Source organism: Amblyomma americanum, chromosome 4 (assembly GCF_052857255.1).
Source record: "Amblyomma americanum isolate KBUSLIRL-KWMA chromosome 4, ASM5285725v1, whole genome shotgun sequence".
Classification (NCBI taxonomy): Eukaryota; Metazoa; Arthropoda; class Arachnida; order Ixodida; family Ixodidae; genus Amblyomma; species Amblyomma americanum.
In genome coordinates, this window is record NC_135500.1 from 84014858 (window position 1) to 84159036 (window position 144179).

The window sequence follows — 144179 nt, forward strand, 5'->3', positions numbered from 1 at the left end:
GATGTGTAAAGGGACCTATTTCGAGAAGTAAAGCACAATTATTTTTCACGTTGTTCACTCATGAAATGATATACTACTCAGGTTTCTTTTAAGAAGGCATTGAAGGATATTTTTCTTTGTCAAGAATGGGAAAAATATATGGGCACTTTAAATCTTTTGCACCGAATCAATATTCTAACAATTTTTGTTTATATAAAGAGTGCATAGATTCGTGCAGCTCACCTACGGATCAGACAATCTTCTTTTTCTTGAAAAGCGCCTAGAAGGATTTCAACCCGTTTGAAATAAAGGTATGTGTAGGCGTGAGGCGTTGTTATATGTGCAATTAGAATTGCCAAAGACCCAAGAGAACCCCATTTTTAAATTCATTGAGAGTAGCGGCTGCTGGTATGCTTTCCTTGCAATATACTTACGCTTTCCGTACTCCTTAATGACGCAGGAATATCTTTTCTAGAATGTGAGAAAAAACAAACCATAGGCTGATCCTTTTTTTTCGCCGCAGGTGCTTTCCGCAAATTGTACACATTTGCTAGCGTCTATTAGACAACTTGCACTCATCCACAGATACATACTGATGCGGAATTCATGAGCGTGTGCGCTGGTGTTTGTTTCACTTGGAATAAATCCCCCCCCCCCCCCCAAAAAAAAGCGCACGCTTGATAGCCGCACTTTTTGCTAAGAACTTTTCTTTTCTGCCATGTCTATTTTTAGCACTAGATTTCACACTTGAACGCTAATCAACATGCTGAGTTTTGTCCTCCTAATGAGTAGAGTTATGAAGAGAGAAAAGAAAGAACTGCATAACCTGCCTTGTTAATCAGAGAGTGCTTTTGCGAGCCTTCCACGTGATGCGAAAGATCCACCAACTAGGTACCCCGTTCTTGCTTTTCAGAAAAAACTTGTCCATATGTTATTATTCACTGTTCGAGTTTATTGACTGTGCATCTCAAGCGCAGTTCTGCAGTTGTGGCTCAGCACGCAGCTGTGTTAGAGCCAACAAAACAGAAGGAAGCGGTTTAATTTTTACTTTCTCTTCATAGCCGCCTGGGATTTTTTGCGAAGTGTAGACATTGAGTTCGTCATCCACTTTTGGACGTTACAAAGAAAACATGCCGGTCGCGTGTTTATTCTCACCTGAACAAAGCGGCCCTGCTAGCCACAAGCATGCCACCCTTTTATTGTTTTGCTTTAGTGCGAAACCGCTGTTCCGATGTGTAAACCCCTAGCAAAATGGTGTGTGCCAAGGTTTACAATGAGCCAAGGTTTGCGATGTTTGAGGGTTTGTGCCATGTGATGGAAATGAATGAAAATAAAAATAAATCTCCATTACTCGGTTTGAAACCACGGAAATAAGTCCGGATTAGCGTCGCTGGCCAATGCACGAGGGCACTAGGCTATCGTTAAAGCTGAGCACATCTCTTGTTCTGCAGCACACTCTCGCGTTGCGCATTGCACATCTTATTCTTCACCAACAGGTATTACTATCAAATTAATATTCACGCCTTGAGCTGTGTGGCGGTAGTAATAGTGAGATGTACGCTGTATACGTTGGTGTGGTCAACGTTGCGGCACTAGCGTCATTCAATCGCGCTGGGAGTATAGCGAGCGCGCGGTGCTCTTATGCGCAACGCAATTCAGTTGCGTTCAAGAACGTTGAACGAAATGTTCTTCAACAGCATTGCCGTATATCGCAAGAATGCTGCGAGTCTGACGGCTTCCCATACTGGGCAGCACGCCGATCCGTCAGGACACAGCAAATCCGTCCGAGGTTATCAGGTTGGTCGTTTACGGTCTGCGAACATTGTAAACACACGCATTAGGTTCCAACATCTGGGGAACACTTGTACCAATCAGTTTATGCAGAAATGTTTGTTGTGGCTCAGAGCAAGAGACGGTGTCAGAAGACCATGCGTGTGAGTCTGTATACCTTCAACTCTCTGGTTAACAGAAACGCCAGCTCATTTGTGCTTGTCATGCACACAGTTAACAATGTTATTGCATACAATTGGTCTCTAACACCGAAAAGTGCAAGCCGCCTTCGGGATTTTAAGTCGCCGTGTTTCTAAGTTTTTGGGATGGGTGAATCGTTTGCTACCTTTAGTGCAGTGTATGCCGCTCTGCACTTCACCTCCAAAAAATTCGAAGCCAACCGGGGCCCTCTCTATGAGCGTATTGAGATCTTCTGTCCTGTTCCTTCACACAGAATGCTGCAACCCTCGCCCCCTTTTGGTTAAGGGTGCAGAAGCTTAAATATATACGGCGCACACTCGATCAGCTACAGAGGGGACCGCTGAAGGTATACGCGAGCCATAACATCATCGTCAGCCAGACAACGCCCACTGCAGGGCAAAGGCCTGTCACATGTCTCTCCATTTAATCCTCTCATTTACCAGGTCGGCCATCCGCCCAAGTAACCTTCTGCCGCCCTCTGCTACGATTGCCCTCTCTTGCAATCCACTCCGTCACCTTTAAGGACCAGCGGCTATCTTCGCATTCATGCCCTGCCCAAGCCCATTTCTTCCTCTTCGGCCAGTATGTCATTAACCCGCGTTTGTTCCCTCACCCACTCTGCCCGCTTCCGGTCTCCTAACGTTAAACCTAGCATTTTTATTTCCATGGCTCGCTGCGTTGTCCTTAACTTAAGCTGAACTCTTTTCGTTAGCCTCCACGTTTCTGTCCCGTAGGTGAGTACATGGCTGGTAAGATATAGCTGTTGTACACTTTTCTCTTGAGGGAAATTGGTAAACTGCCATTTTTGATCTGAGAGAACCTTCCATATGCGCTCCACCCCATCCATATCCTTCTACTTATTTCCCTCTCATGATACGCACCAGCTGTCACTACATGCCCTAAGTAGATTCTTTACCAATTCCAGCACTTCTCTACAAATTGTGAAGGGCTGATCCCTTGCGAGACTGTTGAACATTACTTTGGTTAGAGTGAACAAGAAGATAGAGTGTGTCAAACGCCTATGCCGCCTGTGTATCAAAATTGAAGCAAAAAAGGGTAATGTCCGCTCCGATCTGTACTTTTAGCAGACTAGTCAGACAAACACGCCCTTCAAACAGCGCTGGGAATTGTTTCGTACAACTTGGCGTCTGCCAGCTGCACAGAGTGCGTCACGCAGACGTACGCTGTCACATAATGACGGCCAGCTGTGGCGCGCGAGTTGATGCATGACTGAAAAATCTGGGGCGCAATGAAGACAGCCCAAGGAAGAAAAAGACAACACATTCTCACACTACCAACTGTTTATTGCAAGAAAAGGGGCACATTTATATCTCTCATTCACCATGTGACGCCACTCTATCGCTCACAACCCATTAACAAGTAATATGCAAATTACAAGGTTAAAAACAAAACGCAGAAGGCTTATATACAATGCGCTTAAAGCCCTAGCTTATGCAAAGATTGCACAAAGCACTAAGTTATAATAGAAAGATAAACCAAACAAAATTTTAGCAATAGCAGTGTCACTCAATCGTAACAATAGCAGTGCCGTGCATTCGACGCAAAAACAGTTAAAACCTTAAACGTAAATACAAATCAAAATAAAATAATAAAATCCATAATAATAAAAGCCACAAAAACAGCCCCACCCAGGTTTGGGAGTCGGACGCCGGAAAGGAAGAGAGAATTCTTTGCGGCACAGGTCTTCAAAAAACGTTTCAAGATAGCAAATTCATTATGTAGTAGAGCTAGAGCTATCACTAATGCATGTGATCCCCTTTTTAATCATAAAGGCCACATTATAATCATAAAAGTGGTGTCACATAGTAAGTGAGGGTTGTACATATATATGCCCCTTCCAATTACATTCTTCTTTATGCTCGGCAGCCGAGAAAAATGTCTTCTGTATAACGTGCAAAAAATGGCTTGAAATTTGCAAGAGATTGAAAACACAGAGAGGTATCCGCACTGCACAAGTTTTAAACCGTGCAATGAGGAGGGAGCAACATATCCGAAGGAAACTTACAATCTCTCTGGTACATTCCAGTACTGGCGTAATTATTTTAAAATGTCTTGCACGCGGTAAGATGTTTTCTCAGTGCTTCACATAGCTGCTTTATCCTTTCTTTCACCCTGTCCCTCCACCCCAACCCGAGCTTTTCCCCTTCGGCCTCCTTTTTTTTTTGTTTGCTCTCTTTGTTTACTTTGTTGTTCTACATTTTCCTTATGCCCTGAAGCTGTTGCTGTAATTTCTGAGGAACCCTTGGCTTCCGCATCCCCCCCCCCCCCCCCCTTCCTTTCGCGATTTCTCTAATCTCGCCCCCCATGCTCTCTTTTTCCTCTAATTCCTTTTTTTTTGTTCCCCCACATTTCGCCCTGCCATGCTGCTTCATTGCTTCATCAGTCTCTTCCTTTCCAACGTCCGACTCCCCAACCTGGGTGGGGCTGTTGTTGTGGCTTTTATTATTACGTTTTTATTATTTTATTTTCATTTGTTTTTACCTTTAAGGTTTTCTCTGCTTTTGCGTCGAATGCATGACACTGCTTTTGCTATGATTGAGTGACACTGCTATTACTGAGATTTTGTTTGGTTTATCTTTCTATTATAACCTCGTGCTTTGTGCAATCTTTACATAAGCAAGTGCTTTAAGGGCATTGTAGATAAGCCTTCTGCGGTTTGTTTTTAATCTTGTAATTTGCCTATTACTTGTTACTAGTTTGCGAGCGATAGAGCGGTGAAACATGATGAATGAGGGTTATAAATGTGCCCCTTTTCTTCCAATAAACATTGGGTAGTGTGGCCATGTGTTGTCTTTTTCTTCCTTGGGTTGTCTTCATTGCGCCGCAGTTTTTTCAGTCATGCATCAACTCGCGCCCCACAGCTTGCCGTCATTATGTGACAGCGTACGTCTGCGTGACGCACTCTGTGCAGCTGGCAGACGCCAAGCTGAACGAAACAATTCCCAGCACTGTTTGAAGGACGTGTTTGTCTTACTCATCTGCTAAAAGTACAGATCGGAGCTTGGAGAGTAACGTCGGGTGTGCTCTAAACGTCCATTTCAAAGTTGGCGCTGCGGGCACGGAGATCCGGCCGTTACATTTTGACAAGGTGAAATCCATGGCAGCAGCAAGACGGCGCTTCACAAACTTCAGTTTCGGTTTGCTTTTTTTTTTGTCACCACGGCTTGTTTGCACTAAAGGTGCACTAAAAGTTCACTAAAAGCAACTGTGATTTTAAATGAAAAGAAAACAAATTCTTCGTTCAGCGGGAATCGAACCCTCGTCTTCCGCGTGTGAAGCGAGTTCACTAATCACTACTCTACACAGCGCGCTGTTTCAGCCGCCATTAAACATTCACCTAGGGAAGAATAACGTTCGTAGCGATCCAAGCGGAAATTACCCTTCTTTTGCCTCACTTTTCGGCTTTCTTTTGACACACTCTATCTTGTAGTGTTCTTCATGTTAATTTTTAGACCCACTACTTTACTCTGCCTAACTCATTGATCATGATTTGCAGTTCCCCTCCTGAGTGACTCAGCAAGGCAATGTCATCAGCGAATCTCAGAATATTTAGGTATTCTCTATTAACTGTTATCCCCGGCTGTTCCCAATTCAGGCCTCAGAATACCTCCTGTAAACAGGCGGTGAATAGCATTGGCGAGATCCTGTCTCCATGTCTCACACTCGTCCTTATTTGAAATTTATGGCGGACTTTACTGAGGACTATGGTAATTGTGCAGTCGTTATCGATATGGCTTTGCCGGGGGTGTACGCGAGCCGTATAGCTTTAAATATGAGTTGTGACTTTTGTGAATAAGCATGTGACCTTTAAAACTTGAAAAAGAATGGAAACATAAATACGTCGAGCTGTGTTTGCCTAGAAGAAAAATGTTAAAAGCGATAGAAGTATGCATAGAGGTTACACCATTTAGAGTGTAGTCCTCGGCATAACCGCTCCGTGGCGTCGATTTCGTGAAAATCGGCGATAAGTCCAGCAGAAATATTCCATAACACAACACCACACTCCCCACAAAATTTCCTGCAAGCATTGGCTGCACCGATCGTTAGAATGGGCTATGCGCTTTGAAAGATTGTAGTTTGATGGGTCCGCTGAAAAACACACAATGCGAAGTTGACTGCATGAATGGCTCCTAGCGGGCATTAATTGCTCCACATGCGATTATTCACTTGGCACCATTCCCTCCTGTGTGATGGTATTTATCGCCTTCGGCAGCTCATCCGAGTTCGTAGATGGCATTTTTGGTGTAATGGCTTCAATAAAACACAGCCCAAATGAATATACACACGTTTACTGAGATTCTGATACGCCTTGAAAGAAGTTACGTAGCCGAAATCAGCACCGATTTTAATATTCCTTCTTGCCTTTCAATGAAGTGTTATTTGACCCATTACAATATTTTACTTCTAATATGCAATAAAAAAATTTCGTCATATAGAAGACAAAATTTTGAACCTGGTTGAAGTGCAGGTCTATGCTGCGCTCTGCAGTTTCTTTATTCACGCTCGTTGACGTAGATGAAGTTCTCGGACAGTGGCCGCGGCGATGATCGGCGGTGAAGGCCTTCTCAGCAATAGTACGTTTCTTGAGAGCGTCGGGTCCACATGATAGGCTATGACTCTGCCGCGAGCTTTTTAATGCGAGAGCATTAGACCTCACCCGCGTCTTTCGCGTCGGTAGCCGAGCACCATAGCCAATGAGCCACCGCGGTGGCGGCAAATAAATGAATTCACTTAACTTCAATTGTGTTGCCACGAGCCCACCGTAGCATTTCAGACCATGGGGTTTCGCGCCGTGCATTGGCGACAAAAATCGCTGACTGATTGCAAGGGTGACGACGTCACAAGGTCACGTGACCAAGGTGCTGGTCTCGACCTTTCCCGTGGAAGCAGTCAAGGGCCTGGTTTGTTAGGCTGTGCAGAGTAGCAAACCGGTTTTTTCTCCAGGTTAACCTCTCCGCGTGTCCTTCTCCTCCTCCTTTGTCCCTGGAATTAAACGAGCGAATGCAACATCGCAGTTGCTAACAATTAGCCATAAATACACCCTTTTCGCCCAGCGTTGTGCTACTTCCACTGGAAAGTAGCCTCATCGGTCCGTATTCGCCACGAGGTGTGACTTATGCGTGCGCTCGTAACTGTCCGCGAAAAGTGAAGACCTTGACCTGACGATTCTGTGGTGATCAGCAGAGCGAAATTTCCTAATCATTCGTGTCCAGGAAACCGCCAGCGCTGCGAATTACTATTACTGACCCCGAGGTTCTTTTCATATGTGCCGGGCATAAGCTCGGCAAACTAAATATTTCACTGTTAAAGCACTGCTAGTTGAACGTTCACCCTAGAGAAGCACGGCCGTCCAACCACGTCCGCGTTGCATCCCGCTACCTAGAGCACTGTCCACCCACCCACTTACCTCCTCTCTTAATCCACCGCCCCGCCCACGTTCACCGTTGAAACTTCCCTCCAGAAGCACTACCCATCTACCTCCCCACTCTGCAAGATCTCCACCTACTCTAAGTCTACGCTTATAGTAGCTGGACGGTGGCATCGAAGTAAAAGAAGCTCCAGGCAAGTGAGCTGCCTTCCAGATGCTCCACTCACCAATCGCCTCCTCACTCCACGCACCTTTCTAGAGAGCTGCCCACACAGCAGCCGCCGCCCACGACCGAATTCTGCCGCCATCGTCCTCCATAAAAATTCTGTCACGTGCTTGAAGACTCGGCTTAGAGTAAAAGCCTTTATTAGAGCAAAGGCATCAAAGTAATGACTCACGGTGTATGCAACTGCTTTTCCTGATTTGTTCATTCAGGTATCTGTTCTCCTCATAAAGTTTTCTTTTTATAGCAAGTCTACGCATGTCCCTAGCTTCAAATAGTTGCACAAATACGCGACACTTTCAAATGTTACTGTGGCAGCGCTTCGCAACGCTGGAAAGCGTCCAAATGCTCTGTATAAAGAGAATTACGATGTTGTAGCAATGCCGGAAGTGAGCTCGGTTTTGTAAAACGCATTTTTAAATGTGAACAGAGATATGTGGTAGAGTTCTATGATAGGATATGTGTTGTTGTTTTTTTTTCTATGACCATCACGCTTGAATAATAATAATTGGTTTTTGGGAGAAGGAAATGGCGCAGTATCTGTCTCATATATCGTTGGACACCTGAACCGCGCCGTAAGGGAAGGGATAAAGGAGGAAGTGAAAGATGCAAGGAAGAAAGAGGTGCAGTAGTGGAGGGCTCCGGAATAATTTCGACCACCTGGGGATCTTTAACGTGCACTGACATCGCACACGTTAAAGATCCCCAGGTGCACACGTTAAAGATCCCCAGGTGGTGGAAATTATTCCGGAGCCCTCCACTACGGCACCTCTTTCTTCCTACCATCTTTCAGGTGTCCAACGATATATGAGACAGATACTGCGCCATTTCCTTCCCCCCAAAACCAATTATTGAAATTGGTTTCCGTGCGGAAATAAGGCGTCAGAAGTCTTTCGTCGCAAACCACTTTTTTTGTGGTAACGCTTCTTAAAATCTTTGCCGAAATCGCCTGAGAAGTAGACCTTGAATCCAAGGCGCATGGATTTTCTTGGTAACTCCACTATACCCGAAGAAGTTGGATGCAGGAAACACGTACGTCAGCGCGTCTCCTGTCATTGTATTCATGTATTCCTTTCATGTACCGTCTTCGTGTCGTTTTACGCTCCGAGTCTATTTCATCTTTGCATTCATAGCTGGAGAAAGCGGAAAGGGAGCAGACGAGCGAAGAGAAAGATGCTTGTCAACCAACTTGCCGCTCTTCTGAATGTAATCTTTATATTGTCTACTTGACCCAGTGTTTCGGATTTGCATTGAAACCTGTTTCCCGTTTTGCTACCCAGCTCTGCGTATGGCATCAAATCGGCTCTTCTGAAGCTGATAACGTGGAAGCCATCAATGACTTCACCGCATTTTTCCGGACAGTAGTATTGTCGTACGGATGGAGGTGAAATAAAAATTCCTTCTCACCGCAAGCATATTGTGAAATTTGTTCTTATTTTATAACCTCTATTTATAAACTGAAGCTAAAACCATCGGCCGTCTGTAGAGTACTTATATTGGCAGGATTTTGTGTTTTTCTATGCGTGTGGGAGGTGGGGTCCGTTATAAAAAATGACTGTGGTTTAGCTCTGGTTAAACCTGGAGTGACGCGAGAGCTACATATGGCCGAGTGGAACTCAATCAGCCGAATTGCAAACTCAGTCTTCCAAGCGCCTTATGGCCCCTAGGCATTCTAGGTCGTTCAGAAATCCCTAGGTCGAGATGTTTACGTGCAGTTGAGTTGTGTCAAAAAGTACCTAGGCATCACGCTTCCGTAGCACGCGAGTTAACCGCGCGAACTTCGACCGTGCGACCAAATTGGCGGCCTGAGCTGTGTTCTTTTCATCTCGCTGTGCTAGCTGTCGCTTCCAGCGTTTCTTAGTGCCGATTTGCAGTGGCGTTGGCGGGGCACGCGTCAACGGCATCCAACTGAAGCGATTGTGCAGATCCCGTCTGTGGTGTTTCCCGTCGGTGGAGACGTGCAGATTCAGCTTTGGTGTCTACGTACGACGTCGTGCGCATCAGTCTGCAGCCTGCAGATTTCGCATCAGATGCAGCCTGTCGAGGTCCAACGCGAGTCCGCAGATTACCAGCGACAGCATCAAGGTACGTGGTTGCACAATGCTTTGATCCTCGGCAAATTTCTGTAATGAATTTTTATTTATAATTTTGCATCATAGGCCATCGTCTTGCATCTGCTGCACGACGTGGTCCCTGTGGTGCTTGTCTTCAAGATCTTGCCATCTTGTCCCGATGGTTTCTCACGGCAGACGCTGGAGCGAGCCGTCGCTGGCTCGACCGCTGTCACTTTCTCAACCTAAAGTTGACGGCTAGGACCCGTACGTCAGTACCCGACTCATGCTTGTCTTTCTGTACGCCTTTCGAGTGAAGAGAGCACAAAAAAGCAAGTAAAATGAAGACCAGACGAACACAGCGCTGGCTTGCAACAACATTTGGGAATCAACGTTTGTGCATGACAAACAACAGTCAAGGAAGAGTAGTTTTAAGGCCTGTTTCCGCGAACTGGCGTGCTCTCGGCCATCTCGGCCTTGCCCAGCGAAACCAAACGTATTTTGTTTGAACGACTGATCGCCGCGCGATACTTTTCCGTCATCAATTTTCCTGACCAGACGGGTTTTCGTTGATACAGTATTCGCCTTCTTCTGCAGTCACCTCAGCTTCCATACTTCCCTGCGTCGGCTGATCTTTGTTTCTGAGGGCAAAACAACCCACGAACTCAAGTGTGCGTCCACAGGTAATACATTGCAGTTGCCCTTCGAGGCCAGTTTTCCCCATGACGGCACTCACACTCAACATTTCATAACAGAGTGGCTACTCTTGCAAGCATGCTAACTGCTTAATTGCTGCACGAGGAATGACTGCACTTACCACATAGTCTACACACATGCGAAACTTCAACTCTGATAGTACGCAGCAACATAGCTACTATGGGGCAGAAACACAGAGGCTAACAAAAAGGGTTCATCTTAAATTCAGGACAACGCAGTGGCCTATGGTAATGATAGTGATAAATGTGACATTAAGAGACAAGAAGAAAGTAGAGTGGGTCAGGAAGCAAACGCAGGGTAACGACATACTAGTTGAAAACAAGAGGAAATGGGCTTGGGCAGGACATGTAATGTGAAGGCAAGATAACCGCTGGTCCTTAATGGTAAACAGATAGAATTTCAAGGCAAGGGAAGCAAAGTAAGAAATGGCAGAAAGTTAGGTAGGCTGATGAGATTCGGAAGTCTGCGGGGAAAAGGTGGCCGCAGCTGGCACTGGAGAGGGTTAATTGGAGAGATGTGGGAGAAACCCTTGACTTGCAATGGACATAGGCTGGTGACGTTGATGGCCATATCATAGTTTGCATGTTCCCTGAATTTGCCCAGTTTCTGAGCAAATTCTATTTTCATTTCAGCTTCACTTCTTGGATGCAGCAAAAGCGCAGAACAGGCAACTTTTTGCTGGTGACGGGTACCACCTGTCGGCAGGCAAAGGAATTGAGGAGCTAGCCAAGATACTCATCAGAGGCCTGGCAAAAAAGTATGTAGCAGGCATTCTTGTACCCTTCTCAGATGCGCCAGCCAGGCAGTTCCTTTAGCAGTGGCATCACTGTGTTGCCAAGGGCCGCCTGCACGGGGACTCCTACGAGCACCGCCGGCTGTAGAACCTGAACTACTCCCTGCATTACCCATAGCAGTAGATACTGCAGTGACAGTGAGGCCTGTTTATGGTGTGTTTCTGAGCTGTATCAACTGCTTGGAATTTGTTGACTTCACCTGGGGCTCTTCAACATGCAGTGGCATCACGCAGCACGCAGGTATTTTTGTATTCGACTAACCTGCCGGCATTTGTGGCCAAAATCAATCCGGAGCCCCCCACTACGGCGTCTCTTGTAGCCCATGTGGACCTTTGGAACGTTACAGCCCATATAACAAGTATTATTCACATTGATGTTGTGCTGGCCTACCTCCGAATTCCTACCAATGACAAGCTAGAAATCTTGGGTGGGAAGAATAATTGTGAAGGACATGAAGTGTGTGGACCTTTACTTCTCAGAAAGCTGCGTCCCTGCAAATGGCAAGCTGATTTATATATTTGTGGTGCGACCATGTCTATATTGTTAAGAAATGGCAGCACCCCACAGACCTGTAGCGCTGCGTGTTGGCACTAGTCGGATACTTTTAACGCAGCCATAGCACTCGCAGTGCTTTGCGGTTCCCTTTCACCAACATCGCCACATTTGTACGTGGAGGGGAGCCTTCCTGCAGGGAATTTTGTGTCAGTCTACTGGTATGAGTCCAGCTACATACACACAGCGCTTATCATCGGTCGTCACCATGCTCACAATCTGCACGGACTTTGGCCTGGCTCCCCATTACATACAGTCTCAGTGAATCCAGGCCATCCTACTGGGATGAACCGCCATATTAACAGCCTTGTGAATGTCCCTTTCAGCCCCGCTTGCTGAAGCTGATCGGTTCTGAAATTGTTCTTTTAACTGAGGGCAAGAGTAGATACAGCCATGTACCTCTGCTGCACTTCTCTACTCCACCAGACCACCTCTGCACAGTGAATGTTCCTCGTGCTATGAAGTAAGCCTGCTGCTTAGCCATTTGCCAGTGTATGGCGCACATGCCTTTTGTCCAGGCCAGTCTTGATTGACTGACACTGTTTGCATCAGGTGCCATGGAGAGGGTTGCTTAGCATCAGGGTGCCTAATGAAACATTGCACAACGAAAAACTGGTACCAGAAAATACGTTCTACTGTGTTGGCCATGTGGGTGCTGTGAACATACAAAGATATTCTGAAGCACAGTCCTGCTGCTTGCGTTGTGAACGCTGATGTACTGAGTCATTTACTGGTGACACCGTCTCAAACTCCGTAGTCTGTACTGCAGAAGGGTTCATGCTAGAGGAGTCCTACTCAAGGGTATTGCCTGCCTGTGCTCTGGTTGAGAGAACTGTAAACATGCAAACCCTAGTGAAGCTTTTAGATGATATTTGCCTATGCAGTGACTCATTTGATACAGCTTTGAAGCAATATACAAGGTCAGCAGAACTGTATTCGATAGAACTGCATATTACTGTGTCAAAATTGCTCCATTTTTGCAGCATTCCATCCTGCAGTTGAGTCACAAAGGACAATATAGTGTCATTAAAATTAATGTTGCATCTAAAGGCATATCGAGTACTCTTCTGTCGATGAACATTGCACTGTCACAGTCTATCACTGGCTAGTATGTCAGGGCCATCACAGGCCGATGTTCCCTTAGCCATTTCCTTAGTAGCTTTACTTCTGCCTTCTTTTAGAATTTGCAGCACCTCTTACAGGTTAATATCACATTGTCATAGTGAATGGTTTTGCAAAATAGTTTAAATCTTTTCTAGCGCACATTTGCGGATCAGAAGTCATAATATGGAGTTCATTTCATGTTCCCTAGGCATGGCTTGCCTGACTTCATTGCCTCTCACTGTGGTCCAGCATGTAGGATTGGTTTCAAGATATTTCTGCACCAAAATGGACCCCTGCATCATGTCTTCCTGCATAATGATGTTGCTGCAGATTTGGTACGAACACCTCAGTCCGCACTCGGGAAAGTCACTCATAAATGTCAGCTAGCTCAGTCAGATACCGGTGAAATATGCGGCAAGTCTTTCACGCAGCAGCGTGTTTATGCGCACAGCTGCTGGTGGACTGGAAATTGAAGGCAGCATTCATCATGCTGCACCGAATCTTGTTTCGTTAGTCCTTCAGAAACAAGTGATGACATGTGACATGTCTGGTTCCTCCTTCATGACCACATGAAGCAGCTTTTGTTTGAAACCTCTGCCCAGGACCTCCCAGGTACATCGTCATCAGCCTGGCTATACCCACTGCATGACAAAGGCCTCTCCCTAATTTCCCCTATTAACCCAGTCCTGCACTAGTCGCGGTCACGTTATCGCAGCAAACTTCCTAATCGCATCTGCGCACCTAACTTTGTCACCTCCTGCTACGCTTACTTTCTCTCGGAATCCATTCCGTTACCCTCAGTGACCATCGGTTATCTTGCTTTGTTATTATATTCCCAGCCCGTGCCCATTCCTTCTTCATTTTGACTAGGATGACATTAACTCGCATCGTTCCCTGAACCACTTCCTTCTTATCTCTCAATGTCACAATTATCACTTTCCTTTCGATAGCACGCTGCGTCACCCTAAATTTAAGTTGAACCCCTTTCATCAGCCTCTAAGTTTCTACCCCATAGATTAGTACCGGTAAAATACAACTATTGTATATTTTTCTCTTGAGGGATAATGGTAAACTGCTCTTCATGATCTGAAAATGCTTGCCAAATGCACTCCATCTCATTCTTATTCCTCTAGTAGCTTTAGTTTGGTGGTCCGGATCTGTGGTTACTACCTGCCCCGGGGGACATAAGTGACAGTAATTGATGTACAGAATATTTTAGGTGTCAAGCTACCGGATAATCAGTACTGTTACCTTGGCACCCAGTTGTATTGGGAAACTATGTGTCTATGTGTGTGGAACCTGGGCCACCTTCGGATGGGAAGCCCGAAATAGCAGAATTTCTAGAGCTCAAAATGAATTAAGTTCAAATGCATTCTCACGTGCACATTCTGCTGTAGTGACTCGCTTGTCACTGCCTGGATGGAGGTGGAGCTGCTCTTATAGGAGGCTGGTTGTGCAGCTGTTGATTGCATTTTGCAGAAAGCATGTAGAAAGGTGGATCACTTCACTCATTCTGACGTTCTATTGTGAAGTATTATGATGTGATGTGTACTGCGTGAATTTGTGTGCTAATTGAATTTTCTAATTGACAGTTAGTTTCCTTGTGTTATGCGTGCATTGCAAGTTTGGATACGGCTTAGAGTACAAGTGCTGTGGTATGCAGCTGTTACCATTTGTACAAAACATTTCAGCTCTGCCCTTTTGTTTGCCTATCCTTCGCTCGTGTATTGTTTTGTAGTGCAGAGAGAGGAATGGTAAATTAGCTGGGTAAAAGCGGTGCTTACGGAATGCCAATATGTGTAGTATTGGTTTAATAGTCCTACCTCCTGTGGCTGCATGCTCGTGTCTGTTCATCGAAAGAAGCGACACTAATCGGCTACTATATGTATTGGTTCTATCTCTATACTGCTCCCGTTCCTTGCAGAGTGCCATCACAAGCTAAATAGTGCTGAGGAAGGTTGTTTTCACATGCAACCATTCTATGTCTGGTGGACAGCCTCGCCAAAAAGCACCGATTTGCATCAAGGTTGCAATAGCAGAAAACATTGGTTGAAAGCAACACGCATTGAAGGCAATACCACGAAAATAAATTAAGGAATGTAAGCACAAACAAGCAAGGCAGACACAGTTAGATATGCCGGGTAAGTAATTCACAAAACTGTGCATCAGCTGCTGCTTTCATTGTCAGGAGTCAAAATATTCCACTAGATGATATTGCATAGACAAAAGGATACATTACACAAACGTGCAGGCAAAAAGTTTCTTAAAGGGATACTGCATTAAATTTAGACTTTCTGTAAAATCGCCGAAATTGTGTTCAAAAGGTGTGATTATCTAAAATTTAAGTTTTTATTTCATTTATTTTTGCGCAGATGGCGTTACTTTGTAGGTTTTGTGCGCGCGCGCCATTTGCCGCCTGTCCGAGGCAGGGGGGGGGGGGGGCGTGTGTGACGTCACACGTCCCGCGGCGGCCTGCTCCCGTTGATATCGATTCAGCTGCCGCGCCCTGGAAGTTCAGAGTTGGCAGCCTGGAAATATGAAACTGATCGATAGTTACAGCCTCTGGTTGTAACGATTATATCATTCAGATATCGAAATGACCATGAATACGGGTGGAACCCCGCAGCCTCATTGAGCGACGACGAGTAAAATGAGCCTGGAGGATGACATCTTGCACAGGCGCGCTCCCTGTTGTGGTAGTTGTGCATATTATAATCCAATTTGATATCACCCAGACATGTTTTCCTGAATTAAGTATTAAAACATTTCCTCTTCCGAAGGTAAATCAAAACATCCCCTTTCTTTCTTCCTTTATTTCTTTCTTTCTTTCTTCATTTTTCTTAGAGATTTGCCTAAGAGAGGGCGGAGACTAAAGTCTTGGTATCGCCCTTCATTCATTGCTCCAGCTACACTTAAAACTAGGCGCCGTGGCGAGGCGGGGGGATTTGAAATAGGACATATCCATCATGTAGGCAGCGCGGAACAGTGGAATGAGTGCTTGACATGTAAAAGCAGCCAACTTAATTGCATCGACGTAGTGGAAAAGTATGCAGCACGCAGTTCTTTTTTAACTGGAGCACTGTTACAACGCCGCCAGACTGGCGTGCGTAACTCTCATGAACGAGATCTGGCGCGGGATTCTTGTGGCATTGGCCTGTTAATAAATTTTCAGTGCGGTTGCTTTCCGATGACCTCGGGCATGAGCGAAGAAGTTCTCCCTCAGTTTTTCTCATATTTGCGCATGCTTTCATAAAACACTATACACGATATATTTATTTACTACCCGTTCAAGCATACACATGTATTGCCTAAGGGCAGTTTGTTCGGTGATTGTACTGCAAATTCTGAATGAGGGAGACGGGGGCGTTTATAATGTGTATTTCTGCGGTGCGCCGCATCCGAGATGATTTTCCATCAGAGGTTGTCTGAACCAGCGAAAAAACTCTAACAAGTAAAAATACTTCGAACTAAAATATACATCTAACAAGTGCTGCCGCATTTTTGGCTATCCTCGGTAATTACGTGCACTAAGATGTGATACAGGGTAATTTTTTGCAGCAAACTCCTTGCTTTTTATAAGTGACTTGTAATTTTCATGTAGTTTAGGTCCCCTTTTCGCTAAAGTGCGGCTGTCATGCTTTCGGTCTTGCGCTTTCTAGGGAATATTGCCACCTTGTATTACGAGGTGGCACACAGCTGACCTGGAAGACAACGCTGTAGCGCTAGCGCTATCGCTTATTGACTGCCATTAATGCTACATCGATGACAACAAGGGCTTCCTCCTGCCTGGCTCAAGGTCTTCAATAACGTCTCCCTCACAAATATACAAGCCATTATGTACAGAAATGAGTCAGGTTTGAGGCACTGTCGTTTCAGTAATGTGGATTCGGAACAGAGACAGGTATATATTAGTCGCTGTCGATTAAATTCCCGCGTAAAAATTCGGACCTTGAAGGTTAGTCGCGAAGGCTAGATGCGCCACTAGGATCCATTCTTCAGATCTTAGCCCTTTTAACGCAATGGCGTTAATGGCCCCGTGTCGCAGAAAAGTGTCGTCGTCGTCGGCGGCGTTGGCCGTGAGCGAAAAATTCCTCCTTCTCGTCCTCCTCCTCGAAATGTACGCCACTGCCCCAACAGATAGCGCGCGACGGCAGCGCCTCCCACTCGTCTCGTTCGGGCGCAGTGGGGCCATGCGGGCACGCAGGAATCACGCGGTGAGCGGCGAAAAACGCAGCGCACATACAACGCGCGTTCACCACGAAGCTTTCGGCTTGCTGCCCGTTCGTTTGGCGCGGAAGCTATGCTAGCTTTCGTGGCATCGGGTTTGGCGAGAACGATGTGCCGACGAACTACGACTGCAACTTGAGTCCCGCGCGTTTCGGCCGCTCTTCTACGTGGTTTGCAGCTCCGCGTGTCTTTTCAGCGTACGTAGCACAGCGGTTTGTCCAACGGGCAAGGCATCGCGCCGAACAGGCGATGGCTTTCCGTGGACTCCCTGGCAGTGGTTCAACACGCTGTCGCGTTCCACTCTTAAAGGCGATGCTTAAGCGTCCTCCAATTTTTTGGGAAGCCATGAGATGGCGTGCCCCTTCCCCCGCCGCACCACTGTTGCAACCTTTAGAGGAATAATATTGTGGCACCCCCCTTTGCTTGTCTGGCAGCTCCGTGGATTGAATTCGAGCTCAAAGAACTCAAACACAATCGGCGGCACTCTTAGCGCATCCCCTACGTGGCACGTAGCGGTAGCGTCCACGCAGCTGCAGCAGGCGCACGCCGTGCCGCCGAAGCGGCCGGGCATGAAGGCAGGCAGCCGCGTGACGTCACAGCTTCCAAGGAGCAGTAGTTCGGGGTGCTGCCACCAGGTGCACCAGCTCAAGAAAAAAAATGAGGGGAAAAGGGGGTTTCTGCTGGCTTCGTGCAAAAAAGGATGTGGTTTCAGTCATCTTAGGAACTCCAGCTTTCATTCCAGCAGGAAAATAGACCGCCTATAATTTAATGCAGTATTTTTTTAATCATCAGAAGTGGTCGCGCTGCTTACACACATAAATTGAGTGCAGCAAATACCTTTTATTGAAGGGTATTTCCTTAAAAAGTATGTCCAGCAACAATATGAGGGGATATCGTTTGCAGCGCGAAGATAGACTGGCCTAGTTTAGTCGCCAGTATTTGATATGCTCTTCGAAAATTGTTGAACTTCTGATGAAGCGAGCAGCTCACTTTCGTAAATCTTCTAGACTACTGATATGAACACGTGTGGGGGGTCCCACATGATGCACGCGTATTCGAGAATAGGTGCCAGAGTCTTTTAAAGGACTTTGGTGCAGTGTTTTTTCGGCATTTTGTGCATAAAGATTGCCAGCCATCTCGAATGTAGGCGTGAACGAGCCCTGGTCGCTTACCGGTCCCGGAGCACAAATCACGAATGACGAAGCACTGCATTAAAAACTTGTGAAACACGGCCGGCAGGAGTCAAATGTGTCAGAGCCAAAGCGAAACCATAGGTGAGTGGCGTCGGCTCTTCCGTCGATAGCGACATTCCCCGCCGGTGCTGCGGTTCCGAGTGGGGGTGCCGCCGCGATTGGAACAGCGGCCCTTCCATCAACTATCGACGCTCCCTTGAGCGCTGAGTGCGCTGTTGAATGTAAACAAAAAAAAAACTTGGGCGACGCCTATTAAGAGTAGAACGCGAGTGCGTTATCGGGCCGCCGTCGCTTATCAGCAGACGCTATCTGCGGTCGCGTGTGGGGAGTGGGATGGTGTGCGTTTGCTGCTTATCGACAGCCACCATCGGCTGCCTCGCGCGTGGTGGGGATGGCGGTTCTGTGCGTTGATATAGCAGCCACTCAAGGCAAGCACTAAGACCGATGCGATGGAGCCGCGCAGCAAAATGCAACCACGCTGTAGCAAGCCTGATATCTCGTTTGTCTCGCCTTTATTTATAGTGCGATGCTTTAGTTTCGATTTTAGATCGAACCCTACCCCACTTCAGATTTTCAAATTTTGAAAAATATGTCGACTTACAATCGTGTAAATGCGGTAAATATGGTACAGTGGCTTTTTTTTCACGTCTGAAATGACCTAATGCCACGTCACAGCCATTGTTCAGTTGATGAAATTGAAACAGCATGAGAGAAGAAATTCAACAATAAATTCTGTAGCAGTCCTAGGCGAATGCCACGAGGTGATCCATGTATTGTAATGTCTATCACTTCATATGAAAGAAATCATGCATGCAAAACTTGGGTGCCTTAGTCCTTTAAAGGGCAATTCCAAGGTTTTTTTGAGGTTCAGAAAATCCAGTGAAACGTTTACTGTGGGCTTCCCTCGCCACCCTGAAGTATGGCAGCCAAGAAGCAGTTCATTCCTGCACAATTCGTTTTAAAGTCTGCAGATTTTGTGGCCTCTGTTCAGGTGTTTTCGGCACACACCACCACGTTTCAGTGTCACAAACATTAATTGCATGCCACTGGCCGCTCCTCGCTTGAGCAAGTACTTTTGAGGCTCGTATTTGGTCACACTGAGCATTTTATAAACTGAGTCTGCACTTCCAATCACTATTTCAGCCATACAACATGCGTACAATGTCTGTGCTCCCATCGGTGCGCCAACCAAAGCTTTGTCACTGGCCACGTGCCAAGGTCAGGTTTCAGTCCGCTGCTTTGCGTTAGAGATGCGATGTAAAGCCACAGATTTTCCATTCGTTATAGTACTGTTGACTGCACAGGGTGCAGCTTTCAGTTGACAACACTTAAAAACTCTTGGGGACAAGAGCCACTTTTGAGAACAAGAGCACATGTTTCAACGTCAATTTGTAAAGGTAAGCTGTCCATATAATATTTCTCTCTTGTATGAAAAAAGTCATCTATGTATAGTCTAGTTTTTTATGCTGCACCAGAACCAATATCACTGCTGAAAATAGGCCTAAAGCAGAGTCCTGATGCAGTCAAAAGGACATGAGCATGGTGGCTGCTTCGACGCCGTTGAGCGCTGCTTTCTGTGGATGGTCAGTGATACAGTTTTAGAGCCAAAGTAGTATATATTTAGAGGTGAGCCAGGAATAGAGGCAGGATAGCAAACCGTGTGGAATGCTTTCTAAAAATAAAGCAGAATGCATTCACTCTGGGGGTTTTATGAAATGACCGCGGAATGTGCCTTTGGAGTATTCATGAAGTTTTATAGAGCTCTTTTTTTGTGCGCACTCGCCAGACTTCTGTAGTGAAACCTCACCAACAGCCACAACGAAATTAGCGTCGCGTGTGTATGTATGAACGCAGCATTATTTGGAGGTCTCGTCAAAGTTTGAAATACCGAATATGCCTGGCGGTTTTATAAAAGCAAACTTCGAACATTCCTGCCACTCACGTGAGCCATTTAAAGCTGCGTGAAATTTTTTCTGCGAAAATATAACTGCAAGACAACCTTGGGGCTTCTAAACAGTAAAGTGCACCTGCTGTTCTCTGAGGAAAAACAGTTGCTCTCAAAATCGCTGCGCTTAATTTTGTTGAAATGCTAAATCACTTTTGGTTTTATCATCGGGTTCTCTGCGACAGAGCAGCTAGCCAAGCACTAGTCTGTACCGAGTGTTTCTGTTGGCGCGTGTCTCCAAGCAGCGAGAAGTAGCGAAGGTAAATGAGCTTTAATTATATCACGGGATGCCCGCGTTGGCCTGTTTCCGAGTCGTTTTATGGTATTTAATCAGCTTTTCGCTTCACTATGCTTCCCTGATTGCACTATCGATTGTCACAGCGAGAGTGTCTTCACATGCAGTTGCATTATCTAAGCTGCAATCATTGAAAACATTAGAGTCATGTCTTTGTTTCAAGGATATAACAGTGTTTGCATTTTGCTTAGTTTGTGCAGATATTCTGTCAGTTATATTCATCCAAAATAAAATTGCGTCACCTTTGGCCTAACCACAAAGGCGGCAAGACCGCATAGCACGCTTATTACGTGACAGCGTGTACAGCTCGTTCGGTCAGAAAGCCGTTGGCGTCGTAGTAGTAGTTGGCATCGCGCGTCCGAAATATTGGGGGGCTGCGCAAAAGTCAGACAGCATGCACATTCAATGAATTTAAAAACCGTGGTCTAGGCTGGGAATCGAACCAGGGCCTTTGGCGTTCGAGACGGGGACGCTTCCACTTCGCCGCAATGGTTCTTTTTTTCTTTATTGCATGGAAATAGTGCCGAAAATAAAAGTCTAAGAACGCCACAAAACACCAGGCCACCTTACCCCTGCATGACCCCTCCTACCAAAACATCAAAAGTTTGGGAGGCACACACATGCATCCAGATAGGGGAGCCAGCTAGGCGGCTCTTGCAGGGCAGCATATACTCCCCGCAGCAAAGCGCATTGTTCACGAAGCTAAGATTTAGACGACCGTGGTGATTCGGCATGGCGGCCCATCATGCGGCTCTTCTAGAGACCAAACAGTCCCAGCAACATAAATAATCATATATTACAATACACTTTTTCTCCACAGGCAAAAAACGGATACTGTAGCGGGTGATGTCAATGTCAGAACATTCTTCTTTAAACAGCACACGTCTACACTGCCTGTAAAGGCATGGCTTCATGCTAAGGACATACTTTCGCCATGGTCGGTGAACTGCCGCCTGTGCGGTACACCAGAGACAATTGACCATTGTTTTATTCTGTGCATTGATACTGTGTTTTCCTGGGATATATTACAACGAACAATTAAGAAGGACATTGACACTTCGCCACGACGGTTCGGCGTTCGAACATGAATAAAGGCGCGTCTAGTGAATGCACGGGTTTCTTAGAAACGCACCTTCGAGATCTGTTCTGAGGCGTACATGAGTAATTACGAGCGTGAAAATTACAGATGTCGGAATTAAGCGAGTACCATGCGTTTCCGGTAAATCTCCTCCATGCTTGACGCGCAGTCGTAGCGCCATTGCATGGCGTCCACGACGCTGGCCCAGCAGATGACGCGCGCGTAGGCGACTTTTCTGTGTCGGAGTAGTGTCTTCCGTTTCTGAAGAGGTGTTATGGAAACCGCAGCCGTCTACGAGTGCTAGTGTTGAGCAGCGTCTCTGTTGTTTTCAGAGGCCTCCAATGTCGCTTGAATGTAGGAGGGGGGGGGGGGGGGGGCTCTATTTTCTGCTTCCTCTACCGGGATCACTGCTGAGACTCCGAGCGATTTGTCCAACGGGCAAGGCGATGGCGTTCCGTGGACTCCCTGGCAGAGCTGCAACACGCTGTCGCGTTCCACTATTAAAGGCGGGGCTTAAACGTCCTAAAATGTTTTGTATCTTTCTGTGGTAACTGTGAACATCTGACAGGACATTAGATTTTCAAAAAAGCCGAAATTTAGTGTCAGACCTTCTTTTTTTTCTATGCCGTGTGAGCTATAGATTTGCCACGAAAACAATTGTCCTATTACAAAACCAGAAAATCTCCGAAAAATAGCATTTTTGCCGCTGCAAAACTTGAGACTTACTGAAAGCTGTAATTTGTTCCGGTACAGGAGCTAAAACATATCCTCAGTTCCACAACAGCTAAAATTTCGCAGTTCCTGCTTTAGTAGCAAACGTTTTGGGTGAATATATACGAACTGATCAAGTATGGCGAAGTAAGCAGACGTAATGTGCACATTCTAGGTCGTCGTAAGAGTATTTTATGATGAATAAACTTTCATGACTCACTCTAATTTTTATGATTCGCCTCCCACTCCCAATCATCTCTTTCTGACTGTACTATCGTAAAGAAAGTTCCGGCATGCATGCGGCATTTAAGCGAATCATGAAAGCGTGAGTTGGACAGGCGGCTGTGTCGTTCACTGCCGCGACAATAGTTTTTGCCACTTAGTGTGTAGTGACCAGACTGAGCTGTAACTCTCGCTGTGGCTGAGAATAACCTTGAAGTCTCTTTGTACAGCGAAAGCGATTGGCAGTCCACGACGCCCATGGTCCGGTTTCCCTGGAGGAGTGTGTAGTTATTCGGGCGGCGCCGAAGCGAAAATTCCAGCGTTTGCCTGGATGGTCCGTTCAGGTGAGGTTGGGGTGGTACGCTGGCGCTGTGCGTTCTATTGTTGAGCGCTATGTTCCAGTGCGCGTTTGTGTCCGCGTTTTCAGGCCGGAGAGGTTCCCGGAAAGGTAGCTTGATCACAGCAGAGGAAAGTGAAATGGATTCGTTGTAATCCATGTCCGGAATATACAATTCCGGTGGAGGAACGTCAGGCTGGGGTGCTGCCGAGGCGGCAGTCGGCTGCAACGGCATCGTTTTCCCGGTGCCACGCCGCGTCGCGCTCCTCGAGGGCTTCGCTCTGTCGCGGTGAACAGGGCGGAACTCGTTGCGAAGATTCAATCTAATGTAAAAGAAAAAGTTCAACTCACGAAATTTAATTTGGTCTCGACGGGGCCCGCGCTATGAGTTCCGTCCTCTCGCAAAGAAATGCGGGAGGTGGGGCAATGTTTGCCGGTCGAAAAGAATCGGCCAAACGGGAGCGAATGGGAAATTCGGCCACTTAGTCTGGACCTTAAACGGCGTCACCACGGTGAGGTTGTTTCTCGCCCTGCTGGATACAGCTGTGTGTTCGGTGTGGACCCGTTTGCATTCAGCGGGAGGCGGTGTATGCGATTCTCCATCGACAGTACCGAAGGGTGTCGACGAACCGTCACGTCACCACGGATGAGCGCCCGCCGCACCCGAAGACCAGCAATGTCTGTCGCACGAGCTCCCTCTAGTAGCCTTGCACTAAGGCGTCTTTCGCAGCCGTTCTGCCGCCTTGGAGCATTAAAACCCACCTGCTCTACCGTACATATTAATTCTCTCGCTCAAGTACGATTTGGTATTTTCAAAGGGCATGTGTTTATTTTCGATATATTGCAAGTTCATCTAATACCGTTTCGTTCACAGTTATTCGCTTTCTCGTAGAATGCATTGTATGTTTTAATATTACATTATTTATATGTTTTAAATTACGCTCACCGCCGAGTACTGCAATCCTTCCTCAATAGAGCACATGTCTAACATGGGCTAATAACTAGAAATACTTACAGAACGCACATAAAGTGTATGTGCAGGTACGCACATAACCTGAAACAAAGTGAAGCAAGATTATATTTGCCCGTTGATTTCGGCGTCAGCTTGAAAAACTCTACGGTCCTCTTATTATAAAGAAGCCAAAGTGCACTCTAAACACCACACGAAACTTGCGGATCGTGCGGAGCGGTTTCTCAACTTTATACATTTATTTATTTATTTACGAACTACTGTCCGCCTGTGTTACAGGCCTTAAGCAGGAATCGGGTACAAAGATTGCGAAAATACAAAACAAAATTATATTACAACCAAAGCAGTCGGCAAACACAGGGAAGAACAGTTCTCCAGTGCGGCCGCCGCGGTGGCTCAGTGGTTACGGCGCTCTGCTGCTGACCCAAAAGACGCGGGTTCGATCCCGGTGCCGGCGAATGGATTTCGATAGAGGCGAAACTCGAGAAGCCCGTGTGCTGTGCGATGAAAGTGCACGTTAAAGAACCCCAGGTAGTCGAAATTTCCGGAGCACTTCACTGCGGCGTCTCTCATAGGCTGTGTCGCTTTGAGACGTTAAACTCCGTAAAAAAAAAAAAAACATAAAACAAGTTCTCCAGTGCAAAACAGATCCCGCGATATTGTACACATATGCAGATGTAACAGGCATCACGATTGTGTGTTGTGATTAAGAGCACGAGTAAAGCTGATCTAGATTATAAACTTATATCGCTGAGAAAAGTGCGCGGCGAGCACACGTGTCAGGCAGCGCCTGACTGCTACGCGGCCAGCATAGATAGCTTAACCGTTCACACAAGGTCACTGCGTGAGCTCGGCGCGAACGCGGACGATGCATAGCAGCTGCTCTGTTTCATATTGGGCTGCGTCGCGCTCGCATTGGTGGTGTTACAGTCCTGTAGGCTAAATACTTTATTCCTTGACTAGACTGCGCTGGCGTGCTTCGTAAGTAACGCAGGGATTTCTTTTCGAGTATAAGCGATATTCTCCTTCAACCGAAGTTAAGAAGTTCGAACAATTTTCAGGAATTGAAAGCTATTTGAAAGTAGAAGGGGTCGCTGTCTATGTGATACGTAAGGATTTTTATTGTGTGCAATAGTTAATGCGGCAGTCATTCTGAAGTTCAGTGCTTTGCCACGTCGAGCACCATTTTGCTATGGTGAATGGGAATAGTGTAGAATTGGCTGGTCGTTTGGACTAGAAATGCCTTGGTAAAGTATACAGTCATCTGCTCAGAGTCGTGTTTTAACCTGGGTAACGTGAACAATGTCACTGTTAAATACTAATCAGTAAATGGCACCCAGGACAGGGCCCTGTGGAATGCGGACTTGATCAGAGAGAACAGCATGACCACTAGACACTGACGTCTGTACGAAAGATAGGCATCAATCCGAGGAAGTTTGGCAGTAATGTTTTAATATAGGTTTTAGCTTCTGCGATGATTTGTGATCGGATGCGTGGTCGAACTTGGATGTCTCAATTCAGTGCTGCCACCAAATAGTGAACAGTTGCAATCAGTTGTGTTATAGTGCGACCGACCGCGACGTAACCGGTTGTGGCGATTATCAAGTTCACCTCGAGAAAGTCAGTTATGTGTCTGCAGATTGCGTTCTATTAAAGTAAAAAAAGTGTACAAAACGGAAACTGGCATATAGGAAGAAAGTGCTGCCTGCTTTTGGAATTGGAGGAATTTTTGCAAATTTCCGATCGCTTGGAAGCTCTCAGCGTGTAAGTGATTTCATAAATATTATACTATTTCCCGCACCATTCACTCTATCATACTAGAAAGGCATTGGGTATTTCGTCAATGCCTTGCCACCTTTAGGCGCCTAAGCTGAACAGAAGAGCGAGCACACCTTCCGCACTTATTCAGATGTCCTTGTTTGCTTAAAATTCATGGCAGAAAACGTTCTGTTCAGCCGTCATCATGGTTGAATATCGAACAGAAGTACCGGTTAAGCGCAAATTCTATTTCTAGCTTCTCTTGCACGGGCGTGCTATCTTTATTAACACCAAAGCCCGACTTCTTACGAGACGCAGAACATCGCCAAACTTTTATGAAGATGAGTCAAGGAAATTTTTCATGCGCACGCTGTTAAAAGAGTGTTTAGCTTGACTAATAACGTTCCGTAACTTCTTTCAACAGTCCGAAAATCTTGTCGGCAGTGGTCGACGAAGAACGTTTTCCGTGCTGCCGTTTTGCTTTCTTGCGATGTCAGTGCACATTAAAGATCCCCAGGTGGTCGAAATTATTCCGGAGCCGTCCACTACGGCATCTCTTTCTTCATTTCTTCTTTCAATCCCTCCTTTATCCCTTCTTTTACGGCGCGGTTCAGGTGTCCGCCGATATATGGGACAGATACTGCGCCATTTCCTTTCCCCAAAAACCAATTATTATTATTATTATTATTATTATTATTATTATCTAAGCGCCAAGCGTGGAATATCTTTCATCCTGTCAGGATTGTTACTCGTAATATCTAGTTTTCTCGGCACGAAATCAGTTATGCAATGGTGCACTAAGTTCTTTAAAAAGTCTCAAATGCGCTCATCGGAGGTACTGTGTACTGCATACAAACACAAATGTGAAGAAAACAAAGTGTCTAATGCACGTACGAAAACGTCGATGTCACTTGAGTGAGAACAGGGGAGCGAGCAATCACCTATTTCTTATGAACCATGGAGGTAAGGTGAAATTCCGTAGTTAAACTTAAAATTTATGGTCTTATAATCTTTCCAAAACATCCACATGTGGCTTTCGACGTAGCAGGTTGTCGGTAACAGGAAAAAGGTAAAGAGGAGATTGCGATTCCTTTTGCACAAAGGTGGGAGGCCCGGGAACAAGTTCTGTCAGATTATGCAAGAGCACTACATTCACAATTACTTCACCTTTTTCTAGTGAGTGGTAAATTTTACACAGCTCAAGCCGTGAGGTATTTTGGTTGGTTTGGTTTATGGGGTTGAACGTCCCAAAGCTGCTAAGGTTATGAGGGATGCCGTAGTGGAGATCTCCGGATAATTTCGACCACCTTGGGTTCTTTACCGTACACTGAAATCGCACAGTACACAGGCCTCTAGAATTTCAACTCCCTCGAACATCGACCACCGCGGCCGGGATCGAACCCGCGTATTTCGGGTCAGCAGCCGAGTGCCACAGCCACAGAGCCACCGCGGCGGCCGTGAGGTGTTTTAACAAGGAGTGAAGATTCTGTGCGAACACAATAAAAGCCATAAACGAATGAACTAAACGTTGCCAAACACTGAATAGTGCAAGCGGGAATTGCAGTCCGAGTTTTAATTAATTTACTCTCATAAGTGGGAATAAATAGCAAATACCGCGGGGGGTTGTAAAAGCTCTAAACACAATAACCTGAAATATAACAAAGCCAGCGTTCGTTCTGTATCGCTGTCAATTAAGCGGTGGCTCTCCTTGATGCCGGGAACAAGACTAAAATGCTGCTGTAAGTAGAGAATTTTTTCTTAGGCAATTGACATTACGCTGTTTTTGTGTTCGCACTGTACAAAAATCCTGCATGCGCATTGAGTAAAAACTGCTTAAATTTAGAGTATATGTTGCCCACTTCGTTCCATCCTTGGCTTTCAAGAGCAACGTGTTCCGTCATTTATGAGTACGCTATTTATTTATTCCAGCCGATTCGCTGTTTAACTGTTTCGTTTTCAGAGATTTGCCTGCTTTAAATTTTATTTCCCTTCTACGTGATTCATCGCCCGTTATTATAATTCCTCTGTTGCTGTGGACGCATTTGTCTAGAATTGTTCATGGATCTTGCTCTGCTCCCAGGTCTGCTGTTACCCCGTTCCACATAAAAAACCGGATGAGCTGCACATGAAACACTGGCACGGAACCACCGTACATAGCGAACGTGTGTCGTCAGGTGACTACAGCCTTGCTGCAAGGTATCTGAATCCTGAGGTTCCGTCGAGTGTGATCTCGCCGAAATTTAATCTCAGAGTGTTAGACACAATGCCAACTGGCGGGTTACACGAAAGAAGTGCATTACCTTAAGGCGCTTCAGGGGACGGCGGAATCTTCCTGAGCAATCTAGGCTGGTGTTAGCAGAGGTAAGCAATTTACCAAGTAACTTCTACGACTACAAGAGCATCTAGCATTTTCGAGGCCACAGCTCTACCTTGATTACTTTAGCTATACACGTGCGTACCACCTATGCTAAATGTATCCAGGCGACGAAACGTTCCCCTCAACCGTGTAGTAAAGTCGTAACAGCAACCTTAAATACGAAGTCTCGAAACATGAATACAAGGGCTCCTCTTACTTTGCCCAGATTTATACCTTAAGCGATGCTAGAAGTGCTCCATTAAATTGCTAAAAAAATCCGTTGCGTGTTTAGTTGTTTTTGGCCTAGACGTTACAGATTTGCACAATTCCTCTGCTGCTTAGCTGCGGGGATCCGGAAAGAAATCCTGGTCGCGTTTTCCACATTTTGAGGGAGTCGTAATGGATAGGATAACTGGAGCCTAATTGAGGTCGGCCAGTTGGACGAACGAGATGTATATGATTATCGGAGGTTGCGTTTCTCGGTTTTCTGTGTGCATCCTATTGCCGCTTGATGACGTTCTTGACGCTTGATGACGTTGATGACGCTTTCTGCACCATCTGCTAGTGCGCATACACGGACACGCCGCTTGCTTTTCTCGTAATGGGACTAGTGGTGCTGTTGCATTAGAAGGCCACATGCATATCTGGACACGAACAAGCAGTTAACATGGATGCGAACAAGCATTAGGCTATGCTAAGAACGGGAGAAATATGCGCATGTTAACAGCTTGCAATAAGCCTTTGTAACAGCGTGATTTCCTTCAGCGAAAGCAAAGGTGCCTGTATGGTAACGCTCCCGTCACCATTTTTATTAATGCGAAATGCCTTCATAATCTCCCTTTCCGTCAACGTTTTGCTCTAGAGAAGAAAATAGGGTATGGGTTTTCAAATAATGGCTGGCAACGACGACCTTCACAAATTCACGCGGAGTGGCCGCCTTAATTGTTTGGCAAATCCAGGCTACGTCTGCATGGCAGCTTCATGATATATTAAGGCACAGACAATCGGCAGAGACAATTAAGACTGCTTACGTGTGGGAAGGTCTAAGCTCCCCGCTAACTTTGTGAATGCAGTTGCCGCGCGCTGCGGCGTGATGGCACTCGATTGCACGCAGCTGGCAATTCTACCTCAGCCAGGTTCCACGTAGCCGTCGCCGCAGCGCCGCCGCATCATATCTGTCCTGCGCGTTAAATTCGTGAAGGCAATCAACGCCTTCACGAAGTTAAGAGTATGGCGCGTTAGCTAATGGGTTAATAGATACATTAGAGTTGTCATACCTACGGCCGCCCAATTTCCCGTAGGAGCAGCCTGCCGTGTCGCGGTGCGGACAATAGGGAGTGTGTGACGCCGCAGGTTGCATTTGCCGCCGCCAGGCGCGCCACGCATCGGTGATTGAAGCTCGCGGGAGGCGGGTGCGGAGGGCAGTTTGGAAGCTCTGGCCGTGCGTGGCCCTTGCGTTTGATTAGTGTTTTGTTTGAAGTTTCGCTATGCACTTGCACAGCTGTTGAAAGCAAGTATGTTTGCGCCTAAGTGCCGCAAACAACTTACTTTTCGCGAAGAGAAGTGGCCGTCTGCAAGCTTCCTAGCGCTGACAGGCTGATACGTGGCTCATCATACATGGTGTCACACCCATGCTGAACCAACCTTACACGAACTCAGCTGTATACAAAACGAAAACACTGACAATTTTTGCCCTTTAAGGGACGTCAATTTTGCAATACAAAGCCTCGTTGGAACTGAACGTACATTTTCTTTCCAAGCTCCCCTCGATCACATGGCCAGAACAGAACATTATAAGAAAAGCTGAAGAGCCTTTTCGGCTTGTCGTTCAAATCCAAAAAATTCCCGGAAAGGAGAGGGAGAGAAATGGAAGATGCGGACAAAGTCTTGGGGACAAAAGTCACAAAATCCCGTGCACGCCTGCCAGCATAAAATCGTGAGACGAGAGGAGAGCTCTTCTAGAAGAAATGATGCATTTTCCCCTGGAAGATATATATATAGTGATTATTTATTTAAAATAACAAAAAGGAAGGTAAAAGATGTTTGCTCACCCCGGCATCTGCCATCACTAAACGGCGGCACCTGAGCTGGGGTAGCGGAAATATAGGATAGCAGGCAGTTTGAAGAAGTGAAACAAAAGAGGTGAGGGGATAGCAGGAAAGAGATAGGGGTGAGGGCAAATATACACTATTTACAAGTCAAATGTTCAGGCCCCGCGCGTTCAGCCGCCGCGGCCGCCGGGCGGGAGAGGGGGGTGTCGCCGATGAGGAGGCGGCCGGCTTCGTTGGGCAGGAGGCGGCCGGCTGCGTTGGGTCTCCGCGTCGTCTCCAAGGGGGGAGGTGCCCGTGTCGTCACCGCCAGGCACCGCCTGGAATGTAGATGGCTGCGCGCGTGCGCCAACAAACCGAAACCACCGCGACACACGCGCACAGCACTTGTACACAACAGCTGGTGTGGGGCGGCCAGCTGTTTTAAGCGTCCGAGGTAGCACAAGCGGAGCGTTCCGTCACTGCCTAACACTACCTGGCGCAGAACAGACGGGACGTCAGGCCCGTCTGTTCGAGAAAAGCACACAAGCTCACCATTGTTCGCTCACGGGTGCGCGCACTGCCCTGCGGCCACAACAGCGTCTTGAGCGAGTCTGGTAGGATGCCCAGCGCCCTGTAGGCCGCGAGCATATCACGACGAGCGTCAGCGAACGCGGTGCAGCGAAGTAGCAGATGTTCCAGTGTCTCCACTGCACCGCATCTAACACACACTTCGCTCGTCGCTAGTCCGTGGCGCACCCGTCGGTCCCCAGGCCACACGCAACCGATGCGCGCGCGGAGGATCATTGCGCGTTGCGCCCGCGAGAGGGCGCGGCAGCCGTTGATGCTTGGAATGCGCTCACCTCCCGCGATGCGTGGGTCGGGGTGCTGCTGTCGGAGATGATCATAAATGACCGCTCGCACGTCCTCCAGCGCTAGCGGGGGATAGCTCGGAGGTAGTTGGTGTGCGGCGGTCGCAAGTTCGTCGGCCTCCTCGTTTCCCGCGATGCCGCAGTGACCGGGCACCCACTGCACGCGCACAACACATCCTTGCTGTGCAAGGCGCTCGATGTTTGCGCGAATGCCGCGCACTAGGGGGGTACCGCGGCCGATGCACTGTAGGCGGGTGAGGGCGGTGCGGGAGTCGCAGAGCAGAGCACTCCTGGGTGGCGGAGGTGCGATGGAGAGCAGCAGGTCCAGGCCCAGGTTTATCGCCATCAGCTCCGCCGTGGTAGAGGATCCCAGGAAGTTGGCGTGGGTCTGGCTGTGCAGTCGCAGGGCTGGGATGGTAGCCGCCGCTGCGATGGAGCGGCTGTCGCGGACCACTGAGCCGTCTGTGTACACGAGGACATGGCCCTGAAGATCCTCGTGAATGACGGCTCTGGTGAAGGAAGATCTCCACGAAAATTAAATTCTGGACAGATGACAACTCGAGAACGATGCATCAGATGCCCGCCAGAGGCCGTCCAGCCAATGACATCAACCGATACTCATGATGTAGTGGTTAATCTCCTTGGACTCCCAGGGGCTGGCAGTTGAAAGGGGATTGACCATGGCTCAACCGGATTAATCGCGATGTCACGAAAATCAGTCAGCGCCATTGGCTGGCCTGCTTGGAGGGGCACCTGTCGCTTCTTTCTTGAGTTGTATCCGACTAAAGCTACCATTTTTCGGTATCTTGCTTATGCTCGTTTCATTAATGCGCACGTATAAGCGCTAAACGGTATTTAGAATAATTTTATCGCGTGTTTGGAGGTATTCCATGCTGCTGCTGCGTGCTGCTGTTCACCACTCTAGCGAAGAGCCGAACTTGTGCTGCGCTGTACTAGACTGTCACCAAGAACGAAAGAACGTCCCTGGGATATGTTTTCTTGTATACGCACTCCCTGTAGTGTTACGTTTCTGCCATATCCTTCACTGGCTTTTCGAGGATGCCCGAAAGCCGTTGCGTGCCGATCGTTTTGCAAATCTAATGCTCCAAAAAACCTTGACATTTCTCACCATGAACTGCCGTCGAGCGTATACGTTGAGAATGTCTGGCATCGCAAAATTCGCGGCAAGGCCGATACAAGGCCAGCCAATGGCTGGAACGCTCCATGGCAGTTATGTTCTGGTTACGTTTTAAAGAGGAAGAAAACAGGAAAGGAATGAAGCACAAAATACTGAGGCCAACGGCTGTTCCGACAGTTTAAATTTGTACCCGACAGAAACACAACCGCCGCCTTCCAAGAACCGGAAAATGGTGACCTGACGCTCTCGCATCTCATGCGAGCAGTGCAAACAAGGTATACCTAAAGCAATGAAGATGAGGATGAACGTAGACATGCAGCTGTGACTGTGGAAGAAGAGGAAAGGGAACATAGCAGAACGGTCCCGGGTGTAGCGGAATGCTTTGCTGCGGACGAATGTTGCGGCATCGAAGTATGTCGGCTAACAGACTAAATAAAGAATAAAAGTAAAAAAAAAACTGAGTCCTGTGCTAATGAACAATAGCTAGTCACTTGGCTCCGAACCTATAAGCGCTACTTGGTTTAAGTTATTTCAGAAGAGCTAAATAACTACTCGCTGTCTTTTATAGACGTCCGCCATAGTCAAATATAGGCATCTCGGCATATCTGATAACATGCTTTTGCCTAAAAAGTATGTAAGTACGTTCTCAGCAGAACCAAATAAAACACAAAACTTTAGCGAGCGTATCAATACATAATACAACGCGTTAAGTTTCATCGTCTGCAGAATTTCACGCGCAGTAAAAAGTAAATGTCCATACGAATATCAACCGCGGCCACTTTCGGGTTCATTGTTTATTCTTATGCTTACAAAAGCTTGGCATATAAGTAACTCGGCTAGTTGCCTATTCTTAATGATTCCAAGTATCAAGCTTCATTAATACCAATCATCATTAATCCACAAGAAACCATTTAAACGACAAATGATCTTCAATTCTAAAATCGCAGGGAACAAGGCGACCCAAGCAAGCCAGTGGGTTCGCGTAGAAATGCACTTTCATGGTGTCGCTTTAACTGCGATATTCACAGGAGTCAATCCGGCAGAGCTCTTTGTAGGCGGCATGTTTGCTTTAGGATCAGGTTCAGTGCCTGTCATCCTTTTCGATCGACGTAAAGGACTTGTTAAGCTCTATCCCTCAAGAAGAATTGGTTCTGGCATTAAAGAGGCCACTGAAGCCCACAGTGATCTGCATTTTAATACCAGTGGCGGTGTTTCGTTCAGTGGGTTCCTTGAGTTACTAAACGATGACCGTAATTTATCTCCTCTGTTTCGAAAGAGGAATATTTGTCCAGAAATGGAGTATTTGTTGAGTCCTACATCGTCGCTGATCTGGGTGACGTGCTTCTCGTGTCTAAGGAACAAAGTATGTCCCTGCTCTTAGAAGACATCCCGGCAGCAGTCGTCGATGACTGCCGTGTCTTTTTTAATCATATCCGTGAACCTTTGAGGACCGGCGTATCTCACGTTGAAGAGGTTATCCGCGGCGCCTTTGCACTTAATTAATTAATTGCCATGAAAACACTGGCCAATTTCTAGACCAAAGGCTGGTGTTTCATTGCGCCCATGGTTGCTGAATCTACCTGTTGATCATAGCATTAAGCTGCCTAAACTGGCGAAGTAAAGCACTGTGAAAATGCTATTGTAGCGAAAGCTACATTGGCCACGAACTGGCAGTTTCGCTGTGCTCGCAGTCCACACCGTGATCGCACCGCGCCACGTGACCAACGGCGTGACTGGTCACGTGACCATCCACGGCACCGCGCCGCCGGCAGCTGCTCCGCACCATGTGACCGACAACGTGACCAACCACCTGGTCGGTGGTGGGAGCCACTCAGGTCCCCGCACACTCACTGAATACAAATGAACCTTGTATCGAGGCTGGGAATCGAGCCAGGGCCTTTTGCGTTCTAGGCAGAGACGCTACCATTCCGCCACGACAGCTCAAGGTTTAATCACGAATAAAGGTTCATGTAGTGAATGCGCACCTTTCATATATGGACTCTTCCGAATCAGATGTCGCCGCGCTCTCGCTACGTATATCCTGGCTTAAAAGAGCTAGGCCATCATCAATTTTTTAATGCCCTCAGTAGGTCGCGCATCCATTCCATCCGTGGCAGGGAAACAAAGTGCACTTAGAGAACCAGCTTCCATGCACGGATCCGTCGCAGGGCGCTCCTCCCAGAAATGAGAAAGAAGCATAAAGAATGCGCACCGTCATTTCTTATATTCACATTTTCTCCCACCGTCTAAAATGAATTGGGCAACGCGCCAATGTGGACGTGATGTTCTCCGCACATAGCAAGCTTTCTAAGCCTTGAAATCTCGTCAACCGGCTTTGCAGAGAGGAAAGAGCATCTACCACAATTTACAGATTGCAGTTCATGCCGTGCGCTATCGGAGTTGTCTCCACTTCCTTAAGCTATTGCGCGTTCATTATTGGCCAAACCGGTAAGCGCTCTGTTTAGCGCCTTAGAGAGCACAAATATTAAACGCACGAAACGATCCCTTGGCACTTCGGTGTCCACTGCATCGATTTCGCTTCCCTGCCGTCCTTCAGAATGTGGCATAAAACAGGAATTAGAATGGGAACCCCTTGAAGTAAGAAGGAGGAAGCTAAGGCTTAAATTTTTTCATAATATATATTACAACATGATTGCTATTCCTAGGGAGAAGTACATTTTTCATTGACACTACACATCCGAGCGGGTTGATCATAACCATAAAGTGAGCGATTTCAGATCAAGAACCAATTTGCTCAAGATGTTTTTTCGTCACACTGTTTGAGAATGGAATGCTTTGTCTTCATTTCTTTTTAATATTACTTACAATGAAGCGTTTGCCTTGTCGTTGTGACTTCCCTTGTAATATTTCTTTTTTGCTTTGCACAACCTACCGCACCCCCCCCCCCCCCCCCACTGTAATGCCACTGTGATGCGGTGGGTAGATAAATAAATAAATCAGTTACATTATCAGAAAGAGCGGCAGGCGACTTATAAGAGAGAGGATAGAACCCTTCAAAGCGAACAGAGCCAACGGCCGCTGTCTGACCGCCGCCTTCACTGAGAGGGAAGTGGAGTACCTTGTGCTACCGGGATGTTCGTCAAACATAGGTTTTTGTCCCATTGCCTTCCATGACATTATTTTTTCTTCCTCAGTCGTCAGAGGTTTTGCACCTCTAGAGATGTGTTCTGTCGTGGTCTGGCCCCCCACCCATGGTATTGTTTTCAACTTTCTTTTTTCAGGTTTTCTTTCTGCCCCGTCCACTCCTTTCTTATGTATATTTTCAACAAAACTGCCTTAACCTCGGTTTTTTCCCGGCCTTTATCTCTCCCCCGCATCACCGCATCCCGATTATACGTCATTGCGCTATGGTTAGCGCGCGTTTGCCTGCGTGCTATCTCCGCTGTGCTCACAGATGGCTTTCGCTCTCAGCGTCTCGGATATTTACCCCGAGGTGCCTAGCTTAATTTGGCGACGCTTTGTTGCGACTGGCCTTTCAGGAAAAGTTCCACTCGCGTGAGGCTCCCATACTTTTTTCTGTTTTTTGTTCTTTTTGTTTTTTGTCGCCCCTGCACAGGCACGTCCTTTGTCGCCTTCCACGTTTCCACCCCTCGCGAAAAAATGCTCAGTTTAAAGTTGACGTGAAAAAAAAAAACAGCGAGAAAAGACGCCAGACCAGAGGAAGACGCACACAGACTGTCGCCGGACTTTCAACTGAATTTATTAAGGTTCCACCACGTAATTATAGCCACTACTTGCGCAGGCGCACATACATGCCACATTCAACAAAGTCCGGACGTCATTGCTAACCAGATAAAAAATTCCATTTTTTGTCAGCGAGAATAACATATGGGTCGCTGATACAAACACGCTCGTTCTTTTTTATTAAAAACGCTTCTAACAACTCGCGCTCGTGCCTGGTCTTCCCGCGGCCAATAATGGTAGCATTGTTCAGCAAAGCTGAGCAATTTTGGCACTCCTTGACATGTATGGCCAGGTTGCTCCCTGTACCTAAGCGCAGCGTTCTGCCATGTTCCCTGAGTCGCTCGTTCAAACATTGCCCCGTCTGCCCAATGTAAATTTTCCCACAAGAGGTAGGGATAGAATATACTACCCCCACAGCACACTTCGTGAACTTTGTTTGGTGCTTAGTTTTGCAGGCAGGTTCTCGCTTGGAGCCGGAGATACGGACGCAAAGGCTGGAAAGCTTTCGGGGGGCCGAAAACACCAAATTCACTCCAAATTTTTGGGAAACCTTTTTCAATCCATGCGAAATTCCATAGTAATAAGGAATCACCTCAAAGTTCCTTGTCCTCTCTGTTGGGTGCTCGGTATTGGCAGCAGGCTTCTTCATTTTCTTGCCCAAGGTTTCAGCGACCGCCAACAGCAAAGAGGAAGGAAACCCAGAGGCCTCTAGTCGAACCACCTGCTCGGCAAGTCTCTGCTGCATGGCATGCGGGCAACTTTTTCTCAGTGCATTTGAGAAACACAGGTTGGCAATGCCACGTTTTACCAGCTTCGAGTGAGCGGAAGCATAAGGCAAAAGCGCCTTTTTAGACCGAGAGGCATACTTCCAGCAAACGTGTGCGTCAGCTAAAAACTTGAGTTCTAAATCTAGAAACCTAATGGTGTTGTCAGAGGGTAAGTCTTTGGTGAAGACCATGTTCTTTGAACAGGCACTAAAAACATTTAAAATCCGGTCCGCCACAGAGGTTAGCTGGTCAGTTGATGATAAGTTTAAAATGATTAAAAAGTCATCCACATATCGAAAAAATTTTACAACACGCTTGTCTTGAAGTGCTTTCTGCAGTGACGAATCGAACTTGGCCAAAAAAACGTTACACAGTACAGGCGCTACACTCGATCCTATGCAGATGCCTTGCCTCTGTACAATGTAGTTGTCACCGTGCTGTATGATAGTGGACCTTAGGTACACGCTCAGCAGTTCCAGGAAACAGTCGAGTGCTATTCCGCATTTGTTCTGGAATGCAACAATCCCGTTGGTCTCAATCACATCGCGCACTGCTTGTAGAAGCTCGTCCTGCGCTATTGAAGAAAACAAGTCCTCTATGTCAATCGAGAATGCAGCATTGGCGCTGGGAAAACCGTCGCTGAGGCTTTCCACCACGGATGTCGAGCTCCGAACTGCAAACGGATCCGGCGGAACCTAAGGCGCGTTGCAAAAACAGACACCATCTTCTGCCTAGAGCCTTCTTCAGTCACGATGGCTCTAAAAGGATTTCCCAGCTTATGAGTCTTAGCCGTGAAAAACACACGCAAGACATCCTGTTCACATTTGCGGATCTTTTTCCAATCTAGACAAATTTAGCTGGTTGAGCAGACGGAGGGCTAGAGCTTTCGCCTTACGAGGTTTTAAATCCCACGGCTTGAAATTTTTCTCGATCGCTTCGTTCGCCTTCTTTTCACACAATGAAGAAGGAAGCACGACAAACCCACCTTCCTTATCCGCCTGTAGAAGACTGAGGTTGTTCTGTTTGAAGTGGGCAATCAAGGGTCGCAGGTCTTCACTCTTCTTATTGCTTCCCCATGTCTTCTCCAGGCATCCAACGCCTTCGGACACACAGTAGGTCCTCTCTTCTGGTGGGGTCCTCCTGGCGACTCTGTGCACAGCTGCTAGAAGCTCGTGTTTCTGTGCTCGTGGTTCCAGGCTGAACTTTGGGCCCATCTTCAAAATGTCATCCAAGGCTGGCGGAAGGCAGGCTCCGTTTAAGTACGTGACCGGAGTGCCAGCTGCATCCTTCTTGGGTTTCTTCGGCACACTTCTCCGGAGCTCATTCCAGTAAACCTCGATGAGTATGGCAGAGAGGCGACGATGCTCTCTTAGCTTCTTTGGAGCCACCCACGGATGCTCGTACTGCTGGCAGAGATGGCGCAACCAGTCCTGTAGGTGCCTACTTTGTCGGTGAAGCTCGGACTTTAGAATCTTACAAGTGCGCTTCCAGTGTCCTGTAGAAGGCAGAAGGGGGCCAAACAGCTGTTGAATTTCCAAAGGCGGGATGCCAATCTTGAGGCAATAGGACATGAAGCGTGCCCTACAGGTACTGTCCGTGTCTCTGTGTCCTGACTCTCCAATTTATTGAATCTCTTCACTTTCCTTTCGAGATCTAGCTGGAGCGTTCGCGCGTGTTAATTTATGTTGCCCTTTTTAAAAACTGCGCCGACGCGGCGGCGGGAAAAGCGCGAGCCGGGCAGATTGCATGGTGGGCGTAAGTGCTTTTGAAGCGTGTGAGGTCAGCCAGGGATGAGGCCAGAAAGGGAGCCCCCGGCCGAGGTCTGACACGTCAAATGCGATGACAGCGGTGCCAAAACTTCAAGGACCAAACTTATCTACATCCGTGACATCACTTTGGCCCGACAACCAGTATCTGCAGCCCGGTTAGCCCGGCAGCCACTCGGCACATCGGCCAGTTTCCCCTCCGCTCTCTAGAACTCTTTTAACGCGAGAGCATTAGCACACCCCTGTCGGAAAAAAATGTCCGGCGTCGGCGTTGCCCACTCTTTGAAACATCGCTGACGGAGCACGCAGGCGGAATGAGGCTCCTGCAAAATAGGTCACGTGACTTCGTGACGTCATCAAAACTGTGCGCAACGTGACAAGGGCGATCTGCCCACCGGATTGTGAGCAAACTGCCCACCGTGGCAGGTGACAGTTAAATGAATTATTGATAGAGAGAGGTTGCTCGGGAACAGCAATCTGTGTCTCACAAGTCCCTACGGTGGCTGTGCTTGAAACATCCATCTGTCGGGGCAGTGGCTGATGGCTTAATCACTGCACCGCTACGCCAGTATAGGTGTGAGGACTCGCGCCCGTGTGCTGTGCGATGTCAGTGCACGTTAAAGATCCCCGTGTGGACGAAATAAAGCCGGAGACCTCCACTACGGCACCTCTTTCCTCCTTTCATTTCTGACTCCCTCCTTTATTCCTTCCCATATAGCGTGGTTCGGCTGTCCACCGAGATACGTGAGACAGTTACTGCGTCGTTTCCCTTCATCAAAAACCAATTTTTGCATTCAGCAACCTATGAAATCAAAGTAGACAATGACTGATTCCACTTATTCCAAAATGTCTATTTAAAAGCCTACCAGAAGGTCTGTTTCCTGAGGAGGAAGTTGCCGAATGCGACTAGAGAAACTAAATTGATTGCGTACAAGACGTTCGTGCGGCCAATCATAGAGTACGCAAGTGCAGTGTGGAGTCCTCATCAAAGGGGTTTAAAACGGCAACTGGAAAGATTGCAAAGGATGTCCGCACGTTTTATATGCTCTAAATACCGCCGCACTGATTCAGTCACAGCAATGCTAAAAGAGTGTCAGAATCACTAGAAGTAAGAAGAACAAAGCAGAAATTGAAACTTTTTTTTCTGATAATGAATGATAAAGTCAAAGTTAATAAACATCACTATGTTACACCTCCCCTGAAGCGTTGCCCTCGGAAAAATCACAGTAAGGTATTACAACCTATTATTACACGTACTGATGTCTATCGCTACTCCTTTTTTCCCGATGCTGTAGAAATTTGGAATCAACTACCAAGTGACGTTGGGGACCAAACAGATGTAGAAAAATTTGTGATAGGTGTGAACGCATTCCTGGAAGATTGCTGTGCAAATCTGTAATTCTGTGCATTTGAGTGTTTCTTTTTTTTAGCGAAGAGAATTGCACTTGTGTCTGTATATGTTTCCTTCCCTGTAATGACCCTCATGCAGAGGGTTAACAGTATGAATAAATAAATAAAAAAAGGACATTAATTCATTAGCGCTATCGCTTCATACCCTTAAGGCGGAGCTTAAGTGTCCGCTGCAGTAATTTTTGTCTGGTAGATAGATGTCTATATCCTGTGCGGTGCTTTTGTATTGATTCGTTCAGTCTGGTTGCGTTGTGTACGTTTAATGCACCTTTCTTATATCATTACGACGGTGTTAATTACCCAGCACCCCGTATTTCTATAACACTTTGCAATTCCTCAGTCGTGTATGCTTCAGTGACTGGTCTTTCGGTAATCACGTTGTTAATAGTAAATGTCTACCTGGTAGTGTTTTGTTTCAACTTAAGAGTAAACTGTTTTGTTATCCAACCTGCCTTTTGCGCTCCGTGGCTTCTTACACCCGCTGATCAGACTTAACCACTAAAACCGGTCAGCGCTGTGAATCCCTTCTGTTGGACGCGATGTGGAGTAGTTTCTCGCCGTGCAAACTCTAAAGTTACGAAATCTGCATCAGTAGACTGAGTGGCCTAGTTAATTACAGCGATGTCTCTTTTACTGTTAGCATGGAGAATGTCCTCGCTGAAATTCTCCCGGAACCCGCCTATATTTCGCTGCTTATTGAATATCGAGGACTATTCTGCATTTTTCACTCACAGTTTATTTTAGCCGCTGCCTGGGGAATTACTAGACTGACCCGGATCTTGCCAGTGCATGGCTGTGTCAGCGAGCACACGCCGACAGATCTTGGAGAGAGACGTTTGAATCTGCTCGGTTTTGTGTTACTGCCCGCGACAGCACGTTTGAAATCACATTAAAACTGCTAAATAAAGACCGTCATCCGATTGCTGTACGGGCAGCCGTCTGTTCAAAGAGAGTCGTTAATAGACTCTTTTCACCTCCGAAAAACACCTCTCTACGCTAGAAAAACACTTTTGAAGAAGGGAACATTAGTTTAGGACCATTCGTGTCTTTAAACGCATACTACGCAATAGACAAGCGCTTATGCTTTTCATCTGCACAGAAATGGGGCCAGTCCGGCCATGGATTCAACCCTAGAGTTCGTACTCATTAACGAAAAGGAAATGTGATTCTTATGGAAGTTTTAATATTTAGACAACGGGGCCATAAAAATGATTAATTATAAATCTGTAGGCAATGCAAAGTTTTTGTCGCTACCCTTTTTATTCGGCATTCGGAGTACCGGAGGGATTCACAGACAAGGTCACTGTTAAAAAAACTGAACAAGTGATCTGCCTTGTCTTCTTTTCTATTTGACAAAGCAATTTTATAGCGCCAACAATAGCTGTGTCATTAGAACAAACAGCTGTTCCATCCTGGAGAAGCCAACACCTGCTAACCATAGGTGATGTTGGGGAGGGGGGGGGGGACCTCCCTCCCTCCACCTGCCAGTGTAGAGAGAGGGAGATCCTCCTGTGCACATGTAGGAGAGAGGCCTAATAAATACTCTGCCAAAAATGAAATGAAGACAGAATGTCTCAGCAAAATTAAATGTGCCTGAGACGGGGAGCAGAAATTGCTGAAGGGAAGCAATGACGTTCAAGAGCTAGCGTGCAGCGAATGCTATTGCATTTCCTCCACATCAATCCAAGTGATCGCAACGAAACAAGAGCAAATGTGTCAGCGTACCTAAGTCGCATTTAGTGTAACCAGATAAATAGATGGGCAATTTTTGTCAAGTGTTGCTGCAATTTCAGCATTTATGACGACCACGTATTGTGCAGCTGGAGACTTCTTGCACACATCAATTTACCTCCTGATCTGCTGCGGGAGCAGGCGCGGACCTTGGTCGGGTATTGATAACGTAGCGCGCCAGGTCCAGGTATAGACTTGAAGAGGTTGGCCAGGGCCAAGATTGGGCTTTTAGTTTCGGGCCAGGGCCGAGCTCGGGCCTTAGAATACAACCTGCACAGTACTATAGCCGCTACACAGCTATTATAAGTAGTGACAAGGATATTAACAATAAATCGAAGTTAGAAGTTATAACCGAAAGCTCGACAATTACAATGACTGCCTCCTCTTCTATGAGGCCTCCCGAGGCCAGTACGTATAATCATCAAGGAAGAGTTTCATTTTATGTGGGCAGCATATTTCAAGGGCTTAACCCGGCGACAAAGCAATATAGGAGAGAGTATGCTGGTGCACTAGAATGGTGTGCTTTCCTGACACTGCCATCATTTACTGTGACAAGCAAGGTCTTTAAATTCTGGAGAACCACGGCGTATCTTTCTTTACTGGATCACATACCGGTGCATTCGACATTCCGGCGTCTTTTAACAGAGTGCACTAGAAATGGATTTAAGGAAAACGAATACCACGGGTGGAGAATTCCAGGACCCGTGGATTGTGAAAACACTGGTACAAGACAAGAGAAGAACAGCGACCATCTTGACCTAGAAGGACGATTCTTCCAGTCGGAAGTTTCCCTAGTCGGGCTCTGGCGACACAATGAGCAAAGGCTGTTTGCCAAACTTCGCGTCGAGACACTCGAAAAGCGGACGCCTCTGTTCTCTGGCCTGTTGCAATCGCTCTGACATTTTCAGTTCAGTGGCAGCGCCGGCTGCACAAGCAGGACAATTTCCCGCAGCTGTACGCGATACAGGACAGAAGAGTGCCTAATAACATTGAGGGAATAATTAGCACTGCATTGATTCTAGGAGAGTGATTGAGCGCTACTTATTTTCACAGGAGCGCCCAGACATATATGACAGGACGGGCGCTGGCCTCATTTAAATTTATTGATGTACACGATCGTATATCTATTTAGAAGGAAGGCACCGAGTGCACGCGCATTTCATGAGCGCAAACGCTACAATATTACAATACTGTCTAGCCTAGTTAATCTAGTTTTTATTGTGGAGATAACTGCGCATGTGCTCACTGCCTTTCTTCTAAATAAATTTCCGAGTGGGTGTACCAATAAACTTTGTTGTAGTCAGCACCCGTCCTGTCATGTCTTTCCGTGCGCTCGTCCGAAATTAGTTGCTCTCTATTACTATTCTTGTAACGCCAGAGCATCCGACCCAGGACCACTAGTGCATCTATATCGCCCTACATTCACCGAGCATTCAAGGTAAACTGCCCAAATACAGAAATGCTGTAGCCTAGAGTGAACGACAGTGTCGAGCAGCTGATGCGATAGCGGATGCGAGGGGAACAGTAACATCACGATGCTGCCGCGAGGACAGCCGGTAAGGTGGCTCAGCATACGGTCTGAGGGCGGCCTGCAGCTGGCGGCGGAGAGTGCTTCGCATCTTTCAATGCAGAACCCTGATGAGGATCACATACCTTAGAGAGGGGAGGGGGTGATAAAAAGAGAGAAAAATAATAGCGCCTAGCCCGCATCGCCAACTGGCACAAGGGGCAAGGTAAGAGTCGTATTGAGAGAGAAATAAAAAACGGCTCCGATAGCTGACACTACCACGTGATGCTACAGAGAGGACACGGCCTTCCCGCAGTCTGGAGTCCCATCAGCTACTAAACCTAGGCGAGGTGCAACCAGGCCAGACACGAGGCCAAAGCCGCCAGCATTACGTTTTAGGCAGAAGTGATTCTGCAGCAGCAGTGGCCAACATTCAGTTTGCGCGCGCAGGAGGATGTTAAAAATAACGAGGGTGTTCCGACTGGCGCGAGCTTGAGCCACAAAGCGCGCTTTGGAGGCGCGTATTGCGAAGAGTCAAGGCCCGCCAGTCTTGTTTCGAAAGGTTATGAGCCATAAAGTGGAAGCAAGTCTCAATCCTCACTTGCCTACCTAACCTTCATAGATGTCAGCCCGCACCGATCGCCACGAACTGGGTTTTGGTCTTTGGCACACAAGTAAAATTTAGGAATATTTTAGTCCTTTTCACAAGCATCACTGATGTAACTGCTTTAAAACCACCGTCGAAGGTTGCTGTATTTATTAATTGTTACCTCCCTGCGCCTCTTTATCTTTGCTCTTTACCAGACCAATCTTTATCGCATTTAGGCACTGAATGGAATGCAATAAATGACGAATGTAGCCTGTAAAGCACAAATTATCTTTTTCGAAGTTGCTTGCTAAAGTTCAATAAAGAATATCGGGGATAACCGATCGGAGACAAAAAAAAAACTGCTGAGATAGAACCGCTGATGCCATGTTTTTCCTAAGCGACATTTAGCATAACAACAGAAATTAACGAGCGCGTGTGATGTCAAGATTGCTTCTTCCACAGTGCACAAGCTCGAAAAAATTTGGTCTTTTTGGAAAGACAACATAAAAACTTTGTGGAATGCGGAAAGAAGCTCGCGACATTATCACACTAGGTTTCAAGAGAGACGCATGCGATTCCTCAAACATGCAATAGTGACTACATTGGCTAAGCCAATGGAAGTTTTATACAGTGCGCACGCAGATGAGGGATTCGAAGTAGTATAAACGTTCACTAAGCGTACCCACAATCACACTCTGGCTTTAGTACTGTGATCAGACTGTGAAACGCGGCGAGACGCCATTCGGAAACAGCTAACAAGCGTGTTTAAACTGTCGTGCGCGATGCAGTCTATAGATAGGCTGCTATAAGTCGCCGTCGCCAGCTTGCCGTTCACCATCAAACACGGATGCACGTACAGTTTAGTCGCCTGTCTCGGGGAGAGCTGAACCACGTCATCTCTTGCTTGCAGGGGTTCAACCCAGCGCGCTCAGTGAAGATGAATGTCCGCATCGAGGACAGCGTTGTCCATTCGGCCTACCCAAGCATCGAGATTCCCGTCTGCTCTTTCTACGACCTGGCCAGGGAGAAGCTTCTAACCAAGCCAGACCAGACAGCGCGGGTGAGCACGGATCTTAGCAGCCCCTAAGCAATCTATTCACAGCCGTGCTTAAGAGTCAGAATGCGTGTGTCGCGATATGCATTTTCGATTTCCTCGATTTGCTTCCAGTTGTTTTTTTTTTTGCTCATATTTAGGAAGACATGCGTAAACCACAGGCAACTGACTCCTTGAGTTACTGACGATATAATAAGTACAAAGTAAACAAGGGAAGGAAAAGTCTCAGGGTGTTTTCCACCGTTTCGACAAGAAGAGAATTCCTCTTGTCGAAACTTTGGCAAAAAACCTGAGGCTTCATCCTCGCTGTCTCTGGGCTTTCAATAAACGTATTTACTTGCCCTCTCGCTACCATGGACTGAAGGTATAATAGCTATACTTGTTTCTCCGTTTTTTATTTTATGGGACTACGTTATAGCTGCTTCGTCCACTATGGTTGAATGGAACTCAAATGAGCAGTGATGCAATTCCCGCATTCATAAATTCCTCACACTTTACCTCTCCGACAAAGAAATCCTGTTAATAATAATAATAATAATAATAATAATAATAATAATAATAATAATAATAATAATAATAATAATAATAATAATAATAATAATAATAATAATATAATAATAATAATAATAATAATAATAATAATAATAATAATAATAATTATAATAATAATAATAATAATAAAATTGGTTTTGGGGGAAAGTAAATGGCGCAGTATCTGTCTCATATATCTTTGGACACCTGAACTTTGGACACCTGAAGGACGAAGAGGTGCCGTAGTGGAGGGCTCCCGCATAATTTCGACCACCTGGGGATCTTTAACGTGCACTGACATCGCACAGCACACGGGCGCCTTAGCGTTTTTCCTCCATAAAAACGCAGCCGCCGCGGTCGGGTTCGAAGCCGGGAACTCCGGATCAGTAGTCGAGCGCCCTAACCACTGAGCCACCGCGGCGGGTCGAAATCCTGTTAATGTTTTCTTTTCGTTGCCTTGTTTATGTAGTCAAGGATTAAACGGTTACTATTCCTTGCTAAAGGAATGTGCAAGCAGAAGGGCCTGCGGCTCTTTGAAGGCAGTGATATCGCCAAGATCCGGTTGCCGACAGTGGCGCGCAACGCAGCGCGTGTTACTACGATTCGATCTCCTCCCCAGTCGCAAGCCGTTATTCCCTAGTTTCAGGAAAAGCGAGCAACGGCGAAGCCGCAAGATTTGCGATGTGCCCTAGGAAGGACGGACTGCAAGTAAAATCTTGCCTTGCCCTCGTCTTACACTTCATTTGGAGTGTTTGATCTTGGCTATAGCTTGCACAAGGAATGTTGCGCTCCTAGTGCATTTATGTTTAAATTTATATGATAAGACAAAGTTTTCTTTTATAATAAGGTTGGTAGCGTACCACTGGTGCCAATAACTAGAAATATGTTTTATGCCCTTCTCCTTATTGTTCGTCTTCAGTGAGAGCAGGAAAAAGGAGCACGACATTTCCCGAAAACAGTAATTCGGCAGTCATTGCGGATTACTTCAATAAGCGACGAGAGCACTGCTACACTCTTGGCAAGCACTAGCTGATGTAGAGTGAAGCTGCCGCGCAGCTTTGTGCTGGTTTTTTCTTTATGCCTAAATCCCCCTGTACACCTCTTTATAACTTTGTGACGCGAGATGCCACCAGGCTCATATCGAGTTATTGGAGCCACATGTAAAACGCTTTCACATTGCCTGAGATTCTTGTAGCTGCTTTTGGCACCCTTTAATGAAGGTTCTTAGTCGGCTAACAATTCAGTGCTGTCGCGAGCGGCGGTGACTCTTCATCGACGATGGCTGTGCCAGTTTGCTGCCATCGCCGCCGCCGAGTTGCTCAGTTCTCTGTGGCTCAAGTCAGGCGAAAAAGAATTTGCTTTGAAATCCTTTCAGTGCCTTCTTGACTGCCAGAGTGCCATCACCACTACTTGACATATGGTGGAGATGCAAGGTCCCCGTTCATGTGCAGCACATCCGCAAGAAACCGCGACACCAGCCTTGCTGATTCGGCCCTAGAGGAACTGAAGGCAGCCCATCAAGTCAGTGACGACTACATGGGCGGGATTGCGAGTATGCCAGAAAAGAGACTAGAAAACACTGAGCCTTCAATATCGTCGGTTACCCTGCCTACAAAATCACCGCGAGTACTCGTACTATAGTACCGATTTCCGCTTACTTGCAGCCATTCATCAAGCGATGTTGCTGAAGAACGGCTCCAGAGCTTGGACCGTGTGACAGTATTCAACATTCGGGATGACGAGACGAAATTAAGGCGTTTCTTTCGCCCTGAAACATCCAGTGAGGAATTGGTACGAAAACGACGAAGGTTCTCAGGGGTAACATAGGAATTATTCAGGCGAGAGAGATAAAAGTGGTAGAGGAAAGGCAGGGAGGTTAACCAGAAGAATGTTGGGATGAGGGGGGCGTAAAAGAATATGAAGTAGAACAATGTGGTCTTTATCTAGCACCACAAACAAAAACAAGCGCACTGAAAGTCACAGGCCGCCGCAGCAGTAGCGTGCACACCTTGAGGGCTGCCGAACACTGCGACCTGAGTGTAACACATCTACAGTCCTCTATCGCTGATACGAGGCAGACAGGCAGCGCAGACGTTCTAGCGTGTAGAAAGGCTGCTTGCCATTGCGGCTGATAATGTTGATGACAACGTAACTTCTTCTCGGAACTATGAAGCCGGAGGATGCGTTGTGCCATCTATGGACAGCTGGAAGCACTCCATTCAACATATCCAGCATCTGCAGTGCATTCTGTGCAGCTGGCATGTGCATGCTAGAAAACAGCACACACATGTCGTTCACGATTGGCTTCAGCATTGCAATCACTTGCTCGTCTGCGAATTGGGCCGGTTCCTGACCTACTTCGACAACCGTCCTTGCCTCGCCTATCATACGGCTCCCGTTCCTTAAGGTAGTCTGCGGAGGGGGAGTAGAAGCTGCGGAAATCCTTGCACGATCCTTTCCAATGCTCACTTACTTTTAGAAGATATGTGACCAGGGTGACGACGTCGTCGCACCTTAACGTCAGGTTCTTTCTGCGTGAAATTTTCTTGCCATTTGTTTGAGTATCGCCCGTTTCCTTTTAAGGCGAGGACAATCGTTTGAGGCAGCGTCATGAGAGTCGCGGCAGTTGGCACACTTAAGCACTGTTGCGCGGCAAGCATCGCCGCTGTGTGGCTGAGTACACCGTCGGCACACGATGGAGATATTTCACACACTACTCACGTGTCCTATCTTCATGCATTTCCGGCACTGAGGAGGCTTCGGGACGAAAGGCCTAATTACATGCCGAAAGTACCCGACCTTCACGTACGTTGGAAAACAGTCCCCTTGGAAGGTCAATTTAATGCACTTTGTCCTCCCAAGGCGCTGAGCTTGCAGTATGGCTACACTGTCGGTATCTGGTTTGATCAAAAAGGGCAGATCGGAGTCGTGGATGGCTACGTGTACGTCGTAAATGAGGCCTACCATAGTGGCACAGCATAGAAGGACATGGGAACGAACGCTGATGGCGCCGAGCGTTTTGATGGTGCTCAAACTTTCAAACGCGTTCCGGTCCATGACATCATAGGTGACGATATTCCTGAAACGATTTACCCTCACATCTCTAATTGCTCCCGGGACACGAGTCTCCTGGACCGCAGACGTGGCTTGCCTGTTGATGTGGTTGAGACTGTCGGTGGGAGTCTCTGGCACAAACAAGACAGTACGTGCCGATGCTCCTCGCTCCGTAGTGATCGTGGACGTACTCGACGAAGACGAGCCCTCACCTTTGCGCAGTCTTCTTTTGGCATTTTTGCTTAGGACTGTGATGAAGCCGTTGTCAGCCGAAGAGCCATCACTGGTGGCCGAGTACACTACGGAGGCCTGGCTGCTTGCGTCATTCGGGAGGCCACGGCGTTCACTCTGGGCAGCAGCGGGTGACCGACCGGACTGAAGTCCAACAGCGTCCACTTCCATCACCGTCACCAAAAGAGAAAGTGTGGTTTCATTATAATGTAGATGAGGAAAAACTGAAGAGGCGAAGGGAAGGCATTCTGGTGTAGAACCACTTGATCGTCTTCCTCCATTCAGGTGACAGTTCCTGAAGACATTAGCAGCCGTCTGTCATCCTAAAAGACTGCAGCTGCTTCTGTAGGCATGCATCCAGTACTCGGAAAAGACAGTGACTGCACACGCAGAGGAAAAGAAGTGCGTTTTTCGATGCACCGATTCTGGCATGGAGGAAAGGAAAGTGGAGCTTTTAGTGCGTTGTGCTAAGGAGGCAGTTTTCTGTGTTTGAATCGCAATCCACCGAATAAAGCCGCTGGATAAAGTAGCAAAACTCCTGGAAGCACCATCCCCTGGTTGTCCCTCAGCACTCGAGAACAAGCTGTGGTATGTAATCCACGGCATTGCACTATAAGGTCTGCATCGGCTGCTATCGTGTTCCAACCAAACTCAGGTAGTGACCCGCATAGAAACGTTCCGCGAAGTGAAACATACCTTTGGTTTCCCGTCACTGGATGCTCAAGTCACGACCTACGGCGCCGCGCTACACACTCAAGCGCGCAAACCTCCAAGACATCCCAAGCCCTCCTCGATGAGAACCTGCTGGTTAAGAACGCTCCCCCCCTCCCCAAGCCCTCTACCGGCCCAGCCTACGAGCTGCGCTCAAGCCCTAGGAAGCACGACGCCTGGTAGACTACCACCATCGGCCCGCTTACTTCCATTGCGGTAATGCCATCCACGTCCTTAATCACAGCTCCTGAAGGCGTATGGGGCTCCGTTGTTTCTACTTCGACACACCGTGACCGCGACATGGACAGCAACCCAGGAAAGTCGAAGGCTACTTGTGCACCCCCGCGCAAGTAGTCTCCAGCGGCCCATCATCGAGTTCACTGTCACCGTTATCCACACATTTCGCGTGCCGGACGCCTGCCAAATCGCATCTGCAGTGTGGGGCATATCCCACAGTCCTCGCAGGGATAACTGGAGAGAGCAACCATTGGAACTCAGTTCCTTCACGTCAAAACGAAGTTCCTCCATCAGCGACAGTAAAAGGTCATGCCACAATCACTACGATGACGCTGCACACGATAACCTGAAAATGATCTTACCGCCAAGGAAAACGACGACGTACTCCAGCTGTGGTTCATTGTCGGATCACAACACATCATCAAGCGGTGATCCGACACCGAGCCCAACGTGCAGCTCAAGAGCAAGATTCTCTGACCTAGAAGCAGCTACCGAGGGCCGTAAAAATAATGTTCTAGTTGAGACTGAAGTAAACTATACCGTGATAAGCGGGCATTTCACCGCGCCGCGCAGGAAGGTGAAGCCCGCTTGGGACAGACTGCAGAGACGCAGCGCTGACGGCAATCTGCCTTTTTTGGGGGGCGGGGGGGGGGGGGAGAATGTACTGCTAGAATGACATTGGACGAACATACGTGTTATACGACTTTTTAGTGTTTGTGATTCTAGATTGTACTTTCTGACACAACATCGAGCGATGATCGATCTCTAGACAAGGTCTTATCACGCTCTCGATAGCAGAGTTCCTACTCCTGAAGTCAGTGCTGAAGCATCGCGGTGAACTCAGTGTGCTCAATTAAGAAGTGAGCGTCCCTCTTTGTTAGAGCATTCTGATCACCATAGCTTAAATTGATGCCGGGAACATTGACAGTGTTGTCGAACGGAACAGCAGCTGCTGCTGGACCGAGCCATCATAATCGCAAAAGGCATTGCCGAGTTCCGGAACAAACAAGGTTCCGTTATGGCAACAAATTGCAGGCGGGAGTACCAACACTTTCACAGAGGCACGACCATAGCCTTCTCTGGAGAGATTGCCTAGGTCAGCAATACGTTAACCCTCGTCAGGAGTATATTCACCTCAGACCAGACATTCCACGTTAACCTGGCCCTGCCCAGCTCAAACCACCACTTGTGCACAACCTCCTCCGAAAGTACAGCAACTTTTCTTGCCTCTTCAAAGGTGCGACCAGCTTTTCTCGCGAAACAGTGAACTAAAACCGGTGGAGACACTGCCCCTGTCCACCAACACTTGTACCACGTGTCATGCCATCAGGGACTAATTGAAGGAAAGGCAGCGCGAAGGCGTGATCCTGCAATCAAAGAACCCCTTGACAGCACCAGTCGGTCTTGTGGAAAAGAAAAAGGAAGGTGCCCGGTTCTGCATCGATTTCCGTGGACTCAACAGCGTAACCAAGAACGACGTCTAGCCCCAGCCCCAGATCGACGGCACCCTAGACCGCCTTTGCAATGCCAAATGTCGAGAGAGAGAGAGAGAGAGAGAGTATTGGCAAATCCAAGTCACTGAAAGGGACCGTAAGAACGCCTTCTTTGCACCCGACGGCCTCTGCGAGTTCAAGGTAATACCGGTCGGATTCGGTCTGCCCAGCAACATTCCAGCATGTAATGAACACAGTGTTAGCAGGCTTCAAGTGGAATATTTTGTCTTGTATACTTAGATGATGTCTTTGTCTTCGCATCTAACTACGACGGTCACCAGCAAGCGCTTCACGTATTACTGGAAACATGCAGAACATTAGAGCTAAGCCTCCAGCCATGAAAGTGCCATTTCGATTACCAGGGGCTGCTACTTTTAAGCCACATCGTAAGCAAGGATGGAGTACACCCCTCCCACATAAAAATGCATTCGTGCAGCTTCCGCAGCTGGCCTCTCGGATTTGTCGGATTTTGAGCGTATTACCGACGATTTTTGGAGAACGTTTCCTGCCTAATCAAAATTAACAATGGTAGCTCACAATGTGAGATGTGCCATTGATTTTACGAGCTGAGCAGCTTGAAGCCTTCAAAGAAGTTCAGGGTTGCTTACAGTCGCCGTCTGTGCGTGCACACTGGACGGAAAAGACTGAGCCGAGATGCAGAGAAACGCAAACAGCGTGAGCCTAGGAGCAGATTTTTTTTCCCACGGCGCTGCACTAGTTCTTATTACGTATGACGGAGCGCCATATACAGGTGAGTTGACCCAAGCCTTTATTAATTGCAGTCGCGCAAGCCGCTGCCAAAATACTTCATACCACCCGCAGACTAACGGCCTAACGGAGCGAGAGTCCAAAACCGTTGATAACGTGCTTGCTATGCATGTACCGTCTTTGCGAAAAGTAGCCTGGCAACAATGGTTTGTTTTTTTTATGCTCTTAGCTATGTACTTATGGCAGCTGTTAAGCTCTGATCTGTGTAAAGTAATGCGAACCATTTTCCTCACGTTTTGACACCTATCGGTCTTTAGGGGTGCCGTAAAGGCTCAGTTGTACGGTTTAGAAGAATAACCTCTTGCTCGGTTACATTTGGCAGAGGGGCCACACTCTTGGGCAAAATTAAGATCCCCTCCAACTAGTGTTATGATCTTTGCCGCTCTAAACGGGGGCGCCGTCTAACGAATCCCTCCGGCTGTAGACATCGGCACACAAGGCCGATATGGAGCATGCTTCGGCGAGCAGCCCTTCTCACTCCTTACTTCGCGAAAATTAGCAAGTACTTTATATACACATTAGCACATACGCCGCTGGTTTACTTTCGGATGAACCCCAGAAACCATACCTTCTCTACAGAACACGTGAGAATTTTTCAAACGCCGAAGCGTGCTCTATAATACCTCGGCCGCACCTCTACGTCGCCACCGAACACAAGACATGGGGCACCATCTTACCCTACGTGGTCTTCGCATACAACAACACCAAGAGACAAAGCGGACTACCCCATTCCAATTCTTTTATATAGCAGGCATGCCATGACAACGCTCGGCGCAGTGCTGCAGGTCGTCATCAAAGTTAACACAGAATTCGTCGCCTACTCGCAACGCGTAGAAAAAACCCCACGACTGGCTGAGCTACAGATCCAAAACCGGCAACAAATATATCTATTATTTGTATGTTCGTCATAATGCCGTTGGAACGCGGCTTAGTCACTTTGCGACGCAAATTATCACCAAGTTAATCTTCAATTATCACAGCTACTCACATTGGCTTACACATTGTTTGATATTGTTGTAACGGCATTTGGTGTTTTTTCGCGAAGATTACAAGCTTGAAATTCAGTGCGGTTGTGGGAGGCAGTGATTCTGCTTTTCGGCGACCCTCGAGCACGTTTGTTATCGCCAGCGCCGAAATGTTCACTTCTTTGTGGGCGCATGCGAGCCGAATAATAAATTTCTCTTGGAATTATTTCTATGACATCTTGGCTTCCGGAGTACCTAATCAGTGCGTGACAGAATTGAAAATTAGGATGAATATTTATGGCACACGGGCATCTGCTGTCAAACATCACCGTCACAAAAGGTTTCTGTCTACTTAAGGTGGAGTCAGAGAGCCATTTTCTACACAATTCAGTCTAAAGAAGACTAGCAGCAAGCCGGTGGGAAACTAGTGCCCGTTGTATCATCAGTGCGTACCCGGCGGTACCGGGGATCGAACGCGCACTCTCCGCATGCGTGGCGGATGCTCAACCTACTAGGCTACCGATATTGAGTAACAGATCTGAATAAGCCTCATAAACAGCAAGAACCTTATTCGATCAGAGTGAAACGAGCGGCAGCTTCAAATTACACGCCAAATGTGAGCCGTTCACGGCATGTCTCGGTGCTATAGCAGGCGCCGCAGGCCACCGGTGGCCCCGTGCACCCAGCTCACTGCGCCTGCGCGAGTTTCTGACGACGCCTACAATTTATACTTAGTGGCACGGCCAGGGCACTTTTATTTTCATTTTTTTAGTCCCACTATAATATTAGTAGTCTGAGGGCGGAGGTGTGTTCAAGCTAAGTGTTGTCTAGCCTGCACATCGCTAAAATGAATTTCACGCGCATTTAAAGTATTGTGTCGCTGTTTGCAGGTGGATGACGTTATGAGACTCACTCGCGCGGAGGTTCTGGCACATATGCAGCGGTACGCCGTAGGCTTCCGCCAACGTGGCCTCCTTCCCGGTCACCGTGTGTGCGTGCATCTGAAGAACAGCGTGGAAAATCTGATCGCCATGTACGGCTGCGTTCTGGCTGGAGCGACTATCGTCCTGGCCAAGACATCGCTCATGGAAGGTAAGCTGTCGGCGGGAAAACTGCCCACTTCCTTGTCCTAGGTGTGCCAGAAAGAGGCGCTATGGCAGTGACAGGAATTTTATTCGGCCTTAGTCGCAAGTGAAAAATTGCAGCAAAAAAGGGTCGTTTAGAGAGTACTCCGGCTAACATGGCCCCAAGATTTAAAAACATTCAAGTGGTCTTTCCGTTTCAAACCAAATGGGTGTGTCCAGCAGTTACGTAAAGTGCCAGAAAATATTATTTCTCCGTCTACTACATATTTAGCTGGAATGATTACTAAATGTTCAAAAAAAGTGTTAAACGTTCCACAGTGTCATGCTAATGGCCCGGCCCAGACGGTTTCAGGGAGGTAGCGTTAGCGCAAGGATCTGCTGACTGTACGCTGAAAAGGCGCACAGTCGTCAGGTGATCATTCCGCTTTGCCGGAAGGAGCAGCTGCTTTTCGCCTGCCGTTGAAAGCGAGGGCGATGGAAAAATAAAAAAGCATTACAAGGCAATTAGGATGTCTACAGGATATCCGCACTCTGATCCGGTCGTGGGATACAGCGTGCTCTTTTTTTGTTCTGAGCGGCCACTTGATTAACCGCTCAATAAGGCGAAACAGCAATGAAAACATCGATCGCTGAGATGCGAGACGATGGGAAGACGGAGACAGCTGACGAGGGCGAACCACAGCAATTGTCGCAGAGACTGGCAACAGTTGCAGTCAGGCAGGTTCCATTCCTGCCTTCTCTTTTCTCTTCTTCTCCTCCCGATTCTGCCAGGGCACACGAAGACTTCAGATTATACAGTGCCGAATTTATTGACAAATATTTACAGTTGCGGTCGGAGCTCTGCCGTCAGGATGCGGCCTCTCCGGACGGTGTCAAAACCGTTCTCCCTCTCGGGTCGTGTCCTCCTCAGCCTTTTCTTCCCCTCGGGGTCCTCCTCGCCAGCCAGCTCTTGGTCGCTCTCTCCTTGTGAAGGAAACATATCTGCTTGTGCCCGGGACCCGGCGGCCGTTACGGAGGCGTCCGCCGCTCCCAAGCGCAGACCGCGGCCAGATCGGATGACACCCTGCCCGGGGCGGCGTGCCTCGCAGGGCCCAGCATCCCTCCGCGGCCTTGAGCCGTCTCTCGGGCGCCAAGTTGCTGCCACCTCGGACAGTGCATACGGCTGGTTCTGTGGCACGCAGGGCCGGCCCGCGCACACACAGACACACACCCACGATGCCCCTGTAACTGCTGTTCGAGGCGGGGGATGTCTCTCGTCCGTCGCCGCTGAGCGGCAAGCACACACACAGAAGTACAACGCGCCGGCCGTTTCTTCTGCGCTACGTTCGGATGAGACGCGGCCGCGCGCACGACAGTTGCTCTTCACTTGCATGGATTTGTACCTTTGCAGGGTGTGGTTCGTTGTGGAGTGGATTACTGAATGCAATATAGTGGAGTGGCGTCGGCGTTATGTGGTGTGGCGTCGCATGAATCTCTCGAGATCGATTTACGGACTGTGGCTGCACCATCGATAAGGCATCCTGGAAATGGTTCGCCGTTACTTCAAATCATTTCATGCTTAGATCCGCTCTCGATGACGCGAGAGTCCAATTTTCTTTGGTAGCCAGCTTTTGTTTTTGTATGAAAAAACAGTGCTATGCTAAGGCTCCCTTGCTGCCACTGCCAGCACCTCAACCGTACCATTTTTATGCCGCCCGATGACTTTTTAATTTAAACCTTGGTGTTTAATTCCTTACTTAAAAATCTGTTTACTGGCATGCAAATTAGAAAGCAGAACAAAATAAGTAATGGCCCATACTTTACATATCTCCGAACAACAATCACTCGGTGCCATTGCGGAAGAACGCTCAGCTTTTTGTTTTCAACTTGATATCTGTTTGAAGAGAGAGTCCGTAAAGGATCCTTTAGTACAACGTTCTGGCATCCTAATAGTTTCATGTCCGGGGAAGTTAAGGCTATGCGTGGTGACGCATTCTTGCCCTCCATCTGTTCGCGCCGTATAAGATTCCCTGTACAGCGACATATTTCCGCAGGCCTACCTTTTCTAGGAGGTGCAGCCTCTACGTGCGAGGCCTCAATGAGTAGACATGTGGATACTGTTTTTTTTTTAGTGGTCTAGCTCTCAAGCCACCCCCCCCCCCCCCCTTTCAAGGTAAAGCATTTTGTCGTTCTGGCTCTCCGGTTGAGAGGTGCTTGCCACCTGCCACTGTGGATAGGCTGTGCTGGGGACACAAGAACCCCTGACATAATGGCAGGTGGGCAACTGCTTTTCGGCTTCCAAACGCCGCCGCCCCCGTAGGCGACGGCGGGTTTTCTGCAGAACAGGAGCTGTGTTTGGTATGCGTGCATAGGACTCTACGACTGCAATAAACATGTACTCGTATGTACTCGTGCTTCATACATGTATGTACTGGTGCTTCATACATGTAATGCATACACACACAACACATAGAATACACTTCAATCACATAGCATATGATGCATTACTAAGCATGACTGCGATAAACAATACAAATCCAAGAGAAGCAATGAAAAGCAATGGTGAAACAGTGCTAGTGCACCGAATTCGCATTTGGCCTAACTACGTAAAACAACGGCAACTGTTTGCAGCTACTTTGAGTAGTCGTATACAAGTGATATTTCATTCGAAGCCACTCTCTTCTCCGCTGATGAATGCTATGTCGTAGTCGTTGCAGGAAGTACTGTAGGCTATACCAAGATAGCCTGCTCTATGCAGTCCTTTGTGCGCTGGATTCCTAGAAAAAGACATGGGCCACTTGGGCGGCTCAGTTTTATAACGTTCTTCGCTTAAGTCGCAAAATTAATATTTCAACACTTTTTTTTTGCTTTACATCATATTTCGGGATGATTCGGAGCAGCGCATTCTTCTTGCGGTTCCAGGATTTTTATTGCATAAACAGTGCTGACCGCGTGCTTTTGATGCGGTCGATTTCGTGCTCTTTTTTTTTCCAATTACAATGAGAACGCGTTAGTAACCTGCAGTTCTCTGATGACATTGATCTGAACGCAGCAAACTAAGAAGAGGAATTGCACCAGATTATTGTGTGCCAAAACACTTAAAATAGAGCACTGGAACTTACCTTAAAGGGAAGCTGAAGCACTTTTCGAAAAAATTGAATTCCATGCGGCATTTTATGGTTTTTAGTCCGCTGAAAAAGAATATCGCATTCGAAAAGGGTGGAAATAAACGCAAAAAGTAGTTTTTTTTTTTTTTTAAACGGGCACCAACGTCTCAGGGCGCCGAGCGAACGCCGCGAATGGCCGGCATCGTCGTGACGTCATCTACGGGGATATCCGGCCAGCACAGACTGTGTTGCTGCGTAGCGCGTTTCTTCAGCTGGCTTGAGAACTGCGTTTTGCAAATTATGGATCCGTCGTTCATCAAAGCGCGGGCCGAAAAGCAGCAAGCAAAGCAGGACGGCCGGCAGACTACCCGTGAATGGCGTCACTTCCGCCAGTTCCTTCCGCCCATTCGGCGCTTCCGGAGGCGAAGAGGGCGTGTCGGCGCCGGGTTTTTAACCAGCGATTGCGGCTCATTTTGCGAACAGAATCGAGAAAAACTTTACACACATGATTTTCAATGTCCCTTCTTCCGAACCACAGCGTTTCATGCAATTTGAAAACCGTTTCAGCTTCCCTTTAAATATTAACACAAAAAACACTAATAGTAAACAGTATGCGTAGAGAGCCGAAGATAACAAAAAAAAAGGCCTACTTATGATCTGGAGCGTAAGAGAGGAACAACTAGGTAAGTTAACCACGGGGTGGAGTGCATTTGGCACATATCATAGGCCACGAATACTTGTTTACGAATTTCTCTCAAGAGGACTGTAGTTAGTAGTTTTACCTTGTCACTGCTCAACTGCCGCGCGGAAGCTTTGAGGATAACGAAAAAGTTGGGATTTCACCCTTTCAATCCTTGTGTCCATATGTGAGGACAAACACACAATATTTTATTAAGCACTATATTCCCGGAAATTACTAAGATAAAAAGGGAAATTGCTGCAAAAAAGCCCTCTTATTGATATTGGTTGCACGCTTCATCTTTTCGTGCTTTTCTTTATAGTCACTAACTTTTTTGCTATAACCTGGTCTGACCTATAACCTGGTCCCTTCCAACACATTCAAAGGTAGCATCGGAAGCAAATTTGTTGACACCTGTCTAAACATGAAACTGCCTTAGCTCGTATGAAACCGTGCGGGGCAAAGTGATAGCTCTTGTAACATTCTTGATCTCGCTCTAACTTTTCAACATGTTATTGTTTCACCACAACTTTATTCACCAGAGCATAGAGACCAGTGCATATCTGAAACTATGTTTTCTTGCCAACTGCCAAGGCTGAAGAAACCAAACAAAAAAGAACCAAACCTATACGACGAACTGAACTATGCTACCACGAACATGAAACTGTCCAATTTTGGGCGTGGTTTGTCCCAGATTTTTCAAGCCGTCAAATTAAAACTACCTGGCCTCGTTTGAAATAAAAAAAATGCATCATCTAATAGATAAGCATATTCGTACTATCACCATCACAGAAAATTCATCGCCACCGAGGTTTATTAAGGAGCCGAAGCGCCTCATTAGCAAAAATGAAAGACTTTTTGATTCACAAAACTCCTGAATACGGCATGCTCTTGCAAAAATATTGTTCTACCGGAAAAAAATTTATATGTTCAGAAAGCAAAATTAAACGCCCTTTTTAATATCACTATTAGTGGCTATGGTATCTAACCCTACATGCTACAGGCCACTAAGATTACACGGTCATTTGAATAATTTTATTTCGTAGCATGATGCCAGTTGCACTCGTGATACCTTTTCCTGTTTAGATTTTACGGATGAACCCGACATAGAATTACCAATTTTTCTTGCAGTTGACCATCCAACGATGCCAGACATTATGTTCGATCCAAGTATAATTAGGAAACCAATCGAATGATTGAAAGTCTCACTTTCAACTGCTATAGATGGCTTGAAATTTAAGCTTGTAAGAAGAACTAAGAACATTGCTAGCATAATTTTGTGTCATATTTTCAACAGTTTTTATTATCAGGTGTGCTTTCACAAGACTGGAAAATCACTAAGATCGCCCCAGTCCCCAAAAGAGTCCATATTCTGCATGTTAAACTACCGCTCTATTTGTTTCACAAGCTAGTTCGAAACTAATAGTACATGCGGGATATATTCTCGCATCGTCGAACTTCTTGCCTTGCTGAAATATTTCACCCTAGCCAAGATGCACTGCTTCCTAAAAGGGCTTTCCTGTGATTCGCAACTATCCCTTTTGTTAGTGACATAAGCTCTAGCCTTGTCATACACCTCCTGTGGATGCGCTCTTCCTTTATTCTGAAAAATTATTCGGTGAAGTAGAGCATAAAAGAATACGCAATTTTTTTAACCAAACATTATTAATTTGCTAATGGAATGGCTTTGCAACTTTCTGGCGAATAGAGAATGACCATTTGCGTTAATATTTGTTCCCTTCTCTGGTTACTGCTCCTTATGGTACACTGCTCGTGTGCTCGGACTCTTGCTTTTGTAATTTACATTAATGATCTTCCCTTCAACCTCACCTCTAACATGCGACTATTTGCTGACGATTGTGTAATTTACCTTCTGATTTGAAATAGCACTGACGCCCACATTGGGCAAAAGGATCTTACCCGAATATTGAAAGCAGGCAATTTCATCACAGGCAATCGTACATTCGTAATAAATATGCTCCTTTCGGTTCTGAAGTGTCTTCCGTTCCTACCTCCAAGTATTTTAGCCTCACTTCTACGCTCACCTTAACACGGTCCTCACATATCGCGAAAATTGCTGATGACGCTAACCGCATCCTAGGTTTCCTATGTTTCAATCTTGGTTTTGCTACCCGTTCCATAACATTATTAGCATACATAAGTTCTCTCAGAGCTAAATTGCAATACGCTTCAGTACTGGGGAACCCTCGTCCGGCTAACCTTTCTCTAACGCTAGAAAAAATACAAAATCACGCTATCCGCTTCATTTCCTCCAATTACTGTTAGTGTCAGCATTGTGCGCCAGGCTCATCTTCATTTGTCGGTATTCATTATCGTCTTCTGTCTTCGTCTTAAGTCTCAAACACTATTCCTACGAGTCGCAAGAAAGTCTCCTTAGGGCGTTCTCAATCTCTCTCTCTCTCTCTTGGTTACCCTGTACTTCTCCTTAGCCCCCTGGAGCTCCGTTCCGGTCGTCGTCTGGTCGGTCCACCTGCTCCGATGGAGCACGTCGACCCAAGTCGTTCACTGGAGTCCACTGTCCCTCCACCGGCCACCACTGGCATGTTTCCGCTCCGACCCCAATCCTTTTACTGGCAGCCTGGGATCAACTGGAACACCTTCTCTACCGCCGTCGGCTCCACCTGCTTGGAGGGTCAGCAACCGCCAACGCGACCCTCCTGCTTTCGTGAGCCTTCCTGGCGACGATGACGAAGAGTGGTTGCAGCGATACGACAGCGCAAGGGCTTTCAATCGCTGGTGCGCTTCATGAGGCTCACATTGTCTCATTTTATTTGCCTGATGTGGCCATGACTTGGTTTTGCAACAATGAAGACGCTATTCCTGACTGGTACCATTTCACGTCGGACCTTCGCCGGATCTCTGGGACCGTCTGAGCTGCACCAGCAGTCCACAAAAAAAAATGTGGAGACGCGTTCAGCTTCCCGGATAGTATCGTACTGAGTCTCTAGTTCCAAACGCTATATTATCCAATGCTATGTCACTGACAAGCTGAGTCGTCACATCACACGTCGTTCGTCCAGTCCTTGGCGCTCTCAAGTTGTGTTAGTGCAAAAGAAGGATGGTTCGGCACGTTGTTGCTTCGATTATCGTGCTCTTAACAAGATATATCGCAAGAACGTATGCACGCTTCCTGGCACTGACGACGCCTTGAACTGCTTACCAGGAGCCTGTCCCCTCACCTCTTTTATTTCATTTCTCCATTCTGCCTGCTGTCCTTTATTTCCGCTGCCCCAGCTCAGGTGCTTCAGTATCGATGGCAGATGCCGGGGCTAGCAAAAATCTTTTCCTTCCTTTTTACTATTATTTTTAATAAAACAACTACCACCACCAGCCGAATTTTTCTGCAGCTTCCACCTGCGATCCAAGGTAGCATTTGCAGAACTTAAACAAGCTCTAATGTCCGATCCACTACTCTCTATCACTTTGTTAAATCTGCGTCAACAATTCTGTACACAGACGGCAGCGGGCACGGTCTTGGTGCTGTGCTTTTGAAGCGACAAGTTTCATCCACCGAAAAGGTGGTTACGTCGTGTGTCGGTCACTGACTCCAGCCGAGCAGAACTAAAACATCATCTAGCAGGAGTGCCTCGCCGTGGTCTGGGCCGTTCAAAAGTTTCGCCTCTATTTGTACTGCCGGCACCACACGATCGTAACAGACCACCTAACTCTGTGCTGGTTGTCCTCCTTAAAAAACCTGTATGGGCGGCTCGGGCACCGAATTCTCCGCTTCCAGGATATCGATTTTACTGCACGTACAAGTCTGGCGAACAACAAAAGGACTTCTACCCACGCCCACAAGAACTGCTGCTCATCTCTGATCATTTTTAGTAAGAGCATCTGGGTTCCTAAACCCAGATGCTCTTACAAAAGATGCTCTTACAGTCTACTGCCGGCAGTTAATCACCTTATCAACCACATTCAATTTTTTTAGTTTATTTCAGGGTACATCTCAAAGGCTCCAGGTAAACGTTATTGATGATGGCGTTATCGATCGCTACATAGAGATTTCCATGGCGTCTTTCAAATGTGATTGGTTGGAGTGGAGCTCTGCTCCAGTGAGAAATTTTCCCAGCTTTTCGCAGTCTGGAAAAAAATACAGGAACACATGCGCAGTAGTAGGGGCATGCGGAGCGAAAACACTTGCTGTGGCTGATATGCTGTGAAGTCCGATGGGAAGAAAGGATGACGGAGTTGGATTGCTGTCAATGATAAAAGTTATAGAACAGAGTGGAAGCAGCACAGGTAGCTTATGGTTGCATGTTATGATGCTTGTTCAAAAATTGTTTTATCTGTTTTTATACACCAGTGAAATGAACCTCAGTTTTTTTCTCTATGGGAAAACGCTAGCGTGTGTGTTCCAGGCAGTAGAATGTTCGCAATGTGCACAGTTAACAGAAGATGCAGAGATAAGAAAGAAGCATGAGTTAAGAAGGCTAATATTGACTGGTAGAAGTAACATAAGAACAAAAATTCGAAAACAGGAGCTTTCTTGCATTCAGCAGAAGCGTCGTGAACACAGTGGCTACTATTTTTATAATTTCCTAAAAGACTGGCTTTGGTTTTAGTCGGCTTAATGTCACAAAGCCGGCCAGTTTCTCTGCTGCACCAAAGAAACAGACAAAGATTATATGGGTGGTGAATGGTAGAGGCTTTTTGTGGGGTAAAAATCGGCTCAGATAGCATAGGACAGTGTTAAGTGGATAGACATAGGACCGAACATTGTCCTCTAGTACACGAAGTTGGGCTGTTGATGGTTATGGTCACGCTGAGTCAACTGCTGAAGGAGATGGAGGATCTCGCCTCCACAGAAACTGCGTTAACGGCATCACTATGGCTTTTGTAATAAAACCCAACATTTCGGCCTTCCGCCGTTTTATTAGATGCAGATAACGCCGTTAAAAATGAATGCGATCAAAAGTTTCACCTATTCAAAGTCATTTTAAAAGTGTACGCTAAAAACTATCAGTTAACAGCCATCAGCTGTTCGTAAAGAACTGACGAACCAAGGATGGAGCTCTTCCCTGTTACTGCCGCGAAGACTGCAGCATTGCTGTTTCAATTGTAGCTACCTGACTGCACTTCCTCATTAATCACTGGAGCATGAAAAGAGGTTTGCCGTGTTTCACTTATTTAATATTTTTATTCTCCCGCTCCTGCGATTATTTCTGATGTAAGTACGGCTTCGCTACAATGTTGTTTGTGCAAGCCGACGCCTTGCTGACGGGCTTCTTCTATGGCTGCAGCACATTTTAAGCTGACATGCTATCTCCGCTTTACTTTCCGCAAACTCCTTCATGCGGGACCCAATCCTAATCTGCAGGTGAACTCCGCTATCAAGCGCAGGACAGCGACAGCACGCATATCCTAACCGACGAAGAGTACGCAGATAAAGCCACCAAAGCTACTGCCAGTCTTGACATGAAGGTGAGTAGTAGCGCTGGCTAGTTTCGGAAGCGGTCCGTAAGGAGCAACAGGTAAATTCAAGAACGGCCATCGCGGTGTCTGCTGAAGAGATGGGCAGGATAATGAGCACCCTGGACAGCATGATACACGCTAAGTAAACCTTGTTTTTGCGAAGACGTAAATAAGTTTTGTGCAGTCAAAGGCGCGGTCAAAACTTATAGTAGTTATCTTTAATTATACGAGCTGAAAGATACTGGCAAGCAGGATGCAAGAAAAGAATGGCGGGCGACACAAGCTCAAACATGAGGCTATTTATTACAGCTTCTGGACAGCCTTTTATTCGTGGTGCCATGCCCTGTCGTGTTGCAACATTTTTGTAAAGTGGCGTATGAGCTGAGCAAGGCTGTCAGAAAGCAGGAAGTGCAGGCAGTCTTTAACGCCGAAATAAATGGAACCGACTTCTGTAACCAGAACAATAGAAGACAAGGCCGTCAACGACGAAATACTGTAAGCAGGATTAAAATTCTCCTTAACAATTAATTTAAGCGCAGCTCTGTCGGTGTCTCAAGCTTTGTAGGCTCATTGTTTTGCTTTGCTGGGTGGTCGGCACGTCTATAGGTGATATTAGTTCGATAGCAGTATTAGTTGATGAGGACGATGATGCGCAGTGCACAGCGCGAGAGTGATCGGCGTGATCGCAGACAACGATAGCCTAGTGCTCTCGTGCAGTGGCCAGCGAAGCTGTTATGTTTGCGGCGCTGCGGGTTCCAGTCCCAGTCGCGGCATTGTTTATTCTTATTTATTTATTTATTTATTTATTTATTTATTTATTTATTCATGGCGTGGCTCTGTTACACCGGCGATGTGGCTCAACCCATGAACGGGCGCTTAAGAGCTTGCGCATTCCGTTTAGATCAACGCGACGTAGCGGCAGTGTATTTTATCCCAGTATAATGCACAAATGACAGTCTAGCAGCTGTGGAAACAAGTGGGGAAAAAAAACCCAGATTAAGTGGAAAAAAATTACCTGCGCAAGATATATAGCTCCAGTTCATTAGCGGTGAAAATTAAAATGCACGCATTGTACATAAACTATAAAATAGTGGGGCGCTGAAAAGAAACAGACTGGGGCGGGAAATCCTGGACAGGTTACTAAGTTAAGACTGACATCATCGCTCTTCCGTTGTGATTAAAAGGACACGTTACTTTTGAAAGCATGTCTGTATGACATTTGCTTTGTGATTATGATAATTCGAGTGAATGAACCTTCTCGAGGAGTTGTAATAAATTATGGAAACCTCGGGATTTTTTCTTACTCATTTTATTTTTGTCCCTGCCGTTTTTAAGTACTATCTCAAGAGCGTATATTTCTACATCAACACACTGGCCCCGGTTTTGGGCTTAGTATGCCGGGGAACAGTTGTTACGACGGTGCCTGTCATGATCTTGCTTTTGCTGCGAGGTATGGAAGCGTATACTAAGACCGGGAAGCGAATCATTTATACCGAGGGTCGCAACCGACATCCACCGGCTCCCTGTGCGAATCAGCTTAGAATAGCGCTATTCTCACTTGAATGTCGTAATTCTTCGCTTTGATAGAGGCTCTACGAGCTGCAGGTGAGAAGAACAAGCTCCGACAGTGTCAGGTATCGAACTGCTTGATTGAACCGCTGCTGAACCGCTGCCACTGAAAGCACTGTTCCACCGAGCTGGTCCAACAGCGCAGCTCATTTCGCGCGCATCGTAGACACCAGAGTCTCAAGGGATCTCTGCCGACCTCCTCTAATGCAGCGCCACCAGTCTTCGGGCTGGTTCCCCTATTTTTGCGAGTAAATAAAGAGATTGGAATCATCATTACCGGTGCCAAACTCCTTAGGCGAACTTCTATAGGGTGACTTTCACTGCGAAAATCTCGGTAGGAAATTGTGGCACGGAGCGCGGCCACAAGTTTACCGGACAATCCTCTATGCGAGAAAGTACTGAACGCCATCGGCCGACTCCGCCAACCGGCAAGGCGCAGTGTGCATCCGCCGCTATGGCTGCATAAGAAGCTAGAAATACGATCGAATAGCTTACAAAAAATAAACTAGCCTGGGTAAAGAATCAGGGAGGCCGACGTCATCGGACCTATCGTTTTTTAACCAGCAGCCGTGCTAAAGTACTGCCGCGACCGCACGCTAATTACTACGGCTGTTGCCCCAGCAAAATGTCCTTACACGTTGTTTCCACTAAAAGTAAGAAAGTCAGCAGTATTTTTTTCATTCGTGGAATATATTAATTACAAAAGATGAATACGTTAAGCATTAAAATATTGTTAATCGGTGCCCGGATTGAAATTATTACACAGCAGTTCTTAGCACTTACATAGCTGCTTTTACCGGCCCTAAAAGAAATTCCGCAAGGACAAAACCTACCACGTGACAGCGGTGCTACTTCAAGGTCGCAATAGGCGTATGAGGCAACAAAATTGTTTTTCGCCGGAGCGCTGCCCCCGAAGGGCCTTTGCGTCTGCACGGAAATTAGCAAACAGCTCACCGATCGAATGACTGGATACTCGCTTACTAGTTTTGTGGGAGGGTGGTAGTGCATAGCCGAACTATATTAAATGGAGCGAACGGCGGCTTCAGCCACTACGCGAATCAGACACTACAGACCCGGCGACGCGCCCTTTATTTCTAGCGCCTCACGACGAGGGTCAGTGCCACCTTAAGTCACCATGGTTTGTTTAGTTCCTTCACTGGTCGCATATCTTAACGTTGTCTACTAGAACTAGGCTGTAGGCTAGTCTTTGATGCATGCCGTAAGGTTTTAAACTCAGCGAAGGAAAATGATACACTGGGACAAGTTGGCTCACAAGTGCTTCGTGGGCATCAGTTGCTAGGCTGCTGCTGGCGCCCTCTAATCGAGGGGCCAAGATTTCTTCTGACTGTAGGTTTTCGAAATCCGTTATGGCACGCATCGTTCTAATGCAGGGCCTTTTCTGCATGGGTCACGCTGCTGGCTTCGTCTCAACCTCAGGGTTTTCAGCACTGGACGAACAGCAGTTCGAGGAGAGCCCGGTCACCGATCCCCGGAACACTGTGCTCGCTGTGTGCTACACGTCGGGGACCACGGGCATGCCCAAAAGCGCTGAGGTCACCCACTACAGCTACGTCTGCTGTTACTACAACACCAGGTACGAAGTGGTGGCGAGTAAGGGCTCATTTCTTGTGCTCCAAACAGCAAAAAAAAATGATAATCGCATTTTGCTTTGGCAACAAAATAATGAAAATTATATTCGCAAGCATCTCACTCCTGATATTATTATTTTATTGTGTGGAATTCATTTCCAATACTTGTGCACATGGCTGCCAGACAAAAAGAATGTTAAATGAAAACCTTGGCTCAGAAAATTGCGAGCAACAAGTAACGCTTCAAAATCAGATGATGGCAACAGCCGCACATAACTTTTTTCGCTCACAACTGTACTTGGTACATCTCCTAAGTGCAACGATATACTGCGTAAGGAAAGAAGCGCAGTATTCACGTGTCACAAGAGCGCACCTCACATCAAGAAATTCACTAAAAGTGTTACATAATTGCAGTCGTTACCTCGTGGTTTTAGCTTCCGCCTCGCATGCGGAAAGTGCTGGGCTAGATCCTTATTGAAACTGGGTGCCCACCTGTTTTCCAACCAGTACAAACTTCTGCATTTCATCTCCTGAGTGACTTAGCAAGGCAATGTCATCAGCGAATCGCAAAATATTTAGATATTCTCCATTACCTCTTATCCACAACTCTTCCCAATAGAGGCCTCGGAATACCTAATGTAAACATCCGGTGAATAGCATTGGCTACATCGTGTCTCCTTGCCTGACGCCCTTCCTTAATGGCATTTACTCCTGACTTTATGCAGGACTATGGTAGCTGTGGAGTTCCTATATATATATATATATATATATATATATATATATATATATATATATATATATATATATGTACACTCTGATTCCGCAATATCTGTATGACAGCTGAGGTTGCCACTGAGTCAAATGCTATCTCGCAATGAATGAGGGCTATACATAGGGGTTGATTATATTTTGCGCATTTCGCAGTTACCTGATTGAAAGTGTGAATATGATCTATTGTCAAATATCTTTTTTAAAAGCCTGTCTGATCATTTGGTTTGTTAAAGTCTAAGGTTGCTGTGGCTCTATTAGCTATTACCTTAGTAAATCTTGTAGGCAACGGACAGTAAGCTGATCGGTCTGTAAGTTTTAAAGCCCTTGGCGTCTCGTTTCTTCTGAATTCAGATTGCTTGCGTTGTTCCAAGATCAAGATGCTGGCAAGGTCGAGGTCATAAGGCACTGCGTGTACAGGGCGGCTAGTTTTTCTAGCACAGTCTCCCCTCCGCCCATCAAAAGATCTGCTGTCACCTGATCCTCATCAGCTGCTTTTCTACTTCGCATTGCTCTAAAAAAAGGTTTTCTTCTTTCGTTACTTGCGGGGTGATGCATTGCTGTGCGCTACACTCTCTATCATTAAGGTTCTGATTACATTGGCTACTGTATAGATTTGTGTAGAACTCTTCGGCTACATTAACTATCTTATTCATATTGCTAATGACATTGCCCTCCTTGTATCTTAACGCTTACATATGGTGTTTTCTATGACTAGTTTCCTCTTCACCGCTTTTAGGCTATCTCCTTTCTTTAGAGCGGGCTCGATTCTCTCTATATTAAACTTCCTTACGTCGGCTACCCTTGCGCTTATTTATTAATATCGATAACTCTGCTAGTTCTATTCTGTCTGTAGAGTTAGACACCCTAATGCTTTGACGTTTCTTAATCAGATCTTTCGTCTCCTGAGATACCTTGCCTGCATCCTATCGAACCGTCCTACCCCCTACTTCTACTGCGCACTTCGTAATGATAGCTGTCAGATTATCGTTCATTGTATGAACATCAAGATCGTTTTCCTCAGTTAAAGCCGAATATCTGTTTTGCAGCGATATCCTGAATTCCTCTATTTCCCCTCTAACCCCTAACTCGTTAATGGTCTTCCTCTTCACTAGCTTCTTCCGTTCCCTCTTTAATACTAAGCTAATTCGAGACCTTACCATTCTGTGGTCACTACAACGCACCTTTCCGAGGACGGCCACATCCTGAATGATGCCAGGTTGAGCGTATAGTGTGAAGTCGATTTCATTTTTACTCTGACCTTTGGGCTCTTCCAGGTCCGCTTCGTATTCTCTCGTTTACGGAAGGATGTATTCATGATCCGTAAATTATTTCTATCTGCGAAATCTACTAATAGCTCTCCCCTGCTATTCTAGAACCTATCGCATAGTCGCCTACCGCGTGGCCGCCAGTCTGCTTCTTGCCCACTTTCGCATTGATGTCACCCATCAGTACAATGTACTGTGATTTTATTTTGTTCATTGCCGATTCCACGTCTTCATAGAACCTTTCAATGGTCTGGTGATCATGGTTGTATGTGGGCGCGTAGGCCTGCACCACCTTCAGCTTGTACCTCCTATTCAGCCTAATTACGAATGTTGCCGCCCTCTCGTTAATACTATAGAGCTCCTCTACATTGCCAGCTGTATCCCGACTAATGAGGAATCCCAAATCTGGTTCTCGTCTATCCTCTAATCCGCTATAGCACAGTGTGTACTCGTAACTTAGAAATGTGTAAGTCTCACCTGTCCTCCTCACTTCATTGAGCCCTATGACATCCCATTTAATTCCCGCTAGTTCCTCGAACAGCGCTGCTAGGCTGGCCTCACTAGATAAGGTTCTAGCTTTAAACCTTGCCAGGCTCAGATTCCAATGGCGGCCTGTCCGGAGCCAGAGATTCTTAGCACCCTCCACTGCGTCACAGGTCTGACCGCCGCCTTGGGGACTGAGGGCCGAGGGTTAATTGGTTTGTTCATAGAAGGTTGTGGCCAAGTACTACACCAGGGTGGCCAAATCCTGTTCTGCTGGGGAAGTGCGTTGTCGGTTCTGCTCATCGAGATCAGGCCGCACCCCGGGCCTGCTTATGCAATTCCATTAACGCGCAGAGTTTTTTTAAACCCGGGGGAGAATTGCAATGAGTTAGACAGACAGAGCAGAACGGTAGGTCTAAAAATTAACACGCAGAAAACCAAAGCAATGTTCAACAGTCTAGTTAAGAAACAACAGTTCACAATTGTCAGCGAGGTGCTGGGAGTGGTAAAGGAGTACTTAGGGCAGGTAATGACCGCTGATCCGGATAATGAGAGGGAAATAACTAGAAGGATAAGAATGGGGTAGAATGCATATGGCAGGTTCTCTCAGATCATAAATAGCAGGTTACCAGTATCCATCAAGAGAAAAGTGTACAACAGCTGTATCTTACCGGTGCTCACATACGGGGCAGAAACGTGGAGGCGAACGAAAAGGGTTCAGCTTTAATAAAGGACTACACAGCGGGCCATGAAAATAAAAATGACAGATGTAACGTTAAGAGACAGGAAGCGGGGAGAGTGGGTAAGGGAACAAACGCGTCTTAATGGCCTCCCAGTCAAAATCAAGAGGAAGAAATGGGCTTGGGCAGGGCAAGTAATGCGAAGGCAAGATAAACGCTCTTGTCCTTAATGGTAACGGCGTGGATTCCAAGAGAAGGCTAGCGTAGGAGGGGCGGCAGAAGGTTAGGTGGGTGGATGAAATCAAGAAGTTTGCAGGCATAGGGTGGGTGCAGCTGGCAAAGGGCAGGGTTGATTGGAGAGACATGGGAGAGGTCATTGCCCTGCAGTGGGTGTATTCAGGCTGCTGATGATGATAAGCTTTTATCACTGCTTGCAGCTCGCGTTTTCTAGGGTGAAATGCGTTGGAAAAGGCTCTTGCACCGACGCGCTGCTTTGAGGGGTCGGAGTTTCACTCGGCTGTACAACAATTTAAATCCTTTTCGTGCAGTAAAGCCTGCTTGTGACTCTTTCTTTGGTGACAGCTGGTGATAATGCTGAGGAAGTGAAGTTCCACTCGGTGTACTTATACCGCATGTGTAACCTGCGGCAGATGAGTTGTCCATCGAATCTGACCTTTTTTCGGGTGGAGTGCAGCGGGGCTTGCGGCTACCAAGAGCCTGGAAAAAAGCCGGGCGCCGAGCCGGAGTGCGCTTGTGCTCATTATTACCTTGGGTGTCCGCGATGAGTTTCGAACGGATTACCTCCCGCAGCCTAAACGGACGCCCAAAGCATTAGGTCACGTAGGGCTGAGGTATTTTACTTTACTATCGCAGAAAGTACGTGATTTATTTGAATGAAATTGAAATTGGTTTTGGGGAAAAGAAATGGCGCAGTATCTGTCTCACATATCGGCCGACACCTGAAACGCGCCGTAAGGAAAGGAAGAGGCGCCGTAGCGGAGGGCTCCGGAATAATTTTGACCACAGAAACAAAATTTGTTTCTGATCAACGCGAGCAATACATCCCTCGTTAGGGGCCGATGACGTGCAGAAACAAATCTGCACTCTTCTAGATTAGGCTCTTGTTCCTTGCCGATACGCGGTGCACATGCATCAAGCTCCATATTTTTCGCGAGCTGGATAGTTCATGAATTCTGGCAAAAGTTCAAGCTGCAGAGTAATTCGCTAGCACTATTTTTTTTTGTTATAGCGGGCTGCTACGCAACACAAAAGACCGACGAAGAAACGCACGCAACAAGCGAAGCGCTTCGTACTGGCCTTTGTTCTAGCACTACATTTTGCAAAATCGACATGACAGAACCGTTAATTCTGCCATCTTCCTAGATACCTTCATGCTTTAGGACGCTACAAAGGATACATGGCTCTTACCAGATGGTGCCCCACTCGAGCGGAGCCCACCTTATCAAGGACGCGGCAGGAGACAAAAAAGAAAGCCAATATCACGGCGATAGCCTTCAATGGCTCATACTCGCGTACGTCCGTTGCATGTAAAGTGATATCACAAGCTCTCTGCTACGCTCGCGCCAGCTTCTCTTCGCTTCTGTCGTGAATTCAACCGCGGCAAATTCAAATCATTGCAATGAGTCTCAAACGGCTTTCGCCTTTCCGCAGTTAAGAGATATCTAAGTGCCTCCAACGAATGTTTTGGTGTTTTCCCTCAATGAGGACACTTTAGGGAGTGTTTCCAGCTGCCACGTATTCCGTAGCCGTAGCCATTACTCAAACAACCCTTCCTCCATAAACTCACCCTGTTCATGAAGCAAATAACCAGACCTAACGCTCAATAACCATCCGAAGCTATGGCGGTTTTTGTGCTCGCCAGCATCTGAGCCATGCATTCCCTTCGGGAGTGCTCGGAAGATTTTTTTTTTATCTTGCGGCCAGTCTATAAGCTTGTCCAGAGGCGTCCGACAACAAAGCGCGCTCTCCCCGCTGGCGCCATTTTCTGCCTATGTTGCGCGCGCGCTGTCGTGATTCGGAAGAAGCTCTGCGCTGCTTTGCTTACTTTGTGACCGACCTACTGCTTCTTTGGCTGTTATTAATGCGCGTATCGGCATGTCGAGCTTCGCTGACCTGCACGAAAACCGAAATAAGGTTCAGAGCCATATATCCCCCTTTGGTCGGTCGGCCAGCCTGCCAGCTGCCTAGATCCCGTCTGCCGGCGTCAGAAAAATGAGCAAAAATTTGTTCTTGACGTAAATAATAAACCCTCGAATAGAACAAAATCTGAAACATATATCGTTTTTGAGAATCATTGAGCAATACAATGTTGCTGGCAAATGTCACAACTGCAATACACGCAAATTTCAACCGCCTCGCAGCTGCTACTCGTGCCACGTTCAGGTGGGGCTCTCCTGGCATCCTGAAGGTGTGTTGCTCAAGATGTCGCGGAAATGTACCATATTTTAACTTCAATGTGAGATGATGCTGTTGAAATTAAAGGATGTCAAGAGCAGGAATTTTATTACAGCGCAGACGACTGCCGAAGCGCCGTGCGCTGCGGCTTCGATGCAAAACAAGTTATAGGCCTAGCGACGACCAGGGAATCGAGGGAGCAGCGCAGCTCGTCATCCGGCGCGCCCGCGGGCGACGTCGTTGCCGAAAGCTCGTGTCTCGCGAAGGCATGCTTCGTTTTCTCGAATATAGCAGGCATTATTTTTGGTAACATGGCTGTTTTGTTTTCTTCTGGTGCAGTCGTGAAGCACACAAAACACAATTCCTAGACGGCGTAATTGTGGCAAGCGAGACCGATGAGATAAATGCCCCCCGCGATGGTAATTAAGCTGAATAAATGCCTAATACAAAGCGTGCAAGCCTGTAAGGCGTGTCCTATAGAACTATATGCCTAATACAAGATGCACGGTACTTGCTTTCAATTTCGGATTCCCAGCAGCAGCAGCAGCTCATGGCCTGAGCGCTTAAAGGGGCGATTATTTGGTCGGTATATATGGCTAATATCGAATACGCCATTGTGCATTACAGAAATGCGCACATCGAGGGGTAGGGAGAGGCTGCGGGCCTAACTCGAACTAGAACCGTGTGCACTCCCTTTGAACTCACCCGCCCTTTTCACTCGCAGAAGACGTTGGTGCAGTACTGCCTTTTAGGTGCTTAAAACCGGGCTTGGCTTAATCTGCATTTCTCTGCGCATGACCGCTTCGAGCTAGGCGCTGAATACGCACGTCATTTGCGGTTGTTTCTCGTTTTCGATTATCATTTCCCGAGAGACCGCGCTAGCTCGCTCACCAAGGGGAGCTCCGTGTGCCACGGCACAAAATGGCGGAGTGGTTCGCCGCTAAATTTGGCCTCGTCCCTCCGCCGAACTCTCCCGAAGGAAATTCATGGCTGTGGTCGGCATATTGCAGAAGTGTCGCGGACAATAGAAGCGCTAGGGACAAATAAGCAAATAAACTGAAAACCAAAGAGCAAACGCGGCCGACAGCTTAGGAAGGTAACTCTTTGAGCACTTTCTATTCACCACGGGTTACCGTTGCGCCTACACTTTCCAATTCTAGTTAATGTACCGACATTATGCTAATCCCAGATATTTTTGGGAAATTTTGATATGCTGTTTTGCTGAAATTTTCACGTAGTCTAGATTTCGCGAGCTTTGCGTGATTTGCGAGCCACGTGAAAACTGTTTCTTCCCGAAAATTAGGTCTTTTACCCCCTGCTTTAGCTTCCTGGCATATTTTTTTTTATCTGTAGCGATAACCTTTTGTGTGAGCGGCAAGTATGCAGATGTAAACATGTGCTTTGTACGCAATCTTGCGAATTAACTTAACGCGATAGAGCTAAGGATCTAGATTAGCGAAGAAGCCGCCTTAGTTGTTGGCGCTGGCGAGTGGAAAAATAAAGACTGGTCTAGAGGGTCATGCCGTCACAGCCACATGAGTTTGCGCGGCTAGTTAAAACACCCGACACCGATCATACAGATCAACAGTGATGGCGTCACAGTACAATTCATCATTGCTGTAGAGGGGCGTGACGTTGTTCCATCATCATTACGTATGCCTCTGAAGAAGGAAAAGCTTTTTCGCAGGAAAGAAAAATGTGGTCAAGCACGGACTCGAAACGCTGCCTCTTGGGTCGTGAGGCGGGAGCTCAACCTCTCAGCTACTGCGGAAGGTTCGTTCGATTTGGTTAAAGAGTAGCAATGTGTCTTGTGACAAATAAATCAAAATCACAAATAAAATGAGAAAGACCTACAAAAATAAAAGAAAATAAAAACAGAACAGAAATAAATAACCGTGTCTGTGTCTCCAAAGTAATGTTCAAAGCGGACCCCACTCCGTTGAAGGGAGTCTCTATACCCTTAACTCTTTACCCTGTGTAATTATACTCTTTGCTCTGTACCCTTAAAAGTAAGGTCGAGCATAAGTGTGCCCCACATTTTCTCTTCGGAAACATGAACATCAACAATGGCACATTCTCTTCTGTCGGTAAACATTGTATGATGACATATACTTGAACGGTTAGAATTGCGGAATTTTAATATAAGTAGCGCGTAGTAAACTGACGAAATGGATAAATTGTTGAGAAAATGCACTGGCGATCATGGGACCTTGTGGAAGAGGTATGCATTCGTAGCATTGGTTGCATGTATCCATTTTACATTAATCTCTTTTCGATTGCGGCTTTGAAATTGACACACACAAGTACGCGCCACCGCAGAGACCACGATTTTTTGCAGGAATACTAGCGTTTTCGACGATACTGTTAGCGGAGTAAAAGGTAGGACATATCCTTGATCTCAGGAATAAAATACAGAAGAAATGCATGCCTGCTTTATTGCGAGGGCATTAGGGGTGCTGGCGTCCGTCCGTCCACCTCACGAAAAACCAGCTGGCTCACCTGTTCTGGGGAGCAGTGGCGTCCTGCTCACCGTGGTCGGCAGTGTGAGCAACCTGCTTACCATGGATGGTGGCTATAAAATAATCTTCAAAAATGCATTGTATTTGCCACCTGACCCCTGTGGCAGTGCGCATCAGCTCATTGGTCGAGATATCGACAGCCGCCTGAAGAACAATCCATGCAAAAATGTGCCTTATGGGAGCTCAGGACGAGCAACCTGGGCCGCACAAGCCCCACCAGTGCACAAGAGTGCACACAGGGCCTTAAGATAAACCAAGCAGCCAGGCTGTGTTCGAAGCTGCCATCTGCCTGGGCCCAGGCATACCGTTTAAGCGCTGCATCACTGCACCGATGGTGGTATGAGGCCTCCCCGCAAGCTATGAATCTGTGAAAGAGATGCACATCTTGGGTGGGCACGGATCTCTACCACTTAATGGTAGGTTAAACGTCGCTCAAATGTTTCTCTCGCCCAGACCTTCTGCTCTATGACGTAAGCACGAGCGAGCGTTGCGAGCGTTAAGGACTTAGTTCGACAGACCCAGAGCCTTCCTCCGCAAGTAGCACAGAGACAACCGTCTGGAAGCCGTTTCAGGAACATGAGCCTCGACCTTCGCAGTTTCAGCGGCGCCGGTGAACGTGCATTTTGCACGCCGTGCTTCGATACAGGCAAAATGCAAAAGGCGGCCTTGTGCTGCGCGATGTCAGTGCACGTTGAAGGTCCCGAGGTGGTAGAAATTATTTTAGACCCCATTACTCTTATTTAAACTCTACTTAATTCCTTTCCTGACGGATCGGCTGGGGAGCCCATAGAGAAATAGAACAGATACTGCGCGCTTTACTTCACTCAAAAACCAATTTTTTGTCGGGTTTGCGTCTCGAGGTGCGTTTTTGTCCAACCTTGTGCGCGATGCAATTACTTAGTGGTAAGAGGCATCAGGCTCATACGCTACCGGCTGTGAGCCTGCATGGGTTCGAATCGAGCTCGATGTTTCATATGGTACCTTTAAAGGTACCAGAGGGAAGTGTAGCCAAAGGCTCAAATTTCAATAGCCTCAGAGCAGCATGGGTTGAAATGTCTGCGGTCAATGAAACATGTCCGAGATGTATTCGGCTTCGTACAGCGAGCGCGGCTACAGTACTTGATACAGGCTACATGCCAGAATGCCATTCTGTTATGCAATGGCAATGGATGATAAGCAGCGTTAGATGGACGGCAATTCAATTGCCCTCCATTCCAGCTTGTCTCATAATCCATGCGCAGCGTGAGCACGTTAGCCACTACCTACCAGAATGAAAAAAAAAACTGCGTAGGAGCCCTAAGATTGCTTACGTGCTTTGAACGCGAAATCATTGTCGCATAATAATCTCTTTTGTGATGTTCATTACTGGTTCTTTCATTTCTAATTACACACCTATTCGTTAGCATACAGCCGTATGCTAACAAATAGGTGTATAAACGCATACACTAGGTTCTCCTTTACTTGCCAAGAGAAAACATGGTTTTGTAGGTTGCGTGCTCGCCTCGCCATCCGGGGGTCCTTGGTTCAATTCTCCGCACCTGCGTTAGAAGTTTCATTTTGTCTTTATGCTGTAGACGTCACTGCCTAATGGTCTACTGCTGACGTCATGCGAGAGCATGGCGACGTCACTGAGGAATTTCTTCGCATGAACGCTGACGGACTGTGGCCTTTGTGCTAATGGGACATACAAGGCTTTCACCTTAATGACTGTCATTTATGCATCAGCTCATCCTTACGCCCCAAGATCGCATTTTAAACGTGAAGATACGCTCAGCTTCGACAGCGTAATGCCGTTGTTTTGTGCAGGTTGCATTTGCCCTGGCGAGAAGGCGACGTGCTGCTGGGCCACAACCCAATTATGCATCAGAGCGGGATGCTGTACCCCTTTGTAGGCCTGCTAGACGGCGCTCTGCTTGCTGTGACGCCGGCCATGATTGGCCCCCTTGAAATGATTGAAGCCATCGATAAGCACAAGGTAAAAAACCTGAAGTTGCTTGCGCAACACGTTGATGAGTCAGAAATATGAAGCTCAAACGCCTGGAAGTAAACTAAAGCTTTCGGGCACTCACTCGACAAACAGTAATAATTATAGCACAGGTGCGAATGATAAAGCGCTTAAAACGGCTACGTTAGGCACGCCAGATAATTCACATGATTCACACCCAGTAATTGCAGAAGAGCTTTCGTCCTTCTTAGTCAATACCTTCCCATTTTTGTACAAAAACAAACCAGTTTAGGTTTTCCGTTTGTACTGCTTAGCCAAAAAACCTGCCTGTTTTCTGCCAGTATATTCTCATTAAAATAGAGCTGCGGGACCGTCATCATCATATTGGCGTGGAACCGCGTCCTTAAGACGCCAAGCCACCCATGCTTCATTGATAGAAAACTGCAATCTTGAGCCAAATGGCTGGAAATTTGTCTTATTTAGAGGGAAAGTGGTATTTAGCAAGAACGTTGAAATAGTGCAAATATTTAATGGTGAACTTTTTGGCAAAATCCGCACGACCAGTGGGGAAATCTTTATTCAATGCAGGAGGAATGCCGCCGAAATGGCAGTTTGAACACCGACAGAATTGTTCCCACTTATTCATTTCAATTTCCAAAGAGTCCATCTCGGCCCCCCTCCCCCCTTTGCTTTTTAGCGGGAGAGAAGAAATCTCCGTTTCGGTGCATTTGATTTCTCTTACATTTTGACCTAGCAGAAACAGAAAATCGTTCTTCTTAGGTGCATGAAAACGTCCTTAACTCGCTCAGGGATGAGTGAATATTCTCTTCTCGACAGCAGACGTCAGACGTCAGTTCCGGGGAAGGTTAAAAGTGAAGTGACATCAAGCGGAAGGGGGGGGGGAGAAAGGCCAGCCAGCTTCTTTCGTGATATCTCATATTTTGCTCCTAAGGGTTTCAAGGACAACAGAGGCACATGAGCCCGGAACTGCATGGGGCGCTGTTTTTTCCCCGATAGGCACTCATGACACTTCGAGCCGCCAGCTTTAGCCGATAGCAATGAGAAAAACATCTTTACAGCCATTATAGAACGCTATCAACCCAAACTGAATACACTTGTAGAGGGTGTCCATCAATAGAAAAGACCATCGTCAGGGACAGGATCGGAATATTCTGGAAAGGACGTAGGCGCTGTAGAGACACCACCGGCGATGAACAGAACGTCCCAGAGCAGTCGCCGGGAAGAACAAAAGAAAGGAAGCTTAGAGCCTTAGTCGACGTGAACAGAACTAAACGTCAACTGGTGTGCAAAAAATGCCGCTGCCTGCAGAAAGCTGGGCTCATTCCGGGCTCCTAACACGTGAACGCGACAAATGAGACACATTAACATATAAATCCAGCTAATGACAGAATTAATTACCTTTCCTAGGCGTTCAAATCAGAGATTTCGCGAGCGAAACAGCAGTTTATGAGTGAACAATAAAGAACGTTTATTAAAATTTTGCTGAAACAATTATGTCTATATGTGTAAAAACAGCAATCCCCTATTCCGTTTTAAAACCGATACTTGCATAGTTAGCGACATACAGGAGTGAAAAGGCGCGGCTTTTTTAAGAATACTGTTAGTTTGTATTTACTTGCAATAATGGCGCGATACCATAGCTAGATGGATCATTTAATCTACGCTCTTTTCAGGACATAACAATTACACACATCGGAGTTTTTAACTTGCTCCTTAATCTCGACGCGAAAAGTCTATAGGACTGGGCGAAGTTCTTGACTTCTTCCTAAGATGGTATACAAACGCTGCTCCTACTATCTTGTTGATGTATTTCGTTAGTCTCTTTTATCTTCTGACGTCTCTCGCTACCGGAAGTATGCGAAAATAATGCCTATTTATCAGAAAGGTACAAAATATAACGTAGTAAATTGTCGACCGGTATTTTTGACGAGTGCGGCCGCGGATAGAAGAGTATATAGACCACTCTTCGACGGTAAACATCTTCTGACGCGTTAGGTAGCGAGAATTGGCGGATGGTTTATGCATATGCGAGTGACCTCTACTTTTACCCCTGCACGTAACCGCAGGAAGATATTCTATTTGCGTTTCCCAAACCAACAGAACCGCTTGAATGTGGAAGTGCGTTTTACATAGTTCTTCCTACGAAGACCGTGTTCTAAAATGTTTGAACATATCATAAAGGGGTCAAAACATCATTCTCCATACGCAAGCTGTTTGCTGAAGGTTGTTCGCTGTGCATCCCAGAACATATAGCAACAATATGAGCTCAGTTGGTACAGCGTGTAATTTGTACTTAAAACTTCTGAAGTTGTCCTTAATCATATGGCAGTCAGGCAACACCGGCGCAACAAAAGTGGACGGTCATATTCTAGGTCGCGGTCGAACAAATGAACTGCGCACTGCGCGTAGGGAGCGTAGGCGGGAGCGTTTTGTTCGTTGTTCTGGCTAGGGGTGCGGACGATTGGTGAAGGTAGAGAGACGATGCGGCGTTTCTATAGCGCAGAAGAGCCCACAGCACACAACAGGGTGACAAATTTGTCCTTCCCATGTCAATGTGGCTTCTGCTGCAACCTCTGCGGCTTCCCCAGTGTGCGCACGGCCGCACTCCAGTAAGCGTGTCCTCTGCACCGCACTGACCATGCGCGCGAACGCACGCAGTTTTGGAGCCGACAACGGCGCTGTCGGGCCATGACGTCACTCAGGCTTTTTTCAATATGGGCTTCGCTGTCAGAGGGACAGGCTTAGAGCTGTTAATTTTTAATTGTAATTTCTAGCTCGATTGCGCGCGTAGAGCCCTAATTAAGTACGCATAATAACGTCGTGGCTAGTAGCTGCAACGTTAATCCGCGATTTGATGGTAGACCATGTAATGACCAATTTAACTTAAGCTTTCGCGAAATTCTGTGAAGCGAACGGGATTCTGGGAATTCACCAGGGCGGTTGTGTTCCACTACTACCATAGAAACCGAAGGTGTACATGAGATGGCGAATTGCGTTGATGAAAAGGACAAATGAATATTATCATCGACTTTAAGAAAGCATTTGACACGACATCGCACGGAAGCCTACTGTTGATGCTTAACAAAATATTGAAGAATATGGCTATATGATAGATTGAGGCATCCTAAGCGCAAAGAACACGCTTTATTTCTTTCGATAACGATGACAGTCCATGTAAACATTGGGTGTTCCGCAAAAGTCTGTGACAGCGTCTGTGATTTTGGATTTTTTCTAGAAATAAAGATTAAAGCAATATGCTGATGAAACAAATATTTATTTTAGCATACGTTCTTTTGATGGTCACAACAGACCGAACGACCACACAGACATGATTACTACCTGCGGCAAGAGGTAGGAAATGAAACTTTATGCAGAGAAGACCATTTCTATGCGTATGACGCGCAGAGAGCACCCCTTTTTTTATCACAAAATTGACAACGTTTTTCTGAATGTTGTCACCGAGTTCGGGTACTGGAGCATGTGCCTCAGACATGATCTTCATTTGTTAACCCGTGTAGACGAAGTTCGCGATAAGGCAATTAGAAAGTTCTGGACACTTCAGAGAAGATTTCTGACGCCACGGGAGATGTCAAACTTAATGCTTATAAAATTACAATGCCACCGCTACTGACATAAGCAAGCCTTGTTCGGGAGCCATATACAGAGCAGAATGTTTTGAACTGTGAACACGTGTAGTACAAGAATCTTATGTTGATTTACAACGAGTGTGCTAGAATGCAGTCAATTTCATACGTTAAGAAAGTACTGGACTAACGACGCAGGGACCATGAGTAGCCCCCTTGTAATAAATCATGGCAATGTTGGGACCACCTTCCTCGAGCGGACTTGATACCGCCAGAAGAAAATTTTGCAGTAATCTCTCATGGATCGTGGCAGTCAACCACTGGGCGCAGTGGCGTGGAGGACGCGTGCTCTATGTAATCCATATTCTTGTGGCACGACATGAAAGTTAAGCGCAAAACTAGACGAGGGCGATGAAGGAAGACAGGTTAAGCGCGAACTCTAAATTGCAACAATGTATTATGAGCCGCAGAGTGGAATATATGGGCAAGTCATGACCTGACATCACACAAGCGCAGTCAGAAAAACAATAAATCTCGAATATGCAAGCTCCAGAAAGTAAGAATGACCTCGTTTGGCTTGACTGCACAGGACACTTCTAGCTGTGAATGTAGGTGGCACGTGTGACCCGTATACATCCAGGAGACATCTTTGTGAGTTTTCAGTCGTCGATAATCGAACTATAGACTTCTTAAACTTTCATGTTATGTCATGCCAACACGCCCAAACAGCAATGTTAGTGATCTTGTGGCACCTTAAGAAAAAAAAAAACAGTCGGCTTCTGGCAAACAAATTGCGTCATCTCTAAAAAGCTAGGAGACTATCTGGGCTTTAAAATGCAGCACAGGGGCGATGCACGAACCACTGGTGAGCTATTTTGGCAATGTGGCAACCATCTTGCTCCAGCAGGCTTGATACTGCTAGAGCAATGCTTCGCAGTTAGCAGATCTGGATTCCGGAATCAATAGCTGGTCGAACAGGCTCTGGCGACGCATGTTTTATGCCAACTATATTCTTGTTGCGACTGAACAAACAAAAAAACGTCAGGTTCTGGCAAAGAATTGCCACGGTCTGTAAAAAGATAGGTGTTGGTCCGTGTTTTAAGAGTCGCTGGAATAATAGTGGCCCTCTGAAGAGCAATCTTGCCGATGTGGCGACGATCTTTTTTATTATTTGTTCCTGAGACAATGTCTAAGAGGAGGCGAAGGATAAATGCTAAAATCCGGACGAGGCCTTGGCCCTTTGTACAAGATGTTGCATCAGTGAACAGAACTCAGAGATAACACTTCGGTCAGTTGAAGGGATACAATGTAAACAACTCTTAAAAGGCGAAATTGCACCGCCCTGTACATCAGTCTCAAACGATCCAAATTTGTAATCGCACGAAAAAAAACGCGGATTCTGTTAACGCATTCAGCTTTGTATACAAGGACACAGGCAACAGGAAACGTCAAGTGCGAAACCGGCACTGCAAACATCAAAGCCAATACAGGAGAAAAGCAAAACTAGAACATCATATACATTTTGCAACAAGTGACAAGTAGTACATACAGTTTCCATGTGCAAACCGCAGAACTCGGATTGGCTGTTCAACCGATTTGGGAAGAGTTTAGTTATAGCACACATTACTGAGTCGTGTATGAAACTTTTGAATTAACGATGAAGTGTATGCATTCGCATGTAAAAACAGTAAATTATTCGTTCAAATCAATGCGCATTCAGAGCTATTCAACAGTTTATTACACTGAAAAGTTAGCGTTTGGCGACCATTATTAGTTCCTATCGTAGGTGTTTTCCGCTTAATATTGCGTATCGGTTATGTACTGCTATGTCCTCTTGGAGGGGTATGCAGTTTGTTTCGGTGGAAACACTGCAGGAGTTTAAAGTAACAGACCTGCTTTGCTTTTAGCATGTTTAATGAAAAGTGACCCGGTCCATAAGTAGAGCCTGTCGCCTCTATACTTCTCACACAAGCGTAATACCTTTATTGTGCGTTGATTAATTTATTATAGTACAGTTATAGGCTGTCGTCATTCCCCAAACGGATGTTGCATAACATGGCGTGGAGAAAAAAAGAGACCACATAATACCTGTTTTATGGAGGTGATTATAAGATTCCTGTTTTTGGTAGATGCCTTCACTTATTATCGCCAAATCACCTTTTAAATTTTTAACGTGCGTGTCCATGAAAGCTCTTCGGCGAACCACACGCCCAAAAATTTTTAATTTACCCATTCTGTCAGAGTTCCGTCATAGGTAATATTTATGGTTGCTTAGTCTCGCCTATTTATGAGCTTGAATATTATGTACTATGTTCCACTTGTATTTAGAGTCAATTTGTTGTTTAAAAAGCCATTGTGATAATTTAAGAAAGTATTCGCTGGCAGCTGTTTCCGAATTTGCTTTGTTTGCTCCAGTGTAGAAGACACTGGTGTCATCCGCATATAAACTTATGTCGGTAAGGCAACTGATTCAGTTAATATCACTGATGTATACTAGGAATAAAAACAGCCCTAAAATTGGATCCCTAGGGCACACAACATAAAATTCGCCTTTTACTCGAAGACATGCCATTAATGTCAACATACTAGTAGCGATCACATTGATAACTTTCAATGAAATTGAGTGGTATTACTCGTACGCCATACATTTCAAGCTTCGTTATCAAAATTTTGTGCTGTACAGTGTGGAATGCTTTTTTTATGTCCAAAAATCAACCTAGGGTTAAAGGTTTGTGGTCATTTTTTCCACTATCATTTCTTTATTATTAATCAGAACCATTTCGGTTGATTTTTCTTTTGGAACCTCTTTTGGGCAGGGGTAATAATCTGATGCATTCCAAGCAAGGACGCGAGCCGAACACTTAGAGCTCTTTCAAATATCTTCGAAAAAACCGGGAGGTCGGAAATCGGCTGATAGTTATCGATATCTAGTACACCGCCGCCTTTATACACGGGAGTTGGAAATTTTTTTAATTCTTCAGGTTAATTTTTATATTGACGCATCGCATTATTAATATTGTCACCGAAATCCGGCAGAAAGAGCAGAAAGGGCACACCAGGACTAGCCAGGCAGACACACTCAGAGAACGAACGCACGAGCCGGGGAAGACAAGGAAGACCAGCGGCTGCTGTCCCACCGTATGGCGGCGCCACTATATGGTTAACACAGTGGCATTGCCCCTCCTCTTGCAAAGGGCATCGCCCCGATGCCGCGGAAACACGGAAACCTGGAATAAAGTCTGTGGCGCCGGACTTGGCAGAATAATTCCTAGCGGGCGTGGTAGGGCTTCATCCTGGCAACGTGGACGATTTCGGATGCCGCCTGCCGCCTGGAGGAGAGAACAGACTCTTGCGGGAGCACTTCGTAATTAACGTCACTAAGTTTGCGCAGTACCTCGTAGGGGCCGAAGTAGCGGCGCAGAAGTTTTTCGGAGTGACCCCGCAGACGGATTGGGGTCCAAGCCCAAACTTGATCGCCAGGGTGGTAAATCACCGCCCGGTGATGAAGGTTGTAACGTTGAGCCTCGCTTTCCTGCTGAGTACGGGTTCGCTGTCTAGCTAGCTGGCGGGCGGCTTCTGAGTGCCGAACGAACTCTTCAGCGCCAGCGATGGAGGGAAGTGCAACATCTGGCAGTAACATTGCGTCCAGCATGGTCATGGCTTCGCGACCGTGCACCAAACGGAATGGTGTGAAGCGCGTCGTCTCTTGAAAAGCAGTGTTGTATGCGAACGTGACCTAAGGCAATATCTAATCCCAGTTCTTATGGTCGGTGTCGACGTACATGGAAAGCATGTCGGCAATGGTCTTACTTCAGCCGCTCATTCAGTCCGTTTGTTTGGGGATGGTAGGCAGTGGTTCGACGGTGACTGGTGCCACTGAGACGCATAACTTCCTGAGTAAGGACTGATGTAAAAGCCGTGCCTCTATCAGTTAAAACTACCGCAGAGGCACCGTGACGAAGGACAATGTTAAAGATGAAAAAGTTCGCAATTTCGGCAGCGGTGCCGCAGGGAAGGGCTTTCGTCTCACAAATACCGGGTGAGGTAGTCGGTGGCAACTATAATGTACCTGTTGCCTAATGATGATGTCGGAAATGGTCCCAGCAATACATGCCGACCTGGTGGAAAGGGATTTGAGGTGGATCAATGGGCTTCAATCGGCCGGCCGGCTTCACAGGTGGTGTCTTCCGACGTTGGCACTCGCGGCAAGACTTAACGTACTGCTGGACAACTGTAGCAAGCCGGGGCCAGTAAAACTTGTGCCGTATCCGCGCCAATGTGCGAGAAAAGCCGAGGAGGTGGCCGGAAGTAAGGTCGTCGTGGCATACGTGCAGAACTTCGTCTCGAAGCACCGTTGGAACCACGAGCAGGTACGGAAAGTCCGTGGGACCGTAGTTTCTCTTGTAGAGGATGCCACCCCGCAAGCAGAACGACGATAGCCAGCGTGTGAAGACGCGAGGTGCGACGAGGTGCGGCCTTCGAGGTACTCTATGAGGGATCGTACCTCGGCGTCATCTCGCTGTCTTTGAGCAAGGACGGACGTGGTTAAAGCGCCAAGAAAAGCTGGATCGTCTTCCGTGTCAGCAATGGTGTACGGGAGAGGAGCACGGGACAGGTAGTCTGCGTCGCTGTGTTTGTTGCCAGACTTGTACACGATGATAACATCGAATGCTTGCAAGTGGAGACGCCCACGCGCTAGCCTCCCCGATGGGTCTTTAAGGTTCGCAAGAAAAAAAAGCGAGTGGTGATCGCTCACGACTCAAATGGGCGACCATACAAGTATGGGCGAAATTTCGCTACCGCTCAAACGACAGCAAGGCACTCCTTTTCCGTGGTAGAATAATTTGCTTCAGATCCCGACAGAGTGCGGCTTGCATAAGCAATCACGCGTTCAAGACCATCTTGCCACCGAACGAGGACGGCCCCTAGACCAACGTTGCTGGCATCGGTGTGTAGTTCCGTGTCCGCCTCCATGTCAAAGTTTCCAAGAATGGGCGTAGTTTGGAGGCGGTTTTTGAGGTCGTCGAAGTCCGTCTGCTGTTCCTGGGCCCAGATGAAAGGTTGGTCGTCCTTTGCAAAGTGAGTTAGAGGCTCGGCTAGTCGGGAGAAGTCTCGCACAAAACGTTGGTATTAGGCGCAGAGACCCAAAAAACGGCGCACAGCACGCTTATCAGTGGGGGTTGGAAACGCAGAGACGGCAGCCGTTTTGTCGGGGTCAGGGTTAACACCTTCAGCGCTCACGACATGGCCCAGGAACTTCAGCCATTGGAACGCAGAGTGGCATTTCTCTGGTTTGAGTGAGAGGCCGGCCGATCGTATAGCTTCTAGTACTGCACTCAAGCGCTTGAGATGCTCGTCGTAGGTGGCAGAAAAAATGACATCATCAAGGTAGACGAGGCAGGACTGCCATTTGAGGAAAACGAGGACAGTGTCCATCATTCTTCGAAAGGTGTCAGGAGCGGAATACAAGTTGAAGGGGAGCACCTTGAACTCGTACAGCCCGTCAGGAGTAACGAACGCTGTCTTCTCGCGATCCTGTTCATCTACCTCAATCTGCCAGTACCCACTGCGGAGGTCAAGAGAAGAAAAGTAGCGGGCATAACGCAGCCGGTCGAAGGAGTCATCGATTCGAGGTAAAGGGTGAACGTCCATTTTTGGTAATTTTGCGAAGTCTTCGCAAAATCTCAGTGTCCCGTCCTTCTTGGCGACCAGCACAACGGGCGAAGCCCATGGGCTTGTGGACGGTTATATGACATCATCTCGGAGCATTTCGTCCACCTGCAGTCGTATCGCCTTACGTTTTCTCGCCGACACTCGATAGGGGTGTTGACGGATAGGCCGCTCACTGTCATCAACTATGATGCGATGTTTCGTTATGGACATCTGCCTGACTTTAGAGGTGGTCGCAAAGCAGTAATGAAAAGAGTCAAAGATGGTTTGTAAGCGGCGATGTTGATCAGTGGCCAAAGCAGGGTTCACGTCAACCTTAACTGTTCGACTAGGTCCTCCTGCCGGGGTGTCCCGGGACGTTCACAACGCGCAGTGGGTGGCGGGCTTGCTAATTTCATCGAAATAGGCGATGGCTATATTTTTCGCCAAGTGGCGGTATTCGGCGCAAAGTTCGTAACTAGAAGCTCAGTTCGCTGGTTCTGCAGGGCAACGACACCCCGTGCGATGCAGACTTGTTGGCTCAGAAGTAAAGAGAAGTTTGCTTCTGCGATGCCGTTGGACGTGCGGGGGTTGTCGCAGTCCACCGTAGCAAATAAGCTAGCTGGCACGCGGTGGTAGAGTGACGTGGTCGTTGGACACGCGAAAAACGGGTCTGCCTGGCGCACTGTCGTCGGCTATGGTGCATGGGGCGGAGAATGTCACCATGAGTTCGCGGAGGTCGATGACAGCCCCATTTTCGCGAAGAAAATCGAGACCGAGGATCAGGTCCTTGGAGCACTCAGCCAGCACAGCGAAGCAACCAGTGATGATACCGCGAATCTCAATCCTAGCGGTGCAGACGCCGAGTGGCATCACCACATGACCGCCAGCGGTCCGAATTTGTGTTCCGTGCCAGGGTGTCAGCACTTTCTTCAAGAGAGTAGCAAGACCACGACTCATAACGGAGAAATCTGCGCCGGTATCGACGAGGGCAGTCACATGGCGGTTGTCAGCGAGGACCGGTATTTCGGCGGAAACAACCTCTTTTTCTGGAGCGCGTGTCATGGAAGGTTCTGGAGTGGAGGGTCTAGGTGTTCGTGGAAATGGGGCGTCGAGCAGAGGCTGTTCTGGGCGTAGGAAGGTGGTCGGAGCAGGTGGAAGATCGGGTTGAAGGATCAAGTCGGCGAGCGGAGGATCTTGTTCGAATTGCGGAGCAACAGCGGCCCTACCCCCCGAGGTCGCCGTCTTCAGTTTTCCCGGCGTGGACTACGGGATTGCCGGATGGACGGCTGCCGACCTGGGGAAGAAAACCGACGGGGCAACGGAGACCTGGACGGGCGTTGTGGCGAAGGCACAGGGGGGACGCTGGCCGACAGGTACTGCTCGATGTCACGGGGTCGTTCTCCATAGCATGGCCGGGTTGCGTCTGATGAAAACCATCGCAGGCCTATCCGGCGATACGGGCAGTGGCGCAATATGTGGCCGGCTTCACCGCAGTGGAAGCGCAGGGGCTGGTTGTTCGATGTGCGCCATGCGTGTGCTTTGCCGAGGGGTGATCGTGCGTCGGAGAAGGCAGGCGAAGTCGAAAAGCGTTGATGCGGTGCAGAAGGAGCAGGGCAGTAAAACACCGGTGGTGCTTGTGCAGAGCTGCGCAACGCTTCACTCTACGTCATGACATACGGCTCTGGCGGCGGCTGGGGACAGGCCATTGGCTGCACCGCTCGACGTACTTCATCGCGAATGACATCCGAGATGGCTCCTACACCTGGGTGTTGCTCGACAGGGCGAAGCTTCTGTAGCTCCTCGTGCACAATGCTCCTTACAAGCTCACGGAGGGCCTCACTCTCGGTGCCGGGTAGCGGCATGTTGGCGTCCATAGCAATTATATTCGCCGGACGGCCGCAGTGCGCGAACCTCTGCTGCAAGGCGCGCCCCATGCTCGTCGCCTCCCGAGCAGTCAACCACTGTGCTAGGAGTGTCGCGCACAAGTCCTACGAAAAGCTGCTCTTTGACTCCTCGCATAAGATGACATACCTTCTTCGTTTCAGACATGGTAGGATCTGCGCGGTTGAAGAGCTACGTCATGTCTTCTACGAGCATGGCGACGCTCTCCTTTGGCAGCTACGCTCCTGACTGCAGGGCAATTTCAGCTCGCTCCTTCCGTTCGTTGTTGCCGAAGGTGTCGAGCAACTGTCGCCGGAAGTCTCGCCAGGTGGGGATAGCGAACTCGTGGTTTTCAAACCACGTCTTGGCGGAGTCTTCCAGGGCAAAACAGACATTGCGTACCTTGCGGTCCTCGTCCCACAGATTAAACGCAGCGACTCGGTCGTAGCTGGCCAACCAGTCTTCCACGTTATCGAACTTGTCGCCATGAAATGACTTGGGAGTGCGAGGCGCACGAAGAAGCAGCGGTGGCGAAGTGACGGCATTCTGGGTGCTCTGGCTTGCTGTTGTGGACGTCATTGCGCGGTGTGGTGCCGTCAGGGGTCGGAACTTAGGATCTAAGCCTCGCAAGCGACGGCTTGCCTTGTCGACAGGGGTCGTGTCCACGGGGTGTAGCTGGGCGTCGTCGGAGGCTCCCGGGTGCACTTCGTGCATTGGGAAATTACCCAGCACCGGCACCAAAACGTCACTGAATGCCGGCCGAAATGGCATACCAGGACCAGCCAGGCAGACACACTCAGAGAACGAACGCAAGAGCCAGGGAAGAACAGGAAGACCAGCGGCTGCTGTCCCACCGCATGGCGGCGCCAGTAAATGGCTAACACTGTGGCAATATGTGCCAGCATTGGGCTTACGGTAGGTGCAGTGCATTTCAGTGCTCGTTTTTTTGTTCCATGGTCTCCAGCTGCTGCATCATTTTTTAGCTGGGCTATTGTCTGAATTTCAGCAGGAGTAGATGGCAAAACCATAACAGATATTAGCAGGCTATGTCCTTGCGGGCAGTTATCTGTGCATGCATGTTGCCCAGCATATTGAACAATGTTAAGGAAGTGGCGATTCATTTCATCTGCCAGTTCCTGCCCATTTACATGCTCGTTGACAATTACTACTTCTTGCACAGCATCAAAAGTCTGCTTCCTATTCATAAGGTGGGTAATCATGTTCCACATTTTTTTCTGGTCGTCGTTGATCTGCACAAACTTGTTCTGATAAAATTCAGATTTTGCTTTTTTCAGGTCCGTGTTCAGTTTACTCCTGATTTGTGTGTACTCAAAAAGCAAAGCTACACCAGGATATTTTATGAAAGCATAATACATTCTATCCCTTCCTTTTATTCTTTTGTATAATGGTACCCATGCCTTTCTCCATTTTGGTCTTATCACGCAGAAGGAAAACTGTATTAAAGCAGGAAAGAAACTGATCAAGGAAATTTCAGCTGTTCCGGGGTTGGTGCCAGTCTGCTTCCTCTAATAGACAGCGGCAGTTTTCCAACGTCTGTTCGTTCATTGTACGTACCTCCAACCTACTATGCTTCTCTTTACCGTGGTATTTGCATCGTAGAAGCCAGGCACAAGATTAACATGCGGTCCCTGATAATGCTTGTTATCACACCAGCAGTAAGATTTCCGATTTCAATGTCTGTGACACAGGCATCAAAACACGTGGCTGTATCAGCAGTAATCCGGGTGGGTAGGGTTATCATATTTTTACACGCATGCTCATGAACAATATCTTGAAATTCTTTTGCACATGGTCCATCAGATAGAGCATCAAATTTCAGATCACCGAGAATAATGAAAGAGGCTGCTAGACGTCCAAGTCATTCCAGGGCGTTTTCAAAAAAAATTAAAAATTCCGCTACAATGCCAGATGGTGGCCTGTAGAGTGCACCGACTACCACGTTCGATACTTTCACAAATAGTCAATCGCTATTTTCACTTACCTTCGCTGGGTCACCAAGAATTACTCGTAACTATACTAAAATTAAATGGCTATACCGCCGCCTGTCCTGTTTTCTCTGCTAACTACTACACTGGTATAACATTGAATGTGAAGAGGCACTTCATCCTTCTTCAAACAAGTTTCAGTAAGGACTGTTATATCAACTTTTACCGAAAGAGAATCGAGGTACATTTCTAAGACATCTATTTTAATTTTTAACACTTCTCATGTTCCAATGTATGGTCGCAAACGGTAACTTCTTAGTTGTGCACATTTCGTTTAATGTAGGGCAGTCATAATTTTGTCAACAAATTTCAGAATTCGTCCGCGAGTAAACCACGCAAACTTCGATCCGGCCCTTTTCTTTTCAGTAATGGCTGCGCCGAGAAGCTTTTGTTTGTGCCAGACTGGTGTTCGTTCACGTACACAAGTGTGCCCTCGCCGCCGTAGTCCAGGTCTTTTGTATCAATCTTGACCTTCTTATATTTCCGCAGGAGCTTGTCTCGCTCTCTGCGCTGCACCTGCTCAAAACGCACAGCAATGTTCTTTTTGTGGAAATCGTAGGTATTGACGCCGTGGCACACATCTGCATCAGAGTCGACGATCGGCTCGTTGACCACATTTCTAATCGTTTTTACTATGTCTACTGCGTCGCCCTCCTCAGGTACATCCTTTAGTTCTAGATTGTTTGCTCTCAGATACTGCTCGAGTTCTTCATTCATTTCAGTAAGCTTTTGGTTTTTAGCAGTCAGTTCTTCATCCGGTTTAGTGAGCCTTTGAAGTTCTTTCCGAAATCATTTTATCTGGGTTGTGATTTCGTTGATGCCGTCACATATGTTGCTACAGTGTTTAACACCGTCTTTCAAATTTCGGAGGTCAGCTCTTATATAGCGTTTTACGTCATCAACAGCTTTTGCTAACTCTTTCACTAATTTTTAGCTAACAAAAAGACAGGCTGCAAAACAGTTTATAAAGAACACAGTCAACTTCAAATCCCAGTATTTTAGCACATCAGGATCAGCAACTCATGCAGTGTAGATATTCATGTATTCAAAACTGGCAGCAGCGACGAGGCGTACAACTGAATATTTCAAATATATGAACAAACAGCTCTTACTGACCTCTTGTAAGAACAGAAAGCCTTTAGCGGTGCTTCTCTGACGCTTCGCTGCCAAATGAGACTTTGCGCTGACTTTGCGGGGCTTCTTTTGTACTCTCCAGGCCCCGACGCAGCAAGGCACAGGCGCAGCTCTGGTGTCGAGTTGCAATACAGATGATGACACCATCTGTGTTCTATCTAGAGGCCACACGCGTGCTCTTGTCACTCAAATACGATGCCGTAACTGAGCTAAGAGCACAAATCATTTAGGGGTGGTTCTCAGATACTTCGCCGCTACTGCCAAGTAAGGTATCAAGACTACTGAAGCAGTCTTTATACCGCTAGAATAAAGTCTTGCTGTTACCATTGACGGATGATAGCAGCCAGTCGCTGGGCGAACCAGCTTAGCTGACGCATACTTCATGTCAACTATTTTCTTGTAGCCTTTGGAGAAAAGACTTGGAAGGGACACTTTAGCTTCGCCTTAAGGGTATGATGCGATAGCGTTAATACGATAATGCTCACATAGGCGGGATCCCTCATTCTCGACATTATATTCATAGGTCTCTGGGAGTCCTCAGATCATTACTGGCGCAGTGATCCAGCGGTGGCCATATGCGACTCTTCCGGGCAACTTCTTGCTACCAATAATTTAGTTTCCACCTGCCGCGTTAGTCTGTTTGCTCACAGTCCGGTGGGCAGGTTGGTACAATGCACCGAGGTCACGTGACCGAGGTGGCCCACTTAGGTTGCTTCTCTGGCTGCGAGGCATCAAAAGGTGGCCAAAGGCGCCGACGCCGGGAAATTTTTGCTACATGGGGGCACTAACGCTCTCGCGTTAAGAAAACATCAGGTTGCGGAAGAAAGTTTCGACCTACTGCAGGAAGATGACAGCTAGATCTGATTTTAAAATTTTACGCTTAAACGGTTAGCGGCTCTCTGGCGAACAAATCTTGCCGACGTACCGGCTATCTTCCACCTGCAGCCTTCATGCCGCCACAGGAAAGTCGCTGAGTTATCACTCATGAATGCTGGCAGTCATTCTCTGGGAGAACCGGCCTACACTACGAATGCTGTATGTCAACGATTTTTTTGTGGCAGCTGGAAGAAAACCTCAGCTCGTGCAAAGAATTTCTCCCGCCTGTAGTAAGCTGGAAACCAGATAAGGCTACGATCTTGCCAATGCGTCTACCGTCGCCTTTAAGCAGGCTTGTTATTGCCAAAGGAAAGGAAGTGTTGGTGTTATCACACATGGGTACTGGCACTCAATCACTGGGCAAGCCGGCCTGGACGACGAATGCTCGATGTCAGCAGTTTGATTGTGGCCGATGGAGTAAAAAGCGGTCAGTTTTTGCCAAGAATTTCTGTCGACTCTAGAAAGCTGGAAATTAATCGGGAATTTAAAAGACGACGCAAGGGCGAGGAGCAGTCCCCTTTTGAGCAATCTTACCCATGTGGTGACCATCTTGCTTCTGCAGGCTTGATAGCACCGGATGAGTCTTCTAGTTATCACTCGTGGATGCCAGAAGTCACTTGCTGAGCGTACCATCTTAGACGACGCATGCTTGATATCTTATTTTCTTGGGGCGACTGCACATCAAAGCGTAAACTTGTGGGAAATAATTTCCGCCGCTTGTGGAAAGCTGGCAATGAGTCGGGATTTTAAGACGCGATGCAAGGATGCTGAGCGGCACCCTCATCGCAACCATCTTGCTTCAGGAGGCTTTATACTGCCAGGGGGATCACTTGCATATCACTCATGGATGCCGCCAAACAATCACTGGGGGAACCAGCCTTGACGACGCATGCTTCATGTCAGCTATATTCTGGTGGCACCTTGACAAAAGAAGGATCAGCTAGGGGCAAATGATTGTTGCCGCCTGCCAAGTGTTAGTTTGAAGACGTAAAAAGCCTTAGGAGTGTGGTTAGAAGATGATTAGTCAACAGCTCTTAGGTATTTAACGCCTTAGTTTTGGTTTCAAGGCACAACGTTATATTGCGGAACGGCTGGCCTTCAGTATCCCAGCTCACAGAGTTTGTAATATTTCCAAATCGGCTTTGTGGTGTCAGGTATCAAGCGTGCAGTTATGACTGCAGAACGACCCGTCAACAAAGAGATGAACGATATCTGCATAAAGTTGTATAGCGCCACTTCAGACATGGGGATTCTTGGTGCCGGAAAAAAGCAACCCCATTTTTTAAATTACAAACGACTGTCACCAGCGTCATAGCGTTGTTCCTTAGGTGCTGTAAACTCGGCCACTTGACGTGGTGCCGACATGAAGACATGCTACGTGGGGGCTTTCTTTGCTCTCTAACGATATTGACGCGGAGAATACAGTAATGACTACCAACCTCAATTTGTTTTTGTTTGCTGTCGCATGCGCCTAACTTCATAGCGCCCAGGAGACGAATTGTCTACCTGTTGTCAACATAGGGACCTGAAGCGACTAGATTATAAGGCTTCCTAATCTCAAGCCGCCTCAGCATCGTTCGCACACGTAACATTTCCACAGCGTCTTCTAATTAGGAGGTGTTAATGTCGACACATGAGAGCCTGTACCTGTTCTGCTACCGTTCAGGTACTATTCATTCCCAAATTTTTCTATGCCCATATGAGGAGCAGGGCACGTGGTGCTTCATACGCCATCAGAAGACTCATGGCCGCTGGTAGTTGTGTCACGACCCGGCAATTCATGCGTGTCTCTCTTTTACGCAGGTGACAGCAGCATTAATTTTCCCGTCCCAGCTGCAAGCCCTGCTGCGAGAGATGCAGCGCACAGGCCGCTGCCTACCCAGCATGCGCGCCATTGCCGTGACCGGAAGCGTGCTGTCAGCGTCTTTGGTCGAGTCAGCTTACAAGGCCTTCATTGGCATCGAAAGATTGCTGAACGTCTACGGCATGACCGAGTCTTGCGGGGTCATGCTTAGTAGGCCAAAAACTGGGAAGCCGCACACCGGAAGTGATGTGGGTGAGCCCGCAACGATGGTTGAGGTAAAGGTACGTCAATAAGAATCCTAAATGTTCTTTCAATGAGCGGAATTCAAGGATGGCGAGGAAAGGAGCGTTTGCATTGCCGTTAAAGAAAGGCCCATGCAAGAGTGCGAGTATTTCGTCTGACATTCCTTAAGTAGCGTGTGGAAGAGGTATACAGAGCGTTTCACCTTATACACATCAATCATTAAGAACCGGCTTTGCAGTAAGATTGGTTTTAGGTTTTGTTGGGTTTAACGTCCCAAAGCGACTCAGGCTATGAAGGCAGCCGTAGTGGTGGGCTCTGAATTTATATCGTCCACATGCTTGTTCTTTGATGTGCACTGACGTCGCACAGTACACGGGCCTGTAGCATTTCGCCTCCATCGAAAGGTGACAGCCACGGTCGGCAACGAGCTAGCGTCTTTCAGGTGAGCAGCCTGGCACCGTAACCAGTGATCCATCGCGGCGGCTGTTTTGACAGAAGAGCACTTTTTACGGTATAGCATTTTCAACGGTGCATTGCATAAGAATTCAGCTAAGAGGTGTTAACCACCAGTCTGGGTAACTCTTGTTGAATAGTTTACCTTTTACCTACTGCTGTTAGGCTGCTTATTTATTCGGAAGCGTGTAGACCACCGTCAGTAATATTTATCTGTTTTTCTAATTTCTAAAAAGCGCTTATCCTCGACCCTCGCTGCTCACGGGCATTTCTGGGCGTTTCTCAAACATGGGCGTTTCTCCTTCCATTCAAAAATCGCGCGCCTGTGGAGAGCGAACAGCGACGTTCATTAAAATGCGTCACTCTGCGGCGCACGTGCCACAATGCAATCTCTGCCACGCCCACGCTGCGGAGGTCGCCGTTCCTTGCTACTTCGCTTCTCCAGCGCAGGCGAGGCTTGACCCCAGTTCCGCCGGGTACCGACCGGTTTTCTTATAAGTAGAAAATATCACCCGGCCTGGTGTTAGGCCTTTAAGGATAAAATGAATGAGAAAAAGGTTTTAGACCAAATCTTTGCGTTGCGAACGGAGTGACGCGACTTTGTGGACGTAGTTGTTCGCTTTCTGCTGGCGCGTGATTTTTGAAAGGTGCAAAAAGTGTTCGCAGTTAGTTGAATCATGTCAGCAAGGGTAATGACGTCTTCGTAATTGTAAAAATTGATATGAACGGTAGTTACGGTGAGCTACAGTATTCTTCTAACACTTCTAACAAAAGCCTATTATTAATAGCTGATGATAAGTTTCGGCAAAACACACTATGTAAAATTGCAACGAAAGAATTGCAGGGTGTTCACTGCGCCCAGAGTCGTCCAGAAAAAAATATTAAAACACAAATCGAAGGGAATCATTATCCCCAGTAATATTGATCGAGTGTTCCTAAGCTGCATTCTGTTGGCTGCATTGGAAACAGCTGGCAATAAAAAAATTGGAGGACGCTTAAGCTTTGCTTTTAAGAGTGGAACGCGTGAGCGTTTTGCAGCACTGCCAGGGAGTCCACAGAACGCCATCGCTCATTCGGCGCGACGCCTTGCGGTGAAATGGACGCGCGGAGCGGAAAACCGCACAGCGCAGAGCCATTACCCCCTGAATAGCTTTCAGGCCTGCGCGTCACGTGACGCGACGTCAACGACGTCAATGCGCGCCAGCCCAGGGCCGCGAGCGATTGCCGCGCTCGCCTCGCGGCAACTGATGCCACAGACAGGCTCGTCGACCGCCAGGTCCGCGCGATTTATCAGGGCAAAGACAAATAATCATGATTACGGACATAACTATACATATTTATCACACCAGACTCTGTCTGTATGCATATTTACAGATATTTACGACTACACATCGTTCGCGGCCAAAATACATAACAGACAGAAAACGATATTGCGCTGTAATGTAGACGGATGTTGCCTTTTATACTGTGTGCTATAAAATCGTAAACGACTGACAGCTGAAACAAGTTGTTGCACCGATAAGAGATACACACAGTTACAATACCAATCTGTATATTAAAGTAGGCCCTGTGGCACGGTACGAGTTTCAGGTGAATGAGAGGAAGCAGAACATAGCACATTGCAATGCCAAGATGTAGAAAACGAAAACCATACTCGCATCCTAACTGTAGGTTAGAAGAAAATATTAGTTCATATATTTTTCAGAGTAGGTGGCCGCCCTTCAATGGCATAAAACATAATACTTTGTAGAGTCGAAGACATGCAAAGAAACCACAGTACATTAAACACACTTGTGACTAAACTGTGGACTAGGTTATAATAAATAAGTGATACAATGAACCACGTATTTCACTGCTGCAGGTGCAGGAATGCACAAGGAATCCACTGCACAAACTGCATTGCACAATAATATAGACACTAATACATAATAGACACTGCAACAATAGTACAATAATAGACACTGCACAAGAAGATCACGTACAGAAAAAAGGTGTGACAAATAAGTCATTCACCTACAACAGCAGGCACTGTCTGAGGTTCGGCTCAGTAGAAAAAACATTGCACTTAATATCCAAGATACTTGAAAATTTCAGATTAAAAACAAAGAACTGTCATTTCAACTCTGGGCTAGAAAGCATGCATGACGCTAACAAAAGAAGGCTCATTGCACAACCACAGGCAGAAGTTCGCCAAAGAAATCAGATGAGGAAACTGCAATAAAATACCTGCAGTGCAATTTAAACTAATCAAATGTGCGGTGTACAAGTTATGGAAAATTAAATTTCAAGAAAGATTTGGGCTTTTCTGTTTTTGCCTTCTGTTATTTTATATTATGAATTGATCATTCATTTGTTTGCATAAGTTGTTAAGCATTTATGTTTGCTGCACATTTTGCAACAAGTGTGACAAGGAGCTCGCTGGAATGCCCATTTTCACATGCATCTATGTTCCCAAGCCTCGGTAGAGAGTTGAGCGTCAGTTGCCGAACGACATTCCTTTGGTTGGGCCCATGGAGCAATTGTGTGCAGGCACTTTGTGTCAAAAGCTTTGTAACTACAACCTCCGTGTAAATGACTATTGTAATCGCAAGGGCAGAGGGAAACTTGAGTCTACCTCGGTCCAGTTATGCGATTAAGGAATGGGTGTCTTGTTCCATTTCCGTCTCACTTCCGGTAACAACCAAATGTCCCCGGCAACTGTCACACTTTAAAACTTTCATTGTAGCATGCGCACAATACCCGCCAACATAACCAATAACTGGCATTCGTTCTCTGAGTGCATCAAGGTCAGCGTCTACAACTTGAACACTAAAGGAGGTTCCTACATCTCTGACACTGTCTCTTCGATGTTTCTGAAGTCATCAGTGTTTATCTTTGGCAGGGCATTTCGAAGGCGAATCCTGCCCTCTGTCTCACAAAGCTGTCGAACAGATATGTGGCACTACCCACCAGCCATTTGCCGGTACTGTCCAAAACGACTCTCGAGAGGATCCGTTTGAACTTTCCCTAGTAGGATGTAGTTAAAATGAAGTTCACTTATGCAGTACTTTGCCAATGTCAGCAAGGATTGAGCAGATAGCCTTAGGGCACTCAATGTGTCCTGGGTAAGGACCCCATTGTCATGCCCATAAAATTCCCAGACATCAAGCCAGATAATGAAACCTTTCAGAAAAGCTACTTTTGGGTCATCTGTACTGCAAGACATGGGTTCTTCGTAAACAGTACGATGATGGAAGCCTTTATTTGGCGCTTTTACGTTGACAATACTCCGCCAGCGAAGAATGATTTTGATCAAATCTGCTGTTGCTGCCGCATGTTCAAAATCAGCTTCACCACTGCGAGCTGCCAGGGCTGTGGCTACGTGCGGATTAAAAGCGTGCAGTACCAGCTTCACAATTTGCCGTTCCAAGTTGCTCGGATAAAGTGCCTTGGATGTCAAGCCAAACCGACACTTCATCAGTAGAGATGACTCCTCTTTAAATCTCTCAAATTCTTAAATGAGGCAGTCATTTTGCATTCAGGACGAACATCATTGTTTGAAAGCTCAAAGCTTGGGTAGAAAAGCAAGTCCTCGCATTTTTCTGATTCAGCCAATTGTTTCTGATACACTTCGAAATATGTACAGCATCTACCACATAAAATAATGGCCGATCTGGATCTGCCGGATGTGGATAAACATGACGAAGCATTGGCTTTGGCAGAAGCATCTTCAATACCTTCCTGTTTAGAGCGTTATTGTCACAAACAAGGGCTATGACCCTGTACCCAATCTCTTTTAAGCGTATGATCACCTTCTTCAGTATGGCATGAAGTTGGTCGCCCTGTATGGTTTTTACCGGAAGAATGTGTGCTACCATGCTACCTCCTTGAATGAACTCAGCAGACTTTGTATCATAAACACGTGTACAGATGTGGCTGCCTCGCTGGAATTCACTGCAGCACCACATATGCTGCCCCCCTTATAATCAAAACAAGGCTTGATATGAATTTCGTCAAGCGTCAACGTCACTGTCTTTTCATGTGGCTGTAGATGTGTAAATCTCAGGGAACATACTGAAAAAAGTTGCATTGCAAGAATCAATTTCTGGGCAGATTTGTACAGAAGAGCACACTTTCCTAATAGTGGTCGGATGAGGTAAAGCTAGTGTGCTTGTTTTTCTCAAATACTTGTAGGCATGCGGCGATATTGTGTGGAGAGTGCAAGCAAACACCATTACCTGTGTGCTGTACTGAATACGCTCTGCAGAGAGCAGTGTTAGCTGTTCCTCTAAAAATTTCACAGCCCCTTTCTTGTTTTCATTAATGCTTGCTTCCAATTTGTCTGGAAGAGAATTTATTGCAAGCGACAGGTGGCCCGAACTACAGCGCTCGCCAGACTCTTCAGACAGCATTCAAAGGTTGTTCAAAATTTCCAACAAAGAGCTTACTTTGCAAACCGAGTCTGGTACAACAGCGCTACCAAGATTCTTGATCGCGGATCCTTGGTAGCCGGCTGAGACTTGGAGGTTTACGAACGCTGTCAATGACGCCTTCAACCAAGGTTCACGATTGTTGGTGATGTTCACAAACATCGTACACTTTTCTTTATGAATCACAGTCCACTGCACTGACTCACCACTGAGGCCACTTGCAGGCGCGCCTTTAGTTCTTGGAGTGACGAAATTGGTCTCTCTCCTGCTCCGCTTCATATGACGCCAGTGATCCTTTGACCGCACGGGCGAGTTGGGAAGCTTCTAGTCGGCTCCTCTTAGCATCAGGTGCTTCTCTCTTGCTGTTGTCTGGTGCTGAAAGGTACGAAGGGCAGTTGGGAAATACGGTAGGCACCGATCCACGGCGCAACCGCGGTACTGGCAATCGAACTGTAAGAACATTTCCTGTTCTTGGATCCGTGCGCGTCGTCGTCTCGATGCATGAAGCGTCGAAATGATCAGCGCAAACTTGCACAAACGTACAAACGTTTCGTAGACATCTCAGAATCCACTTATTAAAATAGCCTAATGCTAGCCCCTTTGTTTATAAGCGTGTTTGCAGCAATGTGGCCACAATCAATCTATCTGGGCTTCGGAAGTATCACAATAAACGTGCTGATTAAGTAAAAGCAACCAGGAGCACATAACAGTACCATAAACATTACTTACCTTAGTGTACGATGTGGGCACGAAGTCCTTCCTTGGAATGGCGCGTAACCACTTCTTGAAAGTGTCGTCGTCTTTTGGGAAAGATAACACTTGTATCTTTCTGCCCGTATCATAATTGCCGGTGCACCCCGGCACAAAACACTTGTTCGACATTTTAGTATCCACTGCACATCGCACACGGAAACAAAATTGCCGCAAAACAATGACGAGAGACAACAAACACGACCATGCCGCTGCAACCAACCGGCCCGCGCGGCGCAGGGAGCGTGAAAGAACAGCAGGGACCAAAATCATGTCGCTGGCGATGCGGCTTCTGCAAGTGTCAGCCTGCCGGATGTGACGTCAAAATTTTGGGCGGAGGCCTGAAAGCTGTTTAATGGCAGAGCCCGAGGGGGAGGGAGCGCGCACGTCAGCAGCAGCGCGCAGGAGGGGGAGCGCCGGCTAGCCTCCCTCTGCGCGGTGGCAGGACTAACCTCCCAGCAGGGCTAAACTCTAGTCGGGAGCAGCCTTCGGCAGCGCTCCCGCGCTAGTCTCGCAGCCGGGCCCAACTCTACTCGGGCAACAGCGGCATAATGCCGTCGCGCGCTATCTGTTGGGGCAGTGGGATACATTGCGAGGAGGAGGAGGAGGAGTGCGAGGAGGAGGATTTTTCGCTCACGGCCAACGCCGCCGACGCCGGCTTTTCTGCTACACGAGCTCCTTAACGCTGTCACGTTAATACATTTATTGATGACATCATCCCCCTAAGTTAATCAGGGTAGGAATAGCAGTAAAAGAATCAGGACTTGAACAAGCAGAACAAAACAGTGCGGCTAAAATAATTTATAACAAACCTAGAGTAGTCATAACACTATGGGAAGAGAACAGCAGTTTACGATAGGCAGACAGGTTTTGTAGGTGATATGGACATACATCTAATTAGCGCAGATATTGACCACAGGTCCGAAGCTTCGGATTGAAAGAGCTAGGAGAATATTGTAACGGACTAGAAGGCGACGAACTGTGCAGTGGACAATCTGTTCAACTGACGTGCATACAGCTGCATTAAAGGGGAATCTGAACTCGTCATTTTACCGCGGGAAGCCGATCTACACGTTCCGAGCATTCTTAGAAACTGCGAATTATGGTCCTGTGCAGCCGATTTCCCTAATTTAAAGTGAATTAAACGCCCCGGCTCCCGCCTTTTTTTTTTTAACTCAACGGGGCAGGTTGGAGGAGCCAGCCAACGCGTGGAGTGCCTTTCAGCCAGTCCCGTGGTGGCTTGCCGCTCTGCCATCGGCAGTGTGATGCGTAAAAAGAAGTCCACACGTATTTTTGCTTCCGTGGCCCTAATTTGCGGCTATGTTGTCTGCTACTGAAAATATTTATTCACAGAACCCTAAAAATTTAAAAGCGAAAGAGAAGCCACCATGCGACTGGCTGAAAGGCACTGCACACGTTGGTTGTCTCCTCGTACTTGCCGTGTTGAGTGCCAAAAAAAGCTGGAGCGGGCACGTTTAATCCAATTTAGTTAAGGAAATCGGCCTCACAGGACAATAAATCGAGGTTTCTAAGAATGTTCGGAGCGTGTTCATAAAGTTCTCGCGGTAAAAAGACCAGTTCAGATTCCTCTTTAGTGCAGATTTAAGAAATTCATGCTGTCTGTTGGTTCGTCAATGTCAGTTTTCACGCTTCTCAGTTCTGATCGAAAGCTGCGCTCAAGCATGTTTCAGATTTCTAATTTCCATGTTTCTTTCAAATCTTGAAACAGCTTAGAAACTTCTTTAGCCATGCTAATACGGAAATGTTGGGGCTATAGCAAGCTAGTATCAGCACCAAAAGCGATAGGAAGGAAGCAGAAATATTTGCGACGCAGCAGCTCTATTCTGCACTAACCTGAATGTTGTGCGAAGATTTTTATGCTTCTGCGCACAGCGCTCCCACTGCTGCCAATGAGCCGATCTCTGTCATAGTCCGAGTTTTATAGAGGTCAGCCTGGCTATTACGTGGTTCGTGTGCTGATATCGCTTGAGTCGGCAATGAAGCCACTCACGCTCTGAACAGAAAGGAGTAAATAGAGTAACCTGCCCTGTAGCGTGCTCCATTGTATTAAAGGGAGCGCACTAGAGGAGAGCTTACTCCCTTTTTACTACCATTTAGGTGTATTGGTGTTTAAAGTGTCGGCGATGACACCAGGGTGCTGCCGTGATGGTTATTCCAGTGCTGGATATAAAACTACTTCCTCATCGAAAGTTGCTCTGTCTACCCCTAGACTGAAACCACCAACAACACTTGATGGCGAGGGTGCGCAGGATAGCAGAAGCTATCGGAATTCCTGACTGAGGACTGGTTCCCCAGAAACTCTTCCTAAAAAAAATTGCCGGTGGTTTTGCTCTGGCTAAACCTGGAATGACGCGATAGCTACAGCTGGCCGAGTGGAACTTGCTCAATTGAGTTGTGCAGTCAGTCTTTCGCCGCTCCGTTTCGCTGAGCGTTCCAACTTCATCTTCGTCCCACTTGACACGGCGCATGCGCACAGCTGTTGCAGCTTGGTTTTGCCGGAGCGCCGCGCCGCCAGCAGCAGCAGCTGCTTGGCATCCCTTGGCTGGTCACGTGACCAACCAGGTGACAAACCACGTGACGAACCATGTGATCAGCCACGGCACCGCGCCGCCGGCAGCTGCTCCACCCCACGTGACCCACCACGTGACAGCGTGGCAGCGGAGCCACGGGGTGGCGGCGTCGCCACGCTGAAGGCTCGAAATGCTACCTTAATGTAGCTATCGCTACAAAAGGTTTTTCACCCCTCCCATGCAGCAACGAGTGGAGGGGCGGATGACACGAGTATACAGCGCAAGGCGAACACGCGCTCGGCATTCGTGTAGCAAAATCGCACCTGACGAAAGCATTGCGGCGCACCAGAATCAGCGTTCCTGTTGGCATTACTGCGTGTAGTATCAATCCGAAAGAAAAGAGAAGCATGTAAAAGTTTTATGTTGACGGCTCACGCAGGACGCCGAATTTTGGAGGCGGGCGAAAGACGTGAAACTGCCGCTGCAGTGACTCTGTCATTATGGTGCTCGGCTGTTGTCCCGAAAGACGAGGGTTTGATTCCGACCACAGGGGTCGCATTTGGATGGATGCGAAATGTTAGAAGCCCTTGCACTATGCAATGTCAGAGCGTGTTAAAAAATTCCAGGTGGTTGAATTTCTCGAAGCCCTTCAATACGGCGTCCTTCATAGCCAGAGTCGCTATAAAACCCAACCAAAACAATGAAATTAAACTGAGGACCAGTTTAGCGAGTTACATAAAAATAAAGAGAGGGGCAACGTTGAGACAGTAAGGCGGCGAAATAGGTAAGAGAACCAACGATACTTCACCATTATTTGTCGGAAACAACTACCCGCTGCTCACTGGATGTCAAAAAATCTACCAAAGGCTTCAAGCAACGTTTGCTCTCTTTCCTACCTCCACATCTTTTCATCGCATCTACACATTCCACAATGCGTCCTCCTCAGGAACTTGCCTCGAAATGGCTCTTGCAGCTGGAACCTTGTCCTCATTGTGTAGATTTTGCCTACAGCAAAACCTTCATAAGGTGGAAAAGGTTTCAACTGCAAGAGCCATTTCGTGGCAAGTACCTGAGGAGGACCGTTCCAGGTGCATTGTGGAATGTGTAGATGCGATGAAAAGATGTGGAGGTGGGAAATAGAGCAAACGTTGACTTGAAGCCTCTGGTAGATACTTTAGCATGTCCCAGCTGAAATGCACTAACGAAAATCAACATTGGCATAGCACGCAGTGCGTAGAGTGGATATCTGATATTCCCGCGGCTGACAGAGTGGACTCTAAGAGGAGGCAAATGTAGATTGGGGCGGCCGAGAGTCGCGTAGGATGTTTGTGGGGATAAGGTTTTCGCAGCTGGCAAATGGCACGTAATCGAACGTGAGTTGTAGGAAGATCTCTCCTTCAGTGGGCATGACTGTGGTGAACATCACGATGACAGCATCTGATTGGGCGGAAAAGGAGTGTCTGGGCCTCTATTCTATGTGATGGGGCCTAGCAATAATACAGCATGGACAGCCTTCGCGCACTATTGTAAACGATTTTGACTGATCGTTGAAACAGTCGATGGTATGTGCTTGTGCCCACGTTGTCAGGTAGATTCTGAATTGAAATTTGGAACTCTCCGAGCTTATCCTTGCGCTTTTGGCATACTGGCGGCTGCTGTAGTTTTGTTACGCTATCCGCTGGCCATTACTGCACTATCTCATGCGAACTGGCGCAATTGATCGTCAGCAGATTTCTGTTCTGTGGAACGCATATGCGTATCCTAACATTACGTTCACTCCGTAATTAAGACACAACATTTACAACGGCGACCCCGACGAAGGAATGTTCCGCCGCTGCCGAAGTCCGGTGACCGCTGCCCATATCTTCTGGGAATGCCATGAATATCCGGCGCTTCGTAAAAAAAGCGAGTTAAACTTCCTATTTCTCTTCGCCCAGTCCCGTGCAGCGACTGGGTCCGGCCAGCAAGCCATGAGAACCCGGACGTCGCTCTGATGTGAACAGAACTAGAGGAATTTGTGGCAGAAGGCACTAGCACCGAGCTTTACGGTAGTCGGCGATTATCTGACCATCGCCCCCCTAGGCCAACGTGACAACTGTGCAACCTAATGCCGGCACGGGTGCTTCGAGCAATGTGCACGTGAGGGCACTTAGCAGAGGACCTGTTTCAGTCAATATCCTAACATTATATTGTCGGAAGCAAAAGCTTATTGGATGAGGGTGTGTGGAAAAAAAATCTATTCGGAGCATTCGCGAAAGCCAATGGAATTAATTGAAAACCTGAAACTTTAATAGCGCTTGTTTATTCCACCCGCTAGTGAAAATATCACGTGATTGGGTCGTGAAGCAGCGCCCCAAATATAATTTTTTCGAGAAAACGCAGCCCGTAAACCTTTGCTTTCGACAGCAGACCTATCCCTACAATGCAATAGACGGTGCCACGTTTTTCGAGCAAATTCCTGAGCTTGTCAATCCCTCTCTGGTCAATCAGTGCAACTTTATCTCATGATTAGTTGTCCCAGATCGCTGTACTGGTACAATCAAGCAGAGTGCGTTTCTACGTACGCAATCTGTTAACGCATTCATTGTAGTCAAGGTCGCTAAGGCAGGGTGGTCGAATCCTCAGAGCTCACCGGCCCGCGGCCGTCTTGTGCATCTAAGCAGGTTCCGTAATAGCATTTTCTTTGCTAGTGACTTTTACAACACGGCACGTAGTCTCGCCGAACTTTCAGTTCCGACCCGTATCGAGTAATCCTCTCCGTTATCTTTATCCAGGTGATACCGAGCACGCGACCAAATCCTAACGAAATGTTACCCATGAAGCAATCCCCTGTGACATTCGAATTCTGGCTCCTCAGCCCTCACGCAGAAACCTTCCTAATTTTCCTAGTTGACCTGCACTATGTATGCATGTGTTAAAACGAAATAATAAGCAAAAATGTTAAAAGCCTGCTCCTAAGTGACGCCATCTTATAGCTACAGCCGAGCCAAGACAAATATATAAGTATGCTCTGTGTGTGTGTCCAGGCTTGAAGTAACGAATACAATTCAGCGCCAATATTCAAACTCCAAAACCCTGGAGCTGAAATTGTCTTCTTATTCTCGTGAAATTGTTTTGTGCAAGTCTAACTCAAATCTTTCGGCTCCGCCGAACTTGACACCACCTGTCATAAATTTCCAGGTTGTGGATGTGGAGACTGGTCAGAAACTAGGCCCGCATCAAACAGGGGAGATTTGCTACCGGAGCGCATCCATGGTGAAAAGCTACTACAAGAGACCAAGAGAGAACGCCGAGCTCTTCGACAAGGAAGGCTGGTTGAAGTCAGGTACGCAACCGTTGCAGTCGAGATGCCAGTTCGCTAGCTCTATTTCTGAAACTGATTGGAGCGCTGTCCGAAAGAGAGCAAGAGCAAATAGGTCAGGCAGGCAAACCTCCATTGCTTGTTGCTCTTATGAGAGCCGCGGAACCGCTCCTGTCAGTGCTATTGTACGAACCTTCTACGAATTAAGGAAGCAAGAGCGCACTTGTATGACCCAGTCACTGTAACCGACCGTACGTCAACGCCACGTGTTTGCAGGGTGATTGCAGCGAGTGGACCGGTTTATGTAGCACCGTCTTCCTCATTGAAGGCGCGTAATCTTGAGCGAGAGCGCTTCGTGTCTACGAATTCCTTTTAACAGCTGGACTGCTAATTCCTATCAGCCTATGTTAGTCTATTCTAATAAATTTAGTTGGGCATTTCATAAAGCCTCGGGCATCTCGAAACGCTTTTCATAGTGGAGCTGGCGTAGAAACCCATGTCTTCTCTGCTATCATTTACTCTCGCACATGCCTCGGTGTAGTAGAGCTCCACTGAACACATGTTTCAGTGCACCTGCAAAAGTACAGATACAAAGGAGAGGTACATCCACCATTGCACAGGTTGAAGTGAGTGTATTATATAAACCAAGGAAGAAAGAACTAGCGGACATGGGGAAGCGGGCAACAGAACGTCTAACTGCAGCAATTTAACCCACTTCCAGCAATAAACTCTTGGCAGGCAGGCCTTTGATGATGACCGAGTGGACAAATGCGCTAAGGCTGCAAGCTATTCGTTCTGCGTCACCCTCGCACTCCGCCGGCCCCGATACCGTGGTGCGAGAGCCGTCAGCGCCGGGATCACGCCGCGTCCTTGTGATAAAAATTGGCATCTGTATTAAACCTAGTAGTACAGCGTTAGGTGTGCGGCTATGATTGGTTATGGTTTTAACTGCTATTAAAAATTTAACGTCAATTAATTCGGGTGGTAAACTATCACAGTGCATTCACACTAGGCCTAAGCTTTCCATCGGTATATGACAGGGTGCTATATAGAGACAAGTTTGGTTTTTCAAGTGCAATTAACTAGTTAGCGATAAATAATTCGGATCGCTAACAGCACAGCGCGTTTGTACTCAACCTAAACTTTCCAGCGTAATATGACAGTCCAATAGCGCAGGTTTGGTATTCATTGCAATTAACTCATTCACGCCAATTAATCCGGGACGCTAACTAGCACAGCGCGTTTACATTTGACCTAGGCTTTCCAAGGGCATATGACTCGGTGCTATAGGGCGAAGTTTGGATGTAACTGCAGTTAACAAATTAGTGCTAATTTGGCCCAGTATTTAGTCGACATAACTGCATAATTAACCAATCGTCCAAACTCATGGTTGATCACGTGACATATACTACGCTTAGATACATAGACAGCAGTGAACTCAACTGCCCCGCTTTGACATTGCCTCATCTTGAAAGTCAAACTGCTGGCAAGAGGCTTTTCCGAACTTCTGCGCCGGTGCATAGCTACGCGCTAACAAACCAGCTCTTCAGGCACCGGGTACCACACGTAGCAAGGAAAAAAACAAAGAAACGGAGAAGGAACGCACACAAGTAATGAAGTGCTTTCGCACGTCCTACTCGGTATAACTACGCTAAAACCCTTTCTTCTTTTTTGGCCGCCGTTCGCCGCCGCGCGGCCTGCTATACTGCGTTCCTCCTCGCGCTCTTTTTGCTATCGGCGTGTTCCTCCCTCCGCTGCGCTTTGCGTTCGCTGGCTTTTATCCTTCGATGCACTTGTTCACTCGGCCAAGTCGAGGCCGACCCTGAGGTGCGCCACTCAACGCAGGAAAGGGCACCTAAGGGCTGCGCTCTAAAAGGCAGGGTGGTGCTTAGTCTATGTTGACAGCAGACGCTGCCGCTGCCAAGTGGCGTTAAGCGTTGCAAAGCGTTGCTGGTCCGGCCTCTCTCACTATCTCTTTTTATGCCGTTTTTGTTTTTATCTGAGGGTACCAATAAGAGAGTAAAAATGGTTGCCCGAGCCTACCTTTTTGCAGTCGGTGGGGTGATATAAGTGACTACACTGCAGATAGCAGGTGTCGCTGGCAGTCGCTGACAGCCACGCTCCGACGTGGGATCATCGAGTCTATGCGCGTACCACCAGGCGTACGCGACTGAAGGGGTCCCGGTCCCTATAGCCTGTGCACGGTGCCGATCTGCAGCGAAAAAGGAAGAGCGATGCTAAGCCCTTTCACAGCAGTCGTTGCCACTGCGAAGGCGCAACGTTCTTGTGGCAACTGGAGAATGCCTTAGTAATCCCCCACTCGCTGATGACATTGCTTTCGCACGCAAATCAATAAACTGCAGTAGGGTGGAAAATTGGGGGAGCTGGTACGGATCAGTGTTACTGAACACAATAAGGACGAGGACGGAAACGTAGCTCTGCGTTCTACGTCTCCGTCCTTGTGGCTCTTCATAACATGAATCAGGGAACGAATCGCAAAAAATTGGCGGTGGTTTAGCTCTGGCTAAACCTGGAGTGACGCGATAGCTACAGCTGGCCGAGTGGAACTTGCTCAGTTGAACTGGAAGGTCAGTCTTTCGCCGCTCCGTTTCGCTGAGCGTTCTTTCTTCTTCTTTGTCCCACTTGACACGGCGCATACACACAGCTCTGCAAGCTTGGTTTCGTCGGTGCGCCGTGCCGCCGGCAACAGCAGCTGCTCCGCACCATGTGACCAACCACGTGACAGCGTGGCGGTGCAGCCACAGTGTGGCGGCGCTGCCACCGCCACGCTGAAGGCTCGAAATGCTACCGTAATGTAGCTATCGCTACAATAATGGTTGAGAGCCTAGAGAGGCAAAGCATAGTGGTGAGTCTTGGTATTAATGTGTAGAAAGGTTAATACTGAATAGCCTAAGAGGGGCACGGCAGTTCAGAAAAAGTGTGATGCACAGGGTGCTACCAGGGAACACATCTACTCAAGGTAGGAAGTAAGGCCAGTGACATAAAGAAGTTAATAAGAATAGGGTGGATTTCATATCGCAGGCACTCACAAGTTGCCTGCATATCGCAGGCACTCACTTAGTATTATCCGCTCAGAAGAAAGTACACGCCTGTTCTATCTTGCAAGCATTCACCTGTGCAGCAAAAGATTGGAGGCTAAAGAAAAGGCTTAACAGACGGTTGAGGACAGCGCAGCGACCTTTTGAAAGGAAAATAATCACTGTAACGTAAAGGAACAGGAAGAGAGCAAACTTGGTCAGAAAAGAATCCGATTTAATGATATCCAAGTTGACATCAAAAATACGAAATGGGCATTGGCAGGACATTATAATGCAAAGCAAAATAATCTGTGTGTCTTTAAGGCAGCACAATGGATTTAAAGAGAAGGCAAGCGTAGAAGGAGGCGGCAGAGAGTGAAGTAGGCGGATGAGGTTAGGAAGTGTGGGGATAAGGCGGCCGCAGTTGTCACAGGAGGTGATTATTTCGAGGTATATTGGAGATGCCTTTGTCCAGCAGTGTACATAGATAGGCTTATAGTGATTATGACAATGATGAAAGATTATGCTCATGACTATAGAGTGTTGTTGATCAGCATTGCTGTACTACGTTTCGTATCTTCCCTGCAACATTGTTAGGACAAACCGTATAAGTAAATAAATATATTGTCACGGAATTAAAGATGCCGACTCGTGTAGTTTCATGGGAAGAAGCACTCGCGCCAGGCAAGCAGCAATTAAATGATATTATCGCCAATGGTCATCACTTCTCGTTCTTCGGCTTACCGCCACGTAAGATTTGATGGACGTGCTCGCAGTTCAGATAAACTGTCATACTGACCTCAGAGCTTCGATTCTGTTGTGCCGCGTGCCTCAGCCGTGACCATAAGACACAACATGGCACTCAGACCCAATTGATGAGAGACCATAGACACCTGAGACGCCCCACTGAACGCCCACACGTTGGAACACCGCATCCCCGCCCCTACCATTTTGTGTGACCCATGGCTATGAAGCCTTTGGGAATAAAGTTTATTCCCTCCCCCCCCCCCCCCCTCATACGTTTTTACAGCTATATATAGCTGTTAGGCGCCCGTCCCTTGCTTGTGCGTAAAGCAGCTGAATGGGCTAGTTGGTTTTGCATCTTGGTGAAAAAACAGCGCTTGTGCGCTGTTTTTTCACCTTGCTTGTGCGTCGCCACCGCCAGCGTAACTGGTGGGCACGTTAATGACAACCACCCATGGATGTCAATAACGCGCCCACCGGTCATCGACGCACTCACCTTACATCACGGTCAACATGGGTCGAATAAGGCTACGGGCTGCTCTGTTTGGAGCAGCGGCCTGCCAGTGCACGGGTGCATCACTTGACCACTACACCAGCTATCGCTGAATCTCGCGTTAGATAGTAACCATCCTGTGATTTTTTGTGGCGGCAACCAATTGGCCTTCTTGTATTCTCCATTCAACCATTTCGTCACACTCATCGGCGTGTCGTCCGCTGCATCGTGAATGCCATTCTTCTATAGTTCGCGATCGGGACGATCGCCCGGTAAGCGTGGGTCATGTCACGGAGTAGTGTATAAAGCGCGCACTGGCACGAGACGCAGGGCTCGCGACAGGAACCTTGCTACCCATTCCAAAGGGGCAAGCGGAGTTATTATAATAACCATCGTACTCTGCTGCCGCTATGAGGGGGCCAGGGGGCAGGACTTCACTAAGCTGCCGGAGACAGTAGGAGAGAAGGTTGTCCCCTCGGCTGGGCAAAATGAAAGAGATTGGACGTTTCCGTACCTACGTCCTCTATTGACGTGTTTTAAAGCGCAAAGTTGTTTTAGGGACTTCATCCAAGTAGGGGCCTCATCCGAAAGGTGTCTTGTGACAGCTACAAGCGCCGCTGACCCAGCCCTTGCGCGTGTCATGCGCGCCGAGCAGCCAAGTGGGAGCGAGAATGCTGTCCTCATAAATTAGCAGCAATAGTGGCATCGGCGAAGGCGTGTCTGCTGAAAATTTGTTTTCTATGCATGTTTAACTGTGTGTTTTTTTTTACAGTATTTGTTTAAGACTGGTTGGTGAGACGTAACCCAGACACCTCCCGCTTGTTTATGGCCGGCGGGCGATCCCCCTTGCGTGAAGGGACTCTCTGAACACGAGGAAGGTAGGGAGCCAAGGGTCGAAGCAAGCAGAGCTCCTCCGTCTAGAGGTGCACGGGAAAACAATACAACGGGCGAGGACACGTGTTTTCGCGCTCTTGCTTTCCTCCTAATGAACAGGTAGACTGTTTTTCTTATTATCTTAAGAAAAGAAACAAGTTACGTAAAACGACCGTCAACTGTCATCAAAGCATTTGGTACTAACCGAAGAGAAAACTAAACCAACTACAACAGTAATCTTGGGTCGGCATTCCGAGCGCACACCGCCCACCCTCTCCCCACGGGATGCTCGCATGTTTTCGTGTCTCCCCCCCCCCCCCCCCCCCCCCCACCCTCTAAGGATATAGAAAGAGCAAATTCAGAAGGAAAAAGCAGCCTCGGCGAGAAGAAAACATCCCGCGTGGCTCTGTGGCTGTTACTGGCTCATTTGCGTTCGACGCGCTGACGCCGAAACCGATTTATTTCGAAGAGGCCCAGAAGGATGTGCTTTGAGAAACAAGGGCCCCTGACTACTCTGCCCTCTTAGCCCTGCGCGGGCCATCGATGTCAACGCCGCATGCTAAATGTAAGCTAACGAATGAACATCCTGATCGCAGAGCCGAACAACAGCGGAAACAGCGTCGCGGGGATAGCTTTTCACTGGATTGTTCGGGTTAAGCAATAGCCTAGCCGATGTAATTTTCTGGTATGGCAGCCACAACATGCGGGTTCTGACAGCGTGGTGCAGGAGTGGCGATGCGTACCGTACGGCTCTATTCGGGAGGCGATATGCTGCGACGAGCATCGAGTCTGTATTCGGGAGAAAAAAGGCGGCTAGGGAGCATGCAAAATCACTTAAGAAACGAAAGTGGACGATGGCCATCGGGCCACGTTTCATTGACATCACAACAACAAGAGCGCTAAGGGTGGAAATTGCTTTACTGCAAACTAGTAAATCTCACCCTGCTCCGATCGCCTTCTGTACTTCGCTGCAATTTCTGATCCTGCATGTATTATACGCCCAGAGCTAATGATTTCAAATGCCCCTTCCCGAATTAATTGGAATGGCTCTTGCAGGAGATTGCGGTTACTACGACGAGCACGGGCGGTTCTACATCGTTGATCGACTGAAGCACATGATAAAGTGCATGGCCAACCAGGTGGTTACTGCAGAGCTGGAAGAGCTGCTGCTTCGCGAACACGGAGCCGAGGTCGCCGAGGTGTCCGTGGTGGGCCTGCCGCACAGCGAGCTGGGAGAGGCACCCGCGGCGGCTGTCGTGCTCTCGGAAGAAGGCAGGAGGCGCGACCGCCGACTACTCGCCGAGAGCTTCAAGGACACTGTGAAACGTGAGTGCTTGGTACTCATGGCTGGTACTGCAGTCGGGCGTTCACCTCTTCGGACACGACACGCACGCCAGGAGGGGAGCGTGAAGAAATCGAGACGTCTTGCTTTCGACATGCGAGCTGGTCAGCTTTTCGTAGGCCAGACGTGTTCACATACTCGTATGCATACAGACGCAAGCACACAAACCATACCTTCGTTGAGAAATGAATGCCCTTGTGCACGTGGGGCTTCCCTACACGGCATGTCATTTATTTGCTGTCAGCGATAACGGTGGAGACATCAAACTCATCTACCCAACCGTGGCCTCATGAGAGACGACTCGATAGTTGGTCCTTTTTGGCCCGCTCAGAGATGCATACAAGGTCATAGCGCGGTGACATTTGCCGGGATATGATAACTTCAGCGATACGAAACAAGCGAAACAAATCGAGTATAAACGCAACTGCGATGCCCATCACTAGTCCTTTTCATTGCGATAGGATAGAGCGAGCTCTCTGTACAAGAAACTTTTCGCCGACGATCACTTTCCCATGCCGGCGAAGTTTGTAACTTTGAAGTAAAAGAAGCAATACATTCTTCGCAATACCTTTAGAAAACTCATCACGCCACTAGTGTTGAAAACTACTCCTCGTCTAATGGCGGTGCTTTCCGAAACTAAGCCAGCTTGGTAAATGTAAACCTGGTTCTCCTGCTTTCTCTTCCCTTACGAAAAATAGCTTTGAATAAAAAATGTGAAGTATGGTGTCCGAGCTCGGACAGTATACGGGATGTCGAGTCACGGTGATCACATATTGGTAGCCATGCGACCACGCAGTCAATTTTATCCTCGCGAACGGCAGAGAGCAGTGACCATAGCTTGGTCTCGCGTAGCAGTAGTAATTCGTGACTTGCGATGCTCACTTAACAAACATCGCCCACTATCAGGTTCCACGCACATCAGCGCTTTAACTGAATATCACTTTCAATACATTTCAACGACAATGTACTTATTCATAATGCACCATCTTTTGCACTTAATCTTGGTGACGAAACCACGCGCCTAAAGGTGGTGCACTTTTAGCTCTATATAAAGACATGGCTTCGCGTTCTCACAATTTCATCGTTTTTTAACTAATGAAGGCATATATATATATATATATATATATATATATATATATATATATATATATATATATATATATATATATATATATATATATATATATATATATATATATATATATATATATATATATATATATATATATATATATATATATATATATATAATGCTAACTTAGATTGCTTGTGGCATGCTAGTTCTACACTTTTTTCCACAGAGGAGACCATAGGGCAAATTTATAGATAAAAAAACCATCCCGCCTAAAAACGGTGAGAAAATCAGTTAGGTGGTGGGCCTCGGTTCTTCTCGCAGGCATGAGAAGCGCCTGTTCGTTCCGACTCCGTACACGCCTACATTAACTACGGTGCGCTCCTCCTAGCAGCCATTTTGACACATATGTGGATTGGGGAAGCATGCATGAACTGGATTCCTATTTCGCAGCGTTGCCCTCTTCATGGCTTGGCTTCTCATTCATCAGAACATTATCACTTGAAGCGGTCAAGTGTCTTCGTGGCTCGGGCTTGTTATTTCGCCGTAACCTCGTACAGAGAGGACACCTGTCAGTGAGCCTTTTCATGAAATCTTCACACCTCCACACAGGAATGCCACAGCCCGTTTCACTTCTGTGAGACAGCCGTTCACCAATTTTTGCAAATGCTTTGTCTCTAACGTGTGACCAGCGCTCACATTAGTAGAGATCAGCGTACAAGCAGCGGAACAGAAAACGAAAGTTGCCAAACGTCCAACGTCGCGCCGTTGGGAAACAAGGCGAATCGAACACACGCGAAAACATCAGCGAAAAAAATTGATGCACAAAGCATGAGGCATGCACTGAACAATGACAACAGTTACCTGGTTCCTATTTCGTTGGAGGCGGCCGCCGGGTTTTCGCCGACAAACTTGTTTCCATTATGCCCACCAACTCCGTGAGAAGAGTCATTTTGGTTACATGAAGTTTCCGTCCGATGCATTCCAGTTGCCTTCGATCCAGTACCCGAAAAGTAAGCTGAACTCTTGCGTCATCTTGAGACCCGGAGTGGCCTTGCTGCGAAAGACCATACGGCAGCAGTGCTTACCACAGGATGCAGAAAAAAAAAGAGTGGCAAAAAGTACGCAGAACTTTACACTGAGCGTACACAGCTCTGCTAATAAGTGTACACTGCTCCTTGTGTACACTTATAAAGGCAGTCTACAGGTCTAACACGACTGCAAGCCTTTGAATTTATTTGCACAAAAAAAATAAGTGCTGCTTAAAGGTATCCGAGAGCAATTAGTACCATTGGTGCTCTCATGAGACTGTTTTCGTTTCCATCTTGGAGGTTAAGTTCGTTATAAGCAACTAGTGGAGTTAGCTTTGCGATTAGTCAGCAGGCATTTCTTATCGTATCGACTGTTAAAAGATCAATTAAATAAGAAAGTCTCATACATGGCGCCACGCACACATGCAACAAGAATAGTCGTCAACAATAGCTGTCATCATTTGGAGCCCGTACCAGTCTCTATAAAGAATTTTAGAAGGCGCAAACACTCCCTCCAATATGACCGTCATCTACGCGGGGAAACAATGCTTTAAAGTGAATGATGCTGGGCTTATATGCGTTAATGAAGGAAGCGATTAAGACGCACCTCTTCACGTTGTAATCTAGGTAGCACATAAGCTAATGTTTTACATCCCCGCACACAAAATGGAGAACAAAGCGTAGCTGATGCGAAACCTGTTTTTTTTTTTTGCATCCATGGTGAGATACAAACAGTGGCCTGAGGTCTTCCAGCTCCTTGTTCAGAACAGCTGGTCCGGCGGATATCACATGGAAAGGAATTGGCTCAGCTTCGTTTCTTTAAAGAACCTCTTGGCATCTTGTGGCGCTTTTCTTTATGGATCATAAGACGGCGCTTCAGGCGTGAAGAAGCGCACCACAGCGTTTCCGTACATGCACCTATGCGTGAAGTTGCCCACTGGAAACGCACAAAAATGTCTCTGTTGTGCATTACGCCACCAAGCGCACAGACCTTTGGGACAACCTTTCGGAAGGGAACCCATGCTATGAACTGTGAAGGACTGGTTTAGAATTTGCGAAGACGACAAGATAATTGGTCGGGCCAACTACGAGGCGATTAGCGCTGCTTTCGATTCGTTCTTTCCAACTTTTGATGAACTCGCGGATAACTTAAATATCGAACAGCTATGGAGTACATTCAAACAGAAATTGTTCGAATTACGTGAAGCTTTTGTTCCATTAAGCGTTATATCAAGTAAGAGAGCTCGAGATAAACCCTGGTTTAACACCGAGTTACGTGCCCTTGTTCGCAGACAGCGACGAATGTATCGAAGATACAAGTTGTCTAAATCGCCAGAGTGTTTGGCCTTGCTGAAAACAATAAAAAATGAATTCAGACAGAAGTCTCACATCGCTAAAGACTTGTATTTTTCGAATTTAGGAGAAAAACTTGTCAAAGATACCAAAGAATTTTGGAGATATGTGAAGCGTAATGGTAAGGATGACAGCTCAGTACCTGCTCTGAAAAATGATGAGTTAATCATCCATGATGATGAGGCTAAAGTTGAAATGTTTAGCCGTTATTTTTCATCTGTGTTTTTGCCACCTAGTTCACGTTCTGTCTGTTTTGCATTACCTCTTGAAATAGATTGCATGCCGGAAGTTACTTTTTGTGTTGACGGTGTGCGTAAATTATTGAAGGATTTGAATCAGGCTAAGGCTTGTGGCCCTGATGACATTCCTGCCGCAATTTTAAGGAATTGTGCGGATACATTATGTCTGTATTTCACCCGGCTGTTCCAGAAGTCTCTTAATGAAACCGACTTGCCTGCTGATTGGAAGGTAGCGCGTGTCGTGCCCATACATAAGAGTGGTATGCGAAACTCCGTTCAGAACTACAGACCCGTTTCCTTAACCAGCATAACCTGTAAAATTATGGAGCATGTAATATATAGTTGCGTTATGGCCCATCTCACCAAACACAATCTCTTATGCACTAGTCAACATGGTTTCAGGCGTGGATTTTCCTGCAATACGCAGCTGGTGGAGTTCGTTCATGATTTGGCATCGGCAATCGATAAGCAACAAATTGCGGACTGCGTTTTCTTGGATTTCCGCAAGGCATTTGATGTTGTCGCGCACAGTCTTCTTCTCTTCAAATTGAAAGCGTATAACCTGGATTGTAAAATAATTGCGTGGATTGCAGAATATCTGTCGTTACGAAGGCAGGCTGTTGTTCTGAACGGTATTTCTTCACAGTATGCACCAGTTACGTCGGGAGTTCCCCAAGGCTCAGTATTGGGACCACTTTTGTTTTTGCTGTATATTAATGATATTTCAGTTGGCATACAGTCTTCATTCAGGATGTTTGCCGATGATTGTGTTGTTTACAGAGTAGTAAATTCCACTTCTGATTCACAAATCCTGCAAACTGATTTAGATACTGTGGCAGACTGGTGTGTACGTTGGGACATGTCCTTAAATATAAACAAAACTGTTCACGTCACCTTCACAAGAAAACGTGCTAATCATCCGTATAGGTATAGAATTAATGATCTTACTCTCAACATAAGCAAGCCATTTAAATATCTAGGCGTCTTTTTTACATCGGACTTACGATGGAATAAGCACATTAATTATATTGCGAATAAGGCAGCGTCACGTTTGGGTTTTCTACGGCGGAATTTTAGCCATTTACCAAGTAACTTAAAAACACAGCTGTATTTCAGTTACGTACGCTCCATACTTGAATATGGATGTGTTTGCTGGGACCCACACACATCTGAGTGTGTAGGAAAATTAGAGAAAATTCAGAATAGGGCAGTTAGATTTGTTCTTGGTAATTATAATTGGCAAGTTAGTATGACGGAAAGCAAACGAAAACTTAACTGGCAAGAGTTGAAGGACCGTAGAAGGTACATCAGATTGAAATTTTTCCATGAGATTTAATATTCAAAAACTGGCATAAACCGCGAAAAATATATCCAGGCACCTCATTATATATCAAAGCGACTAGACCACTGTTTGAAGGTCAGAGAATTTTCTTGCAAGGGTGACGTCTTGCGTTATTCTTTTTTTGTTAGAACTGTTCGGGACTGGAACAGTTTGCCATCGAGCATTGTATGTATTACATCTAACGAAGCATTTTTCCATGCACTGCAATAATTGCTTTATACCTGTAAATGAAGTCTGTACCCCCCTGCTGTAATGCCCTGCGGGGCGATGCAGGTAACTAATAAATAAATAAATAAAATACTGCCAACCACGCACCTCGATATTAAAATTTTCGGTGAAAAGCGTCTCTGAGTGCATTGCATGTTTCATTGGCATCAGCGTTCATTTCGACGAGCTTTCCCGAAAACTTTTCATTCATACTGCCTTCCCGCTCACTGGTCACGCATTAAATGTTATTTTCAAGAAATGATTGCTACAATAAAAACTGCAAACTAAGGTTTCCGCCATGACACTAATGGTGAACTTTTTTTTTTATACGTCCGCCCGAACGCTGCACAGAAAGAGCCTTGTTTCCAATTCTCTGCATTTCCGTAGCATCCGTTGCTTCACAGTTGCGTTGCCCACGTAAAAAGCAGTTTGAATTTGCTCTCGGGGTCGAGTTTTCTCGCGATCTCCGGCGGCTACGCCTGACGTGTAGAGTTTCAATGAAGCGTGGGCTTCATGCTTGTTACTAGGATTTCTCGAATACTTTTCTATTGGTGCAAAACAAATCTGGTACTCATACTAGTAACTCTGCTTGCAAACCGAAAAGGCTCTCGCGTTTTTCGGTTGAGCTGTAGCGGTAGTGATGATGAAGGCCAACTGCCGGCTGATGTCAAGATTAGAAGCCACTGCTGGAGATATAAGGTTTAGGAACAAACTTGTCCTCTCTGGTTGCGCAGGTAACCTCGCCGTTCACAAGCAGCTCTATGGTGGCGTTTTCTTCCTGGACTCATTGCCAAAAATGGAGACTGCGAAAGTTAACCGACCAGTGCTCGCCCATATCCTTGTGCCAGCCGAGACGACTGTCACGAAGTGAACGAAGCAATGCACTCGTGCCCTGTGATATGCGCAATAATGCATTTCTTCACAGCAAGATGGCGAGCTTTTACCCGTACATTATTAACTATGAATGCAGCGAGCGCATGCGCTCACTTCTTTCTTTTTTAAGTAAATGTGCGAGTGCATGTTTGAATAAATTTAGTCGGGAGTTGGCGCTCGGCCTGTCACGTCAGTCTTTATGCTCACCTGAAATAAAGAGTGCTGAAATGCTGTTCTAGAAAGTGCGCGTCATCAACTAGACCCACAACGCGTTTTGTCACACATATGCCATGACGAAGTATTTTACACAACAAATGTTTAGATAATATTTTAGTTAAGCTGCTGAGTACCTGAATGCTTTTTCTAGCAATTGAGACCCATCGCTAGCACGGTAGTTGATGAGGTATCAGCTTCAGAAAGACATCGGTGAATACTGTAGTGACGTCAATGCAAAGCAAGCGACGCGCAACGAATGGTGGCCACGATGTCGGCGGTCGATGGGCTAATCGGCAGAAAACGTGGCTGACGCACTAGCATCGGCGCCTGAGGGAAACCTTAACTGCGGTGGGACGAAAACCTCACTAGCTTCTTTTTCTCTACACTACCCTTATTATAATAGGCCTCGTGCGCTGGTATGGTAGCGCCACTGCCCTAGAACAAGTGGCGCCACCTGATGCGCGGCGCGCGCGAAAAGCGGCTGTTCGTTGTCGTGTGAGACAGCCGACGGAGCCGTGAAATGCGTGCTTTCCGATGGAGTCAGCGCGTTAGAATAGAGCTTCTTTCGGCCGCTTTTGTGCCTTGTGTCGCATGCGCACTCACATACACCATGTTTGTGTCGCAAAATAAACTAAAAGCAAAGCAATGAAAGCCAGTACCCGTTCTCGACCGTGCGCGCTTTTTGTCCGTCGGCGCCTTGCGTGCTCCTCCTGGCGCGAGCGCTTCTGCTGGTGGCGCTTCGTTTTAGTTTACTCGACGCCAAAACAGTTACTGTGAAGCTGTTGTAAACGGAAAAGCAGGGCTGAATTACCTTACTACAAAGGCTGGAAGATATGAACGCGATCTCTCGCGACGGCAGTGGCATGCGTGGTGTGAGCAGTTCTTGAAAAAGTCATGGAACGTTGCTCTCTGGCGAACGTTTCGTGCAATGGAGCATGGTTCCCGTCGTCCTGACGCAGCGGCCACAGCATGTTTGGCAGATAACTTAGCTCCGAATGATTTCGCCAGAGATGCAGCGCGGAAGTTCTTCCCCAAATATGATGTGTTGCCTGCAGGGGTCATAGGAGCCCCCTTGGCTGCCACTCCAGCATATGTCGATAAGCTCCCATCTACAGCTGAAGCCGAGGGAATTGCAAGCCCATTTTCAGTGCCCGAGTTGCTTGCAGCAATAGGCGAGGCCCGTCGGAAGACTGCGCCCGGTCCGGACTCCATTCCGTACGAGGTTTAGAAGAACTTAAGTTCCGCTGTACTGCCTCAACTCCTCGCCAACATTAACAAGGTATGGATAGAAGGCGTCATACCAGAAACCTGAAAATCGGCTATTGTGATCACCATACCAAAGCCGGGGAAGCCGCCGACAGACCTCGGAAATTTCCGGCCTATATCGCTTACGCGAACATTATGCAAGCTTACCGAAAAAAATGCTTGCCACACGACTGTCGTGGTGGCTTGAGCATCATGGTTTCTACCATCCCGCCCGAATTGGCTTTCGTACGTCCATAGGTACAGAAGATGGACTGGCTGTCTTGGCGTCAGCAGTTCTGGCCTCAACTCGCAGCCACAATGTACGTACTGTACTGGCCATGGACGTTGAAAAGGCGTACGATAATATCAGTCATGCTGCCATCCTGGAATCGCTTGACATGCTGCATTTCCCCGTTAGAGTGCGCAAAATCCTTCCTTGTTAAATCCTTCCTTGAAGGCCGACACTGCCATACGCCTCGGTGGTGAGGCCGTCGGATCATTTGTGCCTCTTCGCGGCTTTTCCCAGGGATCGGTGTTATCGCCAACATTATTTAATATTGCTTTTATCCCCCGTGCTTGGCGCTTACATGATGTCTCTCGAAATTAAGTTCTTATTGTATGCTGATGATATAACGGTGTGGAGCACTCACAACGACCTGATGACTCAAGCAGCAGGCCTACAATCAGCCATAGATATTACGTATACTTTTGCTTCTTCAATTGGTCTGCAGCTTTCAGTAAGCAAAACCACGTTCGTGCCAGTCGCCAACCGCTGGGGGCGCCGTAAACTGGCTGCAACACCAATTCGTCTGCATCTATCCGGAGCTCGAATTCTAGAAAGTTCGACCATAAAAATCTTGGGCTTGACAATACACGAGTCAGGAACAGGTACTGCTTGGCTTTCTCGGGCTAAAAAGCAAGCAATTCAGGCGTTGGGTTTGATTAGACGCATTGCTCCTAAAACAGGAGGAGCCCGCTCTCATGTTGCACGACAGTTGGTGCGGGCGGTTGTGCAACCACGCCTCGTTTACCAAGCCCAATTCCAGCATTTGACGAGGGCTCAATAGGATCGTTTAGAAGCTGTTAATCGAGAGGCAATGAAGGTCATCACTTGCCTTCCCCGCATTACCCCGATCATGGCGCTCCAAGAACATGCGCAGCTGAATACAGTAGATGAGCTGGTGCAGCAACGAGGCGATGCCCGCCGCCTAAAGTCAAGCCTTACACACACACAACGTCTGCACTCAGGGCATATGCTTCATCGCACTCCATTCTACAGCCGCCCCCGCCAGTTCCTCCTCTCTGGCGTTTTTTTGCAGCTAAGTGAAAACAAGCCAACTGATCTACGTCGGCCATCATCTACCCGCGCGGCATCGTCGTTTCGCGACCGAATTACAGAGCAAGACGCCAATCTGCCGCATGGCTCCATCGTTATGTACGTTGTCGCAAGCATCCAGGCCTGCGAAACAACGGCAGTTTACTGTCCTTGCAAGCCTGCTCTGAACAAAACGTCAAGGTTTCGCCTCTCAGAACCTCCTTCCCCCTTCTGTGCGGAGATGCTTGCGGTTCAAGAGGCACTTTGCTCGTGTCCGCCGTTCCCATGCTACCCACAGCCCGCATTGTCATTCGCACCGACGCCCTTCACGTCACACGCCTACTACGCAGAGTCAGTCGCACCCCAGAAATCTGCCAAGACATCCATCGTCTAGCGGCACCCATCCCGCAGCATATCACTATTGAGTGGGTCCCGCGTGACCTCCTGATAAGTTAGAAGCACCCAGCGCCGATGGGTCGACCCCCCCCCCCCCCCCCCCCCCGAACCTGTCCCAGGAGCGGTCATGCCCGGGGGAAATAGAGGAATGCACGTCCAGGCGTGACGCCCCTGCTTAGGGTGCCTCGTTGCCAGCTACGGAACTAATCCTTTTCTGTTCTGGCGCCGAGTCAAACATGTCCCGCGGAAGACATTCCCTGGCTGTCAATCCGGTGCGTGGCAGTCGATGGAATGCGCATGCAGCGAGCTGCATACGCGGAGTCACGCGCCTTGCACGTTCCGGGATGAGCGGGGTCCACTGGGCTCGGACCGGTGAGCCCTGGCCTCCGCCCACTTGTACATTGCATGGCTATTGGTTCAAATTGGGCGAGAGCTGGTTTGGTAAAGCTCCGCCCAATTATCGAAGGGGTTAAAACCCGCGGGAAAAAACGACTTTGGACGAGCGCGCCGAGTATCAAGCTCGGCCGTTTTCAACAGCCTTTTTTATCAGCCTTTTTTTAAACTGCCCTTTTTAAACTGCCTTTTGCTCATATGCCTTTTTTATCAATCACGTCTTTAATAAATAAGTTTTGTCTTAAGAAGTTGGAATTGCTGCCCCTGCCGGCAACGTGTCGCCGGACGAGCGGACGAAGACCCGAAGTGCTCTTCGTACCGCTAACCGCCGTATATTCGATCACCGGCCAGCGTGCCATCATCATTCACCGGTCGCGAGGAGCAACCGACTAGCCCAATCCGGCTATCCCATCAGTAGAAGGGCAACAAGTTTAACTCCTCCTGAGCGCACAAAGCCGCGCAGATTATGCGACCCGCCTTTCGACCCCAACCTCGTCTTTGCCTCGAGTCCTCACTCTGGATGACACCACCCTCCTTTTAACAAGGAACACCGCACACGTGCTCTAATCCCTCCGTGTGCGGTAACCCTCCCCCGTGGCCTTACCCATACAGAGGAGGTTGCGCCTCGGAGGATACGGGGGGGGGGGGGGGGGGGGGGGTTGCCCTAACTCCAGCTGTGACACGCAAGTGGCCGCATTTCAAATATTTATTTCCCTGCGCCGGGTGTCCAGTCTGAAAGAACAAAGACTGTGAGGCGGATATCCACCACCTGTTGTGGGACAGCCCGGCGCTGAAGCCGACAAAAATTGGGCACCTGGCGGCAGTGGGTCTCTCTCCGGACAATCCGGATTGCTATATTGCCTGGACACAGGGTCCATATCATCGTTCACTTCTTGATTTCATCAAATCAGCCCACCTTTTTTCATTTATTTAAGCATCTTACTCATCTCTCACTTCATAGTTTTTATGCTCTGAGGATATAAACATCGCTTCAAAAAAAAACTTTCGCGGGGCGGCCACCTAGGCCACACACTTCCTCAGTAACACGGGTCGTATTGAAAGACAACCGTTTGGTGCGTGGTCGCACATTCTGCAACGCCAAGCCTTTGTATGATATGATATGTGCGAAGCATTCTGTGCAGCAGCGCCCTCAGGTACCTTCGGGTATGTGCACGCTCAGGCTGGAGGCGAGTTTAATTCTTTTGCGGCTCGTTTCTTCACCGTCTGTCCGTTTCCAACACTTCTTGGATAAATCGAGCAGGCGGGCTTCACAGCCCTCTTTCTAATCGCCAGGTAGTGCGCGCAGAAACGTGAACGCTCCGCGCGTGTGCTACACCGGACGATATACAGCCGGGTGCATCACCCAGGCCGCTTGCTGCGGGACGCGTGCGCGGTTAATTAGCGACTGCAGGACGCCACGTGCACGCGGCTTATTCATATATATGGAGCGCTTTTTTATGTTTTGCACATATTGTCAGTGCTACTTGCTCGCGCAGTTTGTTCTCGGATAGTGCCTAACACTAGCGCGCGCGATGCGGAATTGTTGAATATGTTTGTGTGTGTGTGTGTGCGTGTGTGTGTGTGTGTGTGTGTGTGTGTGTGTGTGTGTGTGTGTGTGTGTGTGTGTGTGTGTGTGTGTGTGTGTGTGTGTGTGTGCGTGTGCGTGTGCGTGTGTGTGCGTGCGCGTGCGCGTGTGCGTGCGTGCGTGCGTGTGTGTGTGTGTGTGTGTGTGTGTGTGTGTGTGTGTGTGTGTGTGTGTGTGTGTGTGTGTGTGTGTGTGTGTGTGTGTGTGTGTGTGTGTGTGTGTGTGTGTGTGTGTGTGTGCGCGCGTGCGTGCGTGCGTGCGTGTGCGTGTGTGTGTGTCACAAAGAAAATCTGCTTCCTTGTATAGCGTTTTCTATTGGTTCTTGCGAGAAGCCAGATCGAACGCCTAGCAAGGAAGCAAGCAAGCAAGCATGCACTGCTGCTATGAGCTTTCCTCCCAGTGGCGTGCGTCTATATGGCAGCCTAGACTGCCATGAAGCTTACGATAAGCGCAGCAGGAAACCGTCACAGAAAGGCGTTTCTGCAGAACGGGCAGATGTCGCGTTCGCTCACCAAAACGGGTCTTGTCTGAAGACTTGCCCTGAGGCGTCGAGTCACGCATGCGCGCAATAGCACTGACTCTAAAAGCTCTATTTGGGTCCACTAGCTCCGCTGTCCTTTTCGTTTCATCTGCGCTCGATTGAAACCATCAGTCGTGCTGTTACTGCACAGTCACGAAAAAAAAAAAACATGGCAAATTCTCAGCGCAAATGAAAACCACTGTACACGAGTTCAGGTGTGAGGTGGCCATAAACGCAACAGTAAACAGAGATGTGTGTTTTACTAGACATTTCCTGCTTGTTCTTGCGAAAAACCACGACGAGGTCAGAGGAGCACAGCATCGACGGTACCGGCACTATCGGATCGGGACAGCCGCGTTTTCCCCGCTGCGCCTCGTGGATGGCGCCACATGTACGACTGAAACTGCAGAGCACAAGGCCTATAAAGGGAATGACCGAGCACATTTATAGCATTAAAACGCCAGAGCTCAGCAACGGTAAGCAGTGGATTATTTAATTTACGTCTACACTGGCCCTCTTCCGCGACGAGTAGGCCTAGTGAGATCACGTGGCATGCGTGTGCGACATCGGAGATTGTACAGAGCGAGTTAACAAGTTTAGCGAATGCAGATAGTCATCGAGTATAGTTTGGGCAGCGATGGCCACAAATAGACGATTGCGTTCACCTGGGAAGGTACAGAAAATGAGCAGGGTGCACCGCTGCTATCTATAGTGAAATTGTCTGCGGAGCAATGCAGCAGGATGCGGCAGCAGTTACCGGTTTCGCTCATGGAAAAAAGATTTTATTTATTGGAGATGGGCGCCGAACATATTTCTAAAAAAATCTTTTAAAATGAATAATCGGTTACATATCAGAAAAAAGACACATTAAGTGAGAAATGCGGCTCCTACACGATGTTAACAATTCCACCGTAAGTCGATTCCCAAGCTGGCGCTTGCATTTTCGGCGCCGTTTTCAGTTATTTCGCTTCTGGCAAGGAAGGAACTTTGCAAAGAAGTTAGAGCAGCTGCGTCCTATAAATGCAGAGAAACGATAGTGCTGGCTCAAAGAAATGCCAACGCCACCATATTTATGAAATGTTAAATTTCACATATTACTTTCGTAAAACACTTTTAGCGCTTTTCATTGTTATATATTGCTTAATAAGTCGCCGTTTACGCCTAGGGTCATTTCCGTTTTTCAAAACATGATATCAGTGTCAATCGAGGTTTGCAGGCATTAGAGTTTCTTACTATTACGTAGAGGGCAAGCTGGCGGCGCTGCACTGATTCACCTTGGGCGCTCAAAGCATCATGGGGCAATGAGCTACATAGTGCGGGACAGCCTGTTCTTTTTCAGGAACAGAGAGTGGCGTTACTGAGATGTCCTGTTCCGTACACGGCGCAGACGACTTTGGCTCAAGCGTAGTGGGCAAAAGCCATAGTAGCGAAAACGCAACAGCACACGACTCGAATAAAGGTATTTGGCTTCCGAAGTGCCATTAAAAAACCTCTTACAATGTTGAGGCGGCAAATTTTTTTTCAAAGACATGCTTCTTTTTAAAAAGCGCCTGTTAAGCACGAAATGTTGGCTTTTGTTGTCTGCAATACTTGACCAATAGGAGAGCAAGCCATCGCTTATTTTGGGCAAACTTTTTATTTACATGATTTTCAGCTCGTTTGTTTTAATTTATAGACATGATATTGAATGTCAGGGCATTCTTGATTATCGAGCAACGTTTGTTTCTTCATTATTTTTTGGCCAAATGTTGTGGTTCTGCAGTCGGTAGCTCTCCGCCCTATGATGCTTAGTGCGACCATGGTGGCTCAGGTGGTCTCGAGGAAGCGCCATGCAAACTCCGATAGGCGGGCGCCAGCTTTCCCTCTTTATAGTTAATAGTAAGAAACTCTATGACTATCCCCGGTGTTCTTAAACAGACCTCCACTTGAAATTTCACTCGAGTTGCTCATCGAAGCCCGTTTCATGCTTCTTAAACCCTCCTCCACTCCTAGCGGCCCTCGAACGGAGGAAATCCTCCACGCTTTCCTCCAAAATCTCGAGGTGGCGCTGCTGCTACCTTGAACGCCTCCTCGACCGAAGCGTCCCCCTCAACCGTGTTAAGATGGCTGCCGTCTCGCTCGCCGAGTTCGCCGAAAATGTGCTACGTGTGGACGAACTGTTCCACGACGGCGCCGACGATAGCGAACCTGCAGCTGTGCCACGATGGGCGTTGCGGGATAGAATAAACCCGCTGGAGCATTTCAGTGATGGGGAGTTCCTATCCCGGTGCCGGTTTTCGAAGGACGCCGTGCGAGAGCTCCTGAAGTGCCTGCCCATGGAAGAAAGCGTCAGCAATCGCGGTCACCCGCTACCACCGATGCTTCAGCTGGCCATTGCGCTTCGATTTTATGGAAGTGGAACGTTCCAAGTCGTCACCGGTGAATTCATAAATGTTTCAGAACCAACGGTGTGCCGTGCAGTGGAACGAGTATCCGCGCTGATCGCGGCACATCTGTTCCCTGGAACTGTGAAGTTCCCCGCTACTGCGGCCGAGTTTCAAGCGGACTCGACGGACTTCGACAGCCTTGGCCGTTTCCCTGGGGTGACTAGGTGCATAGACTGCGCCCACATCAGAATCAAGTCTCCTGGCGGGCAGCTCGGAGAGGTATACCGCAACCGGAAAAGCTACTTTTCGAACAGTGTGCAGGTGAGCCCATTTTTCTTTTTGCAAAACTTTATCGCGATCTAGGTGGCATTATATTGTACTAACGCACGTTGTTATTTAGAACAAAATTGAGGGCCACTTTCCTTGACATTCCCCATCATAGCTGTTGTCTTATTCAAATAATGTTCATGTAAATATTGAGCAAAAAAAAAGATAATCTATCTCTTGCATTGCTGAACCTGCACTCCATCACTTTTCAAGAGTGGAGGGTCCGGTTTAATTATTGCGTGCACGTATACGCAAACTCCTTTTACGCCCAAAGCGACTTTGCTATCATCAGTGATGCAGGTATTTTTTGTACAATATTTTTGTTATGCCTCATTATTTGGCTTGCGTTGTATAAACACCAGCACATCGATATCCACTAATAAATTTATTCTCTATTTCTTTGCTAACATTGTATATATATAGGAGCAATAATTTGTTTTTCGCATTGTTTGTTTTACATTTCATTCTTCCTGCACCCTTCTGAAATGGCTGTATGACCTCGAGGGTAAAAATAAATAAATACCTTGAATGTTACCTAGCGTTCCTGTTACACGATGCACCAAATTTTCACTCGCATTGTAAGTAAACAACTTGCACCATTTCAATAAAAGTGATAATTTTTCTGGCTCTTGTTACCTGTAAAACATAGAACCTAAGCTATAAAAATATATATTAATAGCTGTAGAGTACAGTGATCTCACATGTAGGCACAAAAATTTATTTTCATTTCCTGAGAGTATCTTCACGACAGAGGCATAATATTTTATCCTTAGGCAATCACGGGGCCAAGACTTGAATTTTATGATTTGGTCATCGGCTGGCCTTTGATCAGTTCATGACAGCAGAATTTTCGACAACAGCCGTGCACGGGTCCTCTACGAGACAAAGCGAGTTCCCGGGTTGCTGCTGGGAGACGCAGGTTATCCCTGCATGTCATTTTTAATGACACCTCTGACAGATGCCAACCCGCCAAATACCCCATAACACAGGTAACTACAAGAGGGAACGTAGCACCATTGTTTCTTTGATTGAAGGCAGCACAAATGTAAGAATGTCATCTCCTTTTGTTGCTGTACTGCTCCGTAACCGCTTTACATCAAAGAGTGAATTCTTCATTTTTATTTGTTACCGAAACACATAATTTTTCCATGCTTTTATCATTTTTTTCATTTGAAATTCAACAAGAATTCAACATTCAGATTTAGTATACATTTGCCACCAGTTGATGGACAACGCCCCTGAAGCTGTTTTGCTACTTTCTGAGGCGTGAAAATGTAATTACAGCTTCTTTATTAGCTGCAGAGGGGCCACTGAGAAAGTAATGCGCAGACTGCTGTGCTCTTCAATTTAGCACATCTATACAAGTTTTTACTTCAAACTGCTGGTATTTCACGCAGGTATCAGGCGGTCCACATCAAAACGAGAAATAGTGTGGAGAGGGCTTTTGGAGTTTGGAAGCGCTGCTTCCCATGCCTAGATATGGGCCTCCAGAACCGCCCTGAGCGCTCAGTTATAATAACTGCTTGCGGCGCCCTTCACAATCTCGCCGTTCTACGGAAGGCCCCGGAGCCACCTGCTGTGGCCCTCCCCGTTATCCAGCAGCCACAGCCCAGCGTACAACCACAGCAGCTTCATGTGCCACCGCAGCTTTCTGCCGACACAGTGAATGGCTCTCGTGTTCGGGAGGGGCTTATAGCCAGATCGTTTCGTTAAATGTCCCAATTACCTGCTCGGAAAATGTACACGATACTTTTCTAGTGTTAGAGAACCGGTATTTTTATGGCATTTGCAGTGTTTTTGTCCATTTCTTTGAGCTGGGTTCTCTTATAGCATGTAATGTCATCATCAGCTGAACTTGTCCACGGGAGGACAAAGGCCTCTCACGTATCTTTCCAATTAACCCTGTCCTGTGCCAGCTGCGGCCACCTTGTTCTTGCAGAATTCCTGATCTCATCAGCCCACCGTACTTTCTGCCGCCTTCTGCTACCTTTACTTCTTTTGGGATTCATTCTGTTACCAGTGGCCCAACATGATCGCGAGGGTTGCTTAACGGTGCGGCCTATTCCTGCTGTGCCGCGTGTCTGCCACAACGTTGTCAGTGCTAATGCATGCAGCCCACGTCTCTCTCACCACCGCCACGTACCTCAAAGCGCGATTCAGGCGTCCACTGACCCAGGGAGCCAGTTATGCGTCCATCCTTTCCTCAAAATCACCGGCGTCTAGAACGTTGTCGACACCAACACCAATGTACACAATCGACTCAGACAGCTGTCGCTTTGTATATCCTGCATTAGCTAAGCTAATGCAATTTTTTTTATGAGAGCTGTTCGTGCTCCAACAAAAAAGTTGGCAGTGGCTTAACTTCGCTAACCCTGGAATTCAGCGAAAAGCTTCTGCGCACATCGTTACTCATCACGTGGCTTCACAACACTCCATTGGATGTTCTTAATGTCAAAAGTCAACCATATGGTCACCCAATGTCAAAGGTCAACTAGTGGTCATGGGTCAAGGTCAGGGGTGAAGGGTTGGACACCATAACTATACCACATGTGCTCATAAACGGCTATCCTTGGTGTGGCTGAAGGTCGTTCAAAGTCGTTTCGCTGCCTACCCGAAGTCTGCTTTACCTAGCGTACCGAAGCTTTCCGCTTCAAAAGCACTACACGCGTTCCTTGGAACTTTTATAGCCTAGACATAACGCGAGATGGGACTAAGGACGAATGCTTTTGGTAAGCTTTCTCGCAAACGCGCTGCGGGACATCCTTAGGTAGGGTGCTCCGATGCAGCCTTGTTTGGAAGGGTGGAGCTCCCAAAGCAAGCTGTGTCGAGGCGCCCTTTCCAAACCACGTCCGTGTCCAATTACTTCACAAACATTTATCTCTCACTATAACCTTCCCGTAACACACAAACAATCGTGGTTCCGTCATGCGGGGCGTCATCTCTGCTTTTATTGTTTCGCTACTATAAGATAACTCGCTGTTTCCATTGCGTAAGCTTCTCTGATTGCATTTTTTGCAGTTAATTGGCGATTACTATTTAATCATTTGAAACTGCTCAACCAAGCAAGTTCAAAAATGGCCAGATCCTTTTGTAACTGGACGCTGCTGACAGACCAAGGGACGCCGTGCGAGAAAAGCAGTCCCGGATCGTTGAACCTACACGACAGGCAGCGCTGTGCGATCATTTCATTAATACCGTGTCTTTGATGACCCAAATAGTAAGAGAATGCAGGCCACAGTGCCAGAATATCTTCGAGGGCAACTTACCGCGATGACAGCTTGGGCGTTTCTGGGCGATATATTCTCTGCTTCTCGTCGAACAACTCCGTTTTCTTTTAACCGCAGCGGCTAGTCGCTTGGAACTCCTGTAATTGCTACAAGTCACTTCCTTCTCCGTCGCTAAAGCAGCAAAGATGAGTATTTAGAGAGAGTTTTCAAAAGAAGCCGCAAGTACGGAACAGTCATGACAGTCCGAAGTCACACACTGAAACGGTGGAGGTCTCTCGAAAAGCTGGTACGTGCGTCTCCTGAAGGACTCAAGACGGGAATGCTGGGAGCGAGGAGATTGGTTGGTTGATTTCCTTTCCCTAAAAACTAACCAACCAATAAAACAACCAATCGCCTCGCTCCCAACTCACCCGTCTTGAGTCCTTCATCGTTTCCTGATAAGCCCTGCGCATGTCCCCCTCTCCACAGTCACGTGTCACGAGAGTGAGAAGAAAGAGATGGCCGCGGCGAGCGCAATGAACGCGAACTGAAACGCCAGTGTCAACGCGAACAACTCAAAACGGAACGCCGCTTCGGAATGCGTGGCATGTCGTGGTTCACGTTGTCTGCGCGCGTTGTTTCGGACTGTGTTTGCTGCGTATGAGCAGTGCTTCACAGAAGATTGCGAGCAAGGTAGTTTACAACGCCTGGGTGGTGTTCTGTACCAAACTGTCACTCTAACTACGCCAATGAGACCAGAGCCACGTGTAATGATTCCCGTAGGAACCGGCTCAAAATGCAGCGTGGACAAAGGCTATGCCGTGGAAAGGCTTCATACGGACGAAGTGCACTGTGGTAAGAAGGCATTCTTGACTGCTTGCATGATGCTCGGGCTGCTATAATACCCATAAATTATGGACAAAAGCAGTTTCGCGTTGGAAACAGTAATGAGCGCCATTTATTCATAGGATGTAATATTTCGCTTTAACAATCGGTATATCCGCAGACAACTCCACGGCAGTCCTGTATTTTTTGTATTAACGTTCTTGCTATCGCCCAACTTGTTCCCCATTTGTTTCCTACGGCAGTCTTAACTGCGCGATACAATCGGTAGAAGTATGCCAAAAGAAAGATTATTGCTGCATATCAATTGAATGAACCATCTCCTTCAATATTTCTCTAATAGTATCTTACAATTTTTTTAATTTTCAAAATCCTTGCCCAAAAATGTTCATGTCCTTATTAGGTGATTTAGTAACGTAAAAAATACACTGGATATGGGCATTCGTACGCAACAGTTTAGACAGCATAGCTACGAATAATCGGGTATCATTCAGCACGTTTTGAGTGTGGAGAAAAAATGGTTTTCTAGCCTAAATTAGTTCCTTATAGAAAAAAAAAATATACTTCTGTCCAACTATGTGATTGCAGTTCCCGTAGTAACTGGTTTAAGTGACCAGCCCCTGTCATCTAGCCGGGTGTGTTAGCTGCTTGCTGCGTTATTATATTGGTGTCAATCACTGCTCCCTCTTACACAGTTTTGTTCGTGCTTACGTTGCAGTTTTGTGAGCACCACTTGCGTGATATTGACCGTATCGCCCACAAGCTACACCGGCAGCATTACTAGGAAGGTAATCGAGGTGCCGCTGACACTGAAAAAATTGAAGCCCGGTGTTGTACCAAGCGTCTTTCCGATTTGCCCAGCTCACCTGTCCCGTCAAGAAACGCTAGTTCGCGAGAGCCCAGAAGAGAAGCCCACTTGAATGCGAAGCTCTGCAGGCAGCCATACTCTTGCCGATCGAGTATGGCTGCCTGCAGAACACATCTGAAGAGGAGAATGATGTCATCATCACATTCCAAGACCTGTTAAAAGCTGTCAGTGGACTCACAGTGAGTGATTTCTGGCCCATAGCGGTTGCTGAAAATCGTGTACTTTTTCTGCGCTTCAAAAAAGAAGATGCTCCAGTTGCGCATTGTGCAGCGACAGTATCTTCAGACCTTTCAGACCGCGACGTAAGCAAGAGATAAACGTAGTTCGCCTGAATGTCATTCAAGGTCATTCTTCGGCCAACGCGACGACTGCTTTACCTTGTGTAGTGAATCTGTGGATATAGCGAAGGCGGCTGTAGATCGCAAAAAAAAATGAAAATTGGTTTTGGGGGAAAGGAAATGACGCAGTAGCTGCCTCACTTATCACTGTGGGCACCCGAACCGCGCCGTAAGGGAAGATTTAAAAAGGGGGTGAAAGAAAAAACGAATCAGGAGGAGCCGTAGTGGAGGGCTGTGGAATAATTTCGACCAGCTGGGGATCTTAACGTGAAGATATCGCAGTGTACACGGGCACACGGGACCACCTCGGTGGGAGGCTGTGCCGGTCAGCTCGGACCCTAAGATTCAAGTAGTGGCAATCGAGTGGACCAGTGAGGTATGTGTGTCCTGCAACCGGCTCCCGACGCAATAAACGGTGGTGTCCATTACCATCTTCTCTGATACCTGATTTAATATCTACTGCGGGCCCTTGGACACAAGATAATAAACTTAATTTTGGAATATGGTGGTGTGCTTAGCTTGAAGCACTCTGGCACGGGTCGGCCCGGTATTGCACTGCCTCCGGGATCCGCCCGGGGCATATTAGCGCGCGCCTTTTGTTTATATATTTCCTCTCCCATCCTTAACTCTCCTATTTTCAGCACGCGGCAGCGAGCGTGGCTCAGCTTGAACCAGTAGGCAGGACCGCGCACTTTCCTTTTCTTTCTTCCTATCAGTAACAACAGCAATAACACAAGTTTTACAGTTTTACAGTCCAATCGAAAGCAAAGGAAAGGCGCATAACTGGCCCTCTGGGACAGTGGACACCTCGGTTAACGTACGTGGCGGTAGTGACAGATCTGCACTGCATGTGTTGGCATTCACAACGTTGTAGCAGGAACGGAGCACTGAAGCTATAGACCGTCGGCGTTCATTGTGTTCAATGCCGCTGGCGTCGACAATGTTCTAGATTCCGACAATATTGAGGAAAGCAAGGCGCAAACAGCCTCTCTGGGACAGTGGACCCCTCAATCGCGCAATGAGGTACGTGGCGGTGGTGAGAGAGAGATGTGGGCTGCATGCAGTAGCGCCTACAAACGCTGTGGAAGACAAGCGGCATTGCAGCAACAGGCCGCAGCGTTCATTGGGTGACCAACCTCTCGCGATCAACCATTAACTGCCGCCTGCCAGGGTGCCGGGTTGGGCGCTCTGCCTATCCAGTGTGCGGAACGCACTCAACGTTACGGACGCCACGCCGCGTGTAGTTGCCCGATACAGCACACCTTTGGCTCTCTAACCAGGTTTAGACCCGCCCCGGTGGCTCTGTGGTTAGGGCGCTCGACTATATATAATTATAATTGTGACAGCCGTCCTTTCCTTAAATTCTCCAACTAGCCACGCGTCTCGAACCCGCCGCGGTGGCTCAGTGGTTAGGGCGCTCGACTACTGATTCGGAGTTCCCGGGTTCGAACCCTACCGCGGCGGCTGCGTTTTTATGGAGGGAAAACGCTAAGGCACCCTTGTACTGTGCGATGTCAGTGCGCGTTAAAGATCCCCAGGTGGTCGAAATAATTCCGGAGCCCTCCACTACGGCACCTCTTTCTTATTTTCTTCTTTCACTCCCTCCCTTATCCCTTTTCTTACGGCGCGGTCACGTGTGCGCCGATATGAGACAGATATTGCGCCATTTCCTTTCCCCCCAAGAAAACAATTATTATTATTAACCAGGTTTAGCAGCAATTGAGTAATAATAATAATTGATATTTGGGGAAAGGAAATGGCGCAGTATCTGTCTCATATATCGTTGGACACCTGAACCGCGCCGTAAGGGAAAAGATAGAGGAGGGAGTGAAGGAAGAAAGGAAGAAAGTGGTGCCGTAGTTGAGTGCTCCGGAATAATTTCGACCACCTGGGGATATATAACGTGCACTGACATCGCACAGCACACGGGCGCCTTAGCGTTTTGCCTTCATGAAAACGCAGCCAGTGCGGTCGGGTTAATAATTGATAATTGGTTTTTTGGGGAAAGGAAATGGCGCAGTATCTGTCTCATATATCGTTGGACACATGAACCGCGCCGTTAGGGAAGGGATAAGGGAGGGAGTGAAAGAAGAAAGGAAGAAGGAGGTGCCGTAGTGGAGGGCTACGGAATAATTTAGACCACCTGGGGATCTTTAACGTGCACTGACATCGCACAGCACACGGGCGCCTTAGCGTTTTTCCTCCATAAAAACGCAGCCGCCGCGGTCGGGTTCGAACCCGGTCGGGTTTGAGCACGGGAACTCCGGATCAGTAGCCGAGCGCCCTAACCACTGAGCCACCGAGGCGGGTTAGCAGCAGTTGAACCGGAGCTAATTTTTCACTCCACTTTCCTCCCCACCCCATACGGCTCGGCTCGGGTGTCCACCGAGATCTGAGAGAATTAGTGCGCCATTTCCTTTCCTCGATAACCATTTTTAAAATTTCGTTTTCGACCCGCCGCGGTGGCTCAGTGGTTAGCGCGCTGGGCTACTGATCCGGAGCTCCCGGGCTGGAACCCTACCACGGCGGCTGCGTTTTTATGGAGGCAGAACACTAAGGCGCCCGTATGCTTTGCGATGTCAGTGCACGTTTAAGATCCCCAGGTGGTCGAAATTATGCCGGAGCCTTCAACTGCGGCACATCTTCCTTTATTCTTTCACTGCCTCCTTTATCCTTTCCCTTACGGCGCGGTTAAGGTGTCTAACGATATATGAGACAGATACTGCGCCATTTCCTTTCCCCCAAAACCAATTATTATAATTGTTATTGAGGCCATAGTGAAGGGTGGGAAATCCAAAATTGGAGGGCGCACAATCTCTGCTTAACGGTATGACGCGAAAGCGGTAATAACTTACTATAAAATATGGGGAAATGGACATTTCCTCTTTACACTGATAATCCCTGGGTGTCACCACACTACTCCTGTCGCAGTGGTGTAGCGGCTGCGCAGTGCGCCATAGGACGAGTATTGGCGCCAAATAAACGAACGAAATCTCTACACCGCACTCCAAGCTTTCTTTCAAAGGTTGCGCATTTGCCGTCTCTGTAATGAGGCTAATATCGCCCTGAGGCTGGTTTTATTAAGTGTAGGCTGGTCATGATGCAGGTCTTCGTTGCCTGTAACATTCGTACTGTAGTGTTTGAAAGCGTACCTGAGTTTACACATTTTTTCTGACAACAGATCATAACAAGCATATCTTTATACATGTTATGTAACTAGACATTGGTTTACACTAGCAGCTAAGGTGCACATCAGGATGAGAATCTTCTAGGTTACTAGAGTGTTGTTATTCATTAGCTCCCCCACCCATATTTTTTATTAAAAATTAGTGCTTTGACTCAACTTCTAAAAGGCTGGTATCTTAGAATGACACTTAGTGTGTTGAAGCCTTCGTGGCAGAAAATTCAAAACAAAGCAGCAGGCCAGACCTGCGCAGACAATGTAGTGCTGCTGCTGAGTTACGGCGTAAATGAATTCACGGCTTTGATAGCTGCCTTTTCAGCCAATGCGCAATTTCTTTTAATGAAAACCTCATCGACAGTGTGTTCATTTGGCAGATCAGTTGCAAGTATAGTAAAATGTGCGAGTGATGTGCGCCTGTGTTTTCCACAAGCATGTATTTCGTGTGCGATTAAAGAAATATAAATGCCCTTCGCCACGACGTTTACACACTATTTCTCCGTGGCCGGGTTAAGCGAGCATTGCCACTACTCTCCCATGCGCGGTAATTTTGATGAATGTTCCGCGCTGGCACCGTAAGTGCGCTCACAGCACTTCTCTCATGACCACCTATTTTCGTGCTATCCTTTTTTTTTAATTAAAATTGAAATTCTAGGTCCCGCTGTCAATGCGGCAATTTCTCCCAACGAGGAGGTGTACCGCAAGCAGGAAACCTTTACACGTGCTTTCAACACCTGACGATGTGCCAGCTACGTTCATATGATCACACAGTTATGACCGGCCAGTGCAAGTTGCTCCAAGTGAGTGTGACGCTATTGCGCTCGTGCGAGTAGTGATCTGTAATGCACTGCGTCATACAGCGATGTCATTTGATTGCGAAGTCAGTTACGTAGTGCACTCGCCACAGGCGCCTTAAAAAGTTTCCATTGCATGAGTCGGGCGTTCGGTGGCACCTTGTGTAAAGCATGCTCAAGAACGCACCCAGGTGTTCCTGAGAGAGGACGCTAGCTCGCCTCCGGTGCCTTCCCGCGGGACTGTAGCAGCTTCGTGGGCGACATTGTGCAGTAGCGGCTGCCGCAGTGATAAAATGACAGGTAACGACATTCAGCAGCGTCTCGGCTCCTAACACTGTCGGTAGATGATGCGAGGCACCACAAGCGGACTTTTTGTTACTTATGCTGAGTTTAAAGCCCGGAGCCAGAATTACGCTCGTCTCCTTTGTCTCCACCGCGCTATGAACAAGCGGCCACACCCTCCTCCTCAGTGCGGATGAGAAACGAGGGAAAAATGGCTGTGGTTTAGCTCTGGTTAAACCTGGAGTGACGCGATAGCTCCATCTGGCCGAGTGGAACTCGCTCAGTCGAATTGCAAAGTCAGTCTTTCGCCGCACCGTTTCGCTGGGCGTTCCTTCATCTTCGTCCCATGCCCTTGACACGGCGCATACTCACAGCGGTTGAAGCTCGGTTTCGCCGGCCAACCACGCGACCAATCACGTGGCTGGTCACGTGGCCACGTGAGCAACTACGTGACCAGTGGGGGGGGGGCACGGTGACCACGCTGAAGGCTCGAAGAGGTGGCGTAGTGTAGCTATCGCTACACAAGTTCAGGCTCCCAGCGTGCCCACGAACTGCGCCATTCGCCCCACTGGGGCCCCGAGTGTGGGCCTGGGGCGATATCGGCCCTTAGCTGACTCCATGGCCGCTAGCGACTCCGGCCACTGTTCCCACAATCTTTACAGGAATACACCTATATGGGAGTCAATAGTGTGTACGCTGTCCTCTAGCGCACTTCATTTTATGAAAGGAAGGTTTTAACCAGTACAAAAGAAAAATTTCGCGCCATGATACGTCGCAAATTGTTATCGATATGAAATAGGTCTCTTAAAGAGAAAACTTCAGGGACCAAAAATGATCATGCGCCCTCTTTGCGTTGATTAGGATTATTAGTTGTATAATAAATGATAAATAATTATTATTGCCATTCGGCACAGATTAACATGTACTGAGTATTTAAACTCATATATGTACTGCGCAACAAAATTACGGCAGTTTCATACAGTAGCACTTCTGAAGCAAGTGAATACCACCTCTGCTGTACACACTGAAGGAGCGGCCTTACAAATGATGCTTTGGTTCAAAGCTTGCTGCCTTCCTCATGGTCACGCCAGCATTAAGCTGTTCACCATTTTTGTTTCCCGCGTACTGACGTTCTGCTGACATGTGCGCTTCCTTTTAATTATGTTAATTTTGTTGCATATCAAGTTGTCAAGTTGCTAGAATCCTTGGATGTACGCCCTGTTACATAAGGAATGACGATATCGCCATGATATCCCCATAACCCGTAAGTCAAATAAATGAAGCTGCCCGCATAGTCCGGACAAAGGTACTGCGACGAATCTTTGGACTATTTGTTCACGCTCAAAGCCGCCCACAGGAGGCTTTCTCATTTGCTTGTGACGTGACGAATCTTATCTGTGCTGATCGCAGCCACGGGCAACTGCTTACACTGTGTTGCAGATTGCCTTAGTTTATTGGCTTTTTATATGGATGGTTCCTTCCCACCATTAAACTGAGCGAAGCCGAGAGCGGCAGGCATTCTGTTCGACGACCGCCGAGTGCGCTTGTTATCAGCGCCGCCAAGTCATTGGATTCTGTGTGGGCGCCAGTCATTTGAAGAGTTTCTTTTCGAAACCTTGTTGCTGTCTGCCGAACTGCGTCACTGCATCGTGAGAATACTTGAAGAACGGGCGTTGCGAGCGCACGTAGTACGTATCCCTGCACCAACATCTACGCGAGGACATGTTCCACGTTCGGAAGTGGACGCCCCAGAAACTGCAGCTGCGGCTCCGTCTCCGTTTGCGTTTGGCGCAGTAAGTACATACTTTCTGGACGCCGAGTATCGACGGCAGCGAATTCTACGGCGAGAGACCAGTGCTGAGCGACGCGGGAGAATTTCTGGGCCTTGTCGCCTGTTCCTACACACTGCGAACATCCGGTGAGGTATTTACAAAACGTAGCTGGTACAGCTCGCGTCTTTAGCGCGCCGCCAACAGCGACCACAGACAACTCCTGTGTAAGGGTTTTAAACCCGTTCCTCAACGTAACGATGGCGTTGGGACAGCGTGTATAAATGGAGCTTATAGGGGACATCCATATGGAAGATGTGATGCGAGAGAAAACGGCCTGGAGATGTGCCACCTTTCGTTCAAAAGTACCACGTCCTATTTGTAAAATGACGTCGTACGGCATATCAAAACGTCATATATATATTGGGGTGCCGCAACATCAACGCACAAGGTGCTACAGCACATTATCGCTTGACAGAAAGCCGCAGTGAGTATTATTGCCATAAATATAGGCAGCGGGAAGTACTACTGCGCTCCGTATAGCTTGCAAAGCGTCCAAAGGGAACCAACTGAGGTTTCAGCATTATGGCAAATTAACGCCCGACGTTACAAAGCACCCGCCTTACACAAATGTTCAGTGTACTCTGTCGTCTGTTTCGACAGCTAACTCCAACGATTTCTAGCACTGCTGTGCTTGCACTGATTCAGGAACTGAGCTCCTATCACGTCTTGTGCAATGTGCTTTATATTGAGCATGACAGGACGTTTTCTGCAGTGGAGACACGGTTCGGCGGTATCTGCCGAGGAGGTAGGTTGTGGACTGCAAAATTTTCTTTTTAGTCTGGAAACAATTTGCTCGACTTAGAATTTCTAGATTACAAGCAACCGCGGTGCAAGCAAGAAAGTTTGTGTGTATTATGAACCATCTCACGTATTCTTATTTGGTGTGCTTTGTTCTGCAGCCTTCTGTTCGATGGGGCCGGGATCCGATGACGCTAAAGGAACTAAAGAAAAGGAAAGGAAGGAAAGGAAAGGATGACGCTAAAGGAAGGAGTGGATGTCTTCCTGCTCGCTCGCCCACGCGTGGGCAGCTTCGTCGCCATGGCGACGAATGAGTCCCAGTGCCCAGTCTACTCTTACCTCGACTTGCTTGGTGGTGAAGAGCTCGGCGCAGAGGCTTCTAATGAGTTGACACAGTGCCTGCACCGGATGTGTTGCCTGTGCTTATGAGGGTGTCTCGACAGTTCGTTTAAACGATTAGACGAGTAAGGCAATCCTGTCTGTCCGAAGTCTGGAGAAAGTTGGAGAGGGCTAGATGTATCACCTCCAGCTCAAGGCAGCTAATGCTGGGCTCGTTATCAAACTGGAGGGTCTGGGCGTGTCCAGTTTGGTTGCAGATATAGGCGAGAGTCGCGCTTTTTGTCTCGTTTTCCGCTATGTCGGTGCGTGTTGCGAGGGCGGCTCTCTCTTACTGATGGTCTTCGCGATGGTGGCGGCGTTTTCTTAATAATGATTGTGTGTTTTCTGATCAATCTCGTTGATGCTGTGCACCCTTTTCTGTGAGACGTTTCTATACTAGATAAGAGAAGAATCTTTATGCGAGCTGTTCCGACTTGACCCATTTTATTCCACTACTGTCCGCGGAAAAAGTACACAAATTTACGGCGAGAACCCCAAGCCGAGATAAACCCAAACGTTTCGGTTGGCTTACTATGCTGCCCGTATATTTCACATTTGATAATATAATAATTGGTTTTCGGCGAAAGGAAATGGCGCAGTATCAGTCTCACATATCATTGGACACCTAAACCGCGCCGTAAGGGCAGGGATAAAGGAGGGAACGAAATAAGAAAGGAAGAAGGAGGTGCCGTAGTGGAGGCCTTCGGAATAATTTCGACCACCTGGGGATCTTTAACGTGCACTGACATCGCACAGCACACGGGCGCCTTAGCGTTTTGCCTCCATAAAAACGCAGCCGCCGCGTTTGGGTTCGAACCCGGGAACTCTGGATCAGTAGCTGAGCGCTCTAACCACTGAGTCACCGCCGTAGGTTTTCCCATTTGAGGAGCAGTTTATTTTGTACATTTCAGTCAATTTGGTTGCTTCGTGCGCCTTGCCTTTACGTAAAAAGGCCTTTAGAAAACAGTTTGGTCTGCATGTGACAGATCAGCAAAGGAGCGCAAAACGAGCCAGAACGACGCTTTTTTTAAGTGACAAGGAATACATTTTCTTCCCACAGAGCCAGGTACTGGTAGTGTGTTGAACTTGCGAGAGTATAATAACAATAATTGGTTTTTGTGTGGAAAGGAAACGGCGCAGTATCTGTCTCATATATCGGCGGACATTTGAACTGCGCAGCAAGGGAAGGGACAAAGGAGGAATTTGCGAGAGTATTAACCTTAGTTCCGTTCGTAAGTGGACAAGTTTCGTTTTTTTTTTTGTTTCACAGGATTTAACTTCCCAAAGCGACTCAGGAAACGAGGAACTCTGTAGTGGAAGGCTCTGGAAAACCTGATGCTAGTTGTTGCTAGTTGTAGCTCAGTGGTTAGGGCGCTCGACTATTAATTGGGAGTTCCTGCGTTCGAACGCGACCGCGGTGGCTGCGATTCGATGGAGGCGAAACGGTAAGGCGCCCGCTTCCTGGGCGATGTCAGTGCACGTTAAAGATCCCCGGGTGGTCGAAATTATCCCGGAGCCCTCCACCATGGCACCACTTTTTTCCTTTCTTATTTCACTCCCTCCTTTATCCCTTCCCTTACGGCGAGGTTCAGGTTTCCAACGATATATGAGACAGATACTGCGCCATTTCCGTTCCCGAAAAACCAATTATTATTATTTTTAGTTCTGACCTAAATAAAAGGATCGCATAAGGTCTACCGTATCAGAGGCCGCGGCATCCAAACCCATACTCAAAAAAAATGAAAATTATTTTTTGAGGAAAGGAAATGACGCAGTGACTAACTTATCTCGGTGGACATCCGAACTGCGCCGAAAGGTAAGGGGTAAAGGAGGGAGCGATAATAATATTAGTAATAATTGGTTTTTTGGGGAAAGGAAATGGCGCAGTATCTCACACATATATCGTTGGACACCTGAACAGCGCCGTAAGCGAAGAGATAAAGGAGATAGTGAAAGAAGAAAGGGAGAAAGAGGTGCCGTAGTGGAGGGCTCCAGATTAATTTCGACTACCTGGGGATCTTTAACGTGCACTGACATCGCACAGCAGACAAAATTGTTAAACGTGCCCTTGACCTCCCCATCACTACTTCAAACAGCCGGCTTATGGCTCTTGGGGTGGTGAACACTTTCCGGGAGCTCCGGGAGGTGCACCTTACAAACCAGTACACGCGCCTGTCGCTAACGGAGTCGGGTCGCCGCCTTCTTGCTCGACTCCATATCCAACACACCCCTCCAGTGGAAGACAGGTTTCGCATCCCGGAACTGTGGAGACGTGCCCTCCACGTGCGGCCTCTTCCAGCAAACATGTCACACGAAGACCATAATGGTCGGCGCCTGGCACGAGCGGAAGCGCTAGCCCGATATTATGGCAACAAAACAGGTGTCTACTACGTGGACGCCTCCGGCCCTCACCACGGGGGATGGTACACGGCCGCGGTAGTTCACAAGAGCAACACAGTTAACGGCCTAACTTTCAGAGCCCGCAGTGTAACACAAGCAGAAGAGGTCGCGATTGCTCTCGCGGCCTCACATTCCAATTCAGAATACATATTCACCGACTCGCGAGGGGCCTGTCGGAACGTCGAACAAGGCTGCACTCCCTTCCTAGCCTATCGAATATACCAAAATTGCATACGGGATACGGACCCCGCACACCGTTACCTCATATGGGCCCCTGCTCATCAGGGGTTGGCAGGAAACGAGGCAGCAGACGCAGCCGCCCGCGCGCTCTCTCACCGGGCTGTTTTCTCCTCCCCATCCGATCAGGAACCCGATTTTAATCCGGTCTATACATTCAAAGATATTACAACATATTATCAAAATTGTCATCGCCTTTACCCTAGTCCATGTAAAGGCCTGAAGAAGGCGGATGAGCGGCTCCTTCTCCGCCTTCTCACCAATACATTGCTGTGCCCGGCAGCGCTAAAACATTTTGACCCCTCCTTTAGTGGCAGCTGCCCACACTGTAGTGCAGTATCCTCTGACACCTATCACATGGTTTGGGCCTGCCCCTCCAACCCCGCTATTCCCCCCATCCCCAACCCAACCCGGGAGGACTGGGAGGCGACCCTGCTCGGCTGCCACGACTTACAGGCCCAACAAGCCTTAGTCGGGCGCGCCCGGGCGGCGGCAACCGCCACTGGGGTCCCATACTAGGAACCTCCACCTAGTGCTTGTACGGATCGGTCCCTTACGGGCTGATCCAAACATACCTCCTACTCATCCGTAATAAATGTTTTCACCACCCACCACAGCAGACGAGTGTCTTAGTGTTTTTCCTCCATAATAACGCAGCCGCCGCGATCGGGTTCGAACCCGGGAACTCCGGATCAGTAGTCGAGCGTCCTAACCACTGAGCCACCGCGGCGGGTGAGGGAGCGATAGAAGAAAGGAAAAAAGAGGTGCCCTTGTGTAGGGCCCCGGGATAAATTCGACCGCCTGGGGATCTTTAACGTGCACTGATATCGTATAGCACACGGGCGCCTTTTGCTTTTCGCCTTATCGAAACGCGGCCGCCGCGGTCGGGCTCGAACCCGGGTACTCCGGCTCAGTAGACGAGAGCCTTAACCGCTTAGCCAGCACGGCGAGTTCGTATTCAGATTGGAGGTTCGGTATTTGAGACAGTATCAGATTTGTCCGGCCAAGTAACTGTTTTTCAGATTGGCCTTGCAAAGGGATTTTAATGTAAGGCCGTAATTGTAGTGTATGGCCGCAACTCTAGATCGATTGTCCATTGTCTGTCTGTAGGATTTATATTGCCTGTAGAAAGAGAGAGAGAGAAAACTTTTAGTGTAATTCGGGATGGTTGCTCGAGCAACTTGGGTGGCACCCCTAGTCCAAGGTGCCACTGGCTTTCGCTGACTGACGGACTTGCTGAACCAACTTTAGTTGCACCACCACGGTGGCTCACTGGTTATGGTGCTCGCCTGCTGGCCCGAAAGACGCGGGTTCGATCCCGGTAGCGGCGGTCGAATTTCTATGAAGGCAAAATTCTAGAGTTCCATGTATTGTGCGATTTCAGCGCACGATAAGACCCCCCAGGTGGTCGAAATTTGCGGAGCATTTCACTACGGCGTCCCTCATAGCCTGAGCGGCTTTGGAACATTATACCCCAATAAGCCAAACCAAAGTTATTCATGATTTCTTGTTTGGGGTTTCAGAGCATGCACCCGCCACGGTGGCTCAGTGGTTAGGGCGCTCCCTGCCGAAAATTTCCATACAACGGAGAAAGCGGATCCATACGTACGGAATTATGGAACTACGGACTCCACAGTGTACGGGTATCCGCGTTCATCCGTACTTGACGGATACGTATGGACTCCCACCTGTTATGGACTCCATACAGTTGAACTGAATGGACTCCACAGCAGTCCGTAAGCGGTGGACTCCACATATTTGTGTGGACTCCGCACTACCATGCGGCTAGGGAGATTGAACCCGGATTACAATTGCACACTGTGGGAATGCAACAAGCATGCAGCTTTTAGCAATATGAGGCAGCTATGCAGTCCTTCAAAGATATAAGTCTTGAATATTGCTTGCAGAAGTAAAAATTCACGATGACACTGAAATATGTAATAGACAAAATTTTGTGGGATGCAGATTCGAGAAAAAAAATTTTGCCTCAATATGCGGTCAGCAGGTATTTTTGCAGATGGAGCACGCATGTGCCCTCACGCTCCAATGATTTTGATTGTGACTTGCTTAATTCGCCTGAAGAAATATTTCTTTTTCCGCGAACCCACATCATGCAAACTTTTATCCATATATGACTCTACATGTATGTGTTGACTTGCATGAACAGCACTCACTACCAGTGTAAGTGCTGCTGAAATGTACAGCTATACAAAGTACTTTAAATATCTTTAATACATGCATATATCTAGCCGGAGCTCAATTTTTTAGGACTTTCAGCATGTCGCCGAGAGAACGATTGATGCTGCGCAAGCGCTCCTCCTTCGCCTTGCTGCTGGGATGGTGCTCAATGTGCATGTCGAAGGCAGCTGAAAACAGTAAAAAATAATTTACTACACAAAGTTTTGAAAACTGATGCAATCTATGCGCTTTTTATAAGATGAAAAAAATGGACCCTTATAATTACTTTGCACTATATTGATTCAGAAATAACATGCTACAAACTGTTTCTTGCACCGTATGCTTTTAAAGGGTTACAAGCTTCGTCACCATCGCAGAGAAAGTTATTTCTCTATGGTTAGTTACAGGTTTGCAACTAGAATTATAGAATCACCAAATAAACTTCATGAAAAGTATTATATGCAACTCCAAGGACCAAGTGTTAATGTATTATAGTCCTCAAATATGTGAATGAGAAAACAGCACCGTGCAGAGAAAATGCTTTACAATAAATAACATTACTTCGGAGAGCTTTGACTTTTTCGGGCGTAAGAGCCCGCCTCCCTGGTAGCTCAGAAGCTCCCTCTTTGTGCAGGAAATGGTGGCAGATCAAGGGCCTACCGGTTATGCTCCTATTATAGAGCTCCTTCATACCCCATAAAGCCTTTGCCGTTTCCCGCACAAAGAAAGAGTCCTTGGGCTGTGTCAGAAGGTAATTCCATTTCCCTCTAGGGAGGGTCAAAGCATAGGCTAAGTGCACCTAAAAAAACTTTTGAACAAGTAAGGTCAGACACACTAAGAAAAAGCGCATCATCAAGTAAAATATTGGTTACTGATAATCAATGAAAACGGTTTTATGCTTCATACAGTGCTAATGTGAACCATAGTGCATGCGGCAGCTGGGCTACGATAAGGAATAAGAGGAAGTTATGGATTGTAGACCACAACAGTTCCGAAGCCTGAAGAAATGCAGGCCACCAGCGCAGCCCAAACAACTTCCCTTTATCACTCTTGTTTATTTTCTCATCATAACAGGTACCAAAAGTGACTGCTTTTGAGCTTCTTTTACGGGTGATACACTGATCCAAAAGTTCTATACAAGCACATCCCTCTTGTGAGCCATCTCCAGTTAACCCCCTGAAACGAAATCCGAACAAAATATTTCTAATTCCCTGTTAGCTAGCCATAGAAGTCAATGCAACAAAGTTCTTGCCACAACGAACCATTTTTCAGGCTTGTTTTCACTTTAAAAAAAAATCTTCGTTCAGTGTAACTGGGGCTTGAAAATTCATTTTACGAT

General features: G+C 47.4%; 1 protein-coding gene and 1 pseudogene across 1 annotated transcript; one reads left to right on the plus strand and one right to left on the minus strand.

Moving 5' to 3' along the window:
* The first annotated feature begins 24641 nt into the window (after positions 1–24641).
* On the plus strand, positions 24642–117426 carry LOC144128106 (uncharacterized). Its single transcript, XM_077661186.1, has 11 exons — positions 24642–24739; positions 27597–27712; positions 44295–44444; positions 53319–53520; positions 62620–62723; positions 65675–65877; positions 75812–75980; positions 92908–93189; positions 104475–104619; positions 110800–111069; positions 117064–117426. The coding sequence occupies exons 3-11, from the start codon at positions 44322–44324 to the stop codon at positions 117198–117200; spliced, it is 1635 nt and encodes a 544-aa protein (XP_077517312.1). The 5' UTR covers positions 24642–24739; positions 27597–27712; positions 44295–44321; the 3' UTR covers positions 117201–117426.
* On the minus strand, positions 97455–98931 carry LOC144127676 (uncharacterized; annotated as a pseudogene).
* Positions 117427–144179: the final 26753 nt, after the last annotated feature.

Excerpts from the sequence above, each read along its gene's own strand:
- LOC144128106 (XM_077661186.1), top strand. The coding sequence starts at position 44,322 with ATGAATGTCCGCATCGAGGACAGCGTTGTCCATTCGGCCTACCCAAGC. Across the intron at positions 75,981-92,907 it reads AAGCCATCGATAAGCACAAG|GTGACAGCAGCATTAATTTT; the intron begins GTAAAAAACCTG and ends TCTTTTACGCAG. Across the intron at positions 104,620-110,799 it reads GGAAGGCTGGTTGAAGTCAG|GAGATTGCGGTTACTACGAC; the intron begins GTACGCAACCGT and ends TGGCTCTTGCAG.